At 47.3% G+C, this 141,613-nt stretch overlaps 5 protein-coding genes and 1 non-coding gene across 8 annotated transcripts in view; 2 read left to right on the forward strand and 4 right to left on the reverse strand.

The window, feature by feature from the left end:
- The window catches only part of LOC121166476 (regenerating islet-derived protein 4-like), an 11,441-nt gene extending 1,667 nt beyond the window's left edge, over window positions 1–9,774 (forward strand). The window contains exons 2-6 of the mRNA XM_040995603.1: window positions 1,867–1,882; window positions 2,799–2,877; window positions 4,057–4,194; window positions 6,218–6,323; window positions 9,707–9,774. Coding sequence (XP_040851537.1) covers window positions 1,867–1,882; window positions 2,799–2,877; window positions 4,057–4,194; window positions 6,218–6,323; window positions 9,707–9,774 — 407 coding nt within the window. The remainder of the gene's footprint in view (window positions 1–1,866; window positions 1,883–2,798; window positions 2,878–4,056; window positions 4,195–6,217; window positions 6,324–9,706) is intronic.
- A 2,150-nt stretch (window positions 9,775–11,924) lies between these two features.
- Window positions 11,925–19,128, reverse strand: LOC121166478 (serine/threonine-protein phosphatase 2A regulatory subunit B'' subunit beta-like). Of its 2 annotated transcripts, none has more exons than XM_040995606.1 (14): window positions 18,858–19,128; window positions 18,478–18,624; window positions 17,329–17,502; window positions 16,896–16,999; window positions 16,544–16,646; window positions 16,338–16,412; window positions 16,082–16,168; window positions 15,540–15,681; window positions 15,394–15,442; window positions 15,209–15,313; window positions 14,742–14,917; window positions 13,888–14,003; window positions 13,291–13,388; window positions 11,925–12,965 (listed from the first exon to the last, which is right to left on the reverse strand). In XM_040995606.1, the coding sequence occupies exons 1-14, from the start codon at window positions 19,038–19,040 to the stop codon at window positions 12,863–12,865; spliced, it is 1,662 nt and encodes a 553-aa protein (XP_040851540.1). In that variant the 5' UTR covers window positions 19,041–19,128; the 3' UTR covers window positions 11,925–12,862. The 2 variants fall into 2 exon arrangements, with proteins under 2 accessions (XP_040851540.1, XP_040851541.1); XM_040995607.1 differs by having other exon boundaries at window positions 11,926–12,962.
- Window positions 19,129–19,655: 527 nt separating this feature from the next.
- LOC121166479 (probable bifunctional dTTP/UTP pyrophosphatase/methyltransferase protein) lies at window positions 19,656–23,667 on the reverse strand. The gene is made up of 13 exons (XM_040995608.1): window positions 23,369–23,667; window positions 22,946–23,077; window positions 22,533–22,580; window positions 22,363–22,427; window positions 22,138–22,199; window positions 21,934–22,042; window positions 21,452–21,734; window positions 20,954–21,116; window positions 20,690–20,871; window positions 20,396–20,498; window positions 20,233–20,310; window positions 20,031–20,153; window positions 19,656–19,912 (listed from the first exon to the last, which is right to left on the reverse strand). Exons 1-13 carry the CDS (start codon window positions 23,459–23,461, stop codon window positions 19,662–19,664), a joined length of 1,692 nt encoding a protein of 563 aa, XP_040851542.1. The 5' UTR covers window positions 23,462–23,667; the 3' UTR covers window positions 19,656–19,661.
- A 16,295-nt stretch (window positions 23,668–39,962) lies between these two features.
- Window positions 39,963–40,028, reverse strand: LOC121166484. Its single transcript, XR_005885422.1, has one exon. It is a non-coding gene; the product is annotated as a small nucleolar RNA SNORD104 (small nucleolar RNA).
- A 7,884-nt stretch (window positions 40,029–47,912) lies between these two features.
- Window positions 47,913–69,100, forward strand: LOC121166471 (hydroxymethylglutaryl-CoA synthase, mitochondrial). Of its 2 annotated transcripts, none has more exons than XM_040995596.1 (10): window positions 47,913–48,071; window positions 52,552–53,009; window positions 58,360–58,485; window positions 59,011–59,175; window positions 60,871–61,036; window positions 62,639–62,809; window positions 63,830–63,936; window positions 64,828–64,953; window positions 66,484–66,595; window positions 68,762–69,100. In XM_040995596.1, exons 1-9 carry the CDS (start codon window positions 47,971–47,973, stop codon window positions 66,588–66,590), a joined length of 1,527 nt encoding a protein of 508 aa, XP_040851530.1. In that variant the 5' UTR covers window positions 47,913–47,970; the 3' UTR covers window positions 66,591–66,595; window positions 68,762–69,100. The 2 variants fall into 2 exon arrangements, with proteins under 2 accessions (XP_040851530.1, XP_040851531.1); XM_040995597.1 differs by having other exon boundaries at window positions 47,919–48,086; window positions 52,555–53,009.
- Window positions 69,101–76,826: 7,726 nt separating this feature from the next.
- Window positions 76,827–104,615, reverse strand: LOC121166472 (D-3-phosphoglycerate dehydrogenase). The gene is made up of 13 exons (XM_040995598.1): window positions 104,608–104,615; window positions 104,302–104,551; window positions 97,727–97,878; window positions 96,352–96,417; window positions 92,529–92,583; window positions 92,334–92,432; window positions 84,492–84,624; window positions 83,900–84,048; window positions 81,907–82,059; window positions 80,178–80,310; window positions 78,681–78,811; window positions 77,707–77,941; window positions 76,827–77,054 (listed from the first exon to the last, which is right to left on the reverse strand). The coding sequence occupies exons 2-13, from the start codon at window positions 104,437–104,439 to the stop codon at window positions 76,900–76,902; spliced, it is 1,599 nt and encodes a 532-aa protein (XP_040851532.1). The 5' UTR covers window positions 104,440–104,551; window positions 104,608–104,615; the 3' UTR covers window positions 76,827–76,899.
- Between the last annotated feature and the right edge of the window lie 36,998 nt (window positions 104,616–141,613).

A 141,613-nucleotide genomic window follows, 5' to 3' on the forward strand; every position in this document is an offset into this window, starting at 1 on the left:
ACGGAATGAGAAGCAGAGGCAGGGACCGGGCAGAGACACTCAGAAACAGGAACGGAAAGAGAGAGACGAGACAGTCAAAGCAGAAAGATGAGACTGATGAGAGAGCGTGAGCCAGCGAGCTAGAGATCCTCCGAGGGACAGAGACAGTTGGCTGAGAGAGCTCACGATGCCCTCTAGGTCTCCTTGTGTCTGAATTTTGGGGCAGTAAAGGCTGCGGTGTGGGCCAACCTGAGGTAACACTAGTCCATGGAATGCCGGGCTACAGCGGCAAGTCCCGAAATGTCACCAGGGCCGCTCTGGCTTCCTGTCAGAGGTCCCAGCTCCCTCTCTTCACCCGCCTGTCCAGGCTGTCCCGACCCCTGGACATTCCATTCCAAGCCCATTCCACGTGGAGGTGGTACTCTGCGGTCAGCCCTACTTCTTAAGAAGATTTAGTTTTTACTTAATCTAAGATCTTGTGGAGGACCTTGAAGCAGCGGGACTCAGGCATCCCTTATAAAAGCAGGCTTCAAGTCCCCACTGGTCTGCTTCTGATCCAACTCATGCTGATGATGAGGCCCTGGGGAACGGCAGATGAGGCCCTGTTGGAGTTTTGGGTCCTGGTTTTAGCCTGCCCCAGGCCTGGGTGTTGTGGACACTGTGGGCAGGGGGACGATCCCATGGAGTGAACATCCCCTCTCTCCCTCACCGTCCCCATCTTTCTGCTTCTCAGCAGATGCAAATAAACAAACATGTCTTTCCATATTTGCAACCACCTAAGCAACTTTCCCCTCTTACTTTGCAACTCTGGGCAGGTGGCCACCTTAGCAAAGGTGTCCCGACGTTCCTGTTATTACAATAAAAACATGTCTGGTGTGTCTGCATGGCTTAGCACCAAGAAAATGCTTGGTGAGTGGAAACTGATGACGGAAGTAGCAGCAATCACTGTGATTTCTTAGCATAAAATTATGCTCGGATTTGCAGAAGGTGAGGCATTTCTGTGCTGCTTGGGTTTATCTGTGGAATCCTTCACTGCTTTTTTCTGCCATGCTTTGGCTGGGTTGGTCACTGCTCATTCTCTGTAGGTAGAAGGGACAGAGTGTGCAGAAGATCTAACTTAAGCATCACGTCCTCAGTCAGAGAACCAGAGTGAGAAAGCTGATAAGCAGGGAAGTTCTCAGAGAGCAAGAAGATGCCCAGGACCTTGTTAGGCAAGGGATGGAACAGAGCAGAAGAACTGGGCCAACAAGTGACGGCAGTGTCCTGAAAACCCTCAAGCGAAAGACAAGACTGGCGTGCCCCCTGAGGCTGCCACGTTGTCACACAGCCCGGCCTTGACTGCGTACTGTCCCCTGGCCTTGCTATACTTCCAACCATCTCTCCTTTTCAAGTCTTCGGGATTCAGCGAATTCACCACCCCATTAGCCAGAGGAGCTAGAGCCTCCTGGAGCCACAGCTTCCTTTGCTGCTAAGCCTTGGGGCTCCCCTCTTCCTCTCCTGGATGCACGTGCTGTCCTTTAGGCAAGCTCGGGTGTTGCTGTTCCTGTGCACGTCTTGCTCATTCCTCCTCCCAGTCAGCCTGTTTGCTTAAAGCGTACCCTCCCCTCACTGTGCTCAAATTCCAGCCAATTTGCCATGTAACCCATCCCATGGCCCCAGGCCAAAAGGACTGCTTCCTGTTGGTAATGCTTCAAGGTACTGCCTGTGTGTCCTTTGTCCACTTTTCTGTTTCTTTTTTTGAGTGGATAATCAACTGGTTTATCTTTGTGTTTTTACAGACAAAAGGTGTAGGCCAAATTATAATTGTAGGTCATCTTGACAGTTCTAGTCCCTTGATCTCTATCTTTATTCTAGTATGAGTCTGACTTGATTATTACAACCAATAAGATGTCTTGGGCCCGGCGCCGTGGTCTAGTGGCTAAAGTCCTTGTCTTGGATGCTCCAGGATCCCATATGGTGCCGGTTCTAATCCCGGCAGCTCCACTTCCCATCCAGCTCCATGCTTGTGGCCTGGGAAAGCAGTTGAGGACGGCCCAAAGCCTTGGGACCCTGCACCCACATGGGACACCCGGAAGAGGTTCCTGGGTCCTGGCTTCGGATCGGCTCAGCACTGGCTGTTGCAGTCACTTGGGGAAGTGAATCATTGGATGGAAGATCTTCCTCTCTATCTCTCCTCCTCTATGTATATCTGACTTTGTAATAAAAATAAATAAATCTTAAAAAAAAAAGAAGTCTTGAATTTAGGAGTGTTTGTCTTTCAAATTTGTTCATTTTTCCAAATATGATGTGGCTATTTTTTTTAAATTTCATCCTTGTCTACTCTTGTGCTGCCTTCCAACAAAGCTGTGTGTCCCCCTACCACAGTGGGATTTTGCCTGTTGCTGGGCATGCCTGTGTCAATGATGCCTCCTAGATTGGCATCTGGAATAACTGCAGCATGGATTCAGGGCCCACAGGATCTCATCATGTGGCACATCAGAGCTCAACTCACTGACCACCCGACCACCATGAGCCCTCCTCTGTGGGCCACTGTGATGTCTGAGATCCAGTGGGCTCAGTGTCAGTTCAGAGTCAGTGCTGGTAGTTGGAGACAGCTATGATTTCTTTTTCCCCAACACAGTCACTGGTCAGAGGCCATTGGTTTCTTTGGGAAAGTCAGGGAGAGCACTTACTTTTGTAAACCTCCAGCCACGTATGTGTGAGGGTCCTTCCTGCCCTTCATGCACAGGGTTCTGGTTCTATAGGTGGTCAAACCTGGGATTGGCAGTTGCTGCTAGCCTCACCTGTAATTGTTTTCTGTTCCATGCAGGCATCAGCAGCTGTGCTGCTGGATGGTTTTACCATGGCTCCAGTTGCTACGGATACTTCCGGAAGCCAAGGAGCTGGTCTGATGCTGAGGTAAGAAAGGTGGCCAGCCAGGTTGAGTCCCTGTCTCCTTTAACTCAGAGTTCCGGCTCTGTCCTTGGCAGTGATAGGGGCAGCTGCCTGGCCAAGGGAAGGGAAAGAAGAGGCTGTGCATTCGGCTTGCTCGACATTATAACTACATAAATGGACAGGTGCTACCAGGACAGAAGGATGGTGAGAAATGCCTCTAGCCCTCTGTCAGATCTTGGTCAGGAAAGAGAAATGTGGATATGAAAGGAGATGAGAGACTTGCAAGAGGCATTGCTCAATTCCTGTACAAGATTTTACCACGAGAGAGTAGGGCGCAGACATGCCTGCCCCAGCGGCCCCAGGGGAGCCTGTTAAGCCATGTGAACCACTGGCAGGTTTCTGTGTTGTGAGGAATCACAGACATATGGTTTATATTTCATGGAGCCCTGGTTTAAGAGACGCTCTGAGCAAGTTACTCCAACAGATGCAGGCAGTTCGGGCTGCAGGGCCCTCAACTATGGCTCCTGGCATTCAGCAACTGATGGGAAAGCCCCATGGCAACACTGCAGCACAGTCAGAACCCAGAATGGTCTTGGGATCCCTATCTGTAACTCAGCCACAGGGAAAAGAAAAGCAACAGCAACAACAAGAAAAGAAATGTTCTTAAAATCATGCCAAGATAAATGCAGCAGTTTGATACTTAAAACAGAAAACTTCAATGCAGAGTGAAAATAAGTGACTTTGTAAAGATTAGAGACTGATTAGTGGAGCCAACCCAGGGAAGGCGGTCCCAACACAATGCTCTTCTGAGTCCTGGATAATTAGACAGATTGGTGATTGATTGATGACTGACTGATAGACAGATGAGCGAAGAGTTTCTGTGGCTGTAATTGTGAGGGAGCTGGACCTGGGGGGCGTGTAGGGGAGGAGCAGCATGCCATCAAGTAGGCAGAGAAGAGGGGAGACCAGGCTCCCAGGCACCTGCTCAGATCCTCAATCTCTGGCCCTTGGTTGGAGATGCCTCTTCCTGAGATCTGACACTGTGACAGTTGTGCCGGCTTCCATGGTGGCAGCAAGTCCAGTGTGGGTTTTGGACCCCAGCTTCTGCAAAAGGTAGGGTCTGCCTGAGTCTGTCTGTCTTGACACACCAGCACTGTAGAAAAGAGCTAGGCTTCACTAACATGACCTCTGCTTTGCACACAGCTCGACTGTCAATCATATGGCAATGGGACCCACTTGGCATCCATCCTGAACGAAAAGGAGTTCAGGATCATAGCCAAGTACATAAGTGGCTATCAAAGAAACCAGCCTGTCTGGATTGGCCTGCGTGACCTGCAGAAGGTAACTTTCGAATGAGACCCAGTTCGCTGTCAAGACCCCCTTTCTGAGAAATGGCCAGTACTCCCCTGTAAGGGGCATGGCGCAGACCTTCACTGAAGGGTTGCTGGCTGGCAGAGGCAAAGCCTCAAGGTCAGGGCCCAGTTCTGGACCACAGGGGAAGCTGTAATTTGGGTGACACTATTTTATAGATTTTCTGTTTAATCAAGGTCCTCCTGATCTTAGAATACACAACTACCAGCCTTTTAGAGTGTTCAAAGCAATCACAACGAAAAAGTTTATGCATAAAAGTGCTCCTAAAAGTTCTTGGAAAAATGGAAAAGAGAAGTATATTTTCATACGAAATAATTTTGAAATTCAGTCTTGGCACTTTTCCCAATATGCATTTCCCATGTTCTTCACAAAAAACAAACTTGTGTATGTGTGTGTATGTATGTGCACGCACATGCCCACAATGAGATTCAGATGGATCAAATGCCCGTTAGATCTCAAGGTAAAGTTGGGAACTTTTAGATATCCTTTTCCTTGATGCTGTTACTTTTTATGTTGACCTCAATTTCATCACTGGCCAATACCTTATTGTGAGGAATGTTCCATGAAGAATGGCTGGTGCTTAGGTGTCTATGTGAGGCCCACAGTTGGAGATTCACTGTGAAGCTTCTAGAGCTGGCTAAAATGGACACAGCAAATGCAGAGAGTACCCATTTTTCCTGCTTCTTGGTGAAAAGCTGAAGACACCTCAGACTTGTACATCTACTTGTATGAATATGTCTCTACCTGTGAATATCTTCATGTTTTTTTCTCCTCTTGAACATGCTGTAGTTGCCATAGTTGTGAATATTTCATGCACGTATTTAACTTTCTGATGATTAGAAAGTTTACATTTTTATGTACTCACGTTGCCAACAAGCAGAAAAAAAAACATCATTCAAAGACAAGATAAGTATTTACATCTGCTTCTGTGGGGAATGCTTGCACTCACGCCCTCACAGCAGAGTACCTCCGTGAATTATTTAGACTCTCAGTGCTCAAAGCTGGCAAGTCCAGGATTGGCCGGCTACATCAGGGAAGTGCCAAACCCTGCTTCAACTCATAGCATAAAGTGAAAAGACAAGTGTGCATCTGGGGGAACGGGGCAGGGAAAGGAGGCCTGGCTGAAGCTAACTCAGTCTCTGAGTCTTGATCCTTTCACAAACATTTCACCTCCATATTTCAGACAGCTCCCTCCAGGTCCCACCAGCACTGTTGTGTGAAGGAACATTTGCAATACATGAACTGTTGGGGACACAGTCAAGCCACGTAAGAACTGAAGAAAATAAGTGACAAACATTCCTCAATTCACGCCAGATCTCCACTGATCAGAGGGATGGAGTTAAGATAACAATATAATTTAGCTTATTACATCATCAAACTTGGATGTGTCTTAGTGAGTTGGATTTTTAAGAAAATGGAGATTGCCTTTGTGCTAGTTGATGAGGCTCTTTGTTCTCACGGCTGAACGAACAGCTTTTGGAAAGCTCTTTGGCCATGAGCATCAGTAACCTTGAATATGCACGCCCTTTCACTCATCAATTCTATTTCTTGGATTCAGCCATAAGGAAACTGTAGGTACTAAAATAACATTATTAATAAAGTTGTTCCTGGTGGAATTCCTTATGATACCTATCTATGCCATCTATCAGCCAACAGAAGAATATGAAGGCATATTATGGTACATTCTTAACATTTAAAACCATGTAGAAGAAACAAGATACAAAACTAACATGTATTTTAAAGGTCATAACATTTTGTAATACTTCTAAGTGCATGTTGCATAAAAGTATCTACCCTGGTAGCAAATATGCTATAGTATCACTGATGTAGGGATTACACAGAGTGACCTTTTTTTCTTCTCCTTGAGCTTTTCTGTACTTTCCCAAGGTTTGAAATGCACACACTCTTGCTTTAAAGGCCCCTTGAGGGGAACACCTTGACTGCGAGCACGTGGGCTGGCTCACAGCACATTTTCCCATCTCCTTTATTGCAGAAGCAGTACTGGCAGTGGATCGATGGAGCCACATACTTTAATAGACTCCGGAGCAGCCCGTCAGTGGACGGGAACAAGCATTGTGCACAGCTCAGCCACACAAGCAGTGAGTTCCATTCATTGCCCCTTGGCCTTCCCAAAGCACAGCTCTTTCTCTGATCCTACTAACAGACAAATGTCTGTGCCTTTCTTGCTTGCCTGTCCCCTTTAACACAACAGCTCTGCCCTTACCAGGACAATGGCCTTGCAACAACATGGCTTAGCTTTAATCTCTGGCATTATCAACACTCCAGCCATATGGTTGTTGACTACATATTTTGTTTAAATCCACTCATTGCTTCCTTGAACACAGACGTTTTAAAACTATGAGGGGGACATCAGAAGTAGATATACGCAATTGTAGATACAGGGTAATTGTTTCTGATCTCTTTAAAATGGGGCTTCTTTAAGGGCTCTGGAAATCCAGTCTCTGCCTGGCTTCTCCTTGTGTCCCCCAGTTTATCCCCAGAATGTGGTGACCAGAACCTTGTGGTTGTGGCTGGTCACTTAAGCTTCCTCTTTTCCCTGGCCTGATTTAATTATTGTTTTTTCACAGAAGTAAGTGTGCAACCTGGGTACCAATGACATTGCAGGCTATAGTTCTTTGGGGATGTGGAAGGGGGTAGGGGTGTACCTTGTGCAAGGTTTAGCATTATCCTTGGTTCCTGTTCAGTAAACACCAGTGCCCTAGCTCCATTCCTAGGGCTGTGACAGACATTGCCAAAAGTCTGAGGGAGTGGAGTGCTGGAGAATCACCCACTATCTCCAAGAATCACAGATAAGTGACGTGGAAGATTTCACTATAAAACTAGACTATGGAAGGACACCAATGCCAAAGTTCATGCACTTTCCAATGGACCTCAATGGCCATCACAGTGTCAACAGCAATCCCCTAAGGCTGGGGCAGCCTGGGGAGGAGAAAGAAAGTCCCAGTAGAACAGGGACAAGGTTCTCTGATGTCTCTGGTTCATGCTCCTAAGGTCAAAAAAGGAAATCAAGGAAAGTTTCTAACAGCAAAAAGTGATGGCAGACATGAGGAGACCAACTCTGAGAAAATCCCAGGGATTAAGAAGCTGGAGAAGTGGGCATGGTGGTCAAGGTGTCGCTTGGGATGCCTGCACCCCATCAAAGAGTGCCTAGGATCGAATCCATGCTCCACTTCCGATTCCAACTTCCAGCTAAATTGCACCTAGGGAGGCAGTGGGTAACGACACAGGTAGGTAGGTCCCTACTACTCTTGTGGTAGGTCCTGGTGTTGGCCTGGTCCAGCTCCAGCTGTTACAGGTGTTTGGGGGAGTGAATCAATAGATGGAAGATCATAGTCTCTGTCTTTCTGGGTCTGCATTTCAACAAAAATGAAAATAACTTACATACATTAATTTTTAAGTGGAGAGATGACAGAGTACAAATACCAAACTGAAAGCCCAGGTCATCAAAAACCAGAAAGTGCACAGTCAAAACCACAGGTAGAACCTAGTGAACTGAATTTCTAGCCAAATGAAGGAAGAAAGTATGGACATTTAGGGCTGTCCATATTGAGAGGGGGCAACGCCAGGAAGTAGTGAGACACTTATGACTAGAGTTACAAAGCAAAATGTGGACCCTGCCATCTTCATTATAATTGAAAAACACTATAGATGCTGGATGGGAGCTCCAGTGACACATAAGCACCAACCAAGGGACATGTTAAAAATGGAAAATACAGGTGTTTGGTTCAGACTTGCAGCACTGACTCAGGCTGAGAATCAGATCAGCTCTGGGGAAGCAGATCTGATCCAGACACCGCCCCCCCCAAAGTCTCTCCCAATGGAAAAAAAATCCTTCTTGTCCTGTGGTCCTCAATGATGTCAGCAGAATGCAGAACCCTGACATACATGCCCTTAGGAACATCGTGTTTCCTTGCCTGTGGTGGATCAGCTGGCTCACAGCCATCACAATGCTCCTCAGGCTCTCATGACAGAAAAGCAGGAGTGAAAGGATTAGACAGAAACTGGTGGGACATGGACTTGGAGGGGGACATTCCCCTTGAACCCATCAGTGTCATTTTATCTTTGTGGAATGAATTTTTTGTCTCTGGAAGTCTGTAAAAATCAATGCCCTATGACACAGCCACTCAGGCTCACATGGTCTCTCTCATTTACATGACCATGCAATGCTGGTGACTGAAAAACCACAGTTGCCAGGCCTTCTTGATTCTCTACCAATTCACTGTGAGACATTTACTAATAAGTATGAGGCTTCTGCAGTGTAAAGAGATTTTGTACTCAGTCTAAGTTTGTGCTCAGGGCACAGGTTCTGTGTCCTGAATGCTCAAGGTAGAATGCCACTCCATCTGCATTTAACTTAAATGAGCTGTGTGAACCTGAGCAGACCTCTTTTGTTTGTTTTGTCTTGAGATTTATTTTTATTTACAGACTTTCTTGTTAGAGAGATTTTATTACAGAGCTTTACAAAGAGGAGAGACAGAGAGGAAGATCTGTCCACTGGTTCACTCCCCAAGTGTCTGCAATGGCTGGAACTGAGCTGATCTGAAGCTAAGAGCCTGGATCTCCCATGTGGGTGCTGGGTCCCAAGGCTTTGGGCCGTCCTCAACTGCTTTCCCAGGCCACAAACAGAGAGCTGCAAGGGAAGTGGAGCAGCTGGAATACGAACTGGCGCCCATATGGGATCCCAGAAAAAGCAAGGCAAGGACTTAAGCCATTAGGCTACTGTGCAGGGCCCTCCCTACCTTCATTTTTGTAGGCTAGGCAATCTATAAAGCACAGATGCAGACTGGAAACTCCCGGAAGAGTTGATGCTGCAATCCGTAGACAGAATCGCTCCTTCTTCAGGGAAACAGTCTTTTGTTTTTAAGGCATTCAACTGGTTGCATACGACCCAGCCACACTACAACTTATAATCTGCTTTATTCAAAGTCTACCAATGTAAATGTTAAAAGATATGGGTATCTTTTAAAAATATGTTCAAGGGCAGGTATATGACCTATTAGTTAAAACACGGATGGAGATGCTTACGTCCCCTATCAAATGCTTAGGGTCAAGTCCTGTTCCTCTCCTGATTCCAAGTTCCTGCTAATCTACACCCAGGGAGTTAGAATTCCATGGCTCAATCACTGTGTCCTTGACACCCAAGTAGGTGACCAGGACTGAGTGCTTGGCTCCTGGGTTCATACTCACCCAGTCCCAGCCATTGTGGGATGTGAGAAATGAACCACGAGTCAAGAACTCATTCTCTGTCCTTGTCTCTGTGTCTCTGCATGGGTGCCTCTCAAATAAATAAAAACTACATATCTATACAAATACCTAAACTAGTATTTGTCCAAACAACTAGGCATCATCCCCTGGACAGGCTGACAGGTAAAAACATCCACAGTTCCAAGCCAAACAGTCTAACTCTGGCAAGCTCAATACAGAATTGGATGGACTGAAATTCCTGCTTGTTTTCTTACAGACTTTTTAACTTGGAGCAGCAATGAATGCAACCTGCGCCAACACTTCCTGTGCAAGAGCCAACTATAGAGCAAGAATGCTGCCACCTCTTGCACAGGCCCCTTCCTGCTTCCTTCTCTGCCACGCTCGATACCCTGATCTCTATCTCTGAGAGTAAACCTTGCGACTAAGATCAAAGAAGGCTCTGTTGCACTGACTTCCTTAGGCTTAGAGACAGCGGCCACAGCACTGGGACAGCAGTGGCTTCCATCTCCAAATGTTCACACCACAATCCCTTTCCATACTCTTGTTCTTCCTCCATTTTTCCTGGCTGTCTCAAACAGCCCAGGGTTGTGTGGCCCAAAGGGGTCCTTGACTGTAAGGACTTAAAAGTATGAAGACAGGAGGAGGGAAGTCGGCCCTATTTGGCTTCTGAACCTCCTGCCCTCTTCTTTGCCCCATCTTTCCCTCAGCCATCTGCTTCTGTTTTCACTGTGACCATAAGAGCACTCACAAGAACAGTCACTATGACGTTGGTAGAGACCACACATCCTTTCAATAATTGGCTGTATACACAGGAGGTGGCTGTGTTCCAGTCCAGTAGTAATGCGAGTGGAAAGGTCAAATAAGACAATACACCCAAGTATCTCTTCATCTTCTTTGTGGCCTCTGCCTCCAGCTCCTAGGAACAGTCCTAGTTTGGGGAACAGACAAGATGGAAGCAACAGGTCTGCCAACCCTTGAGCAGGGGCACAGAGACACCTTCTCAGCTGCCATGTGGAGGTGACAGTCTGTGCAGGGAGGCACCTGGGCCTGGAGGCTCATCTCTCTCCTGCTGTGACCAGCCTCTGGGGTCCTGCTCCATTCGCTTTGCCTGTGAGGTTTAGGGTTTCTTAAGGGGTGGTTACTCTGACAGTGAGAATGCAGTTCTGTTCTTGAGCATACAATCCCTCAGCTCACAAATCTCTTTGAGAAACCAAGTGGACTCAACAGTTGTAGATAAGCATCTCTCAGGTACAACCACAGGAACATTTCATAGAACCCAGGACAGGAGGCCTGTGGCTCGGTTGTGCTGTTCAGACCAAGTGGGTGGCTGCCTGCTTGCTCCATAGTGCTCAGCCAGCTATGATTCACATATAGTCTTTCACTATCCTCTGAGAACAGTCCTACGTCACTTCATCATGCTGGGGCTAGCATGCTAGTAGAAGGGTATCAGAAAGAAAGGAGGGGTGGGACAGGTGGAGCATGAGTTCCAGCCACTTTCTCCCTGACTCCTTTTCCCTCTCAGGATGCCCTTGTAAACAAGGAAAACATCAGACCCACGGGTTGCTCCTCCCAAGCATTAAAAAGGTCATACCAACCCAGAATGCAAATCTCTTTAATTGGGAGATTTCAGACCCAGTAAGAGGCAGAGGAAAAGAATCATTCTTTCAAAGCATTTAGTTAGCCTCAGCAAAACAGTTACCATCGATCGCAAAGAGGGTTGGGCAAGTCAGATTCCAAGACAGAGGTGACGGGCACATTGGGAAGACTGGCTTCACGGCAGCCATGTGGGAACCAATTGGACTAGGTACCCATTTGTATTCGGGCCAATGGAAACTAAACACGAGGCAACCATGGGAGAGACCATGCATGCCCCAAACACAGAATTTCCCCCTTGTTCCTGACTATGCACCTGTGACAGATAAAAGGCACTACAGGTCACTTTCACCTGCTAATCCACCTACACTTTCAAGACAGGAAACCTCCTGACAGCAACTGAACAAAAGCAAAAGCTGAAAAGTGCCAGAGAGCACACTTACCATGCAGTACAATCTAACCACCAGAGGAGAAACATTCCTCTCCTAAGATTATTTCGGCGATGTGACAGTAATAAAGTCCCAAGTCCCCTTCCTGGAACCTCCGAAGTGCCAGGAATGTACAGTGCACATGCGCAGTAGGAGCTTCATGACATTTAAACATGGACACACAGTCACTTGTCTTATCACAAGGCTAGGATCTACAGCTGTGATGATTGTCTTGTATTCATCTTAGATTTTAGTAATCTTAATGATTCTCCTGGAAAGTAAATCATTCAACAAATTTCTGTTGGACACATGCCGTGTACAGAGCATTCATGTTAGGGTTGGGAACCACCAGAGAACAAAGCAGATAAAACTCTGTCATGTTGTAGCTGGTGAGTGCATACAGGAGTGTAAGGAGCCACAGAAGATAGAGTAGCAGGTGAGCTGATCTTTTTTTTTTTTTTTTTGCCACCACTAACAGACTGTTTCAAGCAAAACAGGGTATTTCCTGCTTTACATTATACCAGTTAACCGAGCTGATTTGAACTTCTGTATAATTTTATCCATGGCCCATGAAAGCCACCAGGATAACATTTTTCTCCCTCCTTTTTGGTCTTCTTTGTTAAGAATTTGATTCATTACCAAACTTCATCAGCTTTAAAGTGGCTTACTCCTACCAGAAAATGGGTTGCCAGTTCTCAATCAAAAACCATCAAGTCAGGCAAGAATAGCCTGACTCATGCCCATTTCCCAACCAGTCCCCTGTTCTAGCGGGTAAAATATAATAGTTAACTTAGCTTAACACCTACCTCCCACAATCCCATTGGAGTCCAGGGGTTTGCTGAGCTTCACCCAAAAGACAGGACCATTCTAACTCATGAAATGCAGCCAAAGCCAGCCGCTGGGCCCGCTCCCAGCAATATGGCAGCAGGTTCGGGGTGCTCGGGGCACAAGCATGACAGATGGGCCGGGACCCTAGGAGACCATGTGTGACCACCTCAGCCCCTCCCCGGCCAGCTGGAGCCACAGCCGCTCCCAGGCCCTAACCCCTAACCTAACCCAAACTCCTAAATCCTATCCCTTAATCCTTACTCCTAATCCAACCCTAAGCTCTAGCCCTAACCACAAAATCAATCCTAACCCAACCCTGGCTCTAGTTCGATCTGTGGAGCCAGGCTTTGCAGGTGTGTCCCGCATAAATTGACAAACCATCTGGGCGGCGCCTGAGCATGAGGGTATCTTGTGATGAGTGATGGGGGCAGTGCCTGGGTACATGTGGGTGTGTCTGGACAGAGTAGGCAGAGCCAGAGGCAGGTTGGAGACATCACAACAGTTGCTTGCTTGAACAAGTTTATCAAATATATAAACACACATGACCCCACACCTGCCAGCCCTTAGTAAGTTACATCATCCTCTTCTTCCTCAAACAGGCCAAGTGCAACAGGTGGAGGGAAGAAGTGGGGCCGGGTCTGAGGGCTGAGCTCCACTTCCGACCTGCCAAGGGAGAGAGGTGAGGGTGAGGGACAAAGCTTCCCAGTGCACCGCCCACCTGATGTGGCTGCTGATCTGCCCTTTTACTTCCTGTGCCTCAATGAGATTTGACATGAGCACTGGCCCTGCCCATCTACTTCCCATCTTGCTCATTGGCATTGGCCTGTCCATCAAATTCAACATAGCCCCTAACCTTGTCCCTCTACTTCCTGTCCCAAACACTAAAGACAGCCCACTCCTCTAACCTCACATGGCGGCTGGATCCACCCAACCTGTCATTCTCAGACCCCGCCTCCACTGCCTTCCCACGCCCCATCCCACTGGCACTCACTCTTCCTCTTCCTCCAGCTGCTCCTCCTCGGCCTCCAACAGTGCAAACTCAGCAGCCACATAGCGCTCCCACGTGGTCAGTACAGGATCCTCACCTTCCTAATGCGGGGCATGGCTGAGATTGGGTGGTCTGCAGAGCAAGGCCCATCTTGCAGGCCATACCAACAGGCTTAAAGCCATACCCACACCACTGTTTAGTCCTGCTCTCACTATGCAGACCAGCCCTCTCCCTCAACCCTGCCTCCTAGTAGTCACACCCCTGTTGGTAGCCCCATCCCTCCCACAAGGCCATGCCCACACCATTTAAGCCATATCCACTGTAGCCCCTGGCCTGACTGTGGTCACACCCACTTCTGAAGTCCCACCCTTTCTAGCTACCCTCTCCCAAGCTCCCAGCCTCAAAGCCACACCCCATTGGCTGTGACCACATCCACGATTCTGTGATCCCACCCTGGATAGACCAGTTGGTAACCCTGGCCCTCTCCTAGTTCCACCTCCCTCCCAGGCAGTGTCCCCCTACACCCTAGTCCTGTCTCCCTACCCCACCCGCAACAGGCCTGGCCCAGTCTCTTGATTCAGCCCCATCTCCAGTTCGCACCCTGGGCCCAGCTGGTTCCTGCTGCTCCCGCTCCAGGTATTTGTCAAGGTTGAAGAAGGTGTCTAGGAAAGTGGGAGCAGAGCCACAGCGCTTCAGGTCGCCAAGGGTCACAAGGCCTGCGGGGACAGTCGGAAGGGAGGGAGCGGGACTATAGGGATGCAGGCAGTGACTGGAAGGTGAGTGCAGGCTGGATGTGGTAGGCGTGAATGGGAAACGGCGGGACCACTGGGAATATGGGGGGGGGGGCTGGACTACTAGGGATGAAGGACATGGGGGAGGAAAGTAGGGGCAGGGCCATTAGGGCCTATGGAAATCATGGAGGAAGGGAAGGCGGGGGTAGGTCCAGAAGTGATAGGCATGGAGGGGAAGGGACGGGACCAGCAGGAATAACTGGCATTAACACAGAGGGCAAGGCTATAAGGACTTGAGGAAGTGATGGGGCAGGGCCAGACACAATGGCCCCAGAGGGGAAGGCAAAGAGTAGACAATTAGGATTGATAGGCTGAGTTGGGGCACTGAGGAGGAAGGGGTGGGGCCGAGATAATAGAAAGGGGGCAGGACCACCAAGGATGACACGTGACTAACAAAGTAGAGGGGCATGGCCAGATGTGATTGGCAACAGAGGAAAGGGACAGGACCTTGGGCACAAGGAAAGAAGGCTAAGCAGGGATGATCGGTGTTGGGGAAGAAGGACAAGCAGGAGTGACAGACAGGGCCATGGGCTGACAGGAGCAAGGGCATTACCTAGGTGGTGGGGTTGGCAAAAGGTACCTAGTGGGTGGGACTGAGGGCTGATGGACAGGACAGAGAGCAGGATGGGGTGACAGGTGGGTGAGCGGGGCCACAGGCAGTACCAGGGTGGCGCGGTTGCACAAGGTCCAGCATCTGACAGAGGCAGTCTGGAAAGGGTAGTGGCTCCACGCCCAGGTCAAGCAGGCGTTGGCATTGCTCGGTGTAGAAGAACTCAAGCTCCCAACATGACAGCACCCCGTCCCCGTCCACGTCCAGGCAGCGGAACCAGTACTCCACGCTATGGTGAGCAGGACATGCCCATTGTCAACCCAACCCCTCTCTACTGAAGGAGAGGGCCTATCATGCCCCATTCAGTCAGGAACCAGTACTCCATGCTGCAGGCAGGTATAAAAGGTAACCCTGCCCCCTGGGCCAGCCACACCCACCACCTGCTGAGTGACAAGGACTCACACCCCTGCCCTGCTTGAAGAATGGTGGTCATGAAGATCATCAACCCCTCCTATTGGCCATGACTACATGGGTAGGCCCCATCCCTCCCACTGAGTGACCCCATGCAACCGCTGGTCACCTGGTGGGCGTGGTCTTGTCCTCCTCCGACAGCAGAAACCACACGAAATCCCCGTAGCTCATTGTCCGCTCCCCAGCCTCCTGTGGCAATTGTGTCCTTGTGTTCCTGGGGCCATGGACAGGTCAGTTGGGGGAGCATGGGAGAGGAGGAAGGTCCTGGGATGCCAGCTGGCCCCTTCCCCATACCGAGTCACAGCGCCAGAGAACAGCCTGTCAATCATCCGGCTAGAGATGGCTGCAGGAGGACGGGGGAAGCCCTCTCAGTCTCCACCATAAGGACAGACCCTCCCAGAACTCTGTGCAGAATCTCCACCCTGAGGCCCTGCCCCCACCGTGGTCTGCATGGCGTGCCAAGTCCTGGGGTCGCAGCCGCAGGTCACCATCTGTGTCCAGCTCTTGGAACTTGGCGTGGACAACCCGGAAGTCCTTGTAGGAGAAGCAGCCACCGAGCTCCACTTCCAGCTGCGACACATGCTGTGGTCCAGGGCAGGGTCAGCCAGGCTCAGGAGGGGCGGCTTGGGATGGGGCCAGCAAGTGTGAGCATGCCCACCATGAGCAAGACTGGCTGGCAGGCATGGCCTGAATGTGGTCAAAGCCAAAAAGGTGGGGCAGGGAGGAAGGGGTGTGGCCACGCAGAAAGGGGCAATTCTTGAGAACCGAGGGCAGGGCCAGGTAGAAGGGCCAGGGCTAGAGTGCAGGTATAGGAACAATGAGGAAGGGTTAGGAAGGGATGGGGCAGGGCTGGGTAGGCAGGGCCATACCGGAGGCAGGACTGGTAGGCTGTGGATGTAGCCAGCTGGGAAGGGGCGTGGCTTGGAATCAACTGGGCGTGGCCAGGCAAGGATAGGTCTGCAGGGCCGGGGACAGGGCCCACCTGCAGGAAGTCACTCCTGCGCAGCTCAGAGCATGTGATGCGTCCAGACCAGGAGCGGTTCACAGAGTAAAAGATGCGTTGCACCACCTGGAGAGGGAGGACTGTCACATGAGCACACAACACATCATCCAGGAGAGGGCACGGTACTTGCTGCTCCAGCGATACAGACCCCAAGAGGACAGACACCTGGGGCAGGGAGGGGCTGGAGCCCAGGGTCACAGGAACTGATGTCAGTATGGGGTAGGGGTGGGCTCACCGTGGAGATGTAGGGTGACTGGTGCTCTGGTACCTCCCTTAGCGCAGCCAGGCCTGGGTGGGTGTCAACCACATCCTGGATGGGATGTGGGGTGAGTTAATGGGTGCACACAGAGAGCAGACAGCTGCGCATCACAAAGGGCTGCTCTCCATTAGGTATAGGCAGGAGGTGGGCAGCTGTCTATCACTTGGAGTGGAGTCACTGACCTGCAGAAAGGGCAGCAGGTCATCTGGCTCCAGATAGTCAGCCCCAGGGCGGGCGAGGAGGCGTAGGAACCGGGCAGCAGGGTCATGGCAGCTCTGGAGTAGCCTGCAGTGGTATGTGTCCAGGGGTGAGCTGCCACACCCAGCACCTCACTCCCAGGACTACAGGCCCCACCCACTGGCTTCATGCCTACTTCAGGCCCTGCCTACTGCCCTGTCCCAAGCCCTGGATTTAGGGCCCCACCTATCACCCTGACCCCACCACAAGCCTCAAGGCCCTGCCCCTAGGACTCAAAGCCCCACATCCTGCACTCCAGGTCCTGCCTACCGCCCTCACCACATCCTCCAGGCTTACCTCCTCCACATGGCCACAAAGCTGTGGACAGACACAGAGCCCTTACGCTGGCCACCGGCACCATAGAAAAGGGCTGCCTTCCAGTAGAGCGGGCAGCTACAGGCCTGGACGAGGATAACATGCAGGTCAGTGGAACAGACAGCTGTCCATCACTGTCAGACCTCCTGTTCATCACTCTTGAGTGGCAGACACACTTCTTGTCCATGTGACAAGAGACCACTTCTAACAGATGTACTGTCTGTCCATGACTGATATACACATTTCCTGTCCATCATTCTTACTGACGGGGGGCACCGAGTGACAGGTCAAGGTCCCATCCCAGTGGCTGTGGTCAAAGGATCATTCCCAGGTGAAAGACAAGTAGAAGCCCCACCCCCAGGTGAATGACAGGTGGAAGCCCCACCCTCAGGTGACAGGTTCATGTCCCACCCACCTTGGCCACAACACTCATGTCAGCCAGGAAGGCTCGCTGCCGGGGGAAGGCAGAGAAGGCAGTCTTCACACGTGTGACAGCAGCATCCAGGTCAGTGGTCCCAGAGGGCCGCCCGAATGGGAAGTGGAAGGCAGGGATGGCGTGAGCAGGGGGCAGTGATGGGGACAGCCGGGCCTGGGGATGGGACAAGGCGTCATGAGAGCAGGGAGGTCAAACAGACCACACCCCCTCCACTAAGCTGTGTCCAGAGGATGCTTGAAATAGCGAGGACTGCCCTAGCAGGAAGTGGAAGTTGGCAATGGTGCTGGAGGGGGGCATCTGCAGGGACAGCCTCGCCTGGGGATGGGTCAAGATGAGATATTGTGTGATGGAGAGGGCAACGAGGCCATGCCCCTTCACTAAGCCTTGCCCATTGGCCACTTGGGATTCCCAGGAGACCATGCCCCCTCCTCTAGAGCCACCCCAAATCTGTCACTCCATACCTTGAAGTCACAGGAAGCCACTCCCACAATGCTAAGACCCACCCACAGGACACTGTCACTCAGAGCCAATGCCCATCAGCACCTGGGACATCACAGAGCACTCCCATGCACTAAGCTCCACCCACATCTGCATCACATGACAGCAGGCTAGACCCTGGATTCTCAGCTCCACCCAGCTGATTTGGCTTATCAAGTCTGTCAGTCATCCAGAGAGGCAGGAAGGAAAGTGCAGTAGGTGGAGAACGCAAAGTGGGTGAACAGCAAGCCACCCATCTGCCCATCATGCTGTCACTGATGTGGACAGAGAACAGGAAGACAAGGAGACAAAGTGACAGCCTGCCAACACACAGGAAGAGGCAGATCCTCATGGAACTCCAGACCCAGATCCCCGCCCAGGCACCCTGGCTCCTCCCTTGGAAGGACAGGGCATGGCCTTGTTCCCTGGGAGACTGGAGCAGAATCTAGTCAGACACCCACAAAGGAGAAGGGCATGCAAGGCGCAGACTTCACCCAGGGTACAGGAAGAGGGTAGCTGGGATCAGGAGTGCTGACTGATGACAGGACTACCTGCTGGACTGACTAACTGAGTGACAGGCTGACTGAATGACAGAGTGACTGAGTGAGTGACAGGCTGACTGACTGACTGGCCATTTCCACCTCCTGGTACCTCAGCGCCCCAGCGGTGTCCCTGAAGACTCCTGAGGCTCTGGGGGCATCGCCGAGGGTTCGGGCCCTGGACGTGCTCCCTTCGCTCTCCCTGGGAAGCCGGGATGCAGCTACCTACTGGAGCGCAGGCGGCGGGAGACGGCCGCGGCTAAACCAGAGAAACACAAGAAACCGTGAGCATCCTGGCATCAGAAATGACAAAAGAGCATCTGTCAATCACGGAGCGCGGGCCCTCTTGACAGGACGGTTTCAGTCCCCTCAAAACCAGCTTCATTCTTCCTTGACGCCCCTCCAGCCGTCAGCCTCGGGGTACGCCACACCGGACACCCCCGAGAACACGCCCGGCCCGTCGGGAAGGCCCCGGGACCCGTCTGCACTCACGAGGGGGCGGCCCTCGTCCTCGCGGCCTCCGCACGGCCCGGGGCGGGGGACGGCGGCGGGCGTGCGGGCCTGGCGGAGACACTCGCGGAGCGCGCGCTGCGTGGCGGCCTCGCTGAGCCAGCGCAGGAACAGCTCGTCCACCTTCAGCTTCAGCACCGGCCGCAGCTGCTTTCCCGGGGGCATCGCCTCCAGGCGCGGGTTCGAACCGCGCGCCCTGACGCGCACGAACAGCGGCGTCTCTGTCTGGAACTCGAAACGGGCGCGCTCCCACAGAGCGAACACGTCGCCCGAGAATGGCGTCAGCGCGTCCTGATGTTGCCAAGGCGGCCGCAGGCCGTGGGCTTCCCGGCGGCCCGCTGCTAAAGGGGCGCGTCTGATGTCATCAAGCAGCGACGGGACCGGCGCGTCCGTCTCACGCTAACACGGCAGAGGCCACCGGATCTAGTTTCTAGTCTCTCAGTCCCTGGCGCCCTGCGCCCGAGGGGACGAGTTCGCGGCTCCCGGCCCTCAGTTGTGGGAAGCGTTACCAGGGGTTACACTATATCCGAGGAGCAGCTACGAGCCGAGAGCATGCGCAAAGTGTCCTTGCGGGCTGAGGGTAACTGGAGTGGGAGCATGCGCAGGGTGAGCTGATGAAGCCAGGCCCGCAAAAGGGCGCTCGTTGACGCATGCGCTCAGTTAAGCTCCCCGTCCCAACTTAGTTTCGGGCCCGCAGGGAGACGGCGACGACGTAAGAGGCGGGCCGGGGTCCGCGCGGTGGCCCCCTCATCCCCGACTGCGCGCACGGCCACGCACGCCTGTCGGTCACTCGCTGTCTTTATTGAGTCCGGGGTGGTTGGGGGTCCGCGTGCACAACAGCACGCCCAGTCCAGGGCCCGCGGGGGCCATGCGTACAGTCCCGAGTTCGAGCCCTGCCAGCAGCTCCCGGCACTGGGCCAGGGTCCGGGGCGCCGCCCCAGCACGCAGCAGCAGCTCCAGCGCCAGCATCCGTGTCCTCGGGGTCGTCTCCTTCTCTTCCTCCTCCGTGGTGGCTTCCACCAGCAGAAGCCCGCCTCCTACATGGTGGACAGTAGGACATCCGAGTGGGCGGGACGGAGGGGATGGGTAAGTGGCAGGTGACTGACAGAGGGGGACCAGGGTGGGTCAGTACCGGACTGGATGGGGTAGTCCCACCTGGTGGGCAGCACCCCGCCAGCGCCTGCAACACGTCTTCCGTGCGGGCGTCAGGTGGGGCCTGCAGGAGGCCACTGGCCACGTAGAGGTCAGCCGCAGGGAGGTCGCGCGTAGGAGTGGGACCTGGAGAGGGCACAAGTCATACATGAGCACACGTGATGCACAGGTGATGTGCACCTGACGCATACACAGCCCCACCTACCTGCCGAGCCGGCCCACGCAGTCACACGCATCTGCGGATACTCCAGGGCCAAGGCACTGGCCAGCACATCAGCGCCTCCTGCAAGACGGTAGGGTGGGAAAGGTGTATGGGACGGGGCAGGCCTAGTCTGGGCCACACACTCCGGTGGGCTCCCCACACGCACCTCCTGTGCAGCAGGCTGAGGCAAAGCAGGACAGGTCGAGAGCTCGGGCCACCCGGCGGGCAGTGTGGGGACAGGCCAGGCCAGGCAGGGGTATACCAAGGGCCTGGAAGAGAACAGGGGTCTTTAGGGGTGGGGCCATGGATGGGGCTCATGTAGGCAGTGCTGGGAGTCCCAGGGCCTGAGTCATGGCCCCTGCTGCTAGGACTCCGCATCCCGAGCTTACCGGCAAGGCCTGGGATGCGGTTAGTTGACAGAGGGTACCCCCTCCCCCCGGTACTCCCCTGTGGACTGCACCTGCTTCACCCCTGCCTCCTCCTTCAGTGCCTGGGTCCAGGGAACCGTCCCCTTGCGCACAGCGGCCTCCAGGTGCGAGAAGAGAGGCCAGGACTCAGTTTCCAGGTGCAGTGCGAGGTCACGCAGCGACAGGTCTCCACCTGACAGCAGGTGTGAAGCTGCCAGTGCTGAGTTGCTGTAGCCTGGGCAGGGGACACAAAGGGTCACTCACTCACCCGTCAGTCACCTACCGCCTGTCAGTCACCCATCACCACCCCGCCTCACCAAGTGCCCTCTTCTCCAGCAGCCCTAGCCCCACGCAGGCCTCCAGCAGCCGCTCCGTCTCTGGCACAGAGGCCTCCACCCGCCCTGCCAGCTCTCTGGCTGTCAGGGGTGACGTCTCCTGCAGGAAGTCAAATATACGGAGCCTGCAGGCAGTGAACAGGACCTGTGTGTGGAGAGTGGAGACACACAGAAGCATAACTGCACATCTGCTAGGACATCATCAGCAACTACAGCCATGATGTCATCCACCACAGTGCTCCATCTATCCTCATTACATCACAGGAACACTGAGGATGTCACCCACCATGGTGACACCACCAACCCTATGAGACCATTGGGAGACTCGGGTGACGCCATCCATGAAGATGGTGCCACTGTGGGGATGATGTCATTCTTTATGCCATCCATGATGGTGACATCACCAACCATAATGATGTCACCTACTGTCATGACATTGGCCAAATCACAGCAGGACTTTGAGCATAGTGGGTATATTACCTTGGAGGCCTTGAACCCCTCCATGAGGTCCACTAGTTTGGCGGGGTATCCAGTAAATGGGTCCCAGGGCTCAGAGTGGGTGGCGGCATCCCCTGTGGGGTCCTGGAGGGGCTTGGAGTCCTCCTGTGTGTTTTGGGGTTTGGGATCTTCTGGCCCCAGCAGCGCGGGGAGCTCCCGGCAGAAGCGGTTCAGTGGGAAGCCAATCACGTTGAGTGCATCACCAAGCACGGCCTCAACCAGCATCCCGCCCCGTGCCTGCAGCCCATAGCCTCCAGCCTTGTCCCTAAGTGGGCACAGGGGGTTCACAGGGAGTGAGACGAGATGGGATGGCCATGTCCCCGCCATGCCCACAAGGGGATAGAGACCTAGATACATCTCCCACCACCACCCCCACCCTCTACTGCGGGAACTCCAGTGCAGCTCCTAGGGTTTCCTTGGCCAGGTCCCCCACGGGCCCATCCCCCAAGCCCACCCTGGCTCACATGGGCTCGCCACTGAGCACGTGCTCCCACACTAGCTCCTCTGACAGCACGGAGAACCGCACGCGCGTCTCCTCGGAGAAGGTGGAGGCATGTGTTTGCAGGCGACCCTCTGTGGTGGAGGGGGAAGATAAGAAAGAGGAAGAGGAAGAAGAGGGGGGCTGGGCTGGGGACATCCACACTCCCACTCCTCCCCACTCCTTGTACCTGTGCAGGTGCAGAGTACCACGGCCACTCCGGTGAACACGCTGTGTTCCCGGCCACTCAGCCTACAAAACAGGAAAGCCGGAGCTGTGTGATGATGTCACCGTAACGACATCAAGGGTGGGACTTTGGGAGCCAAAGCAGCCCTACTGTATAACGTCATTGTTTTGGGAGGGAGATAACAGGAAGTGGGGTGCCGACATCACCCTATGCAGCCTTTGCCCCGACCTAGTCAGCATGCGGTAGGCATCCTGCTTGTCCACGGGCTTTTCCAGGATGAGCCCCGACACCGCCTGCGGGGACACGTGGGGAAAGAGGGTGACATTACTAGGCAGTCCGGGCTCTAACCAAGGTTCTCTCTGAGGGGGTGGGGTCGGGCCCTGCATCGGGACACTCACCACCACAGTGTCTGCCCCGATGACCACGTCCGGTGCCCGCTGGTCCTTCTGTACCAGATGACATCATATGTGTGACGTCAGACATGACATCACAGCCATGACAACCACTTTCTGTGTCCCAAGTGACAACTGATAATTTATGACATCACACATGTGACATCTACTTTGCACATCCCAAACCTTAGTCTTATTATATGTGACATCACACCCGTGTCCTGTCATGGCCATCCTAAATTATTAAATGTATGATGTCCACTTTCTGCTTTACAAGTGATAGTGTTATCATAATCACTTCACAACATCATACCCATGATGCTACAACCTTAAAGTCACACCCGTGACACCACCATGACGTCACATGTGTGACGTCTACATGCTGCTGTGTCCCGTGACCACCCAGGGGGACCTCATGCCTGGTGCATGCGCGTGGCCACTTCCAGGGCCTTGTGCTTTGCTGTTTCCTCAGCGTAGGCAGCTGCGCTGGGGAACGCAGCCTTGTCCAGCGTCTCCCTGAACCTGGAGGGCACGACCTCGAACTGGAGACCCTGCGGGGAGGGAAGAACACAGGGCAGTGACGTCACAGACCGGTCCCCACCCAGCAGGAGACTCCCCACCAGCCACACAGCCTCTCTGGCCCAGCCCGGTCACTCCCGTCAATCACCCTCTGGTCCCGCCCCCACGCAGCCTCAGGCTCCGCCCCCTGTCAGGTTCCCATCAACCACCCTCAGGCCCCGCCCCCGTCTAGTTCCCTTTCGCCGCGCGGCCCGTTCTTGGGGCCGCAGACCCTCCGCCCTCCCGTGTTCTCGGGGTTGCGACCCTGGCCGGGGCCAATTCACCGCATTGTTGAGGATCTCCCGGCGGCGCGGGGACGCGCTAGCCAGGACCACACGCTTGTGCTGCAGCTTCCCGATAACCGCGGACAGCACCATGGTGGCCGCCGCCCTGGAGCGGACTCGGCCGGCCCGATAGCGGCAGTGCCTAGGCCTCAAAGCTCAGCCCGGATGTGTTTGTGCCCCGAGTCCGTTTGCCTGGAAACAGTCTGTTTGCAAACACGTTTCCCCGGACCCAATCACTAGAACACGTCTCAGGCTTCCGGATGTAGCGCTGCTCTGAGCACAGCCAGGATCCGCCTCGTTCCTCTTGCCGGAAGCGGAAGTGTGCCAGCGGCGCAGGCGGTGCAACCGGAGCCCCTTGCGTTGAGGGTCTGGGAGCGGGCGGAGGGGGTTGTGGCGGTCGGGGACCCTGGGGGGGGGGGCGTGGCTCGGAGCGGCGGCGGCAAGGGCCCAGGAATGTGGTGGGATGTAGCGGTGGTGCTGGAGGAGCTGTCATGGGCCTGGGCCAGGCGGGGGGCTTGTGGTGATGGGGGTCGGGGAGTGAGGACGGGGCGTGGCGGGAGAGGTCCCGGAGGGTTGTCTGGACTCTCTGGGGTCCACCCAGGGGCGGGTTTTGCTGGTCTTCCGGGTTCCTGCCTGGTCCTGGGGGGATATTATGGGGGTTTTGTGGTTTTTTTGAGTCCTGGCCTGGCTCGGAACCTTCACCATGGATCCAGCCAGAGCAGCGACAGACTGGTGGTGTGCTTGAGCAGGCCTTGCCTTGGTTACCTTTAAGGAAAGTTCACCCTGTCTTTCCAACTTGGAGCGTGTTGGCCTCCTATCTGAAATACTGGTTTCCTGTTAAGTATAGTGTGTGTGTTTTTTTTTTACTTTTGGTCCTCTCTTACCCTGGGTGCATGAGGGTCGCTGAGCCCGTGCCCCCTCTCTGTCTCTCCCCACACCCTGAAGGTTGTTGTCGTCTTTCAGGAATTCATATCTTTTCCAGTTCGGGATGTGTTGGAAGCACTTGTTTCCCATTTTCTTGTGCCATGATGTGTATCTTTGATGCATCTCTGGTTGCAGCGCTGCCCTCGCCCACCCCGCTGTCCAATGTCTGTGGCCACCATTGTGCCCCACACGTGGGAGGCAGCTGTGCATACACTGAGCCTGTGCCCTATCCAGTCAGGAGGTGATGGAGCAACTCACTGTGCTGGTACAGGCGCAGACACACCCCTACTACGCACCCACAGCATGCGAGACTGCTTAGAGGACCAGGTGCATGAGCAGGCCCTCTGCTCGGCAGCTTTGCCCTGCGTGACACCAGCAACACGGGGGTTATGTCTCCTTTCATGACGCCACTATGTTGCCCGGATGCTGCAAGAACAGCTTCGCAGCCTTAGGCCAGGAAGTTTTCCATGAAAGTCTCGTGAGCTATCTGTAGCTATTTAACAACTGTGACACAACTCTTAAAAAAAAAAAAAAAACCCTTATTTTTGTTTGAAAGAGTTAAAGAGACAGAGATTTCTTCCATTCATTGGTTCATTCCCCAAATGGCCACAATGGCCAGAGCTTAGCAGATCCAAAGCCAGGAGTCAAGAACTTCTTCCAGGTCTCCCATGTGGGTGCAGGGTCCCAAGGCTTTGGGCCGTCCTCCACTGCTTTCCCAGACCACAAGCAGGGAGCCTGATGGGAAGCAGGGCCGCCGGAACATGAACCCATGTCCATATGGGATGCTCATGTTGCAGGTGGAGGCTTAGCTGGCTACATCATCACCTCATTCCTGACATCCCTGAGATCTGTTCTTATTAGGAGTACAGGACTTAGAAGAAACCTTGGGCCAAGAAACTAGGTGGATGTGTCTGGCTGTCACATAAGAAGCATGACAGATGTGATCGAATGAAGCAGGTGCATACCCAGCCCTGAGTCAGTGTGCCTTTCCATCTGACTTTGTAACAACCAAGGCTTTGGAATCATAGGAGTCATAAGTCCAGACAAGAATCGTTTGAGAGCATGGCAATTCAGCAGAAACCATTTACTTCAAATAAGAGTGGAAACCTGTGGTCTTGGGCTAAATTCATAGTGCACAGAGAGCAAAAGCTCTGAAAGGGAGAAAAAAAAAAGAAATTTGTCTTTAAATTTCAAAAATTTTAAAGCACTATTGGAAAGCTAAATGACACACTACAGAAGTAATATGTTTTTACAGCGTATATATGATAAAGGGCTTTGGCTAATAAAGGATCAATCTTTGAACCTAAATCTATTTACGAAAATCTATCCTGTTCATGTTCAGTGCCTCAACATCACTTCTTACCAGAATGATTTTTCCAGCTCTGCCATGCACTATCCCTGGCTGTGTTTATTTATTTTAATCATCTCAACCAGAATACCAGGATACTTAACTCTGCCTTGTCCGCACAGGACCCCAGGAAGACGAGGATCATGACTTCATCCCTTTCCTTCTCTTCAAATACTTGGAGACTTACTTGGGGGAATACCTTAGTATTCCATCAATGGTTAGGAAGCTCTCAGATGAAGTGTCCTCCCTACCCTAGGCACCTGTCCTGGGCATTCATTGGCAGCTTGAATCTTTGTGATCTTGAGTGGAAGTCTTTATTCCAAGCCTCCATCCCTTTGTCTATAAAACAGGAGCCTTCCCTGAACTCCAGTGTTGATGGGGTCTAGTAGATTTGAATTAATGAAGTGATCTGGTCTGCTATAAGATAGTTAGGACCAAGGAACTTGCATTCAGATGAATCTCTTTCAACTTTGTGTGAATCAAAACAGAGCTATTGCCCTTTGCCCAGTGGGGCCCAGTTGGCAACCCTCGAATGAATAACCTCCTCTGGCTCTTGTTCTGTTCGTATCTGGATCATACAGTATTCTAAGCCAGGGGTCACTACTGACTTTTATGAGATAACAATGAACATAAAATGGAAGATTATGTACAACAATGAGGAATCAGATATGTCGTACTGGAAGACAGTGATTTCAGGCTATGTTGTAACCAAGAAACTGCCAACATAGGCATACAATCAGGCGTTGGAAGTTGAAGTTTACAACCAACTTCAAGACCCTGCCCTGCAGCTGTAGGGCTCCATGAAGGCAGCTGGAGAGGAAGAGTTTAGTGCAAAGGTCAGAAAAAGGGACTCTGAGGGTGGAACCTGGATTTCGGAATATAACTGAATGTAAGCAGTTTTAAGTTTCTTGTATATAGTAACCCACTGTAGTAAATACCTAACCTAGTTCCAAAAGCGTTACTTCTTCGAAACAGGAGTTCTGAGCCTGGAATTAAGATGATACACAGGACTGTGACACCCAAAGGTGCGCTGTAAGCAATGCCTAGATTTCCACTGAATCACAAAATTTCCATATTAGTGATTGAAATGGAATTATCACAAAGCTATGAGTAGGTATTGCAAAAGTAAAGAGGAGCTTCACAGAAAAATACACAGAGACACACACAAGAGAAACATCCCAAGAGGAATCACTTAAGGAAATAAACATCAGCAAAACCAGAAAACTGATTCTGCATCCATTAAAATAGATTACAGATGCAGATATACTCTCCCATGCCTCATTCCCTAAAAAGACTCAGAGAATCTGTCAGACTTGTAGAGAAAAAGAATATCTTAATTCCTCTTATTTGAACACTACACATGCACGTTTATCAGGTTATAAACATGTAGACCTATATAGAACTACAAGTGTCATAGATCACTTTAAAGTGAAACGGGAAAGAGCTGGAATGAGAATTAGAGTAGAAATAATGAAAAGAAAAAAATTGCAAAGAAAAGCATGCATCATGGTGAACTGGCTCAGAAAAACTACAAAGAAGTGGCTAGAGAGAAATGACTGATAAGAAAGACACCTTGTCCTTTCCCTGCCTCCCTCCCCGGCCCCAAAATTGTTAATGTTGTTTCTGAAAACATGAAGGAAAGGGAAAAGAATCACAGACAAAAATGAAGAAAACATCCTTGAACTAAACACCAGAAGCTGTTCATTGAAAAGGTACATATGTTCCTGGAAGTAGTGATTCAAAAATGGAAAACATGAGGCCATGTACTTGTTTTCTGAATATCAAGAGTGAAGTATTCAGTGTACATGTGAGCAAAAACAATGAAGGCATCATCAGAAAGTAACCAAGCATCTTGGAAATTGTCTCTTTTCCCCACATTATCGGAAATTGAAAGTACTCTTTTAAGGAAAATTAAGGCAGTAGCAAGAAACTTGTGGCGGTGATGAATAAGAAGATTGCATGGGTCATAGTTTTAATTTCATGGTTAGATAGTTTCCTCCAAGCACATCAGGTTGGATTCATTAAAGGCTGTATCTTTTTTATACCAGTAATACCCCCTGTTAATTGGGTTTTTTAAAAGATGAGATTATATTTTTCGAAAAGTCTTCAAAGAATCATCAGTGAACTCCGAAAAGCATTCCTGCTGAGCCCAAAGTTACTCAAGCCCTGGTGTGGGAAATGCTTTTGTGTTTGGGCTCATAAGGCAAATCTATATGTTGTGTCATGTCAAAAGACAAACCAGGAGTTCTTTTTTTGTCAAACAGGTTCCAATTCCAGGTATTCCAGATGGGCAAGTTGGAATTATTTATCTATTCAATTATTTGATTTTAGAATAGACAGATGAGAGCTTCTATCTGATGGTCCATTTCTCAGATACCTACAACAGCCAGGGTAAAGCCAGAAGCCTGGAATAAAATCTGGGTTTTGCTCAGGGATGGCAAGGATTGATATCTGCTGACTCCCAGGGTATGCATTAGCAGACAATTGGAATGGACCCTGAATTGGTAATCCAGCGCAGGCATTCTGATGCCAGATGTAGACAACCATGGGATAGCTTAACTGCTGTGCCAAACACCTGCTCCAGCTCTGTGACTCTGAATAGTTCATTCAATCTCTATGAGGCAATTTACTCATGTACAAAATAGGGGGAAAATGACAAATTTTAGGGCCATTTAAATAAATTTATTGCAATTTTGTCAAAGTCATTAGTAAACTGTGACCTGTGTCCCCAAAACCTTCTACCATTTCATGAAAGAGTACAGGGAAGGCATTTGGTCTAAAGCCTAATGTATTTGGATGTAAACTAGAAGATGGAAGATGTCTCTGTCCCATTGCCTGTAAAATCAGCAAGCTGGGGTTCTTTGTTGTTGCTGCTCTTTTTGCTTGAAGAAAGAACACATCTGAACGGCTACTCCAAGTATGTTGCACCTTGTATTGTCTTGGGAAGCCATGGTCCTGGCATAAAGATTTGGCAGAGAACTTTGAGATCCTATTAAAATTCCCAAGAGTCCCACAGCATGGAGCATACTGTGCTCTGAGCAAAGAGGCTGGCAGCAGCACAGCACACACTAATTCTCAGACTGCCAGGACCCAGACTCTCACACTGTGGCTGTGCCTGGGGAGCCCTGCCTGAGCACAGAAGGAAGCCTGTGGGAATGGTGAGGTAGAGCCCACAATATTCTGAGCACAAGTGCTCTTCTGTAGCAAGGGACAAATGCACCAATGGAAGGTGCTGAGGGTGATCACATTAACCTCAATGCAGTGTGGGTGAGCACAGCTTGCCTCAGGGAAGAACTTGTGTGTGTGTAGGTGGTCACCCCAGACCTGTAGTGCTTTTGGAATATCTAGGGTTTGGGAGGGAGCTGAGTTTGAAAGTATTCTACTTGGGGCCAGAGCTGTGGTGTAGCTGGTTGAACTGCTGCTTGTAATGCTGGCAGCCCCACAACAGAGTGTGAATTCAAGCCTCAGCTCCCTGTTAATGAACCTCAGAAAGCAGCAGCTGATGGCTCAAGAACTTGGGAGACTCAGATGGAATTCTGGGCTGCTGGCTTTGGCCTGGACTGGCAAAGGCTGATGCAGCCATTCAAAAAAGAGGAAGATTTCTACTTGAAAACTCTTTGAACGTGGTGGAAAATATAAAGCAATTTGCACACTTACTCTTGGGGGCTCAGCTAAACCCAGAAGTAGTGAGCTGGGTTACAAAAGCATGACATTTGCCAGCATGTTCCAGCATTGTTCAGACTCACAAATGAAATCTCTGCCATATGTGCCTAGGAAGCAAAGTACATGACGTGTTGTGTTACAACCCAACGGACCTTTGCAGTGAACCCTGAACAAGGTGCTGCCATCAGAAATGTTAGGCTCTGGTGGATTAAGTCCTGCAGTAGGAGTCTGTAGGAAAGACTTATTGAATAAATCTGTGTCCACCAAGTATTGTTGGGCCATCACGATAAATCACTTTGTGATAACAGTTCAGGAGGAATGGAAGAGGATGATAATGCTAGTTATTCCCCAATGATTAAATCAAAGAGCAAAGTGGGACTGAAGGCACCACAAGGCCAGATCCTAGGGGAGGGGAAGAAAAAAAAACTCCATCCTTGGTGTGAAGGTCTGGCAGGCAATGCATTTTCTTCTCTATTGCTTCAAACTCTGTGGCTTCAAGCCGCACACGTTAGTGTCTCAGAATTTCAGTGGGTTGAGGGTCTGCACATGGCTTAGCTGGAACCCCTTCTTCAGTGTGTCACAAGCTGCAGTCATGGTGTCAGTAGGGCTGTGTTCTCATTTTGAAGCTTGACGTGTGAAAAATCTACTTCCATACTCACTCAGGTTATTGCCAGAATTCCTTTGTGGCTGTAAAACCAAGGTTGTTGGGGCTGGCACAGTGATGCAGTGGGTTAAGCCTTCACATGGTGCTAGCATCCTAAAGGCTGCCCCCCTTTTGAGTGCCAGATGCTCCACTTCCAATCCAGCTCCCTGTTATTGCCCTCCCTGGGAGGGCAATAAAACATGACCCAAGTCCTTGTGACTCTGCACCCACATGGGAGACCCGAAGGAAGCTCCTGGCTTTGGACCAGCACACCACCAGCCATTGTGGACTTTTGGGAAGTTAATCAGAAGGTGGAAGATTCTCTCCTTCTCCTCTCTCTTTTTGTAAAAAAAAAAAAAAACAACCAAGTGATGAGGGGGCCTGCTGCAGTAGTCTAGTGGCTAAAGTCCTTGCCTTGCATGTGCCTGGATTCCATATGGGCACTGGTTCATGTCCTGGCAGTCCCACTTCCCATCCAGCTCCCTGCCTGGGAAAACAGTTGAGGATGTCCCAAAGTCTTGGGACCTTGTACCCGCATGATAGGCCCAGAAGAAGCTCCTGGCTCCTGACTTTGGATTGGCTCAGTAGTTTGAGGAGTGAAGCATCAGATGGAAGATCTTCCTCTCTGTCTCTCTTTCTCTCTGTATATCTGACTTCCCAATAAAAATAAATCTTTTTTAAAAAATTGATGAGGGTGCAGATCTTGTGGTATAGTGGCTTAAGCCATTGGCTGCAGTGCAGACATACCATAAGGGTGTCAGTTCAAGTCTCAGCTGCTCCACTTCTGATTCGGGTTTCTGCTAATGTGCGTGGGAAAACATCTGAAGATGGCTCAAGTGCTTGGACCCCTGCACTCACATGAGAGATCTGGATGAAATTTGTAGCTTTCCTGGTTTTGGCCTGGACCAGCTTTGGCCATTACGGTCATCTGGGAAGTGAACTAGCGAATGGGAGATCTCGTTTTCTCTGTCTCCCTCCCTCAATCAACTTTCAAGTAAATAAAATAAATCTCAAAGAGGGACAATGTCTAATAAAGTTTACTTAAATTTGTATTGAGGCATAAAATATTGAACTAAAAATTCCCACCTCTGATTAAAGTGGGAAGGGTCAGATATGAAGGAAGATGGGTGGGGCAAATGCTTTCAGTTTTTTGTTTTCTTCTGTGTCCATATGATTCACACCCAGTCCTGGAGCTTGGTGGTAAGTCTGGTTGGCCTACACCCATTTTGGTTCTTGTGTATGCAAACAGGTACAGCCAGCCTAACAGAGTCTGGCCCACCCCCAGAATGGCCTGCCCTTCATCCCAGCTCTCACACTCACCAGTGGAAGCAGCAAGGGGGTCCCCAAAGTTCCCCTACAAAGCTTGCTCCTAATCCAGCTAGCAGGGGAGTTCCCCAAGTTCTCCTACCAGACCTGCTCCCAGACCTCAATCTTGTGTGCTAGTGGAGGCAGTGACCCTGTTTGGCACAGTCTGCCCTCAGTCCTGGCCTTTGCATGTACTGGTGGTTGCTACAGACTGGCCCCCCTTGATCTCCTGTCAGTCCCAGCTCTCATGAGGGTCACGTGGGTTCCTGTCAGGTGAGTTCTGTGGTCCAGCCTGATTTGACCCATCACCACCCCATCTCACCATGTAAACAAGCAGGTGTTGCAGGCCCCAGAGGTGAACCCATGTATCCTCTACTGAATTTGTCCAGATCTAGTTCTCTTACATTCTGGTGGATGCTGCAGCCCAGCCTGATATGGCCCAAACCCTGCTTCAACACTCATCGGCAGATACTGCAGGTCAGCCCAGCCAAGCATGTCCCCAGCCCCAGCTTTTGCAAGTGCCCATGGATGGCAGGTCATGCTGTTTAGCCCAGCTCAGGTCTCCCATGTGGGTGGGTGCCTTGGTCTGACCCAAACATGCCCTCTGATTTCCCCTCTCTAAACCGTTCCATCTCAGCTCCTTCGCCTACCTGCGAGTGCAGTAGCCTGGTCTGCACAAGGTTCCAGAAATCATTCCTGTCCTGTCAAACATGCCCTCAACCAGCCCCCCTCCAATATGTCCCCAGGTTACCTTCCCTGGACAATCTGCAGCATCAGTCTTTCACCTGGTGGCCAGGGTAGCATGTCCTGGCCCTGTGTTCCCTGCATTTTAAAAAACATACCATTTTTTAAAATATAGAATAGGCAACTATGCTGGCACACTGGCATAATTAACACAAATTTGGCATTAACCAGGCTCATAATGCCCACCAGCTGCTTTTCTGCCAGCAATGTAACACTTGCCTAGCTACAAGACAACCTTGGTAGTTGCCTGTTGCTGGAAGCACAGGACACATCTTAACGAATTGCCACAGCAGAATCTGGCCCCGTGACCAGTATGGAGCTTGAGAAGCAGAAGGTGGCCAGCATCTGCAAGGCTGATTTTTCCCAGTTGTAGACCCTCCCTCAAGGTAATCAGTATCTTCTCAGAATAACATGTATGAGTTTTAACATTTTTAAAAAAATTAGTTATTTTAAAAGTAAAATGGTAGAGAGGGATGGAGACAGAAAGGGAAAGGTAGGAAGAGAGAGAGAGTCTTTTATCTCTGGTTCTCTCCCCAGATGGCTGCACAAGGGCTGGTACAGGCCAAAGCTAGGCTGAAACTCCATCTGGGTCTCTAACATGGGTTCATGGGCCCAAGCACTGGGGCCATCCTCTGCCGCCTTCCCATGCATGCTAGCACGGAGCTGGATCAGAAGCAGAGGGGCTAAGGCTCCAATACGCTCCCACAGCGTAGCTCACTGTGCCTCAACATCAGCCCCTAAATTCATTTTTGTCTGATTTCTTTCACTCACTGTCTTGTTGAGACCAAACATGGTTTTGCACAGTTGTAGATTGTTCATCCTCATGTTAGCAGTATTCCATTCTGCAAGCATATGTATTTTGTTCATGCCACTGAAGACGGCATCGGGGTGGTTTAATAGGATTTGCGTTAGTTTGCTATCGGTGATATAGCTGCATTATGTGTCAGTGAGAGGACTCTGAAAGATGAATGCAAAGAAGTTCCATGTGTTAGCCAGATGTATCTAGTTGTCAGTTTTGTAGTACCTTGAGTTGCTCATCAGATTATACTCAATAAAAGCATGACTACAAGAGTCACCCATTGCTCAGATCAGCAGAAACCCCACAGATTCCTGGCTCCCACAACAATCCCTAATGGGTGACTCTTGTAGTTTTTCTTCGCTTCCCTTCTTGAGAAATTCCATATAGTCCAGAGCCACTGATTATAAAATCCTATTTACTAATCACAGCAATAGGCATGTGATCCAACATAGACAAAAGATTCCAGTGTCAGAAATTCTACTCTTGAGAATCAAGACGTGTGGAAACTGAGCCAGTAGATATACACCTGCAACAGGTTACTCTTAAATCCTGACTTCTGCAGTTTCCAAAATGTTCCTAGTTCTTGTCCTTCCAGCCACCATGAACAGCACTCCTTTACAGTCTGTTCAGAGCTCTTCTGACCGGAAGTTTTGGAGATCTATGTAGTCATGGGAATTACTTGCTTAAGAAAATTATGCAACGAAAGCAAGAGCAATACCATGGCTGCTGTTTGGAAGTATCAGGGAAGAAAATAAAATATCAGGGAAGATAAAATTAATGACTGAAATGTTAAATGTCAGAGATTTACCAAACATTGTGTTTGGCTCAGCAATCAGAACATCTCTTTGGGTATGGGAATCTCGTATCAAAGGGCTGGGGTTCAGGTCCTGCCTTTGCTGCCAATTTCAGCTTCGTGCTAATTCACTCTATAGGAGACAGCAGGTAACAGTCCAAGTACTTGAATCCTGGCCCACCACATGGTTGTAGTTCTGGGCCCCTGGCTTTGTCCTGGCCCAGCCACAGCTGTTGTAAGCATTTGGGAAGTGAAACAGCTTATAGAAGATCCATCTATAGCACCCTTTGTCTCTTCCTTAAAAAAAAAAAATCTTTCTTCTTAATTGTCAGCTCTTGTTTAGATCTGAGAAAGAATCAGAAGAGAGAATGGGACAGTTTTGGTTTGGGTGAGGCAGTCTGGTCCAAGATACTCCTACAGGTGAGAAGTTCTGGGTAACAGAGTACAAGTTATGAGGATACAGGAACTTGGTACCTGTAAGGAGCTGCTGAACACGCCACTGTCAATGCCACAACTTTGGGCAGTCAGGACTGTGGCTCTCCACCCAGGATAAATAGCCCAGGCAGAGGATTTTCTATTTTGACTTTTGTTTCTAAAGATTCTCCTGTTTGCCAGGATTGGGAAGGAAGCATGCAGTTAAATGACCTCTGCAGTGACTTTGCCTGAGCTTTTGCCTCGATGCTTCTGTGTCATTCATTTTCATGTAACATTAACTGTCTTGGATTTTTAGAAGACCATGTTGTTCCAGGTAATTCTACCTTGACAGAGTTCCCTCTTGTTTCAGTGAAATATTTAGAAATTGTTCTCTGTAACTTCCCAGCTCTCTCCTATCCTATTTCTTCTCATCCTAACCTTTTCCCTTCACACGCCATGCTTATCCTGCTGGGTTTTTATCTCACTCCCAGCAGGTTCCCCTCAGGACACAGAGCCTGTCCTGGATTAGAGCCCCAGCTCTAACCACTGTTTACAACCAGCTCCACCTTACAAGAGGTAATTGTGTTCCACTCTTCGCAACGGCTTGTTTGCCTGGCAGCTTGCAGTTGACTGTGATGAGAGTAATTGTGCTGTAGAAATCAGCACACCCTGCAAGTCAGGCAGTTGAAGCGTCACCAGCTCAGCTGCCCCCCCCCCCACACACACCGCTATGCTCTTCCAGCTTTGGGACCTCATTGGGTTGGGGGAGTGGCACTTGCACTCATCAGCACTGGATGAACAAAACTACTCCCATGTGAGCTACTGCTCCAGAATTGCTCAGCCTACTCTCCTCTGCATTCTCTTAGCTCATATAGAGGCCGTCTTGTCCTCAGAATCTTTTTGTTCTTGCAGGTGCTACCTCAGGTTTTACGAGTATTGACTTATGCTAGACCACTCATTTTAATTAAAAAATTTTTTTTTACATTTTATTATTATTATTATCATTTTATGATATAGTTCCATAGGCTCCTGGCATTTCCCCTATCCCCCCCCAACTCCCCCCCCCCCCCCTAGTTCCTTTATATCATTACTAAAATATAGTTCTTCATACACAGTCATACATCCATCACTGCGGGCATGGACAATGGCAGAGAGTCCAGCATCCTATTGTCAAGATATAGTAAATAGTTTCATTGTAAGTCCATCTTTGTCTGGAAGTAGAAATGCATACTACATTGTATCCTCACATCTGGATGTTAGTCTCCATTTCACAGCTACTGTACATCCCCTTAAATGAAAAGTCACAATACAAAATCAACAATAGAAAGAAAAATAGAAATTTACAATGCCATGAAGTTAAATGACATGTTACTAGATATGACAGTCTCCATTACACAGCTACTATACATCCCCTTAAATGAAAAGCCACAAAACAAAATCAACATCAGGGAGAAAAAAGAAATTAACAACACCAAGAAGTTAAATAACATGCTACTAAATGACTAACGTGTAGCTGAAGAAATGAAAATCAAGAACCTTCTTGAAGAAAATGATGCTACTGTATGATCTACGAGTCATTGAATGATTTAATCAGAAGAAAGTGTTTTGAAGAGATGAAACTAACAGAAAACAACAAAACCATGCGATATAGTTTCTGCTGATTTTTTGTTGGTGAAATGTGTCTCTTCTAGACAATAAATAGATGGGTTTTGTTTTTTAATCCAGTCTACTAATCTATGAAGTTTGATTGAGCTTAAACCATTTACATTCAGAGTTTAATATGTATGGATGGTACTTTGGTCCTGTCATTTGAAGACTAAACCAATAGACCACTCATTTTTAAAAGGATGAATTATTTATTTATTTATTTATTTGGAAGGCAGAATGACAGGGAGAGAGATGGAGGGAGATCTTCCTTTGGCTGGTTTACTTCTCGAAATGGCTGCAATAGCTAGGATCCAGAACTCCAACCTGGACTCTCATGTGAGTAGCAGGGGCTAAAGGACTTGGACCATCAGCCGCTGCTTTTCCAGATGCACTAATAGGGAGCAGGATTGGGAATGAAAGCAGCCAGGACTCAAACCAGTGCTCCAATCTGGGATGCTGGTATTGTAGGCAGCAGATTAACGTACTATGCCACAGCCCAGGCCCCTGGTTCACTCATGTTTTGAGGATCACCAAACACTGGACACTTGGTTTTCTTGCAAACATTCATGAGGTTTTGGTTTCCTCTGTTTCTTACCTGGACATTGAGACATTTGAAAATATGACATCACCATTTCCCCAGAAATCTGTGAGTTGGATGACTTCCAAGGTTTATTACAATTATGAGGTTTTCCAGGTTCATTTACTGAAAACTGGGATCAAATTACAGAAAATTCTTTTAGGACACAGGAGGATTGACCTAGAGCTGTTGCTGGCCTCTCATGAGTTCCCTGAAGTCCTCCTTGGAGTCAAGGTTGGGGATCACCTGTTCTTCAGTGACACTCTGATGGAAAACACTTCTTAGCTTCTAGTCCTGCGGGGCCCTGTGGCTTCCCCTTGGAACTTGATGAACCTTTGCCTGCTTCGCACACCTCTGATGTTGCCTGACTTTCTGGTCACTGTTTAACTCGGCAGATGCTAAGCTAACACACACACACACACACACACACACACACACTTGAAAACTTTATCACCAAATGCACAATCACTTTTTTGAAACGGCCACCCCCAGAATAGACCACAGGATCCATGGTCAGGAAATTCTTCTTAGATTGACCCATAGTTCACGTGTTGAAAATAAAATAGTTTTCCAGAAGACTGAATTAGACAAAGGAGTGCGTTTATCCTGAATATTGTAGAAAGGCATATAAAGTACAATTTTCAAGCGATAATATGAACACTGTATTTGTAAAGACTTTCTGGAGCACCAAGGCCACAAGGGTGTGTGTGTGTGTAGTGTGTGTGTGTGTGTGTGTGTGTGTGTGTGTACAAGGAATTGGCTCACATGTTTGTGCAGCCTGGAGAGTCCCACAGCTGTAGCTTGCCGGTTGGAGGCCCAGAGGCCTATCAAACCTGAAGACTGAGAACCACAGGCTGCTGGGGGCTTCTGGTTCGACGGCTGGCAGGCTCAAGTTCTCGGAGAAGCCACTGTTTTAGTCTGTTTCCTAAGGTGAAAAAGGCCGATGTATCTGCTCAGGAGCCATAGATATTAATCGTAGTTGTGACAGAGTGATGACATATTACTTTTTGTTTTTGCTCATTTTTTCTGAAATGAGTTGTCTTCAGATTTTTTAATATATTTATTTATTTTTATTGGAAAGTCAGATATACAGAGAGGAGGAGAGACAGAGAGGAAGATCTTCTGTCCCATGATTCACCCCCCAAGTAACCGCAACGGCTGGAGCTGAGCTGATCCAAAGCCAGGATCCAGGAACTTACTCCAGGTCTCCCAAAGCTTTGGGCTGTCTTCGACTATTTTCCTAGCCACAAGCAGGGAGCTGGATGGGAAGTGGAGCTGCTGTGATTAGAACTGGTGCCCATATGGGATCCCGGGCGCGTACAAGGCGGGGACTTTAGCCCCTAGGCTGCTGTGCTGGACCCTGTTTTCACTGTCTTCAGATTTTTAAAGAAATTTATTTAGTTATTCATTTGAAATTCAGAGCAATAGAGAGGGAGGGAAATAGAGAGGGAGAGAGAGATATACTAAATATGTTGTTTATTCCTCAAATGGTTGAAGGAGCTAGGTCTAGGCCAGACTGAAGCTAGGAGCCAGAAACTGCACCCATGACCCCCACAAGAGTAGCAGGAGGGTGAGTACTTGCCCCATCATGCACCATCTCTTCAGGTGCACCAGCATGGAGCTGGATGGGAAATGGAGCAAAGGACACCAGTATTCCAAGCAGTGGGTCAATCCACCATACTATAGCACCAGCTCCCGTCTTCAGAGTGAAAGGAGAACAATGAAGAAAACTTCCTGTGGGCAAAACTTCTGCATTTGCTATCCATATGTTGTAGATTGTTTGTTTGAGAAGCAGCAAGGAAGGGAGGGCAGAGAGAGAAAGAGAGAGAGAGAGAGGGAGAGAGAGATATTGAGGAGCCAGCAGCAGGAGTCAGGAACTCAGTCATGTACTCAATGTGGGTGTCAGGGACCCAAGTACTTGAGCCATCATTTGCTGCTTCTCACAGTGTACACCAGCAGGAAACTGGAATGGGGCACAGGGCCAAGTCTCAAACCCAAGCAGTCTGGGTGGAATGTGGGTGCCTTAACTCATATCTTAATTACTAGGTTAAACATCCATGCCTCTGGATGTTTTAACTCAGAATTCCAGATACTGAATAATACTTTGCAGGCCCCACAGTTTTCCTAGCAGTGGAGTCCAAAGTCCTGGTGCTACTGCTTTGCCATTTGTGTACACAGCAGAAAGCATTTTGGTTTTCTGAGCCTGTGTACTCAGTTCAAAGTCTTTAGCACCTGATTTTCCTCCAGATCCTGCCAAACAAGAACATATTTCAAAAGGAAAGGGAAGAAAGCTGTGAAAATTTTCAAAAATTTTATAGGGATTTTATATATTTGTAGTTAATTTCCAGACACAATCCAGTTTTATTGCTATTATTAATTGTCATTATCAACTCATTTTCTCGTTGTAGTTTTCCAGTTAGACAGTTATTACTAATGTTGAAAATATTATGGAGTTTTAGACACTGGTGTAAGTGGTGGCAACTTTTGCTGAATCAGCAATATATTCAGGAAAATCTATGGTCACCCCTATTTTATCTGTGCTTAATGCTCTGGTCTTCTGAATTTGTTTCTTTTTATATTTGGCTGCTTCCTTCCATTCTGTTTTTATGTACCTAGCAGTACATGAGGGGTCCTAAAAATGCTCACACAAAAAATCCTTATTATGAAAAAAACATATTTTTAATTTTTTTGCAGCAGAATCTAAAATTTATGGTCATGGTTCCATTTCTCATCAACTTGGCTTTAAAGATTTATTTATTTTTATTGGAAAGTCAGATAATATACAGAGAGGAAGAGAGACAGAGAGGAAGATCTACCATTTTATGATTCACTCCCCAACTTGCCACATGGCTGGAATTATGCCAATCTTAAGCCAGGAGCCAGGAGACTCTTCCGGGACTCCCATGTGGGTGCAGGGTCCCAAGGCTTTGGACTGTCCTCGGCTGCTTTCCCGGGCCACAAGCAGGGAGCTGGATGGAAAATCGGGTGGCCGGGATTAGAACTGGTGCCCATATGGGATTCAGGGGAATGCAAGGCAAGGACTTTAGCCACAAGGATACCATGCTGGGCTCTCTCACTGATTTTTAAAACTCCTTTCGTACTTGCTATATCTCTCCTTTTGAATGACAGTTTGAACAACAATGCAATGTATCATTTCTTTCATTTTTAAAATCGATGGCCTCATTATCTAAATGAATTAAGTTGCTGTCGAGCAGTGCAGCAGTAATCTTTTTCTCTGAAAATTATTTTGTTTTTATTCAAAAGGTAAATTACAAAGAGAAAGAGCCGGAGAGACAGAATGAGAAAGCTCTTCTATCCATTGGCTCCCTCTCCAAATGATCCCAGTTGCCAGGGTTTTCTAGGTCAAGGCCAGAAGCACAGAGATCCTTCCGTGTGTCTAACGCAGGTGCAGGAGCCCAAGGGCTTGGACCTCTGCTTTCTCAGGCACAGTAAGAATGAACTAAGTGAGTGGAACAGCTGGGATTAGAATTGGCATCCATATGAGATGCTGGCATCATAGGTAGCAGCTTCACTGGCTATGGCATAATGCTGCTTTTTGTTTTGTTTTGTTTTGTTTTAGTCCAAAGATTGTATGGAAGAGTCTGGGAGTTGGGTCAGGAAGGTAGGTGTTTTGGTGGCAGAACTTGAAGCCATACTGAGACTCAAGGAAATCTGAAGTCCTTGGCTGGGACCTGCAAAAACTGCAGTCTACTTGCCTGCCTGATTCCTCTGCCCTTGCCATGGTTGGCTCATCACCCACATCAGCAGTCTAACGCGTGCTTGAAATGGGATGTCATCACTGCTGGCCTCCCACCCACTTGCCACCCTGCTCCCCAGCCTATCACCTCTGGGGCCAGAGCCAAAGTGCTTTTATAAAACTCCCTTTTTTATGCGCTGTAGCCCTAGTTTCTGTTCAGCTCGGTTGCATGTTCCTAGACAAGTTTTTGTTTTTTTCTCAAACTGAGAGGTGCCATTTTTCTTAACAGTGGAAAATGTAATCTGTATTAATTTTTCCAACAGTTCTCCTTTGGAAATTCACATTATTCAGTTAATGTTAATACTTTTACACTGAATCTTCCCATATGTTAAAATTAAAATATATTAAAATGCAAATGAAACCTCAAAGTAGTTGGATTCTTGGTACCCATGTGAGAGACCCAGATGCAGTTATAAGCCCCCAGCTGTGGCCAGGTCCGGCTGTTGCAGGCATTTAGAGATTAAAACAGGAGATTAAGGCCTTTGGAGGATGTTTTGCACTCTCTCTCCTTCTCTCTGTAATAAATGGATAAATAAGTAATTTTTGAAATTATTTTTTCTAACTCTTTAAATTGTTCTCCAAATATTTCTATTCTCCGCTTTTAGTTGTGTCCATCCTGTAATGTTCCTTTGTCCAGCATAGTCTATTTCAACAATATATCTAATTAGTTATATATGTACTTCTTTGTTATAATTGTCTATTGATGGCTTACAGCATGCAGTCTTTCTTGTTTTGAAAACATGGCTTCCATTTAAAAAAGATTTATTGACTTATTTATTTGAATAACAGAGTGACACAGAGAAAGAAAATGTCAGAGACAGAGTGAGAGATACCTTTCATCTGCTGGTTCACTTCTCAGATGGCTGCAAGAGTCAGGACTGGGCCAATCCAAAGCTGGTGGTCAGGAATTCCATCTGGGCCTCCCATGGCAGTGATAGGGAGCCACAGACTTGGATCATCATCCAGTCTTCCTAGGATGGATGAACAAGGAGCTGGATGAGAAGTGGAGCAGCTTGGACTGGAAGCAGTGTTTGAACTTGAGACGCAAGCTCCTGAGCCATGGTCAACCTGCTGGGCCGTGTGCTGGCCACTGTGTCTCCCTAGGCATGCTCATTGTAAGAGCTGAGACTTTTCTTGTTTCAAACATTCATGCACTCTTCTTTCTGGTGCTCAAGCAGATGGCTACTTTGCTTTAGTCCCAGTATGTGTCCCTCATGTTGTTTCTAAAGGGAACGGACCAGGAGAAGCCCCATCGTGGTGGGTGGTGAGCTGGGGCTCTGCAAAAGCTGTGTTGACCTCCAATGGTACTGCTAGACTTCCCCAAGAGAGCCCCGACCCAGGATTCACACGCTGCAATTCCAGGGGAAAACACTGAGCCTGCCGATCCTGGGGCTGCAAATGCAGGTTTGACAGAGTCACTGGAAGAGCAGGGTGATGGATCTGCAGCTTCTTTCAGCAGGGCCCAACTGTTACCTCTGTTCTCTCATCCTCCACCAGGCCCAGCCCTGACCCTGCCCTGGGAACCTCCATTGTCCTGTACTCACTGTCTAACTCCTCAGAAATTCCTGATCCAGGTTTTGTAAAAACTTGCTCTTGACATTCACACTTCCTGTTTTGTTCCTGGTGCTTTCCAGATTATTCAGATTATTTTAGGAGGAAGTACTCAAGAGCCTAAGTCTGTTCACCACATGGTCAGGTAGAAGAGTTTGTCAACACGGAGTATAAAGATGAATCATGAGAATTTCAAGGACACATACTTGAGATCTAGCAATAAAACTCTGAGAGCTCAAGATAAGAAAAGGCAAACTGGGTATTTGGTGACATGTTGTTTGTCATTGATGTACATGTGAGGACAGAATTTGTTTCAAAATATCTAAGTATGTGTGAAGAGGAAGGCTTGGCAGTAGATAGCAGAAAAGGGTGGCACAGGGCAATGCCCTCTGTCTGCACACTTGGGTCATGGCAGCGGACTCCCGGACTAGGTCTCCCCAGCCATTTCTAGGTTGTTCCACCCCAGAAGCTGTGCAACAGCAGTATTTCCAAGGAAATACTGGAATAGTAAGAAACACCAAATGCCAGTGCTAGATTTTTCTTGTAAGAAACCTCATCAGGCTGTGCCCTTTCCCCTACTCTCCCAAGCATCTCTCACCTAATTAGTTTGGCATCTATACACACACTAATCACAGGGCTCACAGCTCCTCCCTCACCAGACCACAGATGTTGGAGTCAAAGGTCTGAGCGTCATCCCTGGGCAATCACAAAAGGCAAGACTTGGCAAGGAAGAGCCTGGGCTAATCAACAACAAAATCACAGGCAACATCGCTGCTCCGGCTCCCATTGTGCAATCCACGCAGTGGAAGGGCCCCCGACTGGGCTGTCCACCACTGTCCCAGCTATTGTCACTTAATAATCACATACTCACAAGCCAGGCCACTTTCCCTCTCAAAGCTTCAGTGTGTCTACCTTCCAGTCAACTTCATAGAACAGCTCTGGGTACAAATTGCATGTAAGAGCACTGAGACACGGACAGAGCACATCTGGGCTTGTACAATCTGCATATTTTTAGGAAATAAACAAAGTTCTTTTCTAAAACTGTGAAGACTTCTGCCTAGATTTTCTTTTTAACTGGTTCTCTTTCCAACATCTGGTGCTAGAATTTTAAAAGCTCTTTTCCCATAGGTTGAGACATAAATTGCAGATCTGCCTGGGAAGGATCGCACTTTAGTTTATTTCTCATAGAAGGCTTGGGTAAATGCTTTATCAGAGTGTTCAACCAAGGGCTTCTGAGATGACGAGAATTAGACCTGATGTGGGCTAAAAGGGGGCGAATCTAGATTTGTTTATGCTTTCCCTCTCTCAACCAGCTCTCTTGGCAGAGCTGCTTAAAAACAAATACTGCTTTTGCAAGAAATCACCCTAGATGTCTAAACTGTTTTATTCCCTACAAATCAATTTCATTGATTCTACATGTTTATCTAGTTCTTAACACACAGTTTAAAATTAATCTTACCTTTTATTAACATTCCAGCTGACAAGTTGTAGTCCGTGACTTGAAGGGTCCCAAAATCTCAAAGAAAAAATAAAAATTATTATCTTTGATTAAGAAATATCAAAATGTGGGTTCCTTTAGTATTTGGGGAGTGGTGATTTTTTAAAATAAAAGTGACTTTAAGAAGCCACTTGGGATACCCACATTCGGTATATGAGTGCCCGGGTTCAAGTCCACATTCTATTACTGATCCAGTTTCCTGGATCAGAATACAGGCCCTGGGGGGCATCAGGTGCTGGCTCAATGCTTGGGTTTCTGCCTCCTGTGTGGGAATCCTGTGTTGAGTGCTGGCCTGTTGTCCTTGACCTGGCCCAGCTCCAGCTATTGCAGATATTTGGGGAATGAACAAGAGGATGAAAAAAATCTCTCTGAGTTTTTCTAACTACCTCTGTTGTAATTAAGTGAAAATAAACAAATAATTTAAAAAACTAAATGTGATCCATTTCCTTCAGTCCTTTAGGCAGCTAATAGATGAACAAATTACTTGATTACATTTAGGTACAATGATTCAACTATGCCAACTAAATTCCTTCACTTTGAAAAACTGTGCCCGGTGATATTCTACTACTGTTTCCCTCAGTTTTCACTTTGCATAAGGTGTTCCTAGTGCTTTATTAATCTGTAAATTTCCCTATTCCCAAAGAATAACGCAATGTGAGGTTGAAGCATGTGCAACTGCCATTTCTTGGGTCAAAACATGGTGTTATGAGCTCAGGTTATGTATAGAGCCCGATTTCTTGGTTTCATTTCAACCGCCTGGTAGATTTAAAACCACAGATTGCTACAAGCTTTTAGAACCTGTTTCCTCTTCCATAAAATAGACAATGACAGGGGTGCCAACTTCAGAGAGTTGTGTGAACTAAATGAGATCATGCCATACAGGGTGCTTTCCATAGTGCCCGGTGCCTGGTAAGTACCTAACACATGCTGGCTTCACAGAGAGAAGGGTATATGAAGTGTATTCTCTTTACATAAATAAAGCAATTAAAAAATAGGGTTTGTAAAAGAGGGAGAAGGCACTGAAGTTGCTTCATCCCCAGCAGCTCAGTGTTTCTCAGAGTGTTTAATGCATGTATGCCCTGAAGTTTGTATTCAATTGGGTGGCTTGGATCTTCAGTTTTACCCAATGGATCAATATGTGTTCATAATCTTGTTTGAGTATTTGTGTTAGAACTTAATGTTCCAATAAGAAATTAAGGTACATTAAGTCTATGTACCTATGTATGTATTCAAAGTATAGTGAGTTGAAAAAAAATTCATGGAAAATAGAATTTCATAATACGAACTTTCCATAGACAAATTTTAAGGACTGTTTCATTAGGATTTGGGATCTCTTTTAAGAGAATTTTTCTTAAGAAAAAATATTTTCTACAATCAATGAATGAGCAAATTAATCAAAACATGATTTTTAAAAAAGAGTTTAATGTTCCTATTTGGCTCCATCCATTTTTTCATGAAATAAGGATTACATGGGGAGTACTTTGAACACTCCAGATTTAGAGTTCAGAGAGATGGGAGCTACTGTGAGGAGTGGGCAGAGATTGTAAGGTCCTTGGAGAAAAGAGAGAACAGTTTTGAGAGGCAGAGAAGTTAGCTTTGCCATTCTCTCCTGAGAAAGCCAGGAGGCTGTCGGTTCAGGACCAACCCACGGGGTTGACGGTGAAGAAGTCTTCTGGTGCCTTGGAGAAGAGGGATTTTGAAGGAGCTCTGGGAACAAAAAAGCTCTTAAGCTGGTCAGATGAAGAGAAATAATATTTGATAATAGATACTGATATTGCTATTTTGTTGTGAGGGGAGCTAGATGAGGTGGCACATTGATTAAGACAAGCAGATTTGAGAGGTGCTTTTAAGATGAGCTGTGCAAGAGCAATAGGTGACACGCAGTCTAGTTAAGGAGGCAGTTGATCACCAGGAAGGAGGGTAACTGCCAAAGTCCAGTGTTCATAGAGAAAAGCAGGGGAACCACGGCACCAGTATGAATTTGGCTGAAGCAAAAACAGGAGTCCCAGTGACCAGACAGAATTTGAGCTCATTAAGGAGGGTGGTTTGCCAAATTTGTTAGTGGAAAAAGGAGAGGTTCCTTTCAGAGTGTCATTGTTTTTCAGTGAAAAAGTGGTCAAGGTGATCAACTGAGAATCTAAACAAGGCTTGTTTGTACAGAGCCCTAGGGCTAGGAAGGCACAGATGAGATCTCACTCTTCTTCTTCCTGCCTCTCAAATGAAAAAATGAATTCTTTGAACTTTGTGAAAAGTGACATTTAGGGATAACATGTATTTACAAAAGGAATTGGCATGCATGAAGTTGAAAGTTTGAGGTGTATAGATAACTGTAATAAAAGCTGGAGGGGCCAATATTGTGGTGGAGCAGATTAAGCTGTAGCCTGTGACATCAACATCCCACTTCAGAGCTTTGATTGGACCCCTGACTGCTCTGCTTCTGATCCATCTTCCTGTTAAATGGCCTGGGAAGGCAGCAGAAGATGACCCACATACTTGGGACACTACCATTCATGTGGGAGACCCACATGGAATTCTGATTTCATGCCTTTGGTCTGCTCCAGCCTCAGCCATTGTGGCCATTTGAAGAGTGAACCATCAGAGGGTTCTCTCTCTCTCCCTCCTTTCTTTTCAAACAAACAAAGTTTTAAAATAGCAAGGACAAATATGACTGTGGAGAAGAAGACTGAAGTTAGGTAGAAGACAAGCCCTGCTTTTATGAACCATAGGCAATGGCAGAAAGGCACGAGGAGGTTATTTCACTTTAAGAACAAAAGAGCACTGGGTGGCAGATGGCAGGGTTTTCTGAGAGGGGAGTGAGCAGGAAAATGGCGTAGAAGCATCAATGAAGAGCAGAGAGGACATAAAGCTTATTCTAGGCACTGCGATACCCCGAGTACTGGTGACTAACCAGTGGGAAAGGTAGAGGACACAAAAAATGCAAACACCACTAGTAAGTACTGCAGCTTCACGTAGGGAGCAAAGGGCATTTCAGAGAGACATTGGAAATGAGGTGTTTTATTGATGACAGAAACCTTGCAGAAGGCTAGGTGGGAGGACATGGAGTGACAGAGCAGGTAGAAGCTGCGAATAGAACAGGAATGTATTGAGAAACATGTAGATAAGAAGCTGAAGGGCACAAAGAGCCGGGACTCCTGAACTTCTGGGGGGTCCCTGGCTGTTGAAGGAAAATGAAGTTAACTCATTCCTTTCTATGTGTTCTCCAGAGCCACAGGCGTGTTAACTCCGTCTGTAACAAGTGAACACATGGTCCTCAGAAAGATAGAGATCAGTGCTACTCAAGGGAAGGACAGAGAGATTCGCTGGGAAGACCAGAAGGCAGGAGTCTTTTTATTGAGGATAGAAGAGCAAAGTGGACCCACTACTGAGTGTCTACCCAAAACAAATGCACACGCTGTAGGAAAGAGATAACTGCATCAACTTGTTTACAGCATCCCTGTTTCCACAGCCAATGTATGGAGTCAAGCATGGTGTCCATCATTGTATGCGTGAGTAAAGAAAATGCAGTGTGTGTGTGTGTGTATCCGTATGAATTCAGTCATAAAAATGGAATTCTGCTATTTGCATCAAAGTGGATGCACCTGAATGAAGTAAGCCGGATGCCGAAAGACAAATACCACAAGCTCTCCCGTTTAAGTTGTAACCAGAATTTAAAAAAAAAACAAAAAAATGTCTATGTATATCAGCATCACCGCAAATGTATTTTTTCAAGGTTTGTTTTATACATTTCTCAACTTAATGAGTTAAGAATGTTATACTATTTTAGTTTTAATGATCTGTGATTATTTTAAAGTTTATTATATACGGGTGAAATGGTCATCTTTTCGTTTGATTATTGTATACAGCCCTTAACTATATTACCACTGAACTAGGGTCTTTTTATTTGTTGATTTTGCTATTGAGTGGAGACTTAAACGCTTAACTGTAATGCTAATGAAAAATAAAACTGGAAAGGAAGGAAGGAAAAAGAAAAGAAGACTGATGGTGGATGGAGGGAGAAAGGGAATATCATTATATTCTTAGAAACGTAACCGATGAACTACACTGAATCTCTTCTCATTGTGTTAATAATACATTAACACGAAGAAAAAAATAAAGCAAGAGGAAAAAAGAGCAAAGGGGAAACACCAGAATCTGAAGTCAAAAGACCTGGCTGTGTCCCCAGTCTACACAACTCACTGGGTTTCTTGGGAATCACTCCTTTCTGCTTCTCTGTGACCTTTTGTGTAAAATAAACCCTTCCCCCTTAGGTACACTAGAGCTTCGGATGGATGGCGGCTCTGTGGGGCTCCTGTAACTCTGTTGCAGCACCAGGAGTATCCCACTTGGAAGCCACGTCAAGCAGCACAAATGCCAAGGGAGACCACAAGGACAGGAGGAGCACAGCAGGCTGCGTGCACTCACACTCAGCTCCTTGCTGTGTGCCAACAGCCACTCCAAACAGCTAGTTGAGGAGCTACTGTGAAAACATTCATTCCTCTTGGCTTCAAATGGATTTTTCTTGTACACCACAATGCATTCGTAACAGCCAATACTACACACGGGTTAATGAGCACCCGATGCAGTCGCTCAGAGGAGGATCAGGGGCTGACACAGGCCAGATGGGCTCACTAGGATATGCCAAAAGGAGCATTCTCATCTTCCCCCTTAGCTGGCTGTGCCCAAGCCAACAGGAACCTGAGCCGGGAGCAGGCACAGCCAGCCTTGAGGAAGGGCACATGCCCAAGAACCAATGTTTTCTTCCCTCTCCAGTGTTTCGAGGGAGACCTTTGGCCCAATTTTCGAAGCGGACTGAGCCTGGGTAAGCAGGGGCGGGGTTAAGAAGCCTGGAGTCACAGGACTCTATAAAGCCCTTGTGGGCATCGCTGGGCATCTCTGTCGGTGGCTGTGAACTCCCAGGTTTCCTGATAGCTCCTCAAAGATGCAGCGTCTGGCGACTCCTCTGAGGCAAGTGCTGCAAGTCAAAAGAGCCCTGCGGGAAGCCTCCCTCACACCTGCTCGCCTGCTCCCGGCAACCCAGCAGGCAACCCAGCAACGGTGAGTTTGGCCTTCATCCCAGGGGCTGTACTGGGAACCCTCCTAGGGCGAGTGAAAGACAGGCGGGGGTGGGCTGCCTAGGGGACGGAACACTAGTCAGAAGTTGGCAAGGCATGCACAGCAATGGACAAGCAGGGTAACTTCAGTCCCTTTCAAGGCAAAATTAGAAGGAGCTCAGACCTCCAACACAGGCTGTGTTTTCATGAATAATGGCATCCTTGACTTGGCCAGCTGCACGAGGCAGTGGCATTGTCAGCACCTGGGCCTGCAATATCCGTTTCTCCACCACCCCTGCCTTGGCCTCTGGACCCTCGGGGACTATGCTAACTGAAGTGTTCATAAAATGTGAAAGATAAGGTGTGAAAGGGGCTAAGGATAAGAGCTGTTTCTCCTGAATGTTCTCATTACAGGAAAGAGAGAAATGAAACATAAAGATGAGCTAGAGGGTGCTTGTGTGTGTGCGCATGTGTGTATGTGTGTACCCGCACTTGTGCAAGAACACACGGCTTTTCTTTGTAAAGACTTCCCACACTTCCACCCCACTTCTGTCCCCTGGACGGGTAGTCTGCAAGCTGTGCTGGCAGCACAGATAAGTGGGGCCCCAGGCTCCCAGCCGCTATGTGTCATTGTCTGACCCTTGAACCAACCCACCGCCCTTTGGGACTAGCCTGTTCTTTCTTTCCACATTTCTTTCTACATTCCACAAAGACTAAATCTTTAGAAAAATCATTTTGTTCCACTGCCTTTTTTGGTACAGGATACAGGAAACCAGGTGTGTAGATGGAGTGGGGTAGGGTTGGCAATCATTAGTTTCTCATGATTCTCCTGTCGATTATACTCTGCTCATCCCACCCCCTCCAAACGGCTGCGTATGGATTAAAGTCCTAACTCTGAGAAAGATTGGCACAACTTTGCTTGACAAACCCTATTCCCCAGCAACATTCCAACTTCTCTGATTCAGACTCTCGGGCTCATCACTCATGTTTCTTTTGTGGTGAGTTCACAGCGGATCCCACTTCCCTGGGCTTGAATGAATGCCAAGAGTGCCCTTTACCAGTGACCCTCTTGCTGCCTGGCCAGGCCCTTCAGTTGATCTGCTCCAGCTCTAAGTCCAGCCTCAGCACTGGCTCACCATAGCATGCATCTATTTTGCACTTCATAGAATTGAGTAGAAAGTGTGCCCTCCAACTCCTTCCATTCTCACGTGTGAAAGTAGTTCCAAAATTTGTTCAGAGATGGAATTAAAAACATTAATTTTGGTGATAAGGATGCCTGAATCCACCCATAGTTTTTTTTTAAAGAATTTTCCACAGGTTCTGAAAGACCCCTCCCCCCCCGAGTGGTCTCCCTACAACCCCTGATACCCTCATTGCCAAGTCTCCTTGCCTATCCAATCACCTCTGCAGTGGCTACTACCCTTCGTCAGATGAGAGAGGTTGACCTCAAGTCTGGCCCTTCCCTGATTCTCCCACCCACCAATGTCTCCACATCCGCTGAAGTTCCATCTGCCTCCATGGCCTCATCACGCTCTGTCTCACAGTTGGGTTTCCTGTATGCCTGAGTGCTTGCCTCATTGCTCACACCAGCCAAGGAAGACCTCCAGAACCCTGTCCTTGTCTCTGCTTGCCAAACCCTTCACACCCACAGCCCTTCCCAGAGCAGTTTGATGTTTAGTCTCAAACTAGGCAGCACCAGAATGAAAGCAATTTTATCTTAGATTTTATTTATTGTTTATTTGAAAGGGAGATGGAGACACACAGAGAGAGACCCCTATCCTTTGATGCACTCCCCAAATGCGCTCAACAGCCAGAAGCTGGGAACTCAGTCTCAGTCTCCACCTGGCATCAGGGACCCGAGTACTTGAGCCATTGCCTGTTGCCTCCTAGCACATGCACTAGCAGGAAGTTGGTAATGACCTTGATGCCAGGATTCAAACCCAGGTACTCCATCCAGTATTGGGGTGTGAAAGTCCCAATTCATCTTAATTGTCCCCACACCACTATTGGCTATCCCCTGAGGGTTGCCTTAACTACAGTGATCTGGTGCTTCTAGAAGTTTTCCCTGTTACCTTTCTTCAAGCTTCTATAATCTCTTTATAGAAATAGCCTCCCACCCTAAGAGTTAGAGCCATTACAAAGTGACTGTTCTTGGAAACTCTGATTGTAAGCCTAGAGATATTTTCTTTCTTAGGATTTTTTTTTAATGTAATAAAGTATTTTAAACACACTTATTTCAATATATTTCTTACCATGTGGGCTACAGGCATAGTTGCAAATACTGCTATTCCAGTTGATAGATCTAATGAATATAGTGAAATGCCCATGGGCACATGCAGAAAATAGTGCTGCTGAAAAGATGAAAAATTCAGTGAATTTAAGTGGTTAAGCTACTTTGTGTAAAAGGAAGTGCTTAACAACACTTCTTCTAAACTATGTCTTATTTCAAAGCAAAATGATGACTTTCAAATAGTATTATTTCAAGGAGTTGGTGTAGTATGGGTGTTCTTAATAATTGGCGAAAATAGGACATTAAGAATGTTCCTTTAAGGAAACATTGTTTGTTGTGTTGATACAGTGGATTACAGTGTTTAGTCAAGTACTACAAATTTGATGAACTGTTTAATACACTTTTGCTTTTAATTGACGCATAAACATTGTTATAGGTATTTATGAGGTACAGTGGGTCATGTCCACACTGGCCACGTGTAATCTATAGTGATCAGTTGAGATTAATAGGCAATTCCAACATCTCAAACAGTTAACATTTCTCTGTGCAATCTTACATACCAACCAGAGAGAGGGGCAAGAGTTCAGCCCAGAGAAGGCTGAGTGAGAATGAGGCTGGAGGAAGCAGGACTGGCCCTGGCTAACCATTAGCTCTGAGATCCTAGGGGAAGCTCCTCCTCAAATATTTGTGAGTACAAACTCCAGTTATTTGGAGGGCACAGAATAAACAAGACAGATAAAGAAACATCAAGCATCCCTCGTGGGCTGTTGTTGACATTTATCCTCTGGTCTCACTTTCTTGGGATGTAACCCATTTTTGCTCAGAGCAATCTTTCAGCATGAGCCTCCTGCTGGGAGCAATGGGATTCCCAGAGATCCAGAATCCTAGCAATGACTGGAAGATGCATTCAGGCTGAATTACAGCTCCTATAGCTTTAAGATAAGCCTTGCATGCAAGGCCTCCGGGAAGAAACAGAATGTTTCTGACACATAAAAACAAAGCAGTTACATGGAACCCATCTTTTCACCAAGCTGTACTCTCACCACCCGGAAAATAAAGAAGGTCATTAAAGTGATCAGATTACAGATATTTTCGTCTCGGAACATGTGAGACAGGATCTTTGTGAACCCTGTGTTGACAACTGGCAGAAAACTGAGATTTTTGGGAGGGATCCAGAAAAGAATCGGATGAACTTCCCCGTCTTTTTCAGACCCCTCCCAGTCTTCTCTCTGACCTCATTCAGACTTGCTGTGTGACCCCTGTCTTTCCAGAGGTTTGCCTGCCGTGGAATGGGCTCTGAGATGGTCTTCCTCCTTTAGGCTGTGCTTCTTTTTTGGGGCCACAAAGGCAGCTTGTTCCCTGTTGTGTGCTTGCATTGCCATGCATGGCTTGTGTTCCATAAACGGTGAAAGGCCCCATCAGGAAAGGCGGGCAGAAAGGAAACAAGCAAAAAAAAAAAAAAATGCCCCTTAAAAGGAGAAAAACAGGGTAGGTCTTTATGTGAATAAAATAGAGAGACAGAGATAGACAATGGGTCATAAACTTTCTACATGAGATATTTAACAGTCCTGTCCCATAAAGCTTTATAACAGACATAGATATAAAATATATGACATTATTGGCTCAAAGGGGTAGGGATGATAATTGAAGTCAATCTGAAATAAACTGCTGCACTGATTAGAAAGTAGTAGATGTACTGTTAAATCGTAATATGCCACATATACATGCTATAACCTCTAGGGTTACCGATAAAAGGAAAAAGAGGATATATTTTAAAAAAATAAATATTTGTCTAATTAAGAATAATGTAGAAAAGGGAGAATAAAAGAATCAAGAACATATTCTAACTATATCAATAATTATGATAAATAATAGACTAAATAATGCTAATAAGCTGTCACTATTATACAATTTGTTCAGCTTTTAAAAAAGACTCAACTAAATAGTTTTCACCAGTAATACCTGTAAAACATAAAGAATCTCAGAGGGTGAAAAAGCAAAAGGCCAGAACAAGTCATACACACAATGGTCAAACAGCCAACACTGCTATACTGACTTCATGAAAAGCAGACTTTATGAGAGTATCTCAAAAGCCAAAAAAAGGATATTTAATAAGGGTAACTGAACCAATTCAACTTGATGGTAGAACAATACTAAATGCATAGGCATGTGATAACATAGTGAAACATTTGCTGTGTGTTAGAGCACTCTAATGGAATTGTGATTATTGTTTCCCTCGTAGGTTTTCCACAGTCTCTCCTGCCCCACTGGCCAAAACAGCCACGTGGCCAAAGGATGTAGGCATCCTAGCCCTGGAGGTCTACTTCCCCGCCCAGTACGTGGACCAAACTGACCTGGAGAAGTTCAACAATGTAGAAGCAGGAAAGTATACGGTGGGCTTGGGTCAGACCCAGATGGGCTTCTGCTCAGTCCAGGAAGATATCAATTCCCTGTGCCTGACAGTGGTGCAACGGCTGATGGAGCGCACACAGCTCCCCTGGGACTCTGTGGGCCGGCTGGAAGTGGGCACTGAGACCATCATTGACAAGTCCAAGGCTGTCAAAACAGTGCTCATGGAACTCTTCAAGGACTCAGGCAACACGGACATTGAAGGCATAGACACCACCAATGCCTGCTATGGTGGCACAGCCTCCCTCTTCAATGCCGCCAACTGGATGGAGTCCAGCTACTGGGATGGTATGTGCAGCAAGAGTCCTATGTAGGGATGGAGTTGGGGTTAGAGGCAGATGCTCTCAGTGTTGCTTCTCAGATCCCTAGCTTACCCACACAGCTGCTGCTGTCACCCAACACTGTCAGGAGCAACAACGACGGACACTGAGCAGGAAACATGGTTAGTTAGGATGCATGTGCACATGGCCATTCATTTAGTCCTGACAACAGCCTAGAAAGTGGATAATCTGATCATTTTCTCACGGTGAGGACGGAGACAGGACACCAAACTCAACCCAACACATTTCCCACTTTACTGTTCCTGTTTCTCTTAAACATCTTCTCAGAATCTGAGAGACACATTGGTGATACCGATTTTTTGACTTTTAAAAAAATACGTATTTGAAATACAAAGGAACATAGACAGATAGGTGGAAATTCTTCACCCACTGGTTTACTGCCCAAATACTTTCAATAGTCAGGTTTAGGTCAGGCCACAGCCAGGAGATGGGAATTCAACCTGGGTCTCCCATGTGGGTGTCAGGGATGCAAGTACCTGAGCCATCGCCAGCCATCCCAGAGTGCATGTCAGTAGAAAACTGGAATCAAAAGTGGATCTAGGACTGGAATTCAAGCACTCCAACATGGGACATGAGCATCTTAACCACTGTACCAACTGTTCACCCTGACAGATGGAATTAAAAGACAGGGGTCAGTGGTGTGGTGCAATGGTTTAAGCCACTGCCTGTGACACCAGCACATCCCATATGAGCACTAGTTGAAGTCCCTGGTGTTGTACTTCTAATCCAGCTTCCTGTTAATCTCCCCAGGCTTGACTGTTGTGGCCATTTGGAAATAACCTGTGGATGGAAGATCTCTGTCTGTCTGTCTGTCTGTCTGTCTGTCTGTCTCTCTAATCATCTGCCTGCCAGCACCAGGATCCTATATGAGTGCTGCCTCGTGTCCTGGCTGGTGCCTTGTGTCCTGGCTGCTCCACTTCCCATCCAACTTTCTGTTTCTGGGAAAGCAGTAGAGGATGACCCAAAGCCTTGGGACCTTGCACTCACGTAGGAGACGCAGAAGAAGTTCCTGGCACCTGGCTTCAGATTGGCTCAGCTCCGGTTGTTGTAGCCCTTGGGGAGTGAACCAGCAGGCAGGAGATCTTTCTCTCTGTCTCTCCTTCTCCTTGTAAATTAGCCTTTCACATAAAAATTAATAAATCTTAAAAAAGACAATAAATTCATAGAGGTAAAATTACAGGGTATGTTAATTTAAGAGTGATAAAATATGCCAATTGTACTCTTTAGTGTTAAAATTGCATTTCTACAACATATACTCTTTTTTTTTTTTTTTTTTTTTTTTTTTTATTGTTGCTTACATTGTATTATGTAGTACAGTTTTATAGGCGCTGGGGATTCCCCCCACCCCTCCCATAACCCTCCCCCCATGGTGGATTCCTCCACCTTGTTGCATAACCATAGTTCAAGTTCAGTTGAGATTCATTGCTTGCAAACACATGCCTAGCATAAAGTTCAGCGTCTTATTGTCCAGATAAGTTCAGTGGTCTCTTGGGGAGACCTTCTATGGTCTGAAGATAGGTCTAACAGAGTAGAGATCCGGTCAGTTAAAAGCCCCAACAAGGCCTCAGTGTCAATATACAACATTATGGAATTAATTGACATAGTAATGGGTAGACAATATGTTAAAAATAATGCAAGTTCCATTCTTCGAAACATCTGGGTTGAGACAGTATCAATGACAGGTTCAGAAAATAACCAACAACCAAACAAAAAATTACAGGTTAAATCAAGGCAAACATGTGGTATCTAATCTTTTGGGATTCACTCATTTCCCTTAGCATTATAGTTTCCAGTTGTGCCCATTTAGCCACAAAGAACTGCATTTTGTTTTTTTTAATAGCTGAGTAGTATTCCATGGAGTAGATGAACCAAAGCTTTCTTATCCAATCTTCTGCTGATGGGCATTTCGGTTGCTTCCATGTTTTTGCAATTACTGATTGTGCTGCAATGAACATAGGGATGCATGTTGGTTTGTCGTAAAACAGGTGTTTTGGATATATTCCTAGGAGTGCTATTGCTGGGTCATATGGTATGCAGATTTTGAGTTGTTTGAGTGTTCTCCAGACTGATTTCCATAAAGGCTGTACCAATTTGCAGCTCCACCAGCAGTGGAGTAGGGTTCCCTTTTCCCCGCATCCTCGCCAGCAAGCGTCGTTGGTGTTCTTGTTTATGTGGGCCAATCTTACTGGTGTTAGGTGGTACCTCATCGATGTTTTAATTTGGATTTCCCTTATTGCTAGGGAGCTGGAACATTTTTTCATATGTTTGTTTGCCATTTGGACTTGTTCCTTTGTGAAATGTTTGCCCATTTCCCGTGCCCATTTCTTGAGTGGTTTGTTTGTTTTGGTTTTTTGGTTGTTTTGAAGTTCTTTGTATATCCTGGAAATTAGCCCCCTATCGCCTATATCGTGTGCAAAGATCTTCTCCCAATCTGTGGGTTGCTTTTTTACTTTGTTGATTGTTTCCCTTGCTGTACAGAAGCTTCTTAGTTTGATGAGGTCCCATTTGTTTATTCTGTTCTCAACTGCTATTGCTTTTGGTGTCCTTCTTAGAAAGTCGGAACCTACTCCTAGGTCTTGCAGGGTATTTCCTACATTTTCCTGCAAGAGTTTGAAGGTTTCTGGATGTAGGTTTAGGTCTTTTATCCATGTAGATTGGATCTTAGTGTATGGTGATAGATGTGGGTCTATCTTTTTGTTTCTACAGGCTATCAGCCAGTTGTCCCAACAACATTTACTAAAGAGGCCTTCCCACTTGCTTGAGTTGTCATTGGTCTTTTTGTCAAAGATTAATTGGCTGTATTTGTGTGGGTTCCCTTTTGGTGCTTCTATTCTATTCCATTGATCTTCCTTTCTGTCTTTGTGCCAGTACCAGGCTGTTTTGATAACCACTGCTCTATAGTATGTCCAGAGGTCCGGGATTGTGATTCCCCCTGCTAACTTCTTATTTTTCAGGATGGTTCTAGCTATTCGTGGTTTTTTGTGTTTCCAGATGAATTCTTGAATCATTGTATCCAGTTCCGTGAAGAATGTTTTGGGCAATTTGATTGGAATTGCGTTGAAAATGTATATTGCTTGTGGTAGTATGGACATTTTAATGATATTGATTTTGCCTATCCAGGAGCACGGGATGTTATTCCATCTTTTGAGGTTTTGTTCAATTTCCTTTTTAAATAGTTTGTAGTTTTCTTCGAATAGGTCTCCTACGCTTTTGGTTAAATTTATTCCCAAATACTTCATACTTCTCTCTGTTATTTTGAATGGTATCCTGTTGGTTAGATCTTCTTCCATCTTGGTGTTATTTGCGTACACTATGGCTGTTGATTTTCGTTCGTTAATTTTGTACCCCGCCACTCTGCCAAACTCTCGTATAAGTTCTAGCAGTTTCTGTATTGAGTCTCCTGGTTTTTCTATGTACAGGATTATGTCATCTGCATATAGTGAAAGCTTGACTTCTTCGTTTCCTATACGTATGCCTTTGATTTCTTTTTCTTGTCTTATGGCCTCTGCAAGTACCTCTAGGACTATGTTGAATAGCAGTGGTGATAGCGGGCACCCTTGTCTTGTTCCAGATCGCAGTGGGAAGGGTTCTAGCTTTTCTCCATTCAGTATGATACTGGCATTGGGTTTTTCATAAATTGCTTTGATTATGTTGTGGATTTTCCCATCTATGCCTACTTTGGCTAGTGTTTTTAGCATGAAGAGGTGTTGGATTTTGTCGAAAGCTTTTTCTGCATCTATTGAAACTATTATGTGGTTCTTGTTTTGCAGTTTTTGGATGTGGTTTATAACATTTATGGATTTCCGAATGTACAACATATACTCTTAAGCTTCTGATATTTGTTTAATAAGGAAAATCATAGTAGTTTTGATTTGCCTGTTTTATTATAAGAGTTTGAATATCTTTGATAGTGTGTGTCTATTGCTTATTGCTCATTTTCCTTTTACATAGCTTGTTTTTTATGAGATTTTCATAAAGCAAGGAAAATAGTTTTTATTGGTTATAAGTATTGTAAACATTTTCAGTTTGTCTTTTGACTTTGCTTGTAATATAAAGTTTTGATTTTGAGGTAAGCAAAGTTATTGATATTTTTTCTAAATGGCTTATAAGTACTTTTCTCTTTTTAAGATTTATTTATTCATTAGAAAGGTGGAATTAACAGAGAAAGTGAGAGAAGTTCTTTTTTAGTTTCTAAATTTTTCATAATGCGCATGAAAAAATAATGTATGCACACACATATAAAGTATTACTTTCCCCAAAGTTTATATACACACATGTACCTCACTGGGGATTAAAAACTCAGTAATGTCTTTTTGGGGTTGTAATTAGCATTGAGATAACTTTTAAGTAAAGGTGTTAGATTTTTAATGCATTTGAGTTGGAGTCCTGACTGAATCTTATTATCCATGTGGTTTTGGCAAGTACCTTCAGTTCATTGAGCTTCAGTTTCCTCATCTGTAAAGACAAGATACGTGCATTCATTATTTAAACTTGTCATGAAGATTAACCAAACCACAACATGGATCCCAACATGATGCTATGAATGAACTCACAGGTTAGATAAGATGCTAAAATTACCGCTGTATCTCTTCCACACACTCAATCTTGGAAATTAATGCTTCAAATAGGTAAAAGTGGAACAAACAATATCTGAGATTTCAAATATTTGTTGAATGTTCTGTCATCAGGTTAGTCAATATGAATCATTTATATTAGACATGGTGACTCAATTTAAACTCTTTCCTCAATGCAAATAGTATCGAATAGTTCAAGGCACAGACCTTAAGACACAGTCAGAACTTGGCATGAACGCCACATTTCACATTTACTAGGCAAGTGAGCTTACACAAGTTGCTTAATATTTCTGGAGGATAGTGTCTTCATCTGCAAATATGAGCATCACATACTTCCTTGTATTGCTTTAAATATTATTTGAGGATAATTAGTATCCTGCTTGTATTATAAATTTCTGATTCTTCATTTCTTGGCCTTTCATAATTTGGAAGAAATTATAGGTCCTTGAAATACTATATGGTGGTTCATGAGAATCTAAATTATCTTTATAAGTGCCAGTTGGCAAGCTCTTCATCGAATCCCTAGACAGAATTCTGAATGAATGACTTTGCACTTCATATAGACCACGAGCTTCATTGAACATAAACACCACAGAGCCAGAGTTTTGAAATTTGCTTACAGCTGTATTTCCAGTGCTTATGCTTACAGCTGGCATATAGCAGGCACTCTGTTTACTCCAGGTTTGACTGGTAGTGATAGTTACATCTTATTTCTCTTTGCAGGTCGCTACGCATTGGTGGTCTGTGGGGACATTGCAGTTTATCCTGATGGGAATGCCCGACCTACAGGTGGGGCTGGAGCTGTGGCAATGCTGATTGGGCCCCATGCCCCTCTGGCCCTGGAGCAAGGTTTGTATCACACGGTTACCAAAGGGCTATGTACAGCCTAGCTGAATGTATTGATCTTAATTCCAAACGGGCATCCCCACTACTCAGGGCTGAGGTATGAATTTGAGGGTAGTACTAATTGCCACCAAAAGGCAGGTCTGGGGGTGCAGAGAGTAGAGGGAAGTTATTAGGGCATTCAATGAAGTTTCCTCATCTGCATCATAACTGTGTTGGAACAAGGATGGTGGGAAATGACAGGGGCTGATACTGCTGAGGGACCTTAGAAAGCTACACTGGCAATTTGCAGATAATAAGAAGCTGTCTTGGTATAATGTGAAATCTCTGAGACTTTTGGTTTCTAGTACAGATTTTGTTAAATACACGTAAATGTGGAATGGGAAATACAGATTTCATTTTTGTAATACTAACAATCTATTCAACTCCTTTCAATATGTATGGACTATTATGGCCTGGTGTGGCATGGGAGGCTACTTCTGCTGGAGGAGGGCCATACTGTGGAGTCCTTTAAACACTCTGTCTTTGCAGGGCTTCGGGGAACCCACATGGAGAACGCATATGACTTCTACAAGCCCAACCTGGCCTCGGAGTACCCTCTGGTAGATGGGAAACTCTCCATTCAATGCTACTATCGGGCTTTGGATCGATGTTACACAGCATACCGCCAAAAAATCCAGAAGCAGTGGAAGCAAGGTATGGGATCCAGGTGGCAGAAAGGGGTGGCTCCATTTGTACTTCATAGTTTGAGTCAAAGAGTACTGCTCAGCTTGTTGATACTAATAAACTAAAACATCCGGGAAGTACTAACCCAAAGAGAAAGCTTGTTTTGGCTTGCTGTTTGAGGAGGTTCTCAGTGTTAGGCTGGGCATCGCCATTCACTTAGGCATCCTGTGGGGCTGCATAGAGTGGAGGGAGGCTGGGCCCAGGGAAACCATAAGCAGAGAGAAGTGAGGAATACGCTCTGATCCTTTTCTCTCTTTGCTCGCACCTTCTGAGAGCTCAGGATTCAACGGTGGGGCTCCAACCTAGCAAACTGATGCTAGGCCCACATGTAGAAACCACAGTTGGCTAGATTCCACACTAGTTCATCAGTCAGGGACATCAGACTTTGGGGCGTAGATGTCTGCATGAATTTGGGGAACCAATCCTGTTCCACCTATAATACAATACCTCTTTAGTTCTTCATTGAAAAAAATGTCAAAATAATTGCATCACAACCCTCTCATACAATCTTCTTAAGGCTTATGCTAAAACCTATTTGGATGTTATTCTAATTCAAGTATAACCTATAAAATTGTCTCTAACTTGTGTTAAATCAAAGTAAGTACAGGGCCTGAACCAATGGTGTCACACCAATGGTATGAAACCAATGATGTCAACCACCTGGGGAGAATCTGTTGTGAGGCTGAGCAGACACATTCTACTGGAGCTGGGATATCTTTCTAAATTGGGCATGATTTGACTCTTGGTCTGACTGATGTTGAAAACTCCTACATGTGTTTTTGGCAATTTTCTTCTGGATGGTGGGATTTTATTTTTACCTCCAATTTATAATTTTCTCTGATCTAAAGCAAACATTACTTTCATAATAAAAAAAGGAGCAAATAAACCTTCTTTAAAAATACAGGGAGACCAATTTCTAAAAACACAGAAAAAATATGCTTATCTGCATGGCCATACCCAGGTGAGCACCTGTGAAAGGCAGCATTCACTGTGGGAAAGCCATAAGCAGGAACATTCTAGCACGTAGCTCAGGGGGATGCATGAAGATGACTTCTGGCCCCTTTCTGTTGTGCTGTGCTGCCTGGCAGAGGTGTTGCACGCAGGGATGAAGCCATTTTGGCCTCTGTGCATTGTATAGTTTGCTGTTAACTGATTTGCTCCTGCTGCCTTCTGAATTTGTATAGCATTTACAGTTCTTCCTCTTTCCTCTTGTGGCCCTTGATCACTGTTACTTTGGCTCAGAGCACTAAATCTTAAACTTTCCCATAGGCAGAGACTATTCTTCCACTCCTTTTCAAAGTGGGGCACCCAGTCTGTTGTGTAGGGACGGAGGCATCAGAGCCCAAATCCAAGACTGGCGTGATTTGAGTTGGGTGACATTTAGGAGACCCTGTTTCCTCCTTCAGAAAATGGAGAAAATGATACAACACAAGCTGGTATAGAGAAAGCAGAGGCTGGCGAAGGTAGATGGAAAGACATTTATTTATTTTCCACTTTTCTCATACACAGAGGGTGTATAGCAGCTGCAGGTGAAATGGATGAGCAATCTTGGACTGTGTTTGCTGAGAGTAGTTCTCATGGGGCCCCAAGCTCCAGCTCCAGTAAATTGTGGCCAAATGGCTCACCTGTCACACTGCCTCTTTGCCTTCACCCTTGTTCTTCCAGATGGCATCGACAGGCCGTTCACCCTCAACGACTTCCAGTACATGATCTTTCACACCCCCTTTTGTAAGCTGGTCCAGAAGTCTCTGGCTCGCCTGGTATTCAACGACTTCCTGTCAGCCAGTGATGACACCAAAGCCAGCTTATACAAGGGGCTGGAGGCCTTCAAGTGAGTTCCCTTCCGGAGGGCCTGATGGCTGGAGCAGAGACTGGGAGGAGGATGGGGGGTGATTCCTTCATGTCTTGAGTCTGTAAAGTAACAGGAAGGCTGCCAAGTCTTTATGTGCAGTCATGGGCTACCTTAGGAGAACAGGGGGCATTTGCCAGCACCCCTTGGTCCGGTGACTGTGAGAAAACACAGAAGTGTGTTATGACAACACTATGTAAATGCTTTCTGAACCCCTGCTGCACCAGACAGATACAAAGATGCACGTGAGTCCACGATTCCTACCCTAGGAGATCTCACAGTCAGTGGTGACCCAAGCAGGAGGTGTAAATAATCACATGGCAGGGGGAGACCTTGGGGAGTGTCCTTGTCTTAATGAATGTTTTGCCTGTTGCCACAATTTTCTCTATTTATAAAAAGGAGCTAGTCTGGCTCACTTTCTTAAATGCTAAAAGGCAGGAAGAAAGCTGTGAATGGCTGTGCTGCTCGAGCTACCTACATCCTATAGGAGAGTGATCGGGCAGATGACCAGGCACCACTTCCAACCCAGCCCCCTGCTAATGTGAGTCCTGGGAGGCAAACAGTGGCAGTTCAAGCTCTTGGGATCCATCCAATCATGAGGAAGACCCAAACTCAGTCATAGATTCCTGACTTCATTCTGGTCCAGCCCCGAATGTTGTGAACACTTGGAAAATGAACCAGAGGATGGAAGATCTTGTTTTCTCTGTTTCTGTCCATATCTCTCTTTGTTCTTTCTTTGTCTCTTTCTTTCCCTCTCCCTGTCTATATGACCTTCAAATACGGTGTTTTAAATATGCACTTATTTATTTGGAAGGCAGATTTAGAGAGAGAAAGGAGAGACAGTGAGAACTTTCATCTCATCTACTGGTTTCATTCCCCAAAAGCCCCAACTGGAGCTGGATCCACATGAAGCCAGGAGCCTAGAGCTTATTTTGGGTCTCCCATGTGGATGCAGGGAGCCAAGGGATTGGGCCATCTTTTGCTGTTCCTAGGCCGATAAACAGAGAGCTGGATTGGAAGTGGAGCAGCCAGGACACAAACCATCACTTATAGCGGCGGCAAGGGTGGGGTGGGGGTGGTGGTGGAGCTGGCACCACAAGCAGAAGCTTAACCTACTATGCCTTGGCCCTGGCCCTGGCCCTGGCCCCTTAAATAAAATAAAAAAAAAAAATAATAAAAGAACAAGCAGTGTTCTTAAGTATTTTAACTAATGAGAAATAAGAGTAAAATTGTTTAATGTAGGGTACATCTCTTCGTGGACCATTTTTCAGCCTTTAAAATTACGTAAAGATTATTTAGTGTCATGGAAAAAAAAACCACATACTAAGCATGCAAAAACAGAATGCACAGTATAATTTTATTTCTAATTTGCTAATAGATCATGCACAAGTAGACCTGGATTCCATAAGAAAAACATACTCTAAGTGCTAACTCTGAGTGGCAACACTACTTTTGATGTGGGGTGTGTGTGTGCCTAAGTGCATTTCCTAATATTGTAACACAACAAGTACCCAAAGGCCCTCCGCTCTGAAGCTTTAACTTTCCCCCTTGCATCCCCCACTCCCACTGCCCGGCTTCTCACAGGGGACTGAAGTTGGAAGACACCTACACCAACAAGGAAGTGGACAAAGCACTCCTGAAGGCTTCTCTGGACACATACAATAAGAAAACCAAGGCCTCGCTGTACCTCTCCACACACAATGGGAACATGTACACCTCGTCCCTGTATGGGTGTCTGGCCTCACTTCTGTCCCAGTGAGTGTGCTGTCCTGTCCCTCCTCCATATCTCCTACCACCTGGTCCTGAGAGGGCAACTGAGTTTGGTTCCCTCTGGTTTAGAATTTTAAAAGAAAATAAAAAAAGAGAGGGGTGTGGGATATGAAGGCAGATAAGAAACTTGCTTTCAAGGTGGCTGTATAAGTAGATTCATTATTAAACAATGGTCTCTAAAGTGAGCACACGTATGAAAGGCGATGTGTGAGATCCATTTTGTGTCATCTATGTAAAATCTATACACTTAGTGGAGCATGCTACCTAAGAGAATCTAGCTTCATGGTCCTCAGATGGAAGCCACACCTCTAAACCACCTAGTAGCACTGACCTCAGAAAACTACTTAACACACATGTGCCTCAATTTCTTCACCTGTAAAATATGTGTAACAACCATACCTGCTATCTAGAGTTTCAACGAATACCAAGTATCCAAAGCAATTACACCTGCAGTGTTTAGCAGGTGCTCAAAAGTGTGCTATTCCTACTAATTTATTATTTTGTGAGGTTTATAAGGAAAAATGCAGATAAGGAAAAATGCTCATCAGTGAAATTGATCAAATGCTTACCGGCAGAGGATGTTCTGCTGGTAAGCATTTGATCTGCCTACTTCTGATGGCATGGGACTGCTGAACAACATGCGGTTAATATGGGAGGCTTGAAGAGGGGTCCTGCGGGTTGACCTCCAGCTGAAAGTGGCTTCAGATTCCTCCGAATTCATCTTCTCACAAGAGGGGACAAGCTCTGTTTACACCCCCCCCCCCAAATTCCACAGTACTCACTATGCCTTACACATTTTGGTTTTAGCTGTTTTCTTGTTGGGAAGGTTCCTACTCCTGGGCCTGTCCTTAGGATTTACCTGGGGTTTACTCTGTGCGAAGTGCCTGGAACCCCATTCTAGTGACAGGAGATAGACCGGAGGTGTTTGGGCTGGGCGGGCAGTACTTTACTAGAAGTGCCAAATATGATGCTGATGAGTTTTGGTTTTGGCTTCTTTCCTTGCAGTCACTCTGCTCAGGAGCTGGCTGGCTCCCGGATTGGTGCCTTCTCCTATGGCTCTGGCTTAGCAGCAAGCCTTTTCTCATTTCGAGTGTCCCAGGATGCTTCTCCAGGTGAGTCTCATCTTCCTGTCAGTCACTCCTTACAAGATTCACCTGGCAAAAGAAACCACCTTCTGCCTGGTCCCTCCTGAGGCTGCCATCCTGAAAGTGGTGAATGGTGCAGTGATCTGGGGTGCCATGTGCATCTCAGTGCTTCCCTGGCTACCCCTTAGAGACCAGCTTGAAGGGAGACCAAGGCACACCTGGGGGAGAAGTTAGATGATTTTAGCAAAGAGGCAGAAGGTGATAATTTGATGGCTGAAGAGAAGCTGGTAGATTTGAGAGATCCTAGAAGTATTTACTGATTGGTTTACGACTGACATGATCAAGGAGGAACATGTAGGGCCAGTGTTGTGGTGCAGTTGGTTAAGTGGCTTCCTGTGATGCTGGCATCCCAAATCAGAGCACTGGTTTGAAACCAAGTTTGTATTTCTGATCCAGCAACCTGTATGGTGCCCGGAAACACAGCAGATGATAGCTCAAGTTCCTTGGTGCCTGGTACTCATGTCAGGAGGGAGTTCTTTGCTCTTGATTTCAGCCTGGCCCAGCCTGGCTGTTCCAGGCATTTGGCAAATCAACCAGTGGATAGAAAATCTGTCTCTCTCTCCACCCTGCCCTGTTGCCTTTCTTTTCAAATAAATGAAAATGTGTCTTACAAATAAGTATACTCCATGAGATACAGGCACTACATGAGATACACCTTGCTTGAATGAGCATGCCTACCTGTATGCTTTGTGAGGATGTGGGTTTGCTTATGATTTTTGGTCTGCTAAGCAATACCTGGAGCACTTTTTCCCAGGGTGCAAGCCAGCTCCCACTGAACTTGCTGTCATTTGGACTTTTGACTGACACTGAGGACAATGACAATGAAGTAGGTTTCACAATCTCACTTCTACTTCTCAGGTTCCCCTCTGGATAAGCTGGTATCTAGCATATCAGACTTGCCCAAACGCCTGGCCTCCCGGAAGAAAATGTCTCCTGAGCAGTTCACAGAAATCATGAATGAAAGGGAGCATTTCTTCCACAAAGGTAAGGAAAGAAGCAGGAAGAGAAAGTAATTCAACTCAGATTCAAAGCCAGTTGGAGAGAGCCAGGGAGTCATCGGGAACCTAGCAAGGTCAGTAAGTCCAGGGTCAAGACTGTGATGGGAAACAATTGTGAGATCTGCTAGGAGAAGTGTTGTCAAGAGAGAATGGGAAGGAGAAGCAGCAGGCAGAGTTGGGAAGGGGTAGGAGGCAGCACGGAGTGTGGACTAAAAACCAAAAAATCACCAAGACTTGACCCAGACAATAATGTCCCATGGAAACTAGAAGTACTTGCGTATTTCTTGACAGTGCTGCCAGCACAAAATTCAACTTCTGGAGCGTAGAGCTCAATGCCCAAATCCAAACCCGAGTGGTTCCATGTACTAGTTGTGTTATCTTTGGGAAAGTTATCGAAATTTTCTCAGCTTCTCATTTTTTTTTCCCAAGGCCAGTATGTTTCTCTTTTATTATTATTTTTACATTTGACTTAAGATGGTTGAATGACTTTGTTTTCATTTATAAGCATTACATCAATTCCCATGAAAAAAACTCCAAACCGTATATGCCTGATTTCAACTGGATAAAGTTCAATGTGTCTGGACAATTCCAGACCAAACCCAAAATGTTGCTCAAGTTTCTCATTAGTAAACATCATAGGTATCATTTGACCGGTGACCAGATCCCTGGTCCTTTAAACACATATTGGCCGTGAGTCCACACCAAAAGAGAGAGCCATCCTTGGAGTGCTGAAGCTTCTCATTTCTAAAACTATACTCACTTGGAAGATTTCCAAACAAGCGGATTTATGCACACAATTTATCACAAATAATTTAGCACATAAATATTACTGTCTTCTTTGAATGACTCCCTTTTCCCCCCATCAAACATTCATAAAACGTGCACCACCCCCCACTCAAAAAATAAAGGAAAAGGAAATGAAAGCCTGGGACTTGAGAGACCAGATATTATTTTCTAGAGCATTACAACTGCATATCCTCAAGCTAAACTTAGGGTGCATGGTTTACACCATGATCTTAAAGGAGAAAGACCACTAGGAATTGAGTGTCCAAGGATGACCCTGATCAACTAAATGGAATATAGTCTCCTATGGAATGGGAACCTACTGTAGCAAACACAACCAATGGCAATAAAAGATGTGCTCCATGTGATGGACACATGGACAAAGCTTTGAAGCATTGCAAGGGATGAGAGCCACACTATGTAGGAAGAACAAGGAAGTATGTATTAGGAGGCAGGAAGTTCTGGGATACATCTCCAACTTGACAGAAGGATGTGATGATGATCTCAGTGGGTGAGGGCATGTTTACTGCAGGCGGGTGGTGTGTCCCATGGTCAGATCATTGGATCCCAGGCTGGTGCAGGCTTCTGTCTGCTGTGCTGTGGATGCTCCTACAGCCCTGGCAGCACGGTCAGAAAAGCTTCTTGTGAATCTGGGGTTGTCCCTATCACTGTTTACTCTTCCCCAAACTCATGTAGCTCCTGGTGAATGTTACCTCTTCTTCTCATTCCACAGTGAATTTCTCACCACCTGGTGACACGAAGAACCTCTTCCCAGGCACTTGGTACCTGGAGCGAGTGGACGAGCTCTATCGCCGGAAGTACGCCAGGCGTCCCATCTAAATGTGGTGAGTGGTGCTGGCAGCATCAGTGATGGGAGACCTTGATGTCTTTCTTGAGGAAACAGGTACTGTTCTGATGCTGCACCCAGGCCAAAAAGGGAAGGGAGTTTGTATCATTAGCACCAAATGAAACTGTTGGGGCTCTTTGCCTTGGAAAAGGAAGAGCTGGGGCTGAGTCAGGCGGGAGGACATATTCTCAGATATATTTTTTCGGATCTGCTCAAGATAAGAAACTCTCCTAGAAAGCTTGACTGGAACAAGATTAGTATCCTCAAGAGGAAACAGGGTGTGAAATACATTGCTCAAAATGAATAAATGAATAAATGAATAAATAAATAAATAAATAAATAAATAAATAAATAAGATTGATAAAAGCGGAATAGGTTCCAAACAGGTACATCCAATGTGTTGGGGGCCTGCTTATTAGGAAATAGGGCACCAAGGGTTATGTTAGAGGCAGCTGCAGGGAGCTGTAGACTAGGGGCCTTCTGACCATTCTTCTCATGTTAAGTGGTTCCTTCTGGAAGGAAACAGTGAGCTTTGGGAAATCAGTAGGAAAACACGCAGGGAGAGAAAACTGCAATAGTTTTTAACAGATTCAATATGGCTTGTAGATACAATTCCAAGGAGGTAAGTATCCTCTCCTTCTTCCTCCCTCTTATCTTCTTTGCTTCTCTCTTTCTTCTTCGTTCTCAAAATAACACATTTTAAATTTACATTACTATAAAAAGGATTAAAAATCACTAAACAAGAAGTTTATTTAATAAAAAGCAAAACACTCTAGTTTAGTGGAAATGAAGACAATGTTATAAACAATAATTGAATGGAAAAATGACCATTTTACCCATATAGAGTGTATTTTAAAGTAATCTGATACCATTGAAAATAGAATAGTATAGCATTTTTCACCACTGGTCTTGTAGGAATATTGATACATATAGGCGGTTCTTTCTATCTTTTTATTAAGCTTTTATGTCTCACATAGAAGGGAGAACCTGTGGGTATTTTCTTTATAACATTTTGAAAAGGAACAGCAAGTACAAATCAAGTATCCAATTACCCAAAATGTTTGGGGCAAGTAGTTCAGATTTTGGACAAATCGCATACTTTATTAGCTGAATCTTCCTACTCCAAGAGTCTGAGATAAAAAAAAAAAATGTTCCAAAATGCAATACGTTTTGAATGTCATGCCATGTTGGAGAGTTTCTGGTTTTTGGAGCATTTCAGACTTGTGGGTTAGTGATAGTTAACCTGTATTCCGAATTGGGATCTTCATGAACTCATTCTTCAGTTTGCCCAACAAACTGGAGAGATCCACAGAATTAAAGAGTGAGAAGTGACTTCTTTCACAGTGCATCAGTCTTGGGGAATATAGTCTCCATCTCCAAGCTTTTAGAGAAGAAACAAAGGGTTTGCCAAGCAGGCCCTGGGCCAGGGGAAGCAATCAGGCAGTCCATGGGTGCAGGAGAGTCCGTGTACAAGAGCAAGAGGAACGGTACAGCATGAGGGCTGATTCCAGTTGGCATCGGAGACTTGCTTGTCTCTCTGAAAGGCTGCTGGAGGGCTGCAGCTGAGCTGTCAGGGGCTGGGCAAGGTGCAGCTGAGGGGCCAAGGCTGCAGAATGTGGTTGAGAAAGGCTCAGAGAATTGTTTTAAATTCCCAACATAAGGGCAGATCAGTGGCAAGGAGGGGGCTCTTACATGTCTCAAGCTAATTCAGTCCCAAGCAGAGAGAGAGAGAGAGATTGGGGTTTTCGCAGGAGAATTTCCCACCCATCCTCTCGGGTCTGACAGCTTCTCCCAAGGACTCAGGTAGTTTTGTACCTACAAAGAAAACAGGTGGGTTCTTGCTTTTGTTTCTTTCTAATCATTCACACAAGCAGTGAACCTACACCAGAGAGATGGCAGTGAAAATGGAGACTTCCTGCGAGTACAGCGCTCAGTGGTCTGCATAGACAGATCCTGTGACTAGCCTGGGCTACAGCTGCTGGACACAGGTCACTCTGGCATCCAGGTTGGGAGCTGGCTGGACATTGGAGCATTCAGATCTCAGGGTGTAGGTGGCAGAATGCTCAGCACATCCCTTGGCAGGGGGCAGGTGCTGGGGGCAGGTGCTGGGGGCAGGGGGCAGGCTGAGACACTTGAAGGACTGATCATCTTTTGTTTATTTCAGCTCCACAGATGTACACAGTGGCTCCAGGGAAGGGTGTGCCAACAGTTTCTGTCCACAAATCCTATTCACAAATGCTGCTGGTAGCCGATGACAAAATCAGTAACCCGCATACTCACGGTCCCTATGGTGGGGAGCCATCTTCAGTGGATCCTTCAATGTTTCTCCTTGCTGCAGTCACTATTGTGGGCTCATCATGGTGCCAAGGGTTTGGGCCTCTTGTGAAAATGCAGTTGGAGGAATGAAGATGAGGCTGTCTCTAAAATACTGGCCTTGGGCACTGTGATGGATCAGTTGTCTCCTTCAAGATCCACAAAATTTCCAGTCATGGTTTTATTGTTATTATTATGTGTCTGTACTGTTACAGCTTCATTCATTTTCTATGATGTCCTGGGTAGTAAGGCCACTTCAGAGAGTTCATGGGAAAGTGGAATTAAAAGATAAACTTATTTTACTCCAAAAAAATAGAAAACCTATGCAATTTTTCCATCATAGACATTTTCCCTGAACTTTTTGGAGATTCCTTACACACATGGATTTCAAAATTCTTGCACACAGGATGAGTATTTGACACAGCAGTTAAACTACCTCAGCAGGTATCCACGGGCCCTTGGTCTGGCAGATGGCCCTGGCAGGGAGACATGCATCTCAAAGTTCTAGAGCAGCGCTGGTATCCATGGGAGATGCTGGAGCTCACCGTGGGGTTGCAAATATTGGCAACCAGGACCTTCCCCATCATCCAACACCAGTGCCAGATCTGCTTCCACTGTGGGGTGGGAGAGCATTTGGACACATCCAGGGATGTTCTTAAAGATACTTTAAAGGCAGGTTATCAGGATGCTGACCGATGGGAATGGAGACTATCCATACACCTGTTGTTTCACCTGCACTGGAAATGGCATTGCTCACTGCCACCCTTGTACCTGCCCAGGACCTACCCATCCACCTCCATTCCTCTCCACCAAGCTTCGTGCTGAGCCCCAGACCTATTTCTGGCAGCTCTGAGAGCAGCTGCACCCACCTGCTCTGCTCAAATCCCTCTCCATGAGTCACTATCAGAACGTGAACAAATGAGCTCCAATAACACTGCCACCATTTTCACCATGCCAAAGTCACACAAATGAAAAATGCTCATGTGAGAGTTAAGAATCACCCACAGTGCACCTAGAGCAAGAATGAAGATGGAGTGGATGTCAGACAAGCACTTAGTTGTTTTTCCCTTGTCTCAAATGAGGATGTGCAGCACGCTCTAGGAAGATGCATGTTTATAATGGTCCAGCCCATGAAGCACAAGACTACGTCAGGACCCTAGAGGATTCATTGGAAACACACACATACACACACACACTCTCTCTCTCTCTAACATTAAAACATAGACACACACACACTAACACTCACACACATACACACACACACTCTCTCTCTAACATTAACACACACACACTAACACTCACACACACACACACATACTTTCACACATACATACTCACATATACCCTCATATACACACATCCTCTCATATGTATACACTCACACACACTTTCTTTTTTCAATTTTATTCTTGATAAAGTTTACATAGTTGATGGGGGGAAGGGTCAAGGACTAGGGGAAAGCAGGTGAGACCACTATTTCCACACTTTCCTTATCTTCTTCTATATCTGAGGGAGAGGAGAGAGAAGGAGAGAAGCCACACCCAGCCTCTCAACTGCTGCAGTACCCAGGGATGGGGATGTCATCCCAGGGTCCCCCATGTGGAGCATGTTCTGAGGGTTCTGTTCAAGTGATTTCAGTAGTTTTGACATGCTGTTGATCTTGCAGATCCAAGGATGAGGAAATCCTTCCAAGCTCCATTGGCTGACACAGTCCACCTTAGAGTCTCCATTTGCCCAGAAATTTGCTGTCATGCTTCTCTGGAGTGGTTGACAAATTTTTTCTGCCCTCCTTCCTCTGCTATGGTACCAGATATTCTCCACAGGCTCCAATGGACTGCCTAATCCTCCATGTGCTTCTGGGTATGCTGTCCACTGCACCATCTTCAGTAACTGAAGATTTAGACACATGCACTCCTCTGTCAGATTTCAGGTCCTGCCACTCTCCCTGTGGTTGAAATTCTGAGTCCAGTGGTTTAGTTTGGGGGACCCTCAAAGAAATCTCATCTGAGGTGATTCCAGACCTGACTCCCATGTGCTCCCACCAGCTCATTCTGTCCAGCTCATTCTGTCACCCACATCAGCCTACACACACTGATAATTACAATTGCTAGATCAGATCTGTCTCCAGCCCCATCTCTTACACAAACCAATGGGTGTTACTACTCTGCCCAACCTAGCACATCACATACACCATGTACACCAATGGGAGCTGTGGCCCAGTCAGAGAGAACCCCAGTAACCCCTGCCTAAGCCAGCCTCCAGCTCAGGTTTCTGTGCCTGCCAACCTGTGCCTTGGACTGGTCCCATCTGTCCCACATCCCGTTCAGCTCTCACACACATCAGTGAATATTGAAGCCTAACACAACCCAACCGATTCCACCCTCCAGGCCTCACTCATGCCAGTGGGAATGACCACCTGTCCAGCCAGGCCTGCCTTTCAGTCCTGGTTCTTTTGCTCACCAGACTCACACACACTTTCACACTCTGTCACACACACTCACAAGCACACTCACACTGTTTAATCCCAGAGCAGCCCCAGCATTTGTCCTGCCTCCAATGCTGAGCTTCAGCATGCATGCAGCACTCACAGGACTACACTCCAGTGTAGACCAGAACATTAGCATGCAGAGACGCCACAAGCCACAGAGCAACATGAGGAAGGCAATGGCTCCCTCCGACTCTGTAATATGGGCTGGGTTTAAATATTAATTCTGAAATTCAAATTGGGGAAAATTCATATGGATGGTTATAGAACATATCATGCAGTCAAATTGTCCCATGCCTTCTTGTGTGACCATGCTTAGGAAGACCTTCTGAGATGCTCAAGAAATTTGATCCTGGAATTGTTCTGACCACTGGAGTGCAGAATTAGGCTTGTCTAAGGATTTCTAAAGGAAGTTGAGAGGCTGAGCATGGGGCTCAATTGTTAGCAGGATTTTTTTGAAGTATTTTGTTTTGGAAATTGCTTTCTTTTAACAATCTTTACATAGTTGATTAGGGCATAAAGGGTCAAGAGCCACAGGAAAGTGGGTAAGACCATTGTTTCCACATTATTGCTTTTCTGTTTTCTGTATCTGGGATAAAGGAGGAGACAAATGAAGAAGCCCCACCAATCTCCCACCCATCCCAGGTCCCTGATGGGGGCATGCTCCAAGGGTCCTACTCAAGTGGTTTTGATAATTCAACAGTTCTGAATTACTGCCAATCTTGCCATTCCAAGCACAATGAATCACCAGAATCACAATGAAATCACTGCAGAATCCCCACGTTAACATAATCCAGCCTAGAGTCTCCGTTTGCTCAGATTTTCACTGTCAACACATGGCTGGGGTATTTGATTGATCTGTTCTGTCCTCCATCCTCTGTTGTAGTACCAGGTGTTCTCTGCAGGTTCCGATGGACTGCCATATCCTCCATGTGCACCTGGGTATGCTGTCCACTGCTTTGTTTAAACCTCTAAGGAGGCTCAGCTTTGACACTTGCACTCCATGAGCAGACCATGAAACCTGCACTTCTTTTCATGGTTGGGGTTCTGAGTCTGGCAGTTCAATTGGGGAGATCCCTAAAAAAACTTCATCTGAGGTGATCCCAGACCAGATTCTTGTGTGTGCTTGCTAGTACAGGGTCCAGCACAGTCCATTGCCCCAATCAGCTGGTGGTTGCAATGCTTGGGTCAGTTCTGTCTCCACCTCTGTCTTCCATTGGAACCAATAGGTGTTGCAGTCCAGCCTGGTTCTGCCCAACACACACTCGACCCTCATATAAACCTGTGGAAGCTGTAGCCTAGTTATTGCAGAGCGACCCACAATAACCCCCACCAGGCCTGCCCCCATCCTGGTTCCCATGCTTGCCAGTATGTGCAGCAGACTAGTCCAGTCTGTCCCACATTCCATTCAGCTCTCATACATGTCAATGGACACTGAAGCCTAGTTCAATCCAACAAGCTCCATTATCCAGTCCATGCACATGCTGTTGGGTGTCCTTCTGTCCAGCCACATCTGCCCCAGTCCTTGTTTTCATGCTCTTCAGTGGAAATGATAATCCAAGAGGGAGGTGCCCATTATTTCCCTCCTGGATCCACTCCCAGATCATGCACTCTCCAGGTAGTTCTGCAGTTTAACTTGATAGAGTTAACCCCCAGTGCCAGCTTCTGCCAGCTGGTACTGTGGTAAAGCCCAAGCAACCCTCACTCATTCTGATTTAGGCTTGCACCAGTGGAAACAATTAGCCCAGCCTGGCTCTTCCCTGATCTAGCTCACATGAGGCCCACAGGTGTTGTAGCCCTGCCCGGTCTGGTCTGCTCCCATCCCAACTCACGCTCTCCAGTGGGAGTGGTGTTCCAGCAGGGGGACCCTCCACATTCCCCCTGCCAGTTTTATCCCTTCCCTCAGTGGTTCTCACATGTACTGGTTGGGCGCTGTAGCCCAATTTGGCATGGCATTTGCCAGTGGGTGTTGTAGTCTGGCCCAGCTTGGCCCACCCCAATTCCAGCTGACACTGGTGAAGGTTACAGCCTAGCCCAGCCCAGCAGGCACCCAATTCCAGCTGTAATGTGTACTGGTATGTGTTGTGACCAAACCTGGCCCAACCCACACTATTCTGGTGTTTGGATTCACCAGTGAGTGATGTGAACTGGTTCAGCTTGGTCTGCCCCCGCCACCTGTGTCATGTATATGCTGGTGAGTACCTTTGCCTGGCCTGGTCTGGACTGCTCCCTATCGTGGTTCTTTTGCTCACCTGTAGGGACTGTGTCCTGCCAGAGTTGTTGCCAAGGCTCCTCCATCAGAACCTCTCCCAATGCCAGATCTTGCGTATATGTGGGGGTCTATGAGCCAGCCCTACTTAGTCTACCTCCTGTCTTAGCAGGAACAGTAGCCTTTCCTGACTGGTCTTCGACCCATTCTGGTTCTTACTGTTGGATGTTTCAGCCCAGCCAAGGCTCAGCCAAGGCTCACACATGGCTCAGTAGGGGCAGAGACCTAGCCTAGTCCATCCTACATCTACCCTGGTCCTCCAGAGCACCAGATGGTGCTGGAGTCTAGCCTGGCTTGGTGTGTCCAGTCCCAGTCCACACTTGTGCCAAGGGAGACTGCAGCCATATCCAGACCAGAATGCAGCCCCCACTCTGATCCCCACACTCACCAGTGGGAACCCCAACCCAGCAAGGGTGTCTTCTTAGCTCCCCAACTGGGCCTGTTTCCAGCCATAGATCACGCACATGCCAATGGTTTCTCTGATCCAGCTTGGTACAGCCTCTCACCCGTCTCAGCCTTTCCCTTAGATGCTGTAGCTTAGCATCCCTGGCTCATGCAGCCCAGTAGGTGTAAGAGCCTAACTCGGCATGAACTGTGCTCCAGCCTGATTTCTATTTTCGCTTGTAGGCTAAGGTTTGCTCAGCCCTGTCTGGTCCACCCCCTTCCACACATTAGCCAGCCATTAGAGCTACTTTGCCCAGCTTGTCCGACCCCCAGGTCTGGACCATGTGATTATCAGTGAGAGTTGTAACCCACTAGGGGAGTTTCTCAAGTTCTTCCACTTGACCCACTCCCAGACCCAGTTCTCATACATGTCAGTGGGTGTTAGGCCAGTGCCTGGCATAGTCTGGCCTTCCATTTTGACCTTGTATGAGCTGGTGAACATTGCAGCCCAGCCCACCCCACACCCTTTTTAGGATGCACATTTGGGTGCTGCTGCCTTGACCAGCCCAGACTGTTATCGGTTCCTTTATCCGTGAGTGATGGCAGGTTCCGTGGTCACACCTAGCTCAGCCCGTCACCACCCCAACTCTTGAGCTACCCAGCATGACTAGTATTTCCACGGGGTTTGGCCCACACATCATCCACAGAATCTACCCCCAGAAATGGTTCTCTCATGTGCTGGTTAATGTCATGACCCTACCTAATGTGACCCATCCCCTGATCAAACATTCTATCAGATACTAGGATCTGGGCCTGTTAGACAAGCCCCCAGCCTTAGCTTTTGCATGGACTGGTGTGTGGTGGTCAGCATTGTTCGGTGATAACAAGTTCTACACAGGACTCATAAGTAGGTTCGCATATCAGTCTGACCCATAAAGATCGTCCGGTCTCTCTAAACCACTAGGTCTCAGTACCCTTGCTTACCCTCAAGGAAAAGCTACTCTGTCATTGGGAGTCCTTCAGGATTGATTCACAACTCACAAGCACAGTGGGCTCAACATGGACGAACCTAGGCAGCAATTCCATACCCACAAGATCAGAGCTTGCCACTGGGCCACCAGCAGGCAGAGCCTGGCGCCAAATGGTACTCTGGTCGCACGGGTCCAGCTCTCTGTGTGTTCTCAATGGCTGGAGCCAGGGCCTCAAGCATGGAGTCCCACCTGGCCTGGGACCTCCCATCAGCCAACAGGCTGCTGGAAGTTCTTCTCCCCAGTCCGTAAGATCACCTGTTAGCTGGATTGTTAAATTCATCTACCTCAGCTTGTTTTTCTGGCAAGCAGAGGACTCCAATGGCCTCCTTAGCAGGTGCCATGCAAGGCTTTGCTATTCTCCCCTACAGGAAGAAGTGGGTTATCCGATGTGAGCTCACTGTGTCTAGGTCTGACTGGATGCCATGGCAGCATGGGCACAGGGAAGGCTTTGATGCATGCAAGTTCTATTCCTCTAGTCCCAGAAGGGCTTGGGTGGGAAGGAGGAAACCTACATTTATCACATGCGCAGGGAGCTTCCCATGCATGACTTTCTAATGCATGATCCCTCACTGCAGCTCTGAGAGCTGTCCTCATCAGATGAGGAGCAAAGTTTTGGTGGGACTGAAGTGTCAGGCGGTAGAGCAGCCAGGCTGTTCTTGGTGTCCATGTTGGAACTATCCTCTTTCAAGTCAACTCCAAGTCCCAAGAGCTCACCAGAGATGCCAGCATCACCTTTACTATTGGAGCCCCTGCTGAGTTTTAGGTCAGTCACAGCACTGAGGCTAAAGGTGGATTTGTCCCAGCCAGTGCAAAGCAGCTGCCCTGAGCCAGGCTTTTTTTTAAGAAGGAAGGGTATAGAGGTATACATTGTAGCATAGTGGGTTAAGGAACCACCTGCCATGCTGGCATCCCACACTGCAGCATCTGGGATCAGATCCCACCACAGCTTCTAATCCAGCTTCCTGCAAATGCACCCTGAGAGGCAGCAGATGATGGGTCCCTATGCGAGACCTGGATTGAGACATTGGTTCCTGGTTTCTGCCTGGTCCAGCCTTGGTTGCTGTGAGCATGTAAGAAGTGACACACTGACTGGAAGATTTTTCTCAAAATGCATAACCTTTTGGGTAAATGGGTGACATTTTGATGTCTTCGATGGAAGTTATCCCTTTTCAAAAAAGGAATGCAGTGTGAAACCCACATTGAGCTTGCTTGTAAGCCTGCAGGATATTCTTATGTCCCATGTCTTTGTACAAGCTCTCCTCCTCTCACAAAATCGTATCCTTATCCTCAACACAAAGCATCTCTTTCTGTGAGCCAGAGAGAATCCTGTGCAGCTCTTGGTTGCAGTGCCTCGCTCGGGCATCCAGGGACCTTGACATGCTGTTCCTTCCACTACACACGTTTTATGGGAGAGTAGCCCTATTTGAATTCCAGGCAAGGCCCCTAGCCTAGCAGCCCTTGGCTTGTGTGCTTGGAGGATTTTCCTTACTTATGGATGTGCACATCTAACCCCAGGGCATGAACTACCACAGGAATCTGAATTTCATTTCTGTAAAAATATCTGCATAGCCTTGAAGAGCTGATTCCACAGGGATTATCTTCAGGCAGTCCACATCCAAGCTATTCACCCATCCCAGCCTCCCTTCACACCCGTAACCCAGCCAAGACAGAGCCTGTGGCTGCCACAGGATGCCCTCTGGTGGCTCTTCAGGACAATAGCAACATGAGTGGCACCTGGAGCTGGGAGCAGGCTTTTTATTAGCTGGTTGTTCCTGGGGTCCTACAGGGTCAGCAGAGAGGTTGGGACCATCTGCCCAGGTCTAGAAGAGGAACTGGAAGGCCTGGGTCACATGCTGCTTCCATGCCTCCAGGCTGGGAAGCAGGGAGGAGATGCCCATGACATGCCAAGTCTCGCCATCCGACACCATCGAGGTCTGGTAAGACAGCAGCTGTACGCCAGCCTCCGCCAGGAGTCCTGGAAATAGAAGAAGGCCCAGATTGGCACAGGGCATGAAGGGAGGAGAGGATGGAGACTGGCAGCAGAGTCAGAAGTCAGATGTCTGATCTAAGTCATGATGGGAGTGCAAGGGACAGTGACCTTAGAAATCCAATGAGTTGAGATGGACGAACCAACAGGATATCTGGCCTGCTGCTCCCCAAACCCCAGAGACCCTCCAGGAACACCCAGACCACCAGGCAGGCTAGGGAAGTTCTAGTCACAGAATGGTAGCACCTGACTCGCAGATGACAGATTCATCCAGGCTGCCAAGGGTGGCCAAATCAAGCCCTTCAGACTGTGGTTTTTGAACATGCTCTGCCAAACCCCCAGCAGCGGGGGCCTGGAGCAGGGGTAGGATGGCTGGAGGGGATGCCCCTGCAGGACTTACTGTAGCCAGGCACACAAGGGCACTCACTGCTCAACATGGCCAGCTTACAGCCCACAATCAAGCCAGTAAATAGGAGCTCCTTCTCTTTTTGGATTAACTATCTACTCCAGAACGCTCTGTGAGTGCGCACTTAGAGATAACAAGGCATGTAGAGGGATGGAGGAGGCAGAAGGTCCTTGGGACCCAGTCCCAGCAGACACTCCCCACCTCAGCCAGCCAACCCCCCAGGGCTCTCCTCACCGATCATGGTAGGCAGCAGGGCTGGGCTGGAGGGCCGGGCCTGGAACATGAGCAGGGGCAATCCCCGGCGGAGAGGCACTTCTGGCCGAAAGACAGCTCCATTGAGTGCCTGCAGCACAGGTGTGGTGCCCTGGACAGAGCCCACAGCCTGGTAGGGGGCACCTACCAGGGCCACAGTCAACATGCAGTCACTGCCTTGCTCCCCTGCAGTAGAGGAGTTGTGGGAGGTGGTGACCTGTGGAGAGAAACCAGCAGTCTGTGACTGCTTCCAGTTGCATCCCAGCCACCCTCCTCCCGCCCATGCCCACTCGCTGCTATACAGGGCTCCAGCCTGGGCTGGGCGGAGATCAGTGTGAGGCGTGCAAGTGAGCTAAGTCTGAACATTCGCCTTCTGGGACAGTCACAAACCCTCTGCCTGTCAGGGGCAGGTAGAAGCTTGCAGGGGAAGGCTGGGAATTGAGGACTCCGCTATTGGTGACCCCGTCTGGCTGCTTCCTACAAGCACCGCTGGCCTGCAGCGGTGCGACTGCCCACAGCTTCTGCCAGCTCCATCTGGCTGAGACACACAGATATAAAGGACAGCCAGAGGGGGAAATGCCAATGGGAAACACCAGGGCCCTACTGCTGGCTCCCAGAGTTTGAGACAGGCAAAGGAGCTGGGTGCTGTGGAAGAAAGAGCCTGGGTGGGGAGCCAGGACCAAGTGAGCTGGGCCTTGTCCAGGCCTCAGTTCAGTTGCAGCCCAGCCCTGAGATTCCTCAGCTGGGCAATGCGCGCACTGCAGGCATGGCTTGTTGGTGGACATGCTCCTGAGGCCCAGCACACTCGGCAGGGATGTCCGCTTTGCAGCAGGAAGGAGACCCCTGTGACAGGGAGGCACCACATGCACCCAGGACATCTATCAGTGGACAGGGTTCAAGGAATTCTGGATGTGTGGGGGACCAGCAGTGCGGATGGGGGGATTGCAGGGACACACCGTGAGGCCAGCCTCGTTGACCAACAGCTTGGCATTGACTAAGTTCACGTCCGTCTGCTTGGAAGCTTCTTTCAGGAGACCGACCATGACGGCGGGGCTTAGGCAGTTTCCAGCATTCTTCAGGGGTGTTCCTGGGGACAGAGAGATGCTGCCTCGAGTCACTGCCGAGCTCCACAGAGGTAGCAGAAGGGATTACAGCAGGTTAAGCCGCCACTTGCATCCCCTTTGGAAGTGCTGGTTGGAGTCCCAGCTACTTTACTTCAACTTCTTGAGAAGGCAAAGGAAGATGGCCCCCCAATGTTTGGGTCCCTGCTAACCACATGGGAGACCAGGATGGAGTTCCTGGCTCCTGGCTTCAGCTTGATCTATAGCTGGTTAATGCAGTCATTGGGGGAAATAAACCTGCAGTTGGAAGTTCTCTTTCTCTCCCACTGCTTCTCTCCCAGTTGCTCTGCCATTCCAATAAATAATCTTTTAAAAATTTAATCAAAATAAAAAATAAGATGGAGGTCACTACCCCTAGCTCTCGGCTTCAGGCTCCAGCAAGCCCTGGGCAGTCCCACTCCCCACAATCCCCAGGAAGCTCAGGAGCAATCATGGGAGACACCCAGGCTATTTGAGCAGCCTGAGAAACTCAACAAGCTCAGCCTAACTCTGCTGCCTGCCACCATGACTTGGCCTGCCTGCTCTTCTCCCAGGAGCTACTTAGAAAATTTCCTCCTGCACTGTCCTTGGTGCTCAGACCCTGCAGGACACCGAAAGGAGCAGCTGCAATGCTGCTACCCAGTCCCTTGCTTTTTTTCCCTCCTGGATCTGGTCCCCCAGCAAGCAGGGATCCCAAGGATCTGTCCTTCCCTGTCAGTGTCAATGCTCAACAGTTTACTGCCCATAGCCTGTAGTCCCTCTAGCATGCAGATGTCCAGCAGTCAGCCAAATGCATTACAGGGTTAAGAAAACTGTAGTTCCCTTAGTCACCAACCACATCTGCATAGCAGCCTCACGGCTGGACGTCCACCTCCATGGTCAAGCAGACATACCAGGACTGCAGGCTGACACTCCTAGCAAGTCACAGAGCACAAAACAGCCCCCACGGCTACATTGGGCACAGCCATCCTCTGGCTTTCACTTGCCATGGGTGGCATCCCAAGGCTCAGAAAAGGGAAAGAGAAACAGCAGGTATTCAGCAAGGTCAAGATCAGAATGAAACTCCCTGGTACTTAATTTGGGTCTCCCTCCACCTATCCTTCCACCTCTTGTACCTCTTGTGGAGGTCTCTCTTGCACCGAAATATGTTTAAGAAAATTCCATGTCTTTTCCTGGCCATATTTTGTCCCCCTGTCCTCCATCCCCACACTGCAACAGGGACCAGTCTCTTCCTAGGCTCTTACCAGCTCTGTGCCCTGCAGCAAGCCCCCGAGAAAGTCTGGCCCACTCCCCCTTTCCCGTAACCCCGGCTATGTCTGCATGCAGAGGGCCAGTTGAAAAATCCAGACTCACCCTGTGTTATCACCTGGATGGTCCCTTTTGGGGATCCAGCCCAGGCACGCATAAGGGTCCCCAGAGCTTCTGCCAGGCCAATCCAAGGCTTGGTGTGTGGAGAGAAGGCGCTGGTAAGGGCCTGTGCATTTACCTGTGGAGAATGGGGAAGCAGTGCTGAGGTCAGCAAGAGATGGACCAGGGGCTCCTCTGCCCAACTCAGTTACCAAGAGCCAGTTCCTCCTGCACCACAGGCAAAGAGCCTGCCTTGTTCTGAGTGCCTGGTGGCAACAATTCCCCTCAGCCACAAGAAGACCAAAACTTGTTCCTGCAGAGGAGCTATAGAACCCAAAATGGACACAGAAGGCCAAGGCCACTCAAAATTAGTAGAGGGGGAGGGGAATATGCACACTTCCTCCCTGGCGACCTGTGTCAGCCTCGCCCTCCGGAAGACTTGGGTTGACCTCTGCTGGCTTAAGGTTTGCACAGTGCAGTGAAGGTGGGTTTTGACTCCAGGTGATTTGCACTGAGAGTGGTGGGTCTTTCTGAGACAGCATTCCTAGCCTAACTTCACTTCTCATCTCCTATTTTGATGGCTTTAGAATTGAATAGAATAGTGATCACATCACAGCAGGACACTGTAAGCAAATACCACAGTGTAGAAAGCTAGATTCCCTCAACCCATACACCCATCAATGGACGACTGGATAAAGAAAATGTGGCATACCAACAGATCTTAAAATAATAATGAAAGTGTGGTATACAGACACTATGAAATTCTACTCCTTCAGAAAAAAATGAAATTTTGTGCTTTACAATTAAATACGGCTAAAAAGTGTTATGCATGATGAAATAAGCCAGTTCCAAAAAGACAAATATCATTTTCCCTAATCTGTGATAATAATACCCAGAGTACAAAAAATGTAATCTATAGGTACAAGAGTGGCACTCTGGGATTTGATTACGGTGTACAGCCTTTGTTTATACTCCCAAGGACTAGTAGGTTTTTGATTATTTGTTTTTTCTCTGCTATTTGTTATTATTAGCATTTTCTACTTGCTGTATGTTGATGGCTACCTAATGGAATGTTACACACAGAAAAATAAATTTGTAAAAACTAATGTTATCTTAAAAACTAAGAACAAAGAGAAAGGGAGAAAGAATCAAAGAGGGATGAATGGAGGAAGGGAATATCATTAGGTTCTTAGAATTGTATCTCTACAAAATATTTTGACTCTGTCAAAACTAATTACAATTAAACTTAAGAAGAAAAACATTTATGGACTTTGAAACGCACACATATGAGAAGTATTGAAAGAACATAGAAAATACACATCATGAAAAATTGCACAGATTTCAGAACTTTTTGCTCCCAAATGAATTATTCATTTCTTAATCTTAAAAAGAAAAAGAAAAGGAAAAGCCACCCTGGGTGTGATGAAAGGAGTTCTGGGAGTTCACTGGGTGCACTCTGCCTGCAGGGGCTTTGGGCATGGGCCATCTCAGGCCAGGCCCAGCTGTCACCCTGGCAACACAGCTCCAGGCCCAAGGCTCCAGCAGAACAAAGCAGCCTTTCTCTAGCATGTGCAGCAGGGCCCACAGTGTAGCAGGGCCGCCCACCCCCTCCCCAGAGGCTGACTCTGCTGGCTTAGGCTTCCAGGGCTGTATCCATTCATTGGCATTGTCAACATGCTCTATATCAAGATGGCCTTGTCCCTCTCCTCCCTCTGCCTCACACTGTGATACTTACCACCCCCGCTAGAGACTTTCCCTTCACCATGTCCACAAACTGGATGGCGATTTCCTCCCCACAGCGGCTCTGGGCCTCTTTGGTGCTAGCACCCAGGTGCGGGCAGCTGATGACGTTCTCATGGTCCACCAAGGCTCGGTCTCGTGGTGGTTCCTGCCCAGAAAGGAAACACATCCAGGTCAGCTGCTGTGACTGACCACACCACCTTGGGGCTGTCAGGGATGCAGGGGAAACTGGATGGGAGGGAGACAGGAGCCATGCCACTAGCTACTTGAACTGGGTCAAGGTGGTCACCAGACTCAGTAAGCTGCTTCCTCACGAATACTGGGTCACACAGAGTGGACAGGAATGGTGGACCTCCTTACAACTCCCTAACACCTGGGACCTGCATGCTCTCACACACATATCAATCCCTCTCCGCATTGATTTCCTTATCCATGAAATGGGTCAATGCCATCTACATGATAATACTGTAAGAACTAACTCACCCATACCCTAACAGATCCTGCTCTGCACAGCAGCTCCTCCCCATGCCTCCACCCTGTCCCTGCCCCTGTTCTGCTTGCTAAGTGGAACATTGTCTTTGGGAAAGGGACTTGAGCATCCTCTCTCTGCTGTCTCCCTAGGTCTCCCTCTGTTGGCCCTACAACCTCACGACCCACCTGACCCTGTGAGTCCTGCCCTGCTTGTAGTTACTGGGAGGACAGGACCCTGGAGAGTGCTGTGCTGTACTCCCTGTGCTCTCTGCCTAGGAGCAGTGAGCACTGTTGCAGCTTGGAGGGCCCAGTGATGTGCCCAGGCCACACGGCTAGTCACCTGCACAGCACAAGCTCCTAACCCAGAGTCCACACCTTCACCCTGTACAATGAGGGCAAGCCCTCGGGGGTAGTAGGGTTGGGAGGCAAAATTTTGAAGGAGAGTGGCTAATAGGATTCAATGCACACACTCCTTCCCACAGGATCTGGGGTGAGGCTGAGCCCCTGCCCTTGCAAGGAGAGTGATGCACAGGGACCAGAAGGCACACCGTCCTTTATCTCCAGGCTTGTGTCCTTCCGTGGGAAGAGGGAAGGAAAAGAAGCGATGCCGATGCACACTGCCAGATAGGGTTTTGTAATGCGAGTTAAACGTCAAAGATAATACACTAAGCGCTTCTCTCTCCCTTCCCTAAATCCTTAAGCTCAAAGCTAATCAGCTGCCTTCTTCCCTCGCTTTATGAATATGACAGATGTCTGTGAAACCTGACACCAGGTATTAGGTCACATCAACACCCTGAGGTTGGGGAAGGCACTGCAGGGTAGCCTGGTTAAGCCACTGTCTGGGATGCCTGCATCCCATATCAGAGTGCCAGTTTAAGTCTTAGCTCTCTGCTAATGCATCCTATGAGGCGACAGAAGACAGTCCGAGAGCTTCGGCCCCTACCACCCATTTGGGAGATCCCAATGGAGTTCAAGGCTCCTGGCTTAGGTCTGGCCCACTTCTGGTTGTTGTGGCCATTTGTGGAGTGAACCAGTAGATAGAAGCTCTCTTTCTCTTTCTCTGCCCTTCAAGTAGATGAAAAATAAAAGAAATAAACATTTGAAAGAAATAAGCCTGTGTCCCATTTGGAATGCCTGAGTTTGATTCCCAGCTCTGCTTTTGACTCCAGCTTCCTGCTGAAGGACACCCTATGGGGCAGCAGGTGATGGTTTAAGTGCTTGGGTCCCTGCCACCCACATGAAAGACTCAGTCTAAGTTCCAGGATCTTACCTTGGCCCAATCCAGCCCTGACTATTGTGGCCATCTGTGGTGTGAACCAGCAGATGGAAGATCTCTCACTGCCATGAAAATAAATTAAAAAACGAAGAAAAACCAACCTGAGTTTTGCAGATGGCAGCATGGCTGCCTCCATGTCAAGCTCTGTGAGAGCTCCTCCAAGGACACACTTTACTGTGACACCCGAGGGAGGCCTTGGTAATGTGCTGAGCTTGTATTGGCACCAAGGCTGTACACTTACTTCCGTGAACACGTCCAGTGCCGCACCAGCACACTGACCAGACTGCAGGGCCCGGAGCAGAGCACCTTCATCCACGATCCCTCCCCGGGCGCAGTTCACCACCCGCACCCCTTTCTTGCACTGGGCAAAGGTGCTGTCATTCAGCAAGCCTGGAAGAGAGCAGAGCATCTAAATCATCTTCCTGCTGATGATGACCAGACTCCAGGTCTACCCTCCCCTTGAACCAACTCCTTCCTCACAGCCTCCTTCTTGCTGCTTCTTATAGCAATTCCCTTGTTCTCTCCCTCTTCCCTCACAGATGCTCCAGGACAGTAGCCCCAGCTCTGGGTCTAGGTGGGACTTAATTTAAAGCATCCTATGTATCCTTGGCATATTATGCTCCAAGTGGGTTTGGGAACCACAATGCCCTGTGGGGGCTTTAGGAAGTACCCAAAGGGGTCCATGACTTCTGTAAACTTCTGGCTGCCTCCCCTCTCCATCTGAGAAACCCTGCAGGACCAGGGTTAGACCCCAGCATCTGCAGCTGGGTCAACCTCTCGTTATGTGGTCTGTGGCTTCTGTAGTTAGTCCACAACGCTGCTGACACACCAACCTATGGTAGAGGGCAAAAGAGGGGTGTGCACCGTGATGAAGTCACACAGAGGCCAGATCTCTTCAAGGGACAGCTGCTGAACACCGAAGGAGGCTGAGACATCTGGAGAAATGATGGGGTCATATCCTATAGTCTGTCCAGCAAAAAGAGGGAGGAAAAGTAATTATTACTCATTGTTGTCATTGTCATTAGCAGTGGCAACTACTTATCAAGAATTGGCCATGACCCCAGCACCATGCTAAGCCTAATTTGAAGCTCCAGGTGAATGCACAGGACACACAGCCAGGAGGGGCACAACCAGGCTTGTCAGGGAGATGTGCCTGCCTCTTGGCATTAACCCCAAGCAGATGCAATAGCAGATTGTGTCCTCCTACCCCACAAGGCGGAGCTTGGAAGCCTTGAGAAAGCAGAAGCCCTTGGTGATGGGGCACCATCCAATGGGAGGCATGGCAACATCACAGGCACAATCAGACAGGGAGGAAATGGCAGCTATGGCCAGAGGGCCTTGAGGTCCAGAGACAGACAAGGACATCAAAAGGAGGCAGGAAGAAGACTGGGAGGGGGATCAGCAGTGGTGGAGGGCAGGAACAAGACCTGCTCATGGAGGCTAAGATCATAGAAGGATAAAGAGATAAAGGTAGGTCCCTTCAAAATGCCAGCCTAGGGGTGGACCATGTGCTACAGTGGGTTCAGCTGGCACTTGGGACCTTACATCCTTTGTCCAAGCACTGGTTTGTATCCAGCTGCTATATACACAATCCAGCTCCTTGCTAATGTACCTTGGAAGACAGTGGATAATGGCCCAAGTACTTGGGCCCTGCCACATACATGGGAAACAAGGTTGGAATTCCTGGTTTTGGCCTGGTCCCAGCCCTGGCTGTTGTAGGCATCTGGGGAGTGGCCTGGAAATGAAAGATCTCGAATTCATTCTTTCTCTCTCTCTCTCTCTCCCTCTCTCTCCCTTCTCTCTCTCCTCTCGCACTACCCCCCCACCCAATTTCTCCCTCTGTCACTGGTACCCTGCCTTTCAAATAATTAGATAGGTAGACAAAACAAAACATGGCGTGCTTGACTGGAGTAGGGACCAAGGACACCTAAGAGAGAAAAGTAAGACGCAAGGAGCCTGAAATGAAGAAAGACCTTGCTCTAGGCTGCTAAGAAAGAAAGATTGGTTCCCAGGAGAAGCAAAATGGGACAGGCAAGGAACTCTAGGAGTGTCAGCAATACCAACCCCTGGAAACTGGCCAAAGGTCAATAGAAATCAGTAGGGAATGAGGAGCCACTGGAAGAAAGAAGAAAGGACGTTGGGTCAAGCCAATAATGACAAACCTATACTTAGCATCTGCCATGTCTCAGGAGCTTCCACATGATTAACAATTAAGTACAATTATTCCCCCATTTCACAGGAGAGCAAACAGAGGCAGAGAGGTCAAGTAGAAGGGATGGGATGGGACACAAATCAGATCTCCTGATTCATGAGTCTGCCAAACTTCTGCCTTCTCTTTACAAAGTGGCTGAAGCCTGGATGACAGAAGAGATGGGGCAGGGACCAGCACTGTGGAGTAGTGAGTTAGCAGGATTCCATATGGGCGTTGTTTTGAACCCTGGCTGCTCCACTTCCAATTTGGCTCCTTGCTGAAGGTCTGGGAAGAGTGACAGAAGATGGCTCAAGTACCTGGGTCCTATACCCACATGGGAAACTGGGATTAAGTTTCAGCCTGGCCCACAAGGGGTGTGAACCAGCAGATGGAAGATCTTTATCTTCCCCGTCCTCTCAGTAGCACTGACTTCCAAATTAAATCTCCAAATATGAGTTAACAATAGGTAATAGATAAAGCAAACATTTAAAGAAAGAGGTAGGGTGAGGGAACAGTTAGCACAACAACCTCTTCCTCCGGGGGCACCTATGACTGACCAGACAGAGCAGCATATTCGCAGGAACCTGGACTAGCCATTGCCCTGAATCTGGGCCTTCAGAGGTGGAATGGAGACCTGAGTTCCTCCTGAAGAAACAGAGGTGGAGGCATGAAAGCAGACCCCCCCCCGCCCGCCCCCGCGGCAGATAACCTGGGTGCCAGCCACGCAACTCTCAGCAAGAGCCATGTTTGCCAGGTTACCATGCCAGCTTCCACAGTCAGGCAAGTCTGCATCAGGCTAAAGTAGATTCTTGCTCACCCAACAGCAAAGAACTCCCCATCGCCTTCCTGGTCTACCCAGGAGGCCTTTCCAGGGTTCTCTCTACGTCAGCCACACTGGCGGGAGAAAAGAGGTGAAGGAGTCGTAAGTATCTCAGTGGCACCTGTGTGCCCAAGAAGGCAGGACGGAGGCTTGTGTGGGGTGGTGATTAAGACATGGCTCTGGTTGCCCACATCCCACACCAATACACTTGGGCTCAGGTCCCAGCTCCACATTCAATACCAGCTTCCTGCTAATGCAGACCCTGCAAGGCAACAGGTGATAACTCAAGTGCCTGGACCCCTTCTACCCATGTGAGAGACCCACATGGAATTCCTGGCTCATGGCTTCAGCCTGGCCCAGCTTTTGTGAGTGATTAGGGCCTTTGTGAGTGATCAGAGAGAGAGAGAGAGAGATCCAGAGGATGGAAGATCTCCCTGTGTCTGTGTGCCTGTCCCTGACTCTTTTTCAAATAAGAATTTAAAAAGAATCAAAAGTAAGCAGGGCAGCTGGCAGAGGGAGATGGGCCTGAGAGGTCCAAGGGGTGCACCGTGAGACCAGAATCCTACCTCCGTTGCTGCCAATGGCATGTCAAGGCTTGTGCCAGGCTCCTCTGAATGTGGGTCCTCAACCCTGTACGAAGGAGGTGAGGGTAACTTCATCCTCTCCTCTAACATTCACTCATTCACAACGATTTTGAAGAGCAACATCCCCCAACCTGAGGAGGGGACTCAGAGTTGGCCCCAGATTCAACAGAAGCAAACAAGCGAAGAGCACAGAGGGTAGTGACTGCCGCTCTCAGCTGGTGAGATTCTTTCTCTTCCTTATCCTTTCCTGTGTGTTTTAAGTGCCCTACAATAATCTCTATGCATCGCCTTTGAAACTAGAGAAATATAAATATTATTTTAGAAAATAACTAAGCATTGGATGCTGTGATCCAGTGAGGTAAGCCATTGCTTAGGACACACACATCCAATGCCAGATTTGCCAGAGTTTCTTGCTGGTGCACCCAGGGGCCCTGGATGGTGGTTCATGTGCTTGGGTTCCTGCGCTGGTACGTTGGGAGACCTGGATGGAGTTCCCAGTTCTTGTGGCTATGGTCTGGCACAGTTCTGGCTTTTTCAGGTATTTGGGGGAGAGAACCAGTGAGTGGAAGCTCTTTCTCTCTCTCTCTCCGTCTCTTTCTTTCTCTTTTTCTCCCCCTTACAAATAAATACATTTATTTAAAAAAAAATCATGGGCTTAGCGTGGTGGCTTAAGGACTAAATCCTCATCTTGAAAGTTCTGGGATTACATATGGATGCTGGTTCGTGTTCCGGCAGCTCCACTTCCCATCTGGCTCCCTGCTTATGGCCAGGGAAAGCAGTTGAGGATGGTCCAAAATCTTGGGACCCTGCACTCACTTGGGAAACCCAGAAAAAGCTTCTGGCTCCTGGCTTTGGATTGTTGCAGCCAACAACAATCTGCTAGTGAACTAGCAGAAAGAAGATCTTTCTCTCTATAAATCTGATCTGCTTTTCTAATAAAAATAAGTAAATCTTTTAAAAAAATAGAAGACTTTGGTGAATGATTTTTCCCTTTCTGAAAAATGCATGAAAAACCTATGCATGGATTTCAAAACCTTTTAGGTCAACATTAACTCATCTTCTAATTCAAATTTCCTACCAAATATCCTTGGGTTTTGCATTCAGTAGGTGCAGTGGAATTTGGGGGAGAGATACTGTTTCCCTCTACACCCTATGAGGTCCCCCAGCTCAGGACAGCAGGGGCTTCTGGGCTCAGAGCGTGTTTTCCAGACACTATCATTCCTTTGCTACAAAGCCTCCCATGTCCTTGTGAGTTTTATCCACTGGCTCTGAGGCTGTTTACAACCATGATTGCTCATCTTCAGCCCTGTTGCATTCTCTTTCTGGGTATGGTGGGGACAGAGGACAACAGTCATGGGGCTCTCAAAGCTGAACCTTGTGGAGCCAGCACAGGAACCCCATGACATGCAGCATGATCTGGAGCCAAGGAATGCCCCAGGGCTAAGCAAAGGGAAGGATCAACAAGCTGGCAGGTGCCTGGAGTTGGAGGGAGACTGGCTGGGGAGAAGGGTGGATAAACATTGTTCCAAGAGCAGAGAGGGGAGACGTGGCATTCAGTTTCAAGCATCTTCCAGGTGGTGGTCAGAGTGGTCCTCTCTCAGCCTTTTTTTCTGCCAAGGAGACAGCAGTTCATTCATCTGCTGACGACAGCAGAGATCAAATTTTACTGAGAAAAAAAAGTTTGACTTTGCATCTGAGATAAACACAATAGCAAGGAACAGAGCTGCACACAGCCAGGAGGTTGGGGTTCTGTGCACCCGGAGTCCAGGTTGGAGGACACAAATAAGAGGACACAGGGTTCAGGAGCCACGTGACTCCCTCAAGGCCCCATGTGTCCTGGAAGGGGTCAGATATCCTGTGGACAGAACCTGGAGCGCCTCCACATGTACCCTGTCCAAAGATTATCCCAGGAGATGCCTCCAGTTTAAGCAGGGAGGCTTCCCCTGCTACAGCCCAGCCCTGGGACAGACTCCTGAAGCAAACTGAGCAGAGAAAGGGGCTGTTCCTCACTGATATCACTGATGGCAGCCACAGAGAGTTGACCATGCCAGCTCCAGAAGCCCCTGAAGGCTCAACAGGAGACCACGGTGGGAGAACCCTAAGATTATGCCCAATTCACAGCCCAGTATTTCAGCTTAGCATCAGAACACTCCTGTCTGCTGCAATTAATTCTTAAAATAGACACCCAATAGATACACAGGATCAGGAGCTCCATCAAGTGCTGTCCACCTGCGCACCCTTCTCACTTCCACCTGTGTCTCCTAAGGCACCATTCCAGAGGCTGAGGCTCCAGCAAGAGCCAACCGATCACTGCTCTTGGGCAATATTAACTGCAGGTGTCAGCTAAGGTGGGGGCTGCCATTCTTGCAGAGCATCTGGCCCTGGACTGCTGAGCCCAGTGACATGGCACAGGGCCTACTTAACTCACTATGGGTCATGGCTGCAGATGGCAGAGCAGTGCCAGGCAAAGGGCACCAGATTGGAGGCCATCAGACCCAGAGACTGAGGTAGACTCCACCACTTCCTCCTGCTGCTATCTTGGGGAGAGGAGGGGCTTGTCACAAAAACTTCTTGGACCCTCAGTTGCCTTATCTAGGAAACTAGGACAAAAGCATGGACCCACTCCCTCTCACACCACCACCACCCGAGGTTGTTGTGAGCATAGCAACTGAAACAGCAAATCTCAGTAAACAGTAGGTGGACCCAGTGGGATTAGACACAACTCTCAGCTTGGGTTCAATGTCCACCTCTCTGAGCTCAAGTCCAATTCAGCACAACAGTGGCACCTACAGAGACGTTCCTGGAAGATGCCGAACAGTGGCCCCTTTTGGCAAAATCTCGATAAGAGAGTGCAAGGCTCAACCCCTGGTTGGCTTGTGCCTGGTAACATGCTCCAGGGAACACATGAGCACAAACGAACTGGGTTTCTGATGTCACAGCCAGTGACCTGGCAACTCTATACACACTATATTTCACACTGAAAGCATAGAGAACAAGTTCTGCTCAGCCCTCAGCACCAGTCGGCTGACAGAGTGTACAAATCATCACCTCCTTGCTCTGGAAGTCAAATTTCTTTCAATGCTGCATACTTCCCATATCCTTTGCTACTGGACACATAACTATCAACCATGGCTCCTCTGCCACCCAACACCCTCCTCCCACACAAGAGCTTTTGAAAAAGCCTTCTTCATTCAAAACTTGTCTAGCTGTTTTTTTGGATTCACACATAGGGCACAGAAATGTGTTCTAACTGCACTTCTTATTGGGATGGCCAGCCATTCTAGCTTCCCTGAGCCTTTCGGGATTAAATTCTGTATTCTCTAAAGCATCAACCCACCTGTCCCTCCTTCCTGTCATCCACAAGTGCATGCCGTCCAGTCTGCTGATAAGAACAGTTCCTAAGGTCAGGCACTTGGCACAGCAGGTGACATTGTACAACATCCTATTCTCTATAGGTACATAACCCCCTATATGCATAGTTCCTCTCCCTTTGTTTGGATGTTTTGTTTTGCTTTGTTTTGTTTTGTTTTTTTAAAAAGCAGCCCAGGGCAGCATCTGTGCAACTGAGAAACATCAGTGACAAGATAAGCTTTACTGGCACTTCAGCTGTGCTGGAGACCATGGGGCACTTTTGCATGGCTTAAACCACTGCTCAAGTGCTAATGACAATGAATGACACTGAACTAGAGTTGGGGGATGGGTGGTGCCCAGGGAGAGGGTGAGGGACTTGTGGTGTTGTGCTAGCCTGGCCACCAGCCTCAAACCACTCATCAATGAAACATTCACCCAGTTGGCTGAACTCTTGCTTTACCCAACAACTGGCCCCTGTTTGAGATCAGAATTTTCCACGCACTGAACTTTTTCCTTAATTCTTAGAGAGGAAGGAGGAGTAAGTGAGCTTGGCGCCCAATGGCATCCAGCCACCCCTGCACACAGGGCAAGGCTGGCATTGATTTTCATGATCAGTGGGTCCTGCCCTGCCTCACTCAGGGATCCAGAAAAACACACTTCCTCTGCTTGCTGCTGAGTCTTGGGAAAGCAGTCTGGCTCACTTAGAAAACATGGTGTGGGGTGACTGGAGAGGCAGGGCTAAAGGTTAAGGTGGTGCAATGGGGTCGCCACCTGGGATTCTAGGCTACCACCAAATTGCTGTGAGTCCTCGAGCACAGACTTGCAGATTCCCAACATCAATATAGATTGGAGGGTTCACCTTCAAGGCCATTTCCACCTCTAAGAAGGGAGTGAGGAATAGAAAGAATGAGAAAGAGCAAGGGAGAGAGAAAGGGAAACTCCATGGTGGCTCTGTGTGGATGACTCTGGGCTTGGGAACCAGCTGATTGTCAAAACAAGTTTCCTTAATGTTTAACTAAAAACTTCCAGGCTGCAGCTTGAACCCACCAGCCTGGTAGGTCCCTCAGCACCCACGGTGAACATGGGAGGTTCACTGGCACTCCTAACTGCCTGTCCCAGGGCCTACCTGGCCAGCCCTCTCTAGGCTGTGCCATATCCCCTGGATTGACCCAGGAGGAAGCACTGCTATGTTTCACACCCATTCCTCTGCCAGCAGCCTCCTGGGATTTTCCCCGAGTAGAAAAATGCAGTGCCTGAGGCAGAGGAGCAAAATTCCTTGGAACACAAGCCAGCCTTCCAGCCACCATAGGTTCTACAATCCTGCCAGTGTGCACTGAAGCACCCTCATTCTTCCCTGTGACATGGAAGGCAGCAGGATGGATGAACTGGCAACTGTTCAGCTCCTGTTTTTTGAACCATCACAAAACAGCCACAGCACACTAAGAGGCCCTGGAGGCAAGGGAGGATGGGAAGGTTAGGATACAGAACCCCTCTGGCTCCCCGCAATACAGGGATACTGGCTTATATCAAGCCATACTGGTTCAAATGTCCAAACCTGCAGGTTGGTGTTCCGTCCCTCTCTGGCTTTGCCACTATTTTACCTGGCAGTTCTGAAGAAAGGTCAGATTTCTCACTCCCTGACAGAACCTTTGGCCTGTCCCAAATCAAGATGCATCCCCTACAATTCCTACAGAAAGCCCCACTTTCAAGGCACCCCATGACCTCTTACCTTCATCCCAAAGGCTTGCATCCGGGTGGCCACCTCCCGTCCGATCCTTCCCAGGCCTAGAATCCCCAGCGTCTTCCCATTCAGCTCTGTTCCCATGAACTGCAACCAAACAGGCACAAGGCAAGGAAGCTGATGTGAACAGGAATAGTGAACTCTCGGGTGAGCTGGTCAAGGGATGAAAGGCTGGCTGCTCACCTTCTTTCGCTCCCATTTGCCGCCCTTCATGGAAGCTGTCGCCTGGGGAATCTGCCTGCAAGGACAGACATAGGATCAGCAGGCCCACTCAGGCCCTCTGCCAACAGCGAAGAGGTGCAAAGTCAGTCATGCCGAGCTCCTGCTTGTGACAGCCACTCTCTGGGAACTAAGAACCAAGCTAAGGCTCAGGCCCAGAAACAACCCTGGGGCAAAGGGAGGGTGAAAGAGGGAAGCTCCTGGCAAGACGCAACTTGGGAGAGCACCAACCAGGAGTTTGAGAGTGATATTGAGGGCCCTGCGAGGTAGCCTAGTGGCTAAAGTCCTTGCCTTGCATACTTGGGATTCCATATGGACACTGATTTGTGTCCCAGCTGCTCCACTTCCCTTCCAGCTCCCTGCTTGTGGCCTGGGAAAGCAGTGGAGGATACTGAAAGCCTTGGGACCCTGCACCTGCGTGGGAGACCTGGAAGAAGTTCCAGGCTCCTGGTTTCGGACAGACTCAGCTCTGACTGTTGCAGCTACTTGGGGAGTGAACCAGTGGGTGGAAGATCTTTCTCTCCTCTCGTCCACTCTGTAAATCTGACTTTCCAATAAAAATAATAAATAAAGTTTTTTTTTAAGATGTTGAAGCTGGCATTGTGTAGTGAGTTAAGCAGACTCCTGCCATCCTAGAAGCCCACATGTGTGCCAGCTGGAGTTCTGGTTGCTCCACTTCCAATTCCAGCTCCCCGCTAGTGGGCCTGGGAAGGCAACAGAAGGTGACACAAGAACTCGGGTCCCTGCCACCCACAAGGGAGACTTGAATGGCCCAGCTCAAGCTTCTGTGGCTACTAATGCCTCAGTGGCTAAATTCTCACCTTGCATGCACCAGGATTCTATATAGGTGTCAGTTCATGTCCTAGCTGTTTCACTTCTCATTCACCTTCCTGCTTGTGGCCCAGGAAAGCAGTAGAGGAAGGACACAAAGGCCTTGGGACCCTGCACTCATGTGGGAGACCTAGAAGAAGCTCCTAGTTTCTGGCTTGGATTGGCCCAACTATGGCTGTTGTGGCCACTTGGGAAGTGAACCAGTAGATAGAAGATCTTTCTCTCTCACCTTCTCTCTGTAATCTGCCTTTCCAAAAAAAAAAAAAGAACTTTAAAAACAGCAGCAGCAGCTGGAAGATTTCTCTGTCTCTTTTTGTAACTGACTTTCAAATAAATAAATAAATTAGAAAAAGATCGTGAGAATGATGCTGGGTAGGTTTCTCATTTAAGCAACCATCCCTGCCTGGGTTTGCAGGAAACCCAAATGGGATATTGGGAATCTCCGATGACATCAAGTGCTCCAGAAGTTCCCATCTCGGTCAAAATCACAACCTGCAAAGGCTTGTACTGCTATCAAAGAGATACCTGGTGCATGGGTGCCCTAGTCCAGATACTTCCACATTGTCTTGAGTGCCTGCTCCCAATGCTTCAAGTCCTATAAACCCTTTCCCCCAACCACACACATGACGCACCTCACAGTGTGAGGGGGTTCATAGAAAAGATTGAGTCTGTGTGTTTTCTGGGTAACAGAGGAAGTGGCAATCAGGGCAGTGTTCAAAGTAAAAATACAGTACGTGGTCATTCAAGGACTCCCAGACACAAAGGAGGAAAAAATGGGGAGTGATGTAGAAGCAACGCCTCTTCCATTGGGCACAGGCTGTAATAAACACTTACTGAGCTCTCAGAACAACTGCATGCTGGGAGTTCTGGAGGTATGCCCCTCACCCAGTACCTTCTGCAGGCAAAGACCCTGCTGGGGCTGATGTTCATTACGTTAAGAGGGTTGAATGATGCTCTCCCACAAAGGGTGCCCTCTCTGAGTTTTGAGCCACCTTTGCGGTGTGAGGGCATGCCTGAGTGGCTGGAAGTGGGAAGCGCCCTTCAGAAATCATAGCCCTTTACATAGAGTTGGCCCTCGACCAGGAGAGAGGTTATTGTTGGCTCTCTAATCTTTGCTGTCACTGCCAGGAAAAGTGAGGGAAATTGTTAGAAAGCTGCACTGAGATCCTTCCATTCCTCCTGTAATAATAGTAATAGTAGTAGTAGAAGAGAAGAGGCCTTTGGTGTAGTGGTTAAGCCACTGCTTGGGACATTCACATCCACATTGGTTTGACCGTAGATCTGGCTCCACTCCCAATTCCATCTTCCTGCTAACGCATATTCTGGGAGGCGGTGGTGATGGTTCGAGGAGCTGGGTCTCTGCCACCCATGTCAGAGGCTTGGATTGAATTCCTCGTTTTTGCCTTTGGTTGCCTCAGCTCTGGTTGTTGTGAGCATGTGGGTAATGAACTGGTAGATGGAAGCGCTCTCTCTGCTTCTCAAGTCAACAGAATCGGGACCAGTGTGGCGGTGCAACAAGTTAAGTTGCCTTTCTCACATCAGAATGGTACCTCATAGCCATTGTGCTTCTGACCCAGCTTCCTGTTGATGCATATAGGAACAAAGTAGATGATGGGTCAAGTACTTGGATCCTTGCCACCTTTGTAGGAGACCCAGATAAAGTTCTTGGCTCCCGGCTTTCAGCTTGATGTAGCCATTTGGAGAGTAAACCAGCAGACGGAAGATCTCTATGTGTTATCATCTAACCCTCTCTCTGTAACTCTACGTTTCAAAAAATAGATATTGTAAAAAGTGAATTAAAAATTCAAAACAGTAAAGTAATCCTGAATTTAATAGCATAAATGAAATCAGGTCACCAGGCTTGTGGATTTATCCAGAGAGTGAGACAATCAGTCAGATGTTCTAAGAGATTTAGAGAGCTGGCTCAGGTTCCCTCTGTGTAAGCTGTCCCTTTCCTACATTCCCCTCTCTTCCCTACATTGACCACTGAGAATCAGAGAATATTCCATGACTGAATGAATACTCAAGGAATACTCAGTATCAGTGAAACTGCAGGTCAAACTCTTGGGGAGGAATCAGGGCTATGGTTAACTCCACAGTAAAGAAGACAAGTGTTAGGATGAAAAAAGGTAAATATCTTAGTCCCAGAAATTCCAGCTCGAGAAAGAGCTGTAAGAAGTTTTGTCTGCTTGGATTAGTTTGCTTAAGGATCTGAGGAGCTTCAGGAAGACCTAACCCAGGTTCCTGCAGAGCTTGCTCTTCCTGTTGGCCAAAGAGGTGTTTAAACCTCTGTTCAGGACTACCCAGCATGGTGAGACTGTGTACATGGTGTGTGCTGCCCATGTAATTGCCACACTGTCCCTTCTACTCAAGAGGCCAACAGGAGGTTAAGAGTGAGTGACTTGGCCACAAGTTTTGTCGTGTTATGAATCTTTAAGAAGGCTCAGGGATTCTGGGTCAATATAGATTGGTGCAGATGGTAGCACAGGTAAACCTTGACAATCACAGGAGTCCATGAAGGACACCTGACCTTAACTCTAGGAACTAAGCCAGGGGTACCAGGACAAAGAGGATGGGAAAGATACTGCAGGCAGCTGAGGATGGAGAGCTTGGTGAGGCTCAGAGGTTGGAGAAGATGGTGTATAGAGAGTGGAAACTAAGGGGAGGCAGAGGGAAGGAAACGCTGCACACACACTCATTTTGTCAAACAGCCTGTTCCTGGGTTGTGAGCAGTGACCATGCATCCATCATGCTTCACACAAAGTCACTAAGGACCCAAGTAGAAAGCAGGTCTTTGTATGCTGGGAACCAGTGAAGGACAGGTGGTCTTGAAGACGCTTATCATGGGCACGTGGCCTGACTCAAATGTTCTAACACTTCCCTGGGTCACTTGGTTTGGCAGGTAGAAAGGCCCAACACACTCGAGGAGCTTAGCTGAGCTAAGTCAGGCACTTACCTGGCCAGGCACATGATCATGCCACAGGTCAGCTCTGCGGCACTGAGGCTGTTCCCATTGGGGGTGCTAGTGATGCAAGAAAAGAGGGGACATTAGTGGACCCACACCAGAGATACCCACACCTATCCTCAGAGAAAGCTTGGAGGGCAGACTGTGCTCTGCTGCCCCTTGAGCTTGTATCGGTTCTGAGGACAAACTCTCAACCCCAGGTCCTTGTCCTGAATCCCCTGCCTGGCTTCATGATTCCATGCAGCAGGACCTCCATAGCCCCTCTCTGCAAATGCACACTTTCCAATGCTTCATCCTGTCAGCCTACGGCTGAGCCAGTCTGTGGGACCCAGAGGACAGCCCCTGGGCCACAGACCTTCATCATGTCCCCTCCCCCTTCCAAGCTTGCTTTTTATCAAGAACAAAGCTAAATTTTTGTCTTTACCCATTCAACTTGTCCTACTCCTGCAAGTTCTGAACTGAATGAATTTGGGACCTGACTTGCTCATGCATGAGGCAATGTTGCCTCCACCGATTTTGCAAAAATGAAAGTGGATATGGAGTCCCACAAAACTGTTTTTCTCTCCTCAAAAGATTTGCATGTGCGTTTTTGGGAAAATGAAACATATATATCTACCTTCCTATGTCTCCAAGGTCTTTCCAGCTCTAGAAATGGTTATCAGAGGAAAAGCCAAAAGACCCCACATAAGATCAAAGAACTCCCCAGAGGTTGTCTTTCCACAACACCTCTTGGCTCCCTGTAAGTGCAGGGTAAGCAGGAAACAGTTACCGTTTAACATCTCTGCTGTCAGATCGTAACCTCTGTCAGGTGACTGGTCATTAACTTCACCCTCCAGGGAAGGGAAAAAGACCCGAGGTCAGAGAAGAGGACTGGGGATGGCCTTGCACACCATCTGGTGCCAGAACAGATATCTGCAGGACCGGCATGCTGACCATGATCTTCGCTCCAATAGGATCCTTCTCCTCCTGACCCCAGAGTGCACCAAGAAAGACTAGGGTCTTGGTTCCAGCAGAGTTTAGAAAAGTGAGGAAGATAATGTCGAACCACTGCACTTGAGTGTGCTGTTACATGGAGCTAACCAGGGAACTGCCACAAACAGAACCGTGGAGGGGGTCGGGGCAGGACAGCAGGAGCCAAGAACACAGATAAAGTCACTGACCTCTGCTCTTGCCCGAACCAGGCTGCAAACATTGGGACTACACAGAAAGTTTTGGCCTCCCTGAGGACCACTAAGCCATAAAGTACTATCTGTCTGGACTAGGAATCTGGACCTTGCAGCTCCTGGGACTCACTGGGACTGCTCTGGCATCCAATTCACCCCTGCCCACCACAACTTGCCCCTTCCCCGCAGCCTCCAGGACTTACTTCATGACCAGCACTCCTTTCCTGGTGGCAGCCTCCAGATCCACGTTGTCTACTCCAGTGCCAGCTCTGCCTACCACCTGGAGCTTTTCAGCCGCATTGATGACCTCTGCCGTCACCTTGGTGGCAGAGCGGACGATGAGGCCTTCACAGTCCTAAAGCAGAAGTATTTTGCGTGACTCCCTCAAGTTAGCCACACAATTGCATACTCCCTCCCAGACCCAGGGAAGGCCAGCAATGGCTGCCCTCATGTCATTGGCAGCTCACTGCTTTCTACAGGGTGATATGGACTAAATTTTGTGCCAATTTCTACTTAGCACTGGGCAGAGTGTGGTCCTAAAACAACAAGCATTTTGCCCAGCAAGGGGAGGTCAAGTCTTTGGGTTCTAGGTATCCAGCTCATCTCTCTCCAGATGATACCACCACATCTGAAGCCTGAAGCATGCCCAGGACCAGCTGCAGGCCTGCCCAGCTGGGGCATGCTGGTCATGTGTTTGGACATATGCTGGAAGCCAGGGCCATTTTCTTTTACAGATTTATATGTTTTACTTGAAAATCAGAGAGAAAGAAAGAGAGCTTCCATCTGCTGATTGACTCCCCCAAATGCCAGCAACAGTCAGAGATGGGCTAGTCCAAAGCCAGGAGTCAAGAATGTCTTCCAGGTCTCCCATGTGAGTTCAGGGTCCCAAGCACTTGAGACATCTTCCACTGTTTTCTCAGATCATTAGCAGGGAGCTGAACTGGAAATGGAGCAGTCTGGACTCCAATCAGTGCTCATATGGGATGCCGACATTTCAGGCAGCAGATTAGCCTGATATGCTGCCACACTGCCCCAGGGACCATTTTCTAGCAATCTCTGTAAACACCATCACCCTTGTACACTGCTATGTTCAACACAAGCATTTCTACCCAGTGGCTGACTGCAGAGATTCAGAGCAAGGTGTTTGTGCACACCTTGTGCAATGTCGCTTGTGCACACCCTGAAAGGCTCTGCCATCAATCAGACCTGGGTTCCAATACAAGCTCTGTCCCTCACCAGCTCTCAGTTTGAGCCTTGGCCTCAAGTGTGGGAGAGGGAAATGAGGAAAGACAGGTGCAGCACCTGGCCCTCCTGAATCAGAGCACCGTTTCCTGTGTCAAACACGGAGCTCAAGGAGGGCAGAGGCAGCACCTCCTTCCACTTGGCCCGCCCCTCTGCCTGACACATGAAAGATACTCAGGAAATTCTGGTTGGCTGAATGAACAAATGAAGTGAATGAAACACAGCTAGGGAAAGGGAAACATCTTTTAAAAAGATTTATTACTCATTTGTAAGTCAGAGTTTACAGAGAGAAAGAGGAAGAGACCTTCTATTTGCTGGTTCACTTCCCAGATGGTTGCAGCAGCCAACACTGGAATAGACTAAAGTCTGGAACCAGACACTTTATCCATATCTCCCATATGCATGGCAGGGGCCCAAGCACTTGGGCCATCTCCTGCTGCTTTCCCAGGCCATTGACAAGCAACTGGACTGGAAATGGTATACTCTAGACAGAAACCAGCACCCAAATGGGATGCCAGTGTCTCCAATGGAGACAGTATGCCACAATGCCAGCCCCTGAAAATAAAGATCCTGAGAGCTTCTAAACACAAGAATAGTTGCAAAATTCCAGCAGTTGCAGGATTACTTTTCTGGAAATGTTTATGTTTCATGCACATCTACTGCTTGAGGTGGTGGCATCTGCTGACAGAAAGCAACATGCAGAAATGCTCTTAAGCCAGAGTCAAGCACCTGGTCCAACCTCATACTGTGGATACAAAACTCAAGCTCAAAATTAAGGCTGCCTGTGCCCTCAGTTTCTTCCCATCTGTTGAGTGTCTGCAATGTATGTGCCTGGCATAATGCTAGACTAACTGGGGGTAAATGAGACACAATCCCAATCCTCAAAGAGCTCAGTGTTGGAAACATCAACATTCATTATTGGAGTTGAGTGCTGTGACCTCACAGTGGGCAGCTCTCAAGAACACAGTGGGATAATTAGTCTTAACCAGAAGCCACCTCTGGGGTATCTGCCTTGATACTGAGGCCTGTACCCAACAGCATCTGGAGGGTGCCCTGGGTCCCCAATTGCAACCTAGTTGGATATCAGTTAATGCCCAGGCAGAAAGGGAACACTGCCAACTGTCCTACATTTGAGTCTACCACACTGACTCTTTAGAAAAGGATGCTGTTACCTAGCCCAAATCTATTGGCTTCTCAAGGTACAATGCACCTGATCTAACAGAGAAGACACTATTTGGGATACTCACATTCCATACTGAAGTGCCTGGGTTCTAGCCCTGGGTCTGCTCCTGATTCCAGCTCTAGCTTCCTGCTAATGTCCTAGGAGGCAGCAGGCAATGGCTTAAGTAGGAGATTTGGATTGGGTTCCTCATTCTCCCATCCACATTGTGGGCATTTGGAGAATGATGTCAGTGAATGGGAACTCTCTTTCTCTCTGTCTTTCAAATTGTAAAAACAGGCATTTTGAACATCATATTGGCAAAGGGAAAGTTAATAATATTCAGTGTTGGTGATAATGTAGGAAAATAGGAATGTACATTCCCCATGTTTTTGGAAGTCAACTGGGCAACACATTAGCACATTTTTAGTCTGATTCCTTTGTAAACAATGACCTTCTAGGTAACTGGAAATCCACTGAGAAAACAAATCAATCTCTTTTATCAGTCCAAGACCAAGGTTCACAGTTCAATAGACAAGAGGAGAGCAAGGAAGAAGGAGAGCAGGGACCTCCCAAGGAGTCACAATCCTATCACCCTGTCTCTCTTACCAAGTTCCACAGCCCCCATCTCAGGCCCAGCTCTGCTCCAGAGACTCCATTCAACATTCCCTTGGGCCACCATGGTCTCTAAGCCTTTAGCATGTGCTGGAGGCTGCAGACTCCAGGACTGTGCAGGCAGTTTTGCAGTCACCAGCACATGGGCACACCTCTAGATGGCTCACCTACATGAAGATGTGGCCTGTAGTCTCTCATTTCTCCTCAGATAATCCTTCTGCATTGCCAGGGGCAGGAGTGTCTCTGCTTCTCCCAGCAGCGGGATCTGACCATGGAGATGCCCACTCAGGAAATCTGGTCCTACCTCAGAAGTGGGCGTCACAGACTGTTCAGTGTTAACTCGCTTCCAAGACGTCTTACAACCTCAGCGACCATCTAACTGCATTCACTGATTCAGCACTGTATGTGTTGTGAATCTGCATGGCCACCTAGCTCCTGCTGAAGCTCTGAACCCCCTCAGACACTCCAAGACACCATTCCTGCCCAGGCCAGAGCATCCCTCAGCGACTGCCCAAGCTATCTATTCTGCTGTTCTATTTACGCAAATCATGCCCTACCCAAGTGCCCACATCCTCTAACATCCTCTGCATAGTTCTTCTCCAGAGTCCTGGGCAAGAATCTCTCAACACTGCTGCTTCCTGCACTGTGTGGAGCTTTGGTATCAGGGCTGTGGCTGGAACAGGCACTCAGCACGCTTCCCTGCTCGCGTGCTGTGGTATCCTCCCACTCCCTGTCCTTACATCCTCAGCTGCCTCGGAGCAGGGCAGCACACAATTATCTGCTTGATTCACGGCTGTTCCAGGCATACCATGCTGATTCAACCATGGAAATCCATGCCCATGCCTGTTCCTCCAGCCCCCACGTGCTTCCTTTCCCAGATCAGGCTTGGCCTCGCAGATCATTCTAAGTTGTTCCTATTCTGACTTCAATGGGGGACGAGTCAATGAAAACTTGCCAAGCAACAGCAAATGCAACTGGATCTGATTTTGTAAATTTTGTGCAATCCTAACTTGGTGGTTGCTTTTTGTTTGTTTGTCAACTATATCCTGATGTGAATGCTGGAGGCTTGGGAATGCTGGAGTCGCTCACGAAGACATTTATTCCTCCCTGATCTTTCTCAAACTTCCAGGGTGAAGTTACAGACAATGCAGGGCTGGTGTTACGGCACAATTTGTGAAGCTGCTGTTTGCATCACCATCATCGCCTAATGAAGCGCTGATTTCAAATGACAAATGTTAGGAGAAAAAGGAAATAGTCGATATAAATGTGCTTCAATAAATTAAACACAGTACTGATATCTAATTGAGTAGTCCTGACCAGCATTTCCATTTAATGAAACAGAAACTATCAGACTGCATTGTATGATGCATTGCTTTATAAGATGTATGTTTATAAACACATGTACACATATGTATTCTATCTGCATGCTGAATTATGGTATTAAATTAATTTGTTATTGGGAGTCATGGTCCAGGTTTAAATGCTACTGATACATAAGAGTCTTTAAATGACTCTGCATGTTAGGCTTATTTAAAATGTGAGTTCCAAACAAGATGCTTTTTTTCTAAGCCACTGTTTTTCAAACTCTTTTGACCAAGATCTAAAGAAAGAAACAATCTTAAGTTGTGATTGCATACTCACATCCCACAGATAAACCTACACACATATTTTAAATCAGCATTACTCTGGTATTTCCTATTTTGATTCTTAAAATGCTGAGTACGACCCATTAAACTGTTGACTTGGTTCCCTGCTGATGAGCTGTGACGTGCTTCCAATTCTAAAACCCAAGTCTGGAAGTGGGAGAGAATGATTATCTCTCATGCCCAAGGAGTGAAAAAGAGCAAAGTGTGCCCGCCCAGAACGGGAGGCAGGAGGCCCAGTCCCAGCGAGAGTGTTAGTGTTCTGCAATGCCAAAGAGATGGAAGTGGGGGAGGGAGGCACTGGCGGCACCTCTGCAAGGGAATGAGAGGCACAGCGTGGGAACAAGGCCCCCAGCTGTAGCAGCTGCCCGAGGACACGAATTGGTATTCTGAACTGAGTTTCCCATTTAAAAAAAGACAAGAAAGCTGAACCCTCCCAAACTGCCCAGCAGCCAAGAGGACCACGAAACGCCCTACTCTCCTGCCAACAGCTTCAGTGCCCTTACAGGTGTCATGTCAGACTCCCTGACATGCTACCTTCCAGCCAGCTGCCTTCCCAACCCCCAAGGAATCCCACTCTGAGGTGAGGCCTCCCACTTCCCTCAGGTCTGCCCCCACCATTCTGCAGGGGCATTCCCAGGCCTCAAAGGTCAGCCTTTTCCTTTGAGCCAGATGCAAAGCCCTGACTGCGCAACCCCCACCACCCTCCAAGTTGGAGAGCCAGCACGTTGATCTGAAGGTCGAGCCAGCTGCCTTCCTAGTCACTGCTCAGAGCCGAGGCCACCGGTTGCATGCACACAGGAAAGGAGGAGCCCATCGGGCACTGACTGCCCCTTGAGGACCAGGGCCTGAGTTCTGCCTGCTGGCCCGGTCAGCATCTCCCGTGTGTGTGTGTGTGTGTGTGTGTGTGTGTGTGTGTGTGTGGTATTCCCCAACAGGCTACAAGTTTCCTAAAGGCTGGAGCCAGTTAGATATTTCTCTGGGTACGGGACAGGGTCTAGACACTGGACACGACACCATGGTGTGTGTGTGTGTGTGTGGTGGGTGGATGGGAGTCAGTGGGATGGAGCAGGAGGTCCACAGACAGTCAAGGGCACAGGCAGCCCTCAGGACCACACAACTGAGGCACAGCTGGTACAACTGTAGCAGCCGGCAGGCTCAAGGGAAGGTTGGCAGGGGGCAGCATGGGACAGGGTGTGCAATTTGGGGAATAGGGGGTGACCTAGCAGTAGCACAGATTGTAAAGGTAGGAAGTGCAGGCAGTGGAGTAAGAGTTCACAGATGCCCTAAGACTGAAAAAGTCACCCAACCTTGCAGGACCGAGGGAAGTATCACTATAACCTGTTTTAAGATTGTTAAGTGTATCTATTTCCTGGGGGTGTCTGGGATCCGACACCAGTCCTGTCTGGTTACTCCTGGACAGCTGTGAGGCCAAGCTTAAGGCCATCCACCAGACCTCAGGCACAGCTTTAGGCAGCGGGAGCAACTCGCTTCGCCCACCCCACCCCCTTCGCCCCTCCTCTGAACGCTGGGAGCAGCCGAGGGGCGGTGAAAGCTCCGTGCGATCTTGCGTCAGACAAAAAAGGCTCTGCGCTCTGCTGTTTCTCCAGCAGCCATGCAACAAGCTAGGGCTCCACCAGGACCCCTATCATTCCCCGCGCGAGTCGGCCAGGCGGGTTGCTACTCCGGATCCCGGCAAGAGTCGCCGGTCCGGTTCGTTCGCTGGCTGCCTTGGGGGTCAGGAAGGGAGGCAGCGCCTGGCTGCTGGGGCCTCGGTGCGGGGAGGGCGCGAGGTGCCAAGTTGGCTTCCAGCAAGCAGCTTGCTGAGCCAGTTGGAGCAGCCTGCACTCTGCAGTGCGCGCCGCAGACGAACGGTCCTGAAACACGCGGTTGCAAAGTAAGCAAAAAGTTTGCATCGTGCAGCTTGCTTGCCGCCTTTACCTCTAGCCGCATTCTTTGCGCCGTCTCGCACAGCGTGCTCCCGCCCACCCAGTCGTTGGAGTTCTCGGGTCTGGAAGATCCCGGGGCCGCAGAAGGGAGCGCGTTGGCCCGGCGCCACCATCCGGCTTCGGTGGATGATACCTCCCAGGAGCCCTCGTTTTTCTCCCGCTCTCCTCACCTGCAGCTCGGCTATCAGCTCCTCTTTGCTGAGATTCTGCTTCTCCACCACCTGTAGACCTCCATCTTGCAGGATCTTGCGACAGCAAGGGTCCAGGCTGTCACTGATAAGCACTTTCCGCAGATTGGCAAAGGCCATCGCTGGAGTTAAGGCTTTGGACACGGCGGCTCTCCGAAAGCAGAAGAGCTGCTGCGGCGGCTGGAGCGCTCGCGTAACTGGGCAGGATCCCAGACCTCCCGCTCCGCCTCCCCTATCTCCCCCTTCTGCCCCGTCGCTCCTTTCGATTGGCGCGAAGCGCACACAAACTCTCCGCCTCCTCCACCTCGCAGTTTCCAGTCGGCCAGGTCCTCGCCCACTTGCTTATCCCTCCGGGATGTATTTCCCAAGCGCAGCCAGGTCGCTTTCTGGCACCTGGTGAGCGAACACAAGCACGGTTTACGCTGACTGGCTGATTCATATCTGAAGTGAACGGAAAAACGTACGTTCTTGAAGCGAAGGAAGTGAAGTTTTATCGTCACTTCTCTCCCCCTCGAAGGACTCATTCATTTCTTTTGGAGGTCGCAAAGGCGCAGAGCTGCGTGTTGGAGTAGACGTTGCTGGGGCGTGAACCTCTGAGGAGCCGAGGTGGGCCAGTCCCCAGCACAGAAACGTGGGCGATCACGGAGTTGCAAGGTGAAACTGCTTGCGACGTCACACAGTTTGATTTGTTCTAAATGAACGATGCATGGAGAACTAGGGAATCTGACATTTAGATTGGCTAGACTTCTTTTTGTGTGTGAAGTTGCTTTTTTTTTTTTTTTTTTTTTTTACAATCTTTACATAGTTAATTAGGGCATAGGGGTTCAACAGCTACAAGAAAGAGGGTAAGACTATCATTTCCACACTTTTTTTTCTTTCTGGGGCAAAAGGGGAGGTAAAGGGAGAAACCGGGAGAAACCCCACCCAGTCTCCCACCCATCCCAGGTCCCTGATGTGGGGCATGCTCCAAGGGTTTTGCTCAAGTGGTTTTGATAGTTCAACAGTTATGAATCGCTGCCAGTCTCGTCATTCTGAGCACGAAGAAATCACGCCAGACTCCACTGGTTGACATAGTCCATCTTAGAGTCTCCGTTTGCCCTGTTTTTCACTGCCAACATATGGCTGAGGTAGTTGACTGACTTGTTCTGTCCTCTGTCTTTTCATGGTTAGGGTTCTGAGTCTGGCAATTCAATTGAGGGGATCCCCAAAGAAACTTTGAGGTGTTCCCAGACCAGATTCTTGTGTGTACTAGCAAGTACAGGACTCAGTTCAGTCCATCACCCCAATCAACTGGTGGTTGTGATTGCTGGGTCGTTTCTGTTTCCACCTCTGTCTTCCACGTGAACCAATGGGTGTTGTCATCTATCCTGATTCTGCCCAGCACATACTCGGCCCTCGCATAAACCAGTGGGAGCTGCAGTCTAGTCAGAGCGACCCACAATAACCCCCACCAGGCCTGCCCCCATCCTGGTTCCCATGCTTGCCAGTATGTGCAGCAGACTAGTCCAGTCTGTCCCACATTCCATTCAGCTCTCATATACGTCAATGGACATTGAAGCCTAGTTCAATCCAACCAGCTCCACTATCCAGTCCATGCACATGCTGTTGGGTGTCCTTCTGTCCAGCCACGTCTGCCCCAGTCCTTGTTTTCATGCTCTCCAGTGGAAGTGATAATCCAAGAGGGAGGTGCCCATTATTTCCCTCCTGGGCCCACTCCCACTCCCAGATCATGCACTCTCCAGGTGATTCTGCAGTTTAACTTGACAGAGCTAACCCCCAGTGCCAGCTTTTGTCAGCTGATGCTGTAGCAAAGCCCAAGCAACCCTCACCCATTCTGATTTAGGCTTGCACCAGTGGAAACAATTAGCCCAGCCTGGCTCTTCCCTGATCTAGCTCATATGAAGCCCACAGGTGTTGTAGCCCTGCCCGGTTTGATCTTCACCCAGCTCAAGCTCTCCAGTGGGAGTAGCTGTCCAGCAGCGGAGCACCCCTATCATGTTTCCTATCATGCTTCTTGCGCTTACCTGCAGGGATTGTGTCCTGCCAGAGGAGTTGCCCAGGCTCCTCCATCAGAACCTCTCCCAATGCCAGATTTTGCACATACCAGGGGGTCCATGAGCCAGTCCTACTCAGTCTACCTCCTGTCCTAGCAGGAACAGTGGCTTTTCCTGACTGGCCTTCAACCCAATCTGGTTCTTGCTGTTGGATGTTTCAGCCCAGCCAAGGCTCGTCCATACCCACATACAGTTTACGTATGGCTCAGTAGGGGTTGAGACCTAGCCTAGTCTGTTCCACATCTACCCTGGTCCTCCAGAACACCAGACAGTGTTGGGGTCTGGCCCGGCCTGGTGCATCCAGTCCCAGTCCACACTTGTGCCAAGGGAGACTACAACTGTTTCCTGATCAGAATGCAGCCCCCATTCCAGCCCACATGCCTATTGGTGGGAACCTCAACCCAGTTAGGGTGTCCCCTTAGCTCCCCAACCTGGCCTGTTCCCAGCCATAGATCATGCACATGCCAGCAGTTGCTCTGACTCAGCTTAGCTCAGCCCCTCACCTGTCTCAGCCTCTGCTTTAGACACTTTGGCTTAGCGTCCCTGGCTCACACAGACCAGTAGGTGCAAGAGCCTAGCTTGGCATGACCTGTGCTCCATGCTGGTTTCTAGTTTTGCTTGTGGGCTAAGGTTTGCTCAGTCCTGCCTGGTACACCCCATTCCATTACCAATTTACACATTAGCCAGCTATTGGAGCTACTTTTCCCAGCTTGTCTGACCCCTAGGTCTGTACTGCATGTTCACCAGCGGGAACTATGACTTGCCAGGGGAGTTTCCCAAGTTCTTCCACTTGACCCACTCCCAGACCCAGTTCTCATACATGCCAATGGGTTTTAGGCCAGTGCCTGGCATAGTCTGGCCTTCCATTTGGCCTTGTATGAGCTGGTGAACATTGCAGCCTGGCCCACCCCACACCCTTTTCAGGATGCACATTTGGGTGTTGCTGCCTTGACCAGCCCAGACTGTTGTGGGTTCTTAACCTGTGAGTGATGGCAGGTTCCTTGGTCACACCTAACTTAGTCCATCACCACCCCAACTCTTGAGCTAACCAGTGGGGCTAGTATTTCCATGGGGTTTGGCCCACACATCCCCCACAGAATCTATCCCTGGATATGGTTCTCTCATGTGCTATTTAATGTCATGGCCCTGCCTAATGTGACCCATCTCCTGATCCATCATCATGTCAGGTACAAGGATCTGGGCCTGTTAGACAAACCCTGAGCTTTAGTTTTTGCATGAACTGGTGTTCGGTGGTCAGCATTGTGCGGTGATTACAGGTTGTACACAGGATTTTTAAAAGTTTGGTATATTCCTCTTATCCATAGATATCATCTGGTCCCTCTCCTCTAACCTACCAGGTCTCATTACCCTTACTTACCTTCAAAGGAAAAGTTACTCTGTCATTGGGAATCTTTAGGATTGATTCACATCCCAGAAGCACAGTGGGCTCAACATGGAGCTTCCTAAGCGCAATTCAAAGAACCCATTGGTCAGCTCTACTCAGTTTACCTCTTGACCTGGCCTTTCCTGACCAGTCTTCAACCCTTTCCGGTTATTATTGATGGATGTTACAGCACAGTCTAAACTGATCCACATGCAGACACTGCTCACACCTGGCTCAGCAGGAGCAAAAACCTAACCTAGCCTATCTGACACCTGGTCCTCACGAGAACCAGTGGGTCCTGGGGTATAACTCAGTCTGGCGCACTCAGCTCCAGTCCACATTTGTGCCAAGGTAGGTTGCAGCCATGTACAGACCAAAACACGGTTCTCATTCCAGTCCCATGCTTACCAGTGGGAACCACAACCCAGGCAGGTCATCCTTTTAGCTCCCCAACCAGTTCTGTTCCCAACTATAGATCTTGCATGGGCGATGGTTGCTCTGACCCAGCTTGGCCTAATCCCTCACCTGTCATGACCTTTGCCTTTGGATACTGTATTCTGGCCTGACCCAGTCTACCCCAAGTGCCACCACTTGATGGTGTGTCCTGGAATCTGGCTCTGCTCCATCTGCTCCCATCCTAGGCTCATGCAATCTGGCAGATGTGACAGCCTAGCTGAGCTTGACCTGTGCTCCAGCCTGGTTTCTGGTCTTGCTGGTGAGGTAAGGTTGGCTCAGCCCTGTCCTGTCTGTCCTCCTCCAAAACCAACCCACACATTAGCCAACAATTGGAGTTTCCCTACTCAGGCTGCCCAACACCCAGGCCTGGAACATGTGCTCACCAGCAGGAGCTGTGACCCCAGTAGGGGAGTTTCCCAGGTTCTCCCACTTGGCCCACTCCCTGACCCAGATCTCACATGCTCCAGCAGGTGCTAGGCCCTTGCCTAGCATAGTCTGCCACTCCATCTTGGCCTTTGTATGAGCTGGAGAATGTTGCAGCCTGGCCTGCCTCACACCATTTTAGGATGCACATGTGGGTGCTGTAGCCTGGACCTGCCCAGCCTGTTTCCAGCCCCAGCACCCATGAGTGTCACCATGGTCACTCCTAGCTCAGCCCATCACCACCTCAACTCTTAAGCTAACCAACAGGACTTGTATTTCCACAGGGTTGGCCCACTTACTCCCACAGAATCTACCCCTGGACCTGGTTCTTTTGTGTGCTGGTTAGTGTCATGACCCTGCCTAATGTGACCCATCCCCTGTTCCAACACTCAGTCAGGTACTGGGATCTAGCTCTGCCAGACAGGCCCCCAGCCATAGCTTTCATGTGGGCTGGTGTGTGGCAGTCAGCTATATATATATATATATATTAGTGAGCTATGTTTTGCGCTGACAGTCCATCTCAGTACTCCTATGTAGACTGATGAATCAGTCTGACCCAAACAGATCTTACAGACTGCCCCCTCCAAACCACCAGGTCTCAGTCCCCATGCTTGCCTGCAAGTTCAGTGACGCCGTCACTGGGAGTCACACAGGATTCATTCCTCATATACACACACATTGGCCTTATCCATGGATGTTCCTAGGGATATTACACACCCCCAAAACCCTAGAGCTCGTCTTCTGGTGGCCAGTGCAGCAAGTGGCACCAGATTCTGCCTGCTTGCCACCCAAAGCTCAGGACTCACTCACGGCATGGCTGTGGTGACCATGGCCAGAATCCCAAGCCTTGAGTCCAACCTGGTTCAGGTACCTCCTGCCTCATTTCATCAGGGTCCAGGGTATAGTGGGGGTGTGTGGGGAGGATAACTCTACTTTTCTGCTTGGTGCCCTCCTGTGACTTCCAAACTTATTATGGGAAATAAAGCAAGTATTTTAAGACAGAAAATAAGTGATCATCCATAAAGCCAGAATATCTGTGAGACCATCCAACCACGTTGAAATCTTGGTCACACCTTTACTTCAACTGGGTGGCACAAGAATTGCCCAGCCGTTTCTTAACTGGTTAAGAGACCACCAATGGGGAAGCTTTTCTGGAAACAATCTGGAATTGAATGCAGTTTCCCAAATTATGAATAACATGACTGGGAAAATTGCATTGCCTCTCTAAGACTTAGTTATCTTCTCCGTATGCTGAAACTAACAGTATGATATTGCCTATTTGCTTACCTCCTAACCTTGTTTTGAAGATTGAATACGGAAACTACAAGTGAGTGTCTTCCTTGAGTTTCCTTCTTCTAATCAACCCATGCACATTTATTGACTCTTTGTAAAAGATCAGGCACTGCTGAGGTTTCTAAGAACGTTATGTTTTTAACGGAGCTTACATTCTGGTTGTATACAGAAATTACATGAAGTATTAATAAAAATGGAACAAGATAAGCACCCAATGCTGTGGCATAGTGGGATAAACTGCCACTTCCAACACTGGCCTCCCATGTTGAAACATCAGTAAGAGTCCTGGCTACTTCTGATCTAGGTCCCAATTAATGTACCGGGGAAGGCAGTAGAAAATGTTGTAGATACTTGGGGACCTGTCACCCATATAAGAGACCCAAATGGAGTTCTGAACTCCATTAGTATGGCCCAGCTGTGGCAATTGTAGCAATTTGGTAAGTGAACCAGAGAAGGGAAGGTCTCTCTCTCTCTCTCTCTCTCTATCTCTTCTTCATCCTCCCTTTCCCATAAACTCTGTCAAATAAATGAATAAATCTTAAAAATGAACTGCATAGTCTCGGGGTATATGATAAGGTTCATGAAGGAACTAAAACTGAATGATAAGAAAAGCAGATAGGAAGGGGTTTTTGTTTGTTTGTATTAATATAAACCAGGAAAGGCCTTCCTGAGAAAGTATTTGGATTGAGATGAAATATAAAGTCAACTATGCAAAAAACTAAGCACAGAGAATCTAGGCAGAGGGAAAAAGCAGAGCAAGTGTGTGGCACGGTCAGTGAACTTGCCTGTCAATGCTTCTGCAGCAGTCAGTGTGTGCTAGGTACAATGAGGCTTTGGTGTAATGATGACAAACAAATCACATGTGGCCCCTACCTTTGGGAAGCCTGCAGTCTAGTGGTTGGACCACTGTATGCTCAGCATGTGGTCTGCACTTGATGGACAGGGAGACCTGTGGGAAAAGCCAATAACACCTAAGCAGAGATCCGAAGGTGGAGAAGAGCCAGTGGTGAGCTCTCCGAGGAAGAAGAACAGGAAGAACAAGGTCTCCAGGTAAGAAGCAGGATGGAGGTTTCCAGGAAGTGACAGAAGGCCAAACACTGTAAGATAGAAAGGAAGGATGTGTCCTGCAGGAATCAGACCAGGGAGGAATTTTTTTTTTTTTTCCCTGGGAGGCAGCTGTGGTAGCTCAAGTTACTGGGTTCCTACCATCTGATTAGGAGACCTGGACTACGGTCTGGGATTCTGGCTTTGGCCATAGCTTAACCCCCAGCCATTGAAAGCATTTGGGGAGTGAACCAATAGCTAAGTCCTCTCTCGCCTTCTGTGTTTACTTCTCAAATAAAATAATGATAATAAAGTATTTACTAAAAGAGTGATAAAAATGAGTCTCCAAAGAAAAAGTCAAGGTGTGAATAGGCAGGGAAAAGAGATTGGAAGACAAGCTAACAACACCTATAGCTAACTTGCTATCTGTGGTAAAAAAAAAAAAAATAGTTTGGATTGCATTGTAATTAGGAATAAAAACAATTGCAGGTCTAGTTATAAGGAAGCAAATCGTATTAGCTGAATCTAGAAAAATGTCTGTATGAATGCACCAAGAAAAAGCTCCATTTTACAGGGTTTTGTTTTGTTTTGCTTATTATGATGATGATGCTGACAATGACTAGAAGATGGCAATGATTAATAGGTGATCCCCTTGGTTGGCACATGAAGTGACCTGGTAGGATACACCCAGAACTTGTAAAGGCAGCTCTCCGATAGTGAGCCCTGATAAAAATCAATGAATAATGGATGAAGGCAGCCACCTGAGAAAGTATCTCAGCCTGAGACAAGGCCATTGCCTGAAGAGGGTCTCTGGAGAAGGAAGGAAGGAAGGAAGGAAGGAAGGAAGGAAGGAAGGAAGGAAGGAAGGAAGGAAGGAAGGAAGGAAGGAAAAGAAAGAAAAAGAAAAAATTCTGGAAAAAAATTTTCCCATTAATGGGAAGGGCTGGCTTGCAAGTTCAAACAGATTATCCCCAGTAAGCTTTAGCCTGGGCCACAGGTGTTTGAAGAGGAGGAGAGGAAGACTCCACGCTTCACGTGGCAGTGAGGTGTGCTCTGATGTGGGCTGGGAGGTGTTTCCCCCTTTCATCTTAATCTGAATGAAAATGATTCTCTTGATCCTGCAACATTCTTTCTTTACCATGTCTTATTTTTTAAGATTTATTTATTTGAACGCCAGTGTTTAGATAGAGGAGAGAGCGACAGAAGAGACAGACAGAGAGATCTTCCATCACTGGTTTATTCTTCAGATGACTTCAACCACCAGTGCTGAGACAGGGCAAAATCAGGAGCTTCTTCTGGGTCTCCCACATGGGCAGTAGAGGTCCAACAAGCACTTGGGCCATCTCCCACTGCTTTCCTCAGGGTATTTGCAGGTAGCTGGATGAGAAATGGAGCAGTTGGGACAGAAACCAGAGCCTTTACGGAATGCTGGTATCACAAGTGTTGGCTTTATCAACACCACCACAATGCCGGCCCCCTTCTTTACCATTTGAGTCATTGTTTTACTTTCCAGATGCTGGGTGCCAGTTAGTAACAGCTAAGGGGATCCGTTTTTCCACTAGCTGACCTGGGAGTGGTGCTCAGGCATCCTATCATGCAGCACGGACCCAGGACAGGCACCACAGCACTGATAAGAGAAGCCTTATCACCTCCTAGGTCATGTACATATGCACCCCCTGCAGCCCATTCATAAACCTCCTCAATCCCAGGAGCCTCTGTTTGGAGGCTCATGTTGTCCAAGAAGCTAACATGGTAACAAAATGCCAAGGGTCTATGATAGTTGGCAATTTTGAACTGCTAGAGAACACAATTTAATGAATCTTTTGCAACAACAACTGTAGGGGGTAGGAATAACTATCCTCATTTTACAGGCATATGATATTCATTCCAGTTTAGTTACATGGCAATTAGGGGATGATATTGTGGCATAGTGGGCTAAGATGACACTTCTGACATCAGCATCCTATGTTAGAGTGTCAGTTTAGGCCCCAGTTGTTCCATTTCTAATCCATATATCTGCTAATGCATCTGGGAATGCAGTGGAAGATGGTCCTTGCACTTAGGACTGCTACCACAGGTAAGAGATTAGGTTGAGTTCTTGAATCCTGACTTTGCCCTGCCTGGGCATTGTGGCAATTTGTGGAGTGTTGAGAAGATGGAAGAAATTGCTTTCTCCCTTTCTCTATTTCATTTACCTTTCAAACAAATAAGTTATATATATACTAAAAAGAGTATATATGTATGTTTATAAGAGGCTGAGTTTTAGTATTTCTTTAAGTGTCTGGTGAGCTTATAATTGTACTGTTTTTTGAAATTTTCAAAGTAAAATCTAAGGCCCTTTTATCTTTATTATGTCCAATTTAGAATTAAAAGAAAACACAATACAAAAGGCTTGAATGTTTCAGTATTGGTGAAAGTTAGAAACCAGGTGTTTTTGTTGCCAGGAAAGTTATCCAACACATGGGTGTTTACTGTTCTATATGAGTCTTTGGGTGCAGGTAGAATAATGGCCCCCAAAGACACCCAAGATTTGTGAATGGAACCACACAGGGCAAAGAAACCTTGCAGGTGATTATATTAGGGATTTTGAGACACAGAAATTCTCCTGGATTGTCTACGTGTATTTGATGGAAATCAGGAATCCTTCCAGGGAAATCAGAGTCAGAGAAGGCCATTTGATGAGATGGGAATGGCTGCTGTGAAAATGGAGAAGGAACCACAGAGCCAGAGAGGGATACAAATGGCTTTGGAAATAGGAAAGAGCAAAGAAACAGTATCTCAAACCGAACTTCTAGAAGGAACCAGCCCTACTGGCACCTGACTGCGGTCCAGTGTCCAGTGAGACCACTGAACTCTGGGAGTGGAAGAGTGTAGGCATGAAGTGTTTCAAGCCACCACAAATGCATTCCAGAATTAGCAATAGGGAATGAAGCTACTCAAAGGCCAGGCAACATTACCACATGTCATCAAGAGCAGAGAGATTAAACAGCTGAGCAAATTTGAAGAAATTTTAGAAGACAGGAAGGTTAAAAAAAAAAAGTGAACGGAACCTCTCCACATTCCTTCTGATTAGACCGAAGGATTTATGTTAATGAAAAACAAAAGCAAAGACAAACATTTGGTGTAGCAAGTGAGATGCCCACATCTCATATCCTAGTACCTGGTTTTAAGTCATTGTGCACTCTTTTTTTTTTCTTTTCTTTTACCTTATTTAGTTTAATAAAGAGAGAGAGAGAAGAGAAAGAGTAATTCCACCATCTGCTTGTTCACTCCCCAGACAGCTGCAATGGCTGGGACGGAGCCATGATGAAGGCAGAAACCAAGAGCTTCTGGGTCTTCTATGTGGGTGGCAGGATCCCAAAAACTTCAACCATTTTTCACTGCTTCCAGGTGTTATAGCAGAAAGTTGGGTTGGAAGTGGAGCAGCCAGAACTCAAATGAGCACTTACATAGGATGGTGTGTTGCAAGCAGTTGCTTAGCCAGCTCTGTCGTAATACCAGCCACTCTCTGGCACTCTTGGTTCTAGCTTCGTGCTAATACAGACCCTGCGAGGCAACAGATGATGGATGAAGCATTTGGATCCTTGCTATAGATCTGGGGGACCTGGAAAAGATTCTTAGCTTTGCTTCAGGCCTGACCCAGCCCTGGTCTTCTTGGGCATTTGAGTAGTGAATCAGCAGAAGGGAGCCTCTCTCTGTGTCTTTTTCTGTCTCTGTCTCTTAAAAAAAAAAAAGTAGATAAGAATTTTAAAACAACAACTGAAACTGGTGTACAAGGGCAGGTACTTGGCACAGTATTTAGGTCACTGTTTGGGATGCTTATAATAGAGTGCCTGGGTTCCCTTGCCAACTGCTTCACTTGCAGCTTCCCATTAGTGTGCATTCTGGGAGGCAGCTCAAGATCCTGCATTTCAGTTATTGGCAGGGAAATCTGGAGGGAGGTTGGGGCTCCTGTCTGTGGACTAATCTGTAAGCATTTGGGAAGCGGGCCAGTGTTTAGCAGATCTCTCTCTTCTCTGACTCTATATTTGCCTTACTGCTTTTCAAATTCATTGAAAATAAAAGAAAACAAGTTAACAAAAAGCAAACCCTGAATAGTCCCAGCTAGCTAGGCCTAGAGGCTGATGGGCAGGACCACTGCTCTCTCTGCCTTCCCTCAGCTCCCACAGGTGTCCTGGAGCCAGTGGCTCTTTGAGGATACCTGAAGCCAGAGGGGGCTGGGCAACATTATCTATCTCCCAGCCACTTCAGAGCTGTTTAGAGGAGTCTTTATAACCTATTGGCAAAATCTATAGGTGTCACTTAAGTGATATGAGAAATACTGCTTTGGTGCACTTAGGGAAGGGCACACTGTCTCCATTCCTCATTCTTTCCACCGATGCTATATAACTGAATAACAAGGGCAGGAGGAAATGGGGGAACTTTGCATCTGTGGAACTGATGTGACAAGCACTCATCAAATAGTCACACAGAAGTGAGGTATCGTTATAACCCTGCATACATGTATTACAGAAACTGTTGGGGGAGAAGGGAGCTTTTATTATCATTCTCTGCTAAGACAACCATAGAAGCAATTAAATGTGCATGTGTTACCCTCATGTGTTATCCTGAGAACAGGACCAGCCCAGAATGTCACAGATCCAGAGCAAAGGAACAAGCAGGGTGAGTTTCTCAGAGGCATTCTGGGAGATCCGAGGGCTAATGAACCTTTGCATCCATTGAGAAATAAGTTCAGACAGTAACAAGCAGTCTAGCGACCACACCAGCGTCCCTGGCCTCCAGCATTCTCCAGTTCTGCTCCTTTTGTCTCCCTGGGTGCACAAGCTACAGTTTGCTTGGACCTTTGTCTCATCTTTTTGGGCATTGCAGCCAACAGTTTGCTTTTTCCTCTACTTGGGCCTCATGATATGGAGATTTCCAGGAAGATGACACTAAGGCTAAGGGAGACTTGGAGATTTTAACAAGAGAACGTGAATCTGTAGGAGGAGGAAGCAGAGATAGGAGATTCCTTGGAAGTGGTGAATAATCTTCCTGATTATGAAGAAATCACAGATGTTAATTAGGCCCTTTGAACCTTCCAGGAGCAAGAATGGACGCTAGGGAAAGAATGTTCCAGGCAAAGGAAGCAGAGTGAGTGCAGATCCGGGTGGATGGAGGATGGGGTGGAGGCTAGGGAGTAAGTGTGGAGTTTCTCTGACACTCCAGGAAGGCCCCTGTGGCCAGAGTCCAGGGCACCACCCAGACCAGTGGCAGAGATCGCTGTATCACTGATGCAGGCATTCACACAAGCTACCACAGTAAGTAGGGCAAGAACCAGGAAATTCAGATTTCTCTTGTTCCTATCTTGTAAGAACATGGAAGTTGCAACCAAAAAAGGGATCTGTGGCTTGTGGTGCAGTCACTTGTCACACCTTTAAAGATTCACTCACGGTTAATCGTCCCAGAGAAGGTGCCCCTTCCTGCCACTAGAGTGTGAGGCAGGACTGGGTTAGGAGACGACTTCTGTTGGTGATCACCAGGGACAAAGAATGTGGAATTCAAGCCAAAACGAGCATCTCTAAGAAGATTCCTGACATAAAACTTCTTACCATTTCATCTCCTTTTAGTCTCAAGAATGAACAAGAAAGCTCTGTGGAGGACAGAGGTCTTCAGCTACAAAAGTCCTCGAAAAGTTTTGCATTCTCCACCCACTCACTACTCCACTTCCATGTGTGCTAACAAGTGGCGGGTGAAGCTACTTGGGCCAGCCCTGGTCTCCCACATTGGGTGGGTACATTGGTCTGACCCAGACACACCATCTAGTTTCTCCCCTCTATACTCCTGGTCTCACCTTCTTCACCTACGGTGCAGTAGCCCGTCTAAGGAAGCCATCAGAAGTCATTCCTCCGCTAACAAATATGCCCTCAGAACTCCCTCCTCTGACACAAACCCAGACCTCCTTCCCTGGGGCAATCTGAAGCCTGCTCCTTACAACATTTGCCACATATCTTAAAACAAAAAGGAAAATAGAATAGGCTATATGCTGGCAAGTTGGTAGAGTTAACACAGAGGTAGCATTAACCAGACCCAGAATTCCCACCAGCAACTGGCTGCTTTTCTCCCAGCAGTGTAACACTTCCCTAGGTACAAGGCAGCCTAGGCAATTGCTACAACTGGGGAGGGTTTCTTAAAATAAACTTGATCCAAAGTAATAGCAGAGTTTGATGAACTCTAGTAATTGTGTGCAAGAGTATAACCACCACAAAAATTAAAATATAGATTCATAACACCCTAAAATTTTTCTGTTACCTTTTTTTGTATCTGATACCTTAGCCTCAAAAAAACTCCTACTAACATAGAAAAGTTTGGCTGCTTTTGAATTTCAGAAGAATGGAACAGCTTGTCTGTGCTATGCTCCTCTTATTCAGAATAATCCATGGGAATCGTTGCAATAATCTAGGTTCATTGACTTAGATGGTATTTCATTGCTTGGGTAATTTTGATACACACACCTTCTCTTGTGTAAATATGTGGGATTGGGATGACTAGGACAAAAAAAAATTATTGGAAAGACGGATGTCAGATTTACTGAGAGAAGGAGATACATAGAGAGATTGTCTGTCTGCCAGTTCACTCCCTAAGTGGCCACAATGGCTGATGCTGCACCTACCAGAAGTCATGAGCCAGGATTTTCTTCCAGGTCTCCCGTGCAGGTGCAGGGTCCCAAGGCGTTGGGCCGCCCTTGACTGTTCTCCCAGGCACAGGCAGGGAGCTGGATAGGAAGTGGAGTGGCCGAGACATGAACTGGTGCCCATATAGGACCCTGGCACATGCTATGCAAGGACCCCAGCCACTAGACTATGGGGCTAGGCCCCTGCCATAGATTTTTTTTTTATTAATTGCATTGCATTATGTGACACAGTGTTATAGGCACTGGGATTCCCCCCACCCCTCCCCAAACCCTCTCCCCATGGTGGATTTCTCCACCTTGCTGCGTTACCACAGTTCAAATTCAGTTGAGGTTCTTTCATTGGAAGTATTTACCAAGCATAAAGTCCAGCATCTTATTATCCTAGTGAGTTCAACGATTTCTTGGTGCGACCATCTCTGGTCTGAAGGTAAAGCCGGCAAAGTATTGTCCCAATCAATTAAAAGCCCCAACATAACATCAACAACAATTTACAACATTATGGCATTAATTAACATGGTATTGATTAGCCAATATGTTAATAGGAAAATCCCTGCCATATATTTTTAAGCTAAAAATTTTAGATAAAGCTTATTACTGTAAAACTTTAAAAAGTTAATTTTGTGGGCCTCATGCAATGGTTTAGTGGCTAAATCTTCATCTTTCAAGCACTGGGATCCCATATGGGCACTGATTCATGTCACAGATGCTCCACTTCCCATTCAGCTCTCTGTGGCCTGGGAAAGCACTAGAGGATGGCTCTAAGCCTTAGAATTCTGCACTCTCAAGGGAGACCTGGAGGAGGCTCTTGGTTCCTGGCTTTGGATCAAGCTGTTGCAGCCATTTGGGAACTGAACCAGTGGATGGAAGATCTTTCTCCGTGTCTTTCCTCTCTGTTGAGAGTTTGAATCCTAACTCTGCTTGTGATTCCATTTCCAGATAATGAGGACCCTAGGAGGCAACTTAGGTACTTGGGTCCCTGTCATGCGTGGGAGAGACCCAAACTGAATTCCAGGTTCCTAGCCCCAGCCTGGCCCAATCCTGGCTGTTGTGGACATTTAGGGGAGTGAACCAAAAGATGGAGAATCTCTGTCTCAGTTACTCTCCTCTCTCTCTTTTGCTTTTTGAATGAACTACAGTAATGCATTTAAACTTGAAAAATTCTATTACATTCTATTGGTTGGAATTCAATCAGGCGAAAACATCTAACTCCAAGAAAGGGCTGGGACATGCTGTCAGTGTCCTGGGGATGAGCAGGTTGATGATAAGTTGGTGGCATTTGTTACAGGGACCTAAAAGAAGTATGGAGTTATAGAAGTTTTGGCCAGAGATGTAGCAAATCCATTTTTAGCTCATTTCCTGGGGAGCACTGCACACACTGGTGGCTGCTCTTGGGTTAGGGTGGTGTGGATGCTCTCAATCCTCCCAGCTCCAGCAGCAGTGTGGGTGTGGGTTATCAGGCTGCTTGCCAAGTTCTCTCAATTACCCCGAGGGAGAGTATGTGTGGAGAAGTAGAGCATTACTAATGTGCCCAAATTTCAACAATCCAGTTTTTCTACTCTCTGGGTAATTATTCATGGGCTCTCATTTATCTCAGGGGCTTGGGAAAACTCCAGTTTGTGAGCTTTCTTTGCTCTCCACTGTGTCTACATCAAACTCCTCACTGTCCACAGCGGATTAGAAGTGCTGCCTAGGTTACCATTTCTCTGTTCAAAGCAGCCAGACACCTGGTCACATGTTTGCTAGAGAAAGAATAACAACTTTTACTCTGTCTCCACCCCCTTATCTTACTCTTGTTACAAAGGTAATCAACCCTGAAATGGCCAGAAAACACTGTGTGGGCATGATCAGTAAGGAAGCAGGACAGTTTAGGAAGACTCCAAGGAAACTCAGCATCTTATAACAGAATTGTTATCAATCCCCCAACACCTAAGACCATAACTCCCAAACAAAACCCCACCACCTATCCCTCTAGTCTTCCATGCTGCCCTATTGCTTTCTTGATGACGCATGCAATCCTGTGACTGACAGCTCTTCCTGGCCCAGTCAATGCCCTTTCTTTTGTGTTATTACCCTCACAACGCTCTTACACCCCGCCTCCCCCAAAATACCTATCTCATTGCAATTTCCTGGATATGTCATGGCTTTTCATGTATTCATTAGGTATCACACATCCTATAATGTCTAGTCCACTATTAATATCATTTAATAACTTCCCATTTCAAGCACAACTTTAGTCTCTAGGAGTTTGACTGGGTCTTTTTATTTTCTATGCAAGTCTACATTACACACACACACACACACACATATATATATATATATATGGCAAAGAGACAGAGGCACAGCAAGAGGGGGTACCATCTGCTGATTCACTCCTCAAATTCCCACAGCAGCTGGGACTGGGCTGGGCCGGGAATCCCAAGTAGTTCTCCAACATGGAGCAAGGACCCAAATACTTGAGCCATCACTTAGCTGCCTCCCATGGTCTACATTATTGGGAAACTGGCGTCAGGAACCAGAGCAAGATATTGAACCCAGATTTTCTGACAGGTTTTTTGTGCTTTTACGTCTCTATTAAGCATGCTTAATGTTTTCTTTATCCTTTTTGTATGTGCAGAATATAATTGTCATAATTATTTTTATGTTCTTGCCTATCAATTTTATGATCTGTGTGGAGCTCTAGGTTGATTTCCATGAAAATTTCTCTTCATTATGGGTTCTGTGTTTCTCTTTCTTTGTATGCCTGGTAATTTTTTAAAAAATTACATTCTGTATCTTGTGAATTTTACCTTTTTACATGCTGGCTATCACTGCCCTTCTTCTATTTTCTCAAGTTGTTCTGAGACATAGTTAAGTCAGTTAGGACTAGTTTAGTCCTTTAGGTATTTCAGTTCAGCTTTGTGAGGTCAGATGAAGGCAATTCATAGCTTAGGGTTAATTTTTCCCTTCTATTAAATCAGTTCCAGCATCCTGTGAATTAAGAAGTTCTAATCTGGCTCAGGAAAAGGCAGATGACTCCTGGCCTGTGTGGAGCGGGAGACTGTACCCTCCAGTCCTTTCCCTGGTTTCTGGCAGTTCTAACATGTGCATACCAAGATCACTCTCCACTGGAAACTCGAAGGGAACCATGTTACAGATTCTGAGAATTATTTCTGATGTCAGCTCTCTCCTCTGATCTCAGCACTAGCTCTTTAACTCAGGAGACTGCTGGACTCCACCTGTTTCCTCATCCCTGCTCTGTGACCTGGAGACTCTACATACAGCCACCTGGGCAGTCTGGTCACTGGTCTCTGTGTCCTTTGCTGCCTGAAGACCAATGTCTTGGAAGCCATGTTTTATACATTTTGTCCACTGCTTATCTCAGGTGGGAGGGTAAACCTAGGCTCTGTTATTCTCTCTGACCCAGGAGTAGAAGTTCTAGGTAGCTTTATAGAGGCTCGGTTTTCTTTTCCCTTTTGGGGGATTTATTTGTTTTAATGGTAGAGTTGGAGGGAGACCTGCCATCTGCTGTTTCACTTTCCAAATGGTAGCAATGTCCAAGCCTAATAGGTCAGGATTCTGGCACTCATTCATGTCTCCCATATAGGTGGCAGTGGTGCATGAACTTGGACCAATTGGGAACTGACCAGGCAGTTGTATGCATCAGTATGTTCATTGGCTGGTGTAAGTGATGGACTAAATCTGACCCTAGACTGGCTGGTGCACACAGAGTCAAGTCTGGGGTCACCATAGCAAGGATTCTAGGGAGACTCCTTAGCTAGAGCACTGGACTCAAACCCTGGCCACAGATATTTTCTTGATATTTTTTCACAAGATATGTGACCTTGGAGTACATATATTGGGACTGGGCCTAAGGTACACTGATTTCACTCATTTACTCGAAATTATCAAAACTACTCAAATAACACCCTTGGAATACTCTTCCCTGTGTTGGGGTCTCTAAAGTGTCATCAACTTATCATCCCCCATTCCGGGGGTTGGGGCTGATGTAGTTTGACAGCAAGGAGTTGGCCCCTAGTTCTCCTCCCCCATGGACACAGGAGAAAAAAAGGGGGGAAAGGGGCTGAAACATTTGTCCCACTCACCTTCCTCCATACCTGACCCTCCCCACCCTAACTGCAAACTCACATGGGCATGCAACCTTCTCTACTATGTAAACAATGTTTAAAAATAAAACCATAAAATTTGAAAAATTTAATTAAAAAAAATCCTCACATGAACCTCTCCATTCTGTTCATGAGATAGCCCTTGCAGGCCATGTGCTGAGAATGGTGGAGTCCCCATGATATGTGTGTCTTTTAATGAATGTGTGAGGCAGAGTTCTCTCCAGCAATTTGACCACCCTGTGTTGTACAATTAGGTGACTGGGAAACACACAGCTATTGTGTTGAGCCCCTGACATTTGGGTAGTTACAGAAATAGCAATTTTCTTACCAAATATATATCTCTAAACTAAATTACACAATTTATATCTCCAAACTAAATTACATTATTTAAATTATTTTTGTTCAATCTGCATAATCTAGAGAAGCTATAGTGTTATAAATGTGTAAAATGGAGAACCAAGACGGCAGGATAGGGTAAGGACATGTTTAAACAGATGGACAAATATTAGCCAGTGTGAAGCAGAGAGGGCACATTCCAGGAAGTAGGAGAGGACAGAACAACAGCAAAGGGGAACCTGGAGACTGACAGACACAGTAATGCAGCAAAAACACAGTATGGTGTTGCAGTGACTGATATTCCAGCATCATTCAGCAAATGGCGATCTGAACTCCACCAGCAACCAGGTGGGAAGGGACTTTCACTGGAAGCTCAAGAAGTGAACCCAGACAAAGAACTGCCCATCCTGCTGGTCTGTTTGATTTGATCAGGAACAAAGACAGAGCAGAAGGTCCCATACAAGTGGTGCAGGAACAGGGTGAATTTAACAACCCATTCCTCTCCCTCGAGCCAAATTGGGTACCATTTTATTTAAGGAGGCAAGGGCTATGGGGCAGTACTGCACATGCACTGAACTGGGAGTGAACTCATTTCTGACTCAGTGAACCACAACATCCTACAGGTCCCATCCAAGGCAGGTCAGGGTAGTCCTCAGACCTGATGACCGGCAAATCAAGAATTCCAGCAGTGGCACATCAGGTGCCATTTTGTACAGTGTGGCAAAAGTTTTAGGGCTGCAGGAACAACAGTGAGCTGTGTGTATAGCTGGGCTTGCGAGAACTCACTGAGCTCAGTACATTGCATTGGTCCCACAGGAAAATAATACCAACGTTGGCATCGTACAGATCGAAATAGGTCCATGCGGGCCTCAGACCTAACAACCAAGAGGTTCTGGCAAGATCACCACCAAAAACAACCTAGCTATATAGGACACCTGGCAAAGGAGCAAAACCCTTTGCCAACCTCAAAGTTCATTGAGGGAAACATTGAGAAAATGAGGGATTCAGAATTCAAAACACTTGTTATAGGTCCAGCCAGGGGTCTGGGGCAAAAGGAGCCCTTTGCAGTGTGGCGGCTGCAAAGGGTGCCCAAGCCAGGTTGGACCCAATGCTTAGGACTCGGCCCAAGGACACCATTGTCACTCAGTGAGCGAGTCCTAGGCATTTCCAGGCCTGAGAGATTTCTTGGGTAAGTATACCATGAGGGAATCTTGGGGACTGGATTAAGTCCCTGACTCTGCACTGCTGCCACCATCTTGAGTCAGGAAGAGTCTGGTCAGTGTTCAGCCAGGGGCTGGGGTGAAAGGAGTCCTTTACAGTGTGGCAGATGCAGGGGCATGCCTGAGTCAGGCCGGACCCCAATGCTTGGGACTTGGGCCAAGGCCACTGCTGCCACATGGTGACTGAGTCCTAGGCTTTGGGCGGTCAGTGCACCTATTTGGCACCAGGCTCTGCCTGTTGGCCATCCAGCAGTGAACTCCAGGGTTTTTAGGGTATGTAATTGTTGCCTAGGAACATCCATGGATAGGGCTAGCGTGAGTGTAGGTGAGGGATGAATTCTGTGTGATTCCCAGCGACGAAATCACAGAACTTGCTTGCAAGCATGGGGACTGAGATCTGGTGGTTTGGAGGGGAGAGTCCATAAGATCTATTTGGGCCAGACTGATTCACACACAAATCCTGAGATGGGCTGTTAGTGTAGAGCATCACTGACTGCCACACACCAGTCCACACGAAAGCTATAGCTTGGGGCCAAAACATTAGGTAAATTATGCATATCCATTCTATATAATATTTATTATATAATCACTGACACCGTAATTATGAGAACCCAAGTTGACACTCTGCCTGACAGTTGGACACTCATGTCCCACACTGGACTGCCTGAGTTTGAGTCCCATTCTTGCTCTGGCTCCTGATTACAACTCCCTGCTAATGCAAACCCTGGGGGGCAGTGGTGATGGCTCCAGTGGTGGTGTTGCTATCACTCATGTGGGAGACCTGGATTGAGTTTGTAGTTTCTGGCTTTAGCCCTGGCCCAGCCTATGGTGAGCATTAAAGGAGTGGGTCCACAAGTTGGATCAATCTATTTCTAACTTGATGTGTCCTCCCTCCCTCCTTCCTTCCCTCTCTCTCTCTCTCATAAAATAGAAACAGTTAGAAGGTATTAATGTGTTAATTTTATTTCAAAATGTTCATATGGAATATTAGAGATTATTTATGGCTTCGAAGGAGACTTAGCACTTGTGATAGGCCTTTCTATGTGTTGTTCTGGGAATAGTTTTGGATGAGAGCAACATTTAAATCTTCATACTTTATCATTGAGTCAGTTGAAGGTTTGAATAGAGCAAGGAAGAATGTTCCAGCAGGCTCTCTGGATCAGGCCTCCAGTTTGTTGACCATCTGCAGATTTGGGACCTCGTAGCCTCTGTTATCATACAATCTAATTCTTTACAATAAAGCTCTTTCTCTCTAGAGTTGCCCCTCCTTACTCATTCTGTTTCTCTGGAGAAACTTGACTAATACCAATCCAGTGCTATTCTGTTCAACAGCATGCTATTTAACAGAAAATCATTGAGCCAAATGCTTTTCCTGACTTCCCCCCTTATTTTCTTTATTCCTCTCCTCCTCCAGTCTGCTCCTGTGGTTTATCACTCTGCTTCGGAGGTACTCCAACTACATTCAGGTTTGATGCACATTACATACATTTATTTATATGTTTGAAAGAGAGAGAAAGTCAGTGCACGAGGACAAGTTCAGAGGTATTGTCACCAGCAACATTAATTTCATTTCCTTATGAATTTTCCCAGATAGCTTCTGTTTCTCCACTGATTACTGACCCATTTATTTATGTATTTCTTTTTAAAGACTTGTTTATTTATATCAAAGGAAGAGTGACTAAGATGACAGAGAGGAAAAGGCAGAGAAAAAGAACTTCTGTTTGCTGGTTCACTCCCCAGATGCCCTCACCAGTCAGGTCTGAACTAGGCTTAAAGATAGGATCCAGAACTCCGTCTCCCATCTCTCACAGGGGTGTCGGAGATCAAGTTCTTGGGCTGTCATCTGCTCTCTATTCAAGCTCATTAGCAAGACGCTGGATCAGAATATCTGGGACTGAAACTGGTACTTCAATACAGGATGTCAGTGTTGTAAGCAGTGGCTTAACCCATTTTCTACAATATTGGCCCCTCTTTTTATTTTATTTAAATTAGATGAGTTACTAGATAACGAAAACAATTTAGTTCATTCATTTATACTTTAAAGGCAGAGAGAGAGAGAGAGAGAGAGATCTGCCATCCTCTGATTCATTTCCCAAATGCCTGCAATGGCCGGGGCCATACCCAGGCTGAAGTCAGGATCCCAGGACTCTGTTTAGTCTCCTGCATGAGTGGTAGGGACACAAGCACTTGAGCTTCCCCTGCTGCCTCCCGGTGTGCACATGAGCTGGAAGCTGGAATCAAAAGCAGAGCTTGAACCCAGGCACATCAATATCGGGAAAAGACATCCCAAGTGTTGTGTTAACAGCCGAGTGAAACACACACCCTTGACTTAACTCTGATTCTTCACTCTTAGGCAGACATTTTGTATTCTAGAAAATCAAGCCTGAAATAAATTATGGTCAGGTTTCCATAGGGCCCTTGAGCCCTGTGGTTCATCATCTCAGGCTGCTCTGGCACTTTTCTTATTATGGACAATTTCTTAGACATCTCCTGTCCACAACCATTTCATTTAAACGCAAGAATCAAACTCAGTGATTTGAGTCATAAAGTGACTTCTGCTACTTTATAAGTCAATAAATTCAGTGTTTATCATGGACCAGCTGTTGTTATCAGCACTATCATACATATCCATTCATTGGTTTCTCATGACATTCTTGTCAGGTGGCTTTAGTACTACCTTCTGTAACACAATAAAGATCATACTAACTTCTCCACAAGGAATACAGACACACAATGTTGATGTCATGCAGCTGATACAGGGCAGAGGTGAAATTTCCATCCAAGTAGTCTGGCTCCAAAATCACACTTAGCACTACAACACTGTTGTCTCCTAATTCTTTGTGGTGATAAAAAACCAAATTCTTAGCTGTCCTAAGATTTATTACAAAGGCTACAGAATGGAAGAGATGAGAGAAGTTAATCAGTTAACAACAGCAGGAACAAACAGCAAAAAGATTGTTTATGTATGTTGAAACTTTGGCTCAAATTCCAACACAGCTGACCATCAGGGCCATTGTCACCTGTTTACATAGAAACTTTCTGGACTGCTAATCCCAATCAATTCAGAAGCAACACCACTCCCCCAGTGGACTGCCCTCCTAGCTAAACACTTTCTCTCCCTTAGTGTTGTCCGGCCTTCTTATCTGTTGTCATGTAATTAGTTTAATGCAAACAGGTAATGCTTTTCTTCCTGAAAATTTAGAGAAACACTCTTAGTTCTAGGTTAGGCCAATGTTTACCACCTGCTCCACAGTCTTGCTGCTGGACATCAGGGAACTTATCCCAGGACTTGGTCCTTTGGCTGCTCAGAAAATCATTTTGGGGAGGATGTTTGGCACAGCAGTTAACATGCCATGAGGGATACCTGCATCCATCATAGGAGTGCCTACCTGGCTTTGGGTCCCTGTTCCACTTCCAATTCCAGTTTCCTGCTAATGTCCACCGTGAGAGGGGCTCCAGAAGTTGGATCCCTGCTACCCATGTGAATCCTTGAATGAAGCTCCTGGCTTAAGCTTGTCCCAGCCCTGGCTGTTGCAAGAGATCTCATGTCATGCTGTCTTTCAAATAAATAAAAACAAAAAGTAAATTATGTCCCTGCACCTCATTCCCTGGCTATATTCCTGCTGCCAGGCGTCTCTGATGCTACCTGCTGTCTTGCTGGCTTTTCGGAGCTCTGCATTGCCCACCTTCCAGACTGTTTGCCAGCTATACCTCCCTGACATCTCCCTGTCACCTCCTGAAGCTGTCCCAATCTGGTAGAACAATCTCTAAATTTAGGGGTCTTAGCTTTCTCCTGGTTGATCAACAGAACCTGTTGCTACAGAATTCTGGTTCTGACCCTAAATCCAGTTCATCTCAGTCCAATGAAAGAGAGGTATTGATGAAAGAAATGGGGGTGAGAATGTTTAGAGATCGGCATGATTAATCAGCTGACATGTCATAGAGAAGCTATAACATAACAAAAAATCATAGCCAGTCTTTGTCACTGGCTCAGAATTCCTATAAATGTTGGGATTCCCTGAGTGATGAGAGTGTGTTGTATTATTCATAACGAGTCTCGTTAGATCATGCTAATGAGCTTATACCAAAAGGACGGACTCAGGGGGTACCCTAGATTGGTTCAGAACCAGACTGGCCTCCAGAATGAGCCATTGAAAGGAGGCTCGATGGGAGCCCCAGCCGCTAACCTCTGGAAAATGAGGTTCAAAACTGTAAACTGGACTCTATAAACACTGTTTTTTGTTTCTATAAATTGAATAAATTGAGAGGGTTTATATGCTTCTATCCAGTGGTTCTTTTTCTAAACCTCTCAAATGGCCCCAAGTGGATCTCAGGGCCAAAGCTGAGAGTAGAACTCAGTCCAGGGTTCCACATCAGGGGCTGAAGCACAATCACTTGAGCCATTACCTGCTACCCCTCTGAATCTGCTCTAAAGTGAAGCTCAGATAAAGAGCCAGATCCAATATGAATGTCGGTACTCTGGAACCCTGGTACCTAACTGCTAAGGCAAACAGCTGCTTACGATGCAAATAAAGCCCTGATGTATAATAAACATAATATATCAGTCTATTTAATCCTGTTCTTTGTTAAAAAAAAAATAAAGTGGGGGCCTGCATTATGACACAGCTAGTAAAGCTGTATGTGGGATACCAGCATCCCATATGGGCTTTGATTTGAGCCCCAACAGCTACACTTTTGATTCAGATCCCTGCTAATGTGCCTGGGAAGGGGGTGGAAAAAGGCCCAAACGCAGGTCCCTGAATCCATGTAGGAGACCCAGGTGAAGTACCCAGTTCTTAGTTTGGGCCAGGCACGGTCTTGAAATATGTTTCTCTTTAACTCTCTCTTTTGAATAAATAGCTTAAAAAAACTTATTTATTTTCACTTTATTTCAAAGGCAAAGAGATAGAGGCAGACACAGATTTTTCTGTCTGCTGATCCACTCTTCTAATGCCCAAAATAAGTCAGGGATGGGCTAGACAAAAACCAGGAGCCAGAAGTTCCATTCGGGTCTTGCATGTGAGTGGCAGGGCCCCACCTGTTCCTCCCCCAACCAGTACACTAATAGGAAGCAGAAGTGGAACTTGAAACCAGCTACTCCAATATGGGATGTCAGTATCTCAAAAGGCTACTTAGCTCCTGTGCCAAATGTCTGGTCTAATTCCTGCTCTTTTAAAAGCTAGCTGGCAAAACAATTCTTCAGCTTTAGCACATAGTGCTTGAATGAAATTCATTCAGTCATTTGGCTGACAGACTTCTAAGTCAACAAAAACAGAAAGTTTAGAAAAAGATGACACTGTAGGGGAAATGATCAGAATACACATTCTTGCTCCATTTCAAATTGCTAAACAGAGCAGACTGCAGAGCTCTGTAACAGGCTGAGCATAGGAGAGTGGCATTAGGGATGAGGGGATGGGGTGGGGTGAGGAGCTGCCCTGGAAAGACTTCATCCCCAGAGAAGCTTGGGGCCAGGACTGTCCTGATCTTGAACTTCTGCTAGCCCGCGACTGCCAGTTGATCTCATTCTCATTTAGGAATTAGCCAACAAGTGTGAGCAGAGGTCACAGTCACTGCATGGCACAAGAGTTGAAAGGAACTTTGAGATCCCTTTTGAAACAGAGATTTATTTATTTATTTGAAGGACAGAATAGGGAGAGAGAGAGCACACACCTTTCACTAGTTTACTCCCCAAATGATTGCAACAACCGGGCAGGGCTGGGCCAGACCGAAGAGCCTGGAATTCTTTCTTTAGTTTTAGATGATGTTTACATAGTCAATCAAGGTGGGAACAATCTAGGGTTAGGGAGAAATGGATGTAATCATTGTTTCCAAGTTTTTTATTTCTTCTTCTCATTTCTAGAGGGAGAGGGGATAGGGAAATAGGCCATATCCAGCCTCCCAATCATCTCAGTACCCAAGAATGGAGAATGGCCACCTGATATCAACCCAGAGTCACAGTGTGACGCGTGCTCTGAGAGCTCTGTGCAGGTGTATGCAGTAGTTCTGATGCTGTCGATCTTGCTGATCCATGGATGAGAAAATCCTTCTAATGTCCATTGGCTGACACAGTCGATCTTAGAGTCTCCATTTGCCCAGATATTTGCTGTCATCATTTGGCTGGGGTAGTTGTCTGTATGTTCTGTTCTCCATTCTCTGCTATGGTACCAGATGTTCTCTGCAGGCCCCAATGGGCTGCTATGTCTTCCATGTGCACCATGGTCTGCTGTCCAGTACTCCATCCTCTGCACTGTAAAGGACCAGTTCCCTTAGGTTGGCTTGTGGACCTGGGCCAGCAGACCCAGGGCCCTTTGGGCCCCCTACCTCTGGGAGTCTATAATTTTATTTGGGATAAATATGTGGATGGCAGGGACCTGAGTACTTGGCCCACCATCGATTGCCTTTCTTAAGTGCAGTATCAGGGAGCTGGGTTGGACCCAGAGTAGCCCAAACTTGAACTCAACATTCTAATGTAGGATTTGACACCACAAGAAGCAGCTTAACACACTACACTATAACCTAGATCCCTTCAGGTTTTTTCTGATGGTTCAGTGTTGGTCATAAACACGTGTAATTTTTTCGACCTACGGAATTTTTGAAAGTAACTGAAGCACTGGGGTGGTGGCCTAGCAAGCTAATCTTCTACCTGCAACACTCACATGCAATTCAGATGCTGATTCAAGTCCCAGCCGCTCCAGTTCTGATCCTGCTCCCTGCTGTGGCCTAGGAGAGTAGTGGAGTGGCTCAAGGCCTTAGACCCCTACATCCACATGTGAGACCTGGAGGAGGCTTCTGGCTCCATCCATTGCAGTCACTTGGGGAATGATCCAGAGAATAGAAGATTCTCTCTCCCTCTCTAACTCTGACTTTCAAATAAAAATAAATCAATCTTTAAAAAGACAGAAAGTGATTGGAGACAACATTGGAACATGTTGGGATTTCACAGGATAATCACGATTGTCCCTCCTTTTGAGAAGCCTAAGCATACTTCACAATTGCCTGCATTCCCCCAGGACTCCTCAGTGGTGGCTGTAGCGGCCAGATGTGAAGTCTTGGCTGATCCTCCTGAGGCTAAGGACACATTCCGGAGGGACTGGAAGTGGCAGCGCAGGAGGCACAGGGAAGGGTTAAGTCACAGAGCTCTCTGCGTCTTGTGGTGTCTCAGCCTCTCCTAGCCCGGCTTGTCCATGTGTCAGGAAGATTCTGCTGGATTTCCTGTGTGTCCTGGGGTCTCAGAAGCTCATAGGTGGTTTGAATGCTTAGCTCTAGGCATTGCACGAACCCTTCACAACCTCTACAGCACACTCCTGGTTTTCCCGTCTTCCCTAATACCCAGTTGACACTTGACTTCAGTATTTGCTCTCAGCTTACAGTGGTTCAATGCCTGCTTTCTCAACACACAAGTCTGGTATGGAGAGTGCTCAGAGAACTGAAGTTGCCCCAGCTACCCACTCCTGGGAATCTATCCAAATGAAGTGAAATCTGCATTAAAAAGTAACATGCTACCCTATATTTACAGCAGCACAATCCACAATAATGAAAACATGGAAACAACCCAGATGCCCATCTAAAGAAAAATGAATAAAGAAAATCAGCTCCATGGAATACTACACAACCATTAAGAAGAACCAAATGCTAGTATTTGCAACAAAATGGTCTCAACTGGAGACCATTATGCTCACTGAGACTAGTCAGTCCCTAAAGGACAAATAACATGTTCTCTCTGCTATAAGACAAACTTCACACAAAAATACAAAAAAAAAAATAGATATATAGCTGAACAAGTATATGCATATATTTTCATAGATGAGCTGTATAATGGCGTCTAGCATTCCAGGAAGTGAAGATACTTTGTAATTAGGCATCTCTACTCCTGAACGAAAAGAGGACTCCCAGAGAAATACGTAAGAAGTACTTGACAATATGATACTAAATCCTCTACCTTTGTCTATACCTACAATGCATGATGCACTTAAATAGCAGAATGTTAAACTTGTAACTGTTACTAAAGGACTATAATGCTGTGATGATATGGGGGAAGTGGTGGGAGAGGAAAGTGGGATAGGGGAGGGAGGAATTCCTATATCTGCAACACTGTATCATGGGAAGTAATAATAATCAAAAACTCCAATTTCTGTTTGCCTATAATGTGTCAATTGTACAAAGTGTTGGAAAACTGAAGACAAGTTCTGAGTAAGCAGCATAAAATGCAGACAGTGGCACAGAAGTGAGTTTGTTTGGTATTAAAACTCTGTCCACCAGATGGCGCATGAGAAATTCTGTTGTAAAAAAGCTACCGACAGAATTTAGGGGCATCTGCCCATTGGATGAAGAGACGGGCAGCCTGAGCTCTGTCTTGCACACGTTCCCGGGTTCTGCAGCTGCCTGGACGCTGGGTGTGGTGGTCGCAAGAAGGCACACAAGCTCCCACATCCCGGGGCCCTCCCCAGCAGCGGCAGAGCGCTCAGAGTGAAACAAGGAGGTATCGCCGGCAACCACGGCCGCTTGCTCGATGCACACCCTGGCTGTTTCTGATCCAGTCCCTGCCAACGCTCCTGGAGAAGAGCGGACGTCGGCTCAGATGCTTGCGTCTCTACCACCCATCCGGGACACCCAAGTGAATTCCAGGCTCCTGGCCTTGGACTGGCCCGGCTCTGGCTGCTGTGGGCCTCCCTCTTTCTCTGTCTTTAAATTAAAATGAAAATAAACTAAAAAAAATTTTAAAGAATACAGTCATCCTTTATTTTTTATAATGTGCAAGCTCTTCCAATTGCTTTTAGTTTTTCAAAAAATTTATCTATTTGTAATAAGCACACTAAAACAAACTGAGAGGTTTGTTAATAACTTGGAAAGAGTACAGTCCTTCCACAATTCAGCTATTGCGGTCTCTACTGTTAAGGGTTTGTTGTGAATTCATCTGAAACAGGATTTACTCATTTTGGCACTTTTGGTGTTCTAGAGAATTCCTTGTCCGCACCGTGGGCTCCAGCCACGAGGGGTCTCTCTTCCCCCTGGTTGGGACAAACAAAAATGTGCCAGACATTGTCAGTTGCTTTCATACTGTAAATAATTTGGAGCAACTTGCTTCTTAGATTAATTTGTTTCTTCTCATAATGGATTATGGTCATCTTTCTGTTTCAGAACACCTGAATCAATTGCATTCTGCAAGCTGCTGTGCCATGATTTGTACAGGATATCATTCAAAATGCAAATTCTTTGCAGATATCTTGTCTTTTAAGGAGAGGACATTTCAGAGCCGAGGGAGTGCAAGCTTCTATACCTTGTCCCTTTCCCTTATGATTCTTGGTGAGTGAAACAGAAAGGGAGGGGGCAAAGTGAAAGGAAGAGGCTGGTGCTATGGAATGCTAGGATAGGCTTCCACCTGCTGTGCCAACATCCCATGTGAGTGCTGACTCACAGCCCAGATGCTTCCCCTCCAGTGCAGCTCCCTGCAGGTGGCCTGAGAAAGCAGAGGAGGATGGCTCAAGTCCTTAGGCCCTCGCACTCACACAGGAGACTTGGAAGGATCTCCTGGGTCCTGGCTTTGGGTCAGTCCAGCTGTGGCCGTTGCAACCACTGGGGCAGTGAACCAGTGGACGGAAGACCTTTCTCTCCGTCTCTCCTTCTGTGTGTAACTCTGCCTTTTAAGTGTGTTGTCTGTTTTCTATATCACTAATGACTGAGTTTGAACCAATGGTCCTTTAAGTAGTTGAGTGTGTTATTAAGCTTTAGAAATGGAAAGATGAGGTGGGCCACTTAACTGACATCTGAAACAATCCTATACCTGCCCCTGCATAGATTTCTTATCACTTACTTTTCTTCATTGCTGGCTGTTATATTATTCTATAAAGATGAACTTCACAACTAGGTGCTTGATGGTTAAGTTGCTCACACCCCATATTAGGATACCTGGTTTGGAAGTCAACAGGTGCTGGCCTAAGTCTGTGGGTCTCTGCCACACATGAGGGAGACCTGGGTGGGTTCAGGGCTCCTGATTTCAGCCGAGCCCAACTGTGGCTGTTGTAGACATTTGGGGATTAAACTAGTGGACTGAAGATATTTCGCCTCTCTCTTTGTCCCTCTGCCTTTCAAGTATAAGTTACTAAACTTGTAAACACAGAAAGACAAGGGCAAGCTTTGACTTGGTGGTTAAGACATTGCTTGCAAGGGCCTCATATCATTTATATTTTTCTCTTTAAAGATTTATTTATTTTTATTGGAAAGGCGGATTTACAGAGGAGAGACAGAGAAAGATCTTCCATCCACTGGTTCACTCCCCAAGTGGCCACAATGGCCTCAACTCTTGAGCTAACCAGTGGGGCTAGTATTTCCACGGGGTTTGGCCCACACATCCCCCACAGAATCTACCCCCAGATATGGTTCTCTCGTGTGCTAGTTGATGTCATGGACCTGCCTAATGTGATCTGTCTCCTGATTAACATCATTCTGTCAGGTAATAGGATATGATCTGAAGCCAGGAGCTTCTTCCGGGTCCCCCACACAGGTGCAGGTTCCCAAGGCTTTGGGTTGTCCTCTACTGCTTTCTCAGGCCACAAGCAGGGAGCTGGATGGGAAGTAGGGCAGCCAGGACATGAACCAGCACCCATATGGGATTCCAGCACGTGCAAGGCAAGGATTTAATCCTAGGCTATCGCGCCAGGCCCTCATGTCTTAAGTGCTTGGATTTAATTCCTAGCTTTAATCCTGGCTCTGCTTGTATTTCTAATCTCGTGCTAATGAGCACTCCGAGAGGCAGTGGGTGATGGCTGAAGTGCGTGGCTTGTTTTGGGGTACTTGGGGATGAACCAGTGGATGGGGTCTAGCTCTCATTCTGTTAGTCAAATAAATAACACGAAATGATTTATAAAAGAGCACAGAATGCATTGCTTTGCGTTCTCAAATGAGACATTCTGACTGTCCTTAAGTGAACAGGAAAGCAGGTCCTGAAAACACAGAGCCGATAAGAGGCAAGGAAATTCCAGAGAGAAGGTCAGGTGGCAGTCAAGGCTGCTGAAGGATACCACCGCCCAGAAGCATAAGTGGTTGGTGAGAAGTTCTTTGTTGGAAAAGAGTTGGGAATCTCTGAATGAGTCATTATAAAAGTGTGTCATCTTGGGCCCAGCGCGATAGCGTAGTGGCTAAAGTCCTTGCCTTGAACGCACCAGGATCCCATATGGGTGCCAGTTCTAATCCTGGCAGCTCCACTTCCAATCCAGTTCCCTGCCTGTTCCCCGGGAAAGCAGTCAAGGACGGCCCAAAGCCTTGGGACCCTGCACCCGTGTGGGAGACCTGGAAGAAGTTTCTGGATCCTGGCTTCAAATCGGCATAGCATCGGCCGTTGCGGTCACTTGGGAAGTGAATTATAGGACGGAAGATCTTCCTCTCTGTCTTTCCTCCTCTCTGTACATCTGCCTTTCCAATAAAAATAAATAAATCTTTTTTTAAAAAAAAGTGTGTCATCTCAAGCCTGTAGAAGTTGTTGCATGTTTCATTATCTTTGGCGGTGTTTTGCTGATTTATTTTGTTTCATTTTAAAGAGGTGAAAAATTAAGGAAGGGAACTTAATTCCTCACAGAGGTTGATTCAGTGCCATGAAATGCTAGTAGGATTTAGAAAGGGTAGGAACCGTGAGCTAGAGAAGTAACTGTGAGAGCCTCCAAACAGACAGAATTCCCAGGAAGGCGGCACACACGTCACAGGGCAGAACTTGCAAGCCAGGATCTTCTCACTCACCAGGCGTTGGGACGCTGCTGGCACTGACGCATGAGGAATTCAGTGACATCCTTAAACACACACCTTTATGTTTTATAGATTATTTTTTGTTTAATTTCTAATTATTTACTGAGTCCCTACTGTCCATTGGATATAGCAATAAGCAAGCTAAGAATTATAGCAGAGTCATAAAGATGAAGTTTGTATTTTCTTAATAAAACGACTAGGTCAAAGTACATCATAACTCAAACATTCTGAAAGGCACTTGAAAATGTCCTCCCCTGTCCAAATGTTAGGTTGCTTTTACTTCCTTTAGGCTTTGTTTATCTTTGCTAATATGGCATACAATGCTTCTCCATATTCAAATCTTAGCCAGCAAAGCTAGTCATGTATTCCCCTAGCACACCAACAGGCTTTTATGAGCCACAATTTATTCAGTAATTCAACTTTCCGCTATCAATTTGTCAGGCTTATGTCATGATATTTTAGCTTCTTCAGGGTCATAAAATTTGTTTTCGAGTTATCTTTCAGATTATTGATTATTGATTTACCTATCCTCTTGCCAGCACCACGATTATTTTTATAATTTTAGGAATAAAAAATTGTCCCTTAAGGCAAATGCTTTCTCTTTGCTCTTGCTCTATATATATAAAAAAAAAAATCTCACCAAACTCATGGGGCTGGCACTACAGTGTAACAAGCTAAACCCCTGCCTGTGGTGCCAACATCCCATATTCGTGCCAGTTTGAGTCTTGGCTATTCCACTTTCAATTCAGCTCCCTCATAACAGCCTGGGAAAGAGGATGGCCCAAGGCCTCGTAACTCTGCATCTGCCTATGACACCCAGAGGAAGCTCCTGGCTCCTTGCTTTGGGCCAGTTTAGCTTTAGTCATTGTGGCCATCTGAATAGGGTACCAAGCAGATGAAAGCCTTCTCTCTCCATCACTATGTAACTCTACCTTTTTGAGTAAAATGTCTTTTGTTTTTCTTAAAGCCCTGTTAGTGAAGCTATTTTTTTCAGTAGAAGTTAAGAATCAGTTTATAAATTCAAAAATGGAAGTCCCACAGGAGTTACGCTGAAATGATGACTTAGAGGTGGTTTGGCACACAGCAGTCAGCGTCTCCCCTCCAACCTCTCCCATTGTGGAGTCCCGGCTGCCCTGGTATTTTTTGTTTGTTTGCTTTTGTTTTTAATTTTGCCTAGCTTTTTGTTTGTTTTTGAAGATTTTTTTTTATTGGAAAAATCAGATTTACAGAGAGAAGGAGAGACAGAGTGAAAGATCTTCAGTTCTCTGGTTCACTACCCAAGTGACTACAATGGCCAGTGCTGAGTTCATCTGAAGCCAGAAGCCAGGAGCTTCTTCTGGGTCTCCCACGTGGGTGCAGGGTCCCAAGGCTTTGGGACAACCTCTGCTGCTTTCTCAGGTCACTAGCGGGGAGCTAGGTGAGAAGTGGGACAGCTGGGTTATGAACTGGTACCCATATGGGGTCCAATGCGTGCAAGGCGAGGACTTTAGCCACTAGGCCACCGCGCCGGGCCCTGCTCTGCTTTTGATCTACTTCGTGCTAATGTATCGTGTGAGGCCACACATGATGTCCAAGATAATGGTCCAAGCACTTTAGCACCTGCCCCCTGCACAGGAGCTGAGGATGCATTCCATGACTCCTGGCTCCAGCCTGTCTCACCCCTGGCTGTTCTGAACACTTGGAGAATTTGGCAACAGATGGAAGATCTCTGTTTTTCTCATGCTCTCCCTCTGGTTTTCCAATAGACAAGAATAAATGATAAATAAGCATTTTTAAAAAATCTATAACAACCTGAGAAGTTTCATGTCCTTAACGATAGTTATTCCTTTTCTCATGTAATCTTTCTTCAGACAGGTGAGGTATCTGAGGCTTTTACCCTATTTGAAGACCCAGTTTGCTGACAAATTAACCTGCCATACTTTGATAGACGTTGGCAGATAGTGTAAGATTTTAGAGTTGGAGTCAGAGGGGGCAGTTGTTGTCTATATGTAATCTTCATATAGAATATACTAAGACCGCTGGGGGTGGGCAGTCAGTGCAGCAGTAAAGACGCTGTTTGGGACATCACATGCCCGAGTGCCCGAGTGCCAGTCCCAGCTCCACTTTGAATTCCAGTTTCCTGCTGATGCACAGACTGGAAGGTAGTAAGTGACGGCTCAAGTACTTGGGTCCCTGCCACCTGTGTGGGAACCCACTATTGAGTTCCAGGCTTTTGGCTTTCGCCCGGGCCTAGCCCCCACCTGTTTAAGGCACGTGGGAACTGAACCAGCAAAAGGTTGATTTCTCTGTGTCTGTGTTGTTCTGCTTCCCTCTTTCTCGCTCCACTCTGTCTCTCCATTCTGAATAAATGAAAAAAAAAATTTATAAAGAAGCTATAAAGTCAAATGTTCTTAAGGGGATGGGTATTTGGTACAGTGGCCATGATGGTGCTTAGCACTTCCCCACCTCATGTTTGAGGATTCAACTCTAGATTCAAGTCCCAATTCTACTTCCAATTACAGCTTCCCGCTAGGCTCTGCTGTTCGGATTTCCCACCACTCATCCATAAGAGAAACCCAAACTAAATGGTTGTAGGCAGTTGGAAAGTGGACTAAAGCATGGCAGGCCTTTTTTTCTCTCTACCTTTCAAATTAACGAAGGACAAAAGTTTAGAAATAATAAATCAGATAAAAAATTCTACTGAAGTCTAAACTTACCTTGGATACCTAGGTCTTTTTTAAAAAAAGATTTATTCATTGGTATTGGAGGAAGAGAGACAGAGAGGAAGATCTTCTGTCAGATGATTCATTCCCCAAGCGGCTGAAATGGCCGGTGCTGTGCTGATCTGAAGCCAGGAGCCTGGAACTTCCTCCAGGTCTCCCAAGCAGGCGCAGAATCCCAAGGCTTTGGGCCGTCCCAGACTATTTTCCCAGGCCACACAAGCAGGGAGCTAGATGGGAAGCGGAGCTGCCAGGATTAGAACCAACGCCCATATGGGATCCCAACACAGGCAAGGCGAGGACTTCAGCCGCTAGGCCACACCGCCTGACCCTGGATACTAGGTCTTTAAGTAGCTCCTGTCTTACCCTCTTTCTACCCAAATGCTGTTAGATTTCTGAGCAGCATGCATCCTGGTCAAGTTAGAGTGTGAAAAGCTGTTTTAGGAGCAAATATACCCTATCTTTAGCTAATTCATCTAATATTTACTTCTGAAATCTTACCTGCATACACCAAATCTTGTGGGAAAAATGACTGCCTGCTCCAGCTGAGGATCGGTAACATTTTCTTACAGCTGTTTATTCACAAGCTTATGTTCTTCTTGACAGTCTCATGAATGCTAACATGCTGGTATCCTTAGCACCAGTCACAATTTCTGATACTAAGTAGTGGCTTGACAAACGTTTTTTAGAAAGAAAATATTTGTAAGTGAAGTGATACAGTCCAGAGAAGTTAAATGGGCAACCTGGAAGTCTCTAGAATCTTAAAGCAGATATATTGAGAGGGGCAGTTGGATTGGTGGGTCAGGTCCAAGTGTTTGGGAAAAGATCTTTTAGGCAAGATTCATGTTCAGAAAAATAACAGATGCCAGTCAAAGCACATAGCTGGCCTTGTGAGGGTGCCAATGGTATCAGGTGTTCCTAAAATAGGAAAGCAGGATTCAGACAGGCGACTACCATACAAAACAGCATATCACCACCCACACCATCAAGTAGAAACTTAATGTATTTTTTTTTAAAGATTTATTTTTATTATTTTGTTATTGGAAAGGCGGATATACAGAGAGGAGAGACAGAGAGGAAGATCTTCCGTCCGATGATTCACTCCCCAAGTGAGCGCAACGGGCCGATACTATGCCGATCCGAAGCCAGGAGCCTCTTCCGGGTCTCCCACGCGGGTGCAGGGTCCCAAAGCTTTGGGCCGTCCTCTGCTGCTTTCCCAGGTCACAGGCAGGGAGCTGGAAGGAAAGCAGGGCTGCCGGGATTAGAACCGGCGCCCATATGGGATCCCGGGTGTGCAAGGCGAGGACCTTTAACCACTTGCGCCACCGCGCCGGGCCCCTAATGTATTTTTTTTTAAAGATTTATTTTTATTATTTTTTCATTGGAAAGGCGGATATACAGAGAGAGGAGAGACAGAGAGGAAGATCTTCCGTCCGATGATTCACTCCCCAAGTGACCACGACTGCCGATGCTATGCCGATCCGAAGCCAGGATCCAGGAACTTCTTCCTGGTCTCCCACAGGGGTGCAGGGTCCCAAAGCTTTGGGCTGTCCTTGACTGCTTTCCCAGGCCACAAGCAGGGAGCTGGATTGGAAGTGGAGCTGCCGGGATTAGAACCGGCGCCCATATGGGATCCCAGGGTGTTCAAGGCGAGGACTTTAGCTGCTAGGCCACGCTGCTGGGCGCAGGATTGCAATTTGACTGGGGCACAGGGGTGGTATGTAATCTGTGAAATGAAGAGCTGCTAAGACCCTCTGGGACAGGCATTGCGGTGTCGTAGCTTTAGCTGCTCATCAGGATGGTTCAAGTCCAGGTTGCTCCATTTCCAGTTTGATTTCCTACTAATGTGTTCTTAGGAGACAGCAGATGATGGTTGAAGTATTTGAGTCCCCCAGGTAGGAGACCTGAATGGAGTTCCATGCTCCTGGTTTCACTCTGGCTTAGCACCAGCTGTTTGGGGGTAGACTCAGGAGGGGGAAAGGTCATCAACAGGTAGGAAACAGAAAATGATTCCATATTCTCTCTCCACCTTTTTAGTGCTCTAATATACAGTCTAACTGTGTTGATACTTTGGAGACAGCTAAGTTAATGATTCATGCAAAGGCAAAAATTTTTCTACAGAATTCAAAATCCCTAGATCCGTGGCAGCAATAAACAGAGGAAACCAGTCATGTACATTTGCTACGTTGATCACTACAGAAATTTCAGGACATCTCCATGTCAATCCTAGATTTGCTTTATTTTCTTTATGCACGACAGATTCCTTTAAATTAACACAGTTTCCATCAGAGAAGTGGTTTATATAAAAAAAAGCAGTCTTCCCCTTTGAAATCAGCTACAAGAAAATCCTTACAATTCTCCCACTAATACTGGCTGCAAGTCTCCAGCAATAATCTTCTGTTCTCTGGGCTGTGTAGAGTGAATGAAAGGCCCATATGTTATGCTATTGCAGCCAGATATCTGAAGAGATGATGTGCACTCTACTGGAAAGAGAATAAGCATCAATTACCACAGACAGTGTAATAAAGAACTAGCTCAGTAAAGGGACATCCTGGTGGTTAGGATGCAGCACCTCGCACGGTGGGGCCTCAGATTGATCCTGGCTTGGGCTGTCAATGCCAGCTTCCTATGAAGGCAGTGACAATGGGGATCGAGTAGTCCGGCTCCTTGTGAGTGACCGGGTAGAGTTGCAGGCAATTGTTGAATGAGCAGTAGATAGTAGCTCTCTCATTGTTTGTCTCGCTGTTAAAAAAAAAAAAAAAACAGCACAGAAGGAAGAGAAAATTTTAAATGTCTGCTTGAAACACAGAGAGCGCAAAGGGGAGAGGGGACGTTTTCTAGATGCTAGTTCACTCCGCGACATGCCTGCTAACAGCTAGGGCTGTGCCTGGCCTATGCCAGGAGCCTGGAGTTCCATTCTATTCTCCCTTGTTGGTGACAGGACCTGCTGCCTCCCAGGATGTGCGTGAACAGGAAGTGAATTCAAAGCCGAGGCGAGGGCAGGATTCATTGCCAGGCACTTCCTTCTGGGACACAGGCATCCTGATTGTTGGCATACCTTGCTGCAGTACTTTGGAGTGGTCACTTTTCAAACTGTCTTTCTGTGATGTTTTTGCTTTGTATTTGCTCTTCTATTCAGAATGTTAAAGGTCATGATGTTCTGAAAACAAGGAAATGCAGTTTCTCATGTTTTCATTTACTTGAAACAGAAAAAAAAGAGATCTTCCATTCACCATTCACTCCTCAAATGCCTACAACCCCCAGGGCTGGACCAGGCTGAAGCCTGTAGCCCAGAATATCCAGGTCTCCCACAAGCCACTTGAGCCATCATCTGCTGGTTCCCAGGATGCATTAGTAAGAAACCAACCTGCAAAGATAGGAGACAGAATTTGAATGAGAACTCTGATGAAAGATGCAGGCATCTCAAGTGTTGGCTTAACCTTATGTTCATTCCACTGTGTGTGTCCCAGGAAACACTTAAAAATGATGTTTATATAGTTGAGAAGGATGCATGATCAGGTGGACCACTGATTAGGTAGGGAGGGTTGAGGAACAGGAGAAAGGGGATAAGACCATTATTTCCAATTTTCTTTCTTCTTTCTGTATCTGAGAGAAGGGGAAAGAGAAGGAGAGAGGGAAGGGGAGAAGTTGCACCTAACATCCCAACCCTATCACTCCATGGAGACGGGGGACAGCCGTCCGATGTCATCCCAGAGTCCCCAGTGTGGAGCATGTTCTGAAGGTTCTGTTCAAGTGGTTTCAATAGTTCTGACATGCTGTCGCTCTCACAGATCCATGGATGAGGAAATCCTTCCAAGGTCCATTGGCTGATATGGTTCACCTTAGAGTCTCCATCCATCCTGAAATCTGCTATCA

The sequence above is a fragment of the Ochotona curzoniae genome, unplaced genomic scaffold (assembly GCF_017591425.1).
Source record: "Ochotona curzoniae isolate NIBS_2020 unplaced genomic scaffold, NIBS_Ocur_1.0 patch142, whole genome shotgun sequence".
NCBI classification, from domain to species: domain Eukaryota; kingdom Metazoa; phylum Chordata; class Mammalia; order Lagomorpha; family Ochotonidae; genus Ochotona; species Ochotona curzoniae.

Coding starts and splice junctions, on each gene's coding strand:
- LOC121166478 (XM_040995606.1), bottom strand. CDS start 19,040: ATGCCCCCGGGAAAGCAGCTGCGGCCGGTGCTGAAGCTGAAGGTGGAC. Junction 17,503..18,477: donor GACACCGCTGGGGCGCTGAG/GTACCAGGAGGT, acceptor TCCCATCCCCAG/GCCCGGCTGTCCCCATCACT. Junction 15,443..15,539: donor GGCACGCCATGCAGACCACG/GTGGGGGCAGGG, acceptor GTCCTCCTGCAG/CCATCTCTAGCCGGATGATT.
- LOC121166479 (XM_040995608.1), bottom strand. CDS start 23,461: ATGGTGCTGTCCGCGGTTATCGGGAAGCTGCAGCACAAGCGTGTGGTC. Junction 21,735..21,933: donor GTGCTCAGTGGCGAGCCCAT/GTGAGCCAGGGT, acceptor GTGCCCACTTAG/GGACAAGGCTGGAGGCTATG. Junction 21,117..21,451: donor AGGGGTTCAAGGCCTCCAAG/GTAATATACCCA, acceptor CTCCACACACAG/GTCCTGTTCACTGCCTGCAG.
- LOC121166471 (XM_040995597.1), top strand. CDS start 47,971: ATGCAGCGTCTGGCGACTCCTCTGAGGCAAGTGCTGCAAGTCAAAAGA. Junction 59,176..60,870: donor CCAGAAGCAGTGGAAGCAAG/GTATGGGATCCA, acceptor TTGTTCTTCCAG/ATGGCATCGACAGGCCGTTC. Junction 62,810..63,829: donor CTGGCCTCACTTCTGTCCCA/GTGAGTGTGCTG, acceptor CTTTCCTTGCAG/TCACTCTGCTCAGGAGCTGG.
- LOC121166472 (XM_040995598.1), bottom strand. CDS start 104,439: ATGGCCTTTGCCAATCTGCGGAAAGTGCTTATCAGTGACAGCCTGGAC. Junction 96,418..97,726: donor AAAGGAGTGCTGGTCATGAA/GTAAGTCCTGGA, acceptor TTGCATCACTAG/CACCCCCAATGGGAACAGCC. Junction 92,584..96,351: donor ATGATCATGTGCCTGGCCAG/GTAAGTGCCTGA, acceptor CTGTCCTTGCAG/GCAGATTCCCCAGGCGACAG.